The sequence below is a fragment of the Oreochromis aureus genome, linkage group 18 (assembly GCF_013358895.1).
Source record: "Oreochromis aureus strain Israel breed Guangdong linkage group 18, ZZ_aureus, whole genome shotgun sequence".
NCBI classification, from domain to species: Eukaryota; Metazoa; Chordata; class Actinopteri; order Cichliformes; family Cichlidae; genus Oreochromis; species Oreochromis aureus.
The window spans coordinates 439,037-560,000 of record NC_052959.1 but is presented as its reverse complement, the minus strand read 5'-3'; the positions used below and the strand labels follow the sequence as shown (position 1 = coordinate 560,000).

The window sequence follows — 120,964 nt, the reverse complement described above, 5'->3', positions numbered from 1 at the left end:
AGTGTTACTGTGCCACGTGTGTAATGAGCACATCACTGTTATTTCTGCGTGCGTCCTAAAAATCGATATCGATATTAGTTTAGGAGGAGGAATATGTGGTTCTGTGTTCTAACCATCCAGTGTGATCACTCTAATGAGTTAGACCACAAAGTCAAATGAGAAAAGCAAAAAAAGACAGAGCCAGAAAGTAACCCTAACCCTGTTAACGTTAAGCTGAACAAAGATGCATAACAGTTACATTTGTTTTTAAAATAAAATCTAACGCAGCTAATGCATTTGCAACTTAATCAACAAAGTGTTAACATTTAGTTTTCCTGGTTTTTCCTTCCCACTGTCACCAAAGTGCTTGCTCATAGGGGTCATACGATTGTTGGGTTTTCTCTGTGTGTATTACTGTAGGGTCTACCTTACAATATAAAGCACCTTGAGGCGAACCCATGAGCCTGGTTGTACAGAAGGATGTAGGGAGGATGCTCTCTGGATGTGTGATGTCAGTAAACACTTTGCTGATCAGTTAATGGTCTTAAATCCAACATGAACATCATTTAGTAAAAGATAGTCCTGTTTAGAGTACAAATGGAGTAAAAGTACTGTACTCTTTACCCAAGAGGCAATCTGAAAAATTACGCCAACATGGAGTTGACAAAAACTGCAGTTCTTCTAGGTGCCACTAGGGGAGGGCAGATTGATATTTCACTGATGATTTCTCCTTCAGTACGCCCCTCCTGTTTACAGTTTTTTCTGATTGCTTAAGCACATTTTTTGTAACTATTGGCTATTTTTGCAAAACTCTACACACAAAAAAGAAAACCTGTCACCCAATTATCAAAACATTGTAATTCTCTTGCAAAAGCGAACACAGCTAGATTAACTTTTCACACCTTCGTAAAAATGGTGTTTTCGTATCAAACAGTACACACAAGCCATCATCTACTAAGCACACAATGCACCAACTGCACACTGATGGTATGAATACAAAACACATCTGGCTTTTGCTTTCTCTGTGTACAGATGTCAATTTGAGGTCACACTTTTGTCATAGTGTCATGTAAACATACAAGGATCCAAACTTCAAGTATTGGTGTTTATTCACACTCATCAAAACCAAGACAAAGTCACAACACAAAATAGGAATTCCACAAAAAAAAGGAAAAAAAAAGACAATCAGCCTAGATCATGTCGTCTTTCTGGGTCCGGCCACAAAATTTCGTCCACATCGCATGCGATATCCTCCAGTCCAAGGCACCAGGGAAAATATCTCCTTGAATGCCGTATCCAGGCCTGACATGATGCCTGGTCAATATCTCCACATGCCTCCTCCATTGCCTGTAAAAGGGCTACCTGTTGATGAGGATGACGGTCGTACACTTTCCAGCACCAGGCAGAGAAGAACTCCTCGATGGGATTTAAGAATGGAGAGTATGGAGGGAGGTTGAGTGCCATGAAGGATGGGTGGTCTGTAAACCAGTTGTGGACCAAAGCAGCCCTATGGAAACTAACATTGTCCCATATGATGACATATCGGGTCTGCTCTGGTCTCTGAACAGTGAGCATGTCATGCAAGGTGTCCAGGAATGCAATAATGTGTGCAGTGTTGTATGAGCCTATGGTTGCATGATGGTGAACAACACCATTTTGGCTTATAGCTGCACACATGGTTATGTTACCACCACGTTGTCCTGGGACATTGATGATGGCACGGTGTTCAATAATATTCCTTCCCTCTGGACAAGACAAAACAAATGCAACACATCAGGCCCATGCACAGCACTACAGTATGCACTTCCAAATTCAGAACCAATGACACTAGCTTACCTGCACATAGTCATATCGCAGTTGCTTTACACGTTCTGTGTTTCTCTCGAAAGGAACTCTGTAAATTTGCTTCATTCTTATTCTGTGGCGCGCAAGTACACGACTTAGTGCAGAAATGCTTGCACTGTGTATATTTTGAAAGATGGTGTCATTATCAATTATGCGCTGCTGTATTTCGCGCAGTCTTATTGCATTATTGGCAATCACCATGTTCACTATATGGGTCTCTTGCTCTGGAGTGAACATTCTGCCTCTGCCCCCAACATCTGGACGTCTAGCAATTCTGTAAAGTAACAATTTCAGTATTTTTGCATGTATGGTACTGTTGTGTTTCTCATTAGAGTATGGCCGTGCTACAAAGTACTTACCGATTCTCATTTCGAAATGTCCTAATGATGCCTGCCACAGTGTAGCGGCTCAGTTTAGGCTGAACCCGTTGGCCAGCTTCCCTCAGGGTCATCCCATGGTTGATGACATGGTCCACTATTGTAGCTCTGATGTCATCAGTTATTCTGTTCCTTACTCTTCTTACCCTTCCTCTTTCCCCTCCTCGTCCTCTTCTTGCTCCTCCACGTCCTCTTCCTCCAACTTCTTCACCTCCACTTCCTCTCCCTCAGCCTCCTCTGATTCTCACTCTTCTCACTCTTGCTGCTCCTTCCATTGTACTCCACATAGACAGCTTACCTGTGGCCTGTTTATAGTGCTTAGGCTGATTGCAAAGTGGACTAATTATCTAAAACAGTTTTCACATGTGAAAGTGTGCCAGACAGTTGGCAAAATAGTGTTAATGATAGCCATACATGTGTATAATTTTGCTAGGAGTTTGTTGGAAATTTGGTAATTGAGTGTAAGCAGTGAGTTGTGTTTACAGTTCTGCAAAAAGGGTGCTGTGCAGTGAATTGTGCCTACAGTTTTGCAAAGTGTGTGTTACAAAATGGCAAACTGAGTGCAAAGCAGTGTTTGTGCTTTTAGTTTTGCAAACTCAGTGAGTGGTTTTGCTATAAGTGTTAATAGTTTTAGAAATTGTGCTATAAGAATCAGAGTTAGGGTTTAAGCATTCAGAAAAAACTGTAATCAGAAAGCAGAGATGACTGTGCAAACAGTGATCCTCTCACACCTGGCATGTACTCTCTGCTCCTTCCCTCCTCTGATGAGCTTTGTTGTAGTACCACGACCTGCCAGCAGAGGTCTTTCAGAGAGGCAATAAAAACCCAGGTGGCTCAGTGTTTCTGTCATGGCTCACATCAGATCTTCAGCAGTATTAAAGTTAATTTTCAGTGTTGTTGGTCATCATAGTTACTACTTTAACAGACGGGTTATATATAGGCTATATTCAGCCCACTGAAGCTTGTTAAATTAATATTAATATTTTATTTAATGATCATTGAAAAAGGCAGACTGTAATAACACTTTTGTGTGAACCGTAAAGTGAATTTATTTATAGATCCCATTTAGAACAACAGAAGTTGATCCAACGTGTTTTCCAGGAAAGTGCATTCACATTCCAGCTTTCCACAAAACCCAGTTTGGAACATGTGAACAGTGAACTGACGTGTGTATTACTTTTTTGAGGCTATCATGACTTATTCCTGGTCTGATTAACGCTCCTCTGTCCACATAACTTCACAGAAGAAATGTCTTCCTTGACCACCAGCAGCCCAAAGTGTAACTGCACCCAGCAGACCCACAATGCAACAGGTGAGCGCTCACAAGCATGTTATCAGTTTGATGTCACTGATTGTGCTCATCAGAGTCAGGACTTTAGTAATATGTTATAATGTATGATTGAAAGTCTTACATGGAGCAGGATTTATTTTTAGTGCTGATTTTTTCAGTCTTATTTCAGTTTTTTACAGTTTCCAAAGAGCAGTGCAGAGGCTGAGACTTCTCTCACAGTAGAAATGTGTTGGCTTTCCCCCCTCTCCCTCCCTGGGGGTTCACACTTCACTATCCATTCCAACCCCTGCACAGGAAAACACACTCAGACTGAGAGATGAGAAAGTCAAATGTTTCCTTCATGTCTGTGTGCTATACATGCTAATCTATCGCTCCCCTCTAAATGTGGCTCCTCTCTGCGTGCGCTCCTCAGCTTCTGAGGGATTTTATGTAACCCAGTGTGCATTCATCTGTGTCCACGCAGGTCTGAAGGGTCAGATGTGGTTCTGGGTGCTTCTGGGAAAAACTACCATCCTCCTCCTGAGCCTGGCCTCGCTGGCTGTAAAACACAAGACAGGATGAGACGGACACCCATATCTCCTCTCAGCATTGCTTTGTTTGTATTATTCAGTTTTAAGATATAGCCTCTTTTATTCTTTATTCTTTTAAATGTAAGCTCTGAATTATTTAGTCTGCAATTAACATGCATGCACACACACATTTGACTAAATACCCACTGCAAGCAACAATCACTTTATACTGGGCTCACTCATTTGCGGTAAATTTGTTTTTTTGTGGTGTCTGATTTGCTGAAGCTTTGCTCTTTAAATTAACACCAGGATCCATGATTTTGCAAATTATTTTCATCATGATTTGCTTAAAATAACAATTAAAACATGAAAAATGTGTTTTTAAAACAACTCAAGACATTAAAACAGTAAATAATTCACTTATTAACTCCCCAATAGTTTGCTCTGAGGCTGCATAACCAACACCAGATTATGTCGACTCCTTCAGTGGATGGAAGGGAACACGATAGTATTCTTCAGTATTACTGTCTGCACATAGATGAACATGGGCACTGGTTTAGGTCACTGTTGTGATCTATATCCTGAAAGGCTAATGATGCAGAGGCCCCTGAGCTGTTTGCTGCTCCCCTCGGTCTTCGTCCCAGCTTTCTTCTGTTCTCTTCACTCTCATACTGCTAAATAAATGCAACAAATAAAAAAATGGTCTTGTGTGCTCAGTTTACTTGTTTTAGATATTATTCTGGAAAAAATGTAGAGAGAGCTTGTTTAAACGTAGCTTTATTAAGATCATGACATTTTAGCATCTAGCAGTTAGCACAAGGGCCTAAAATAACAGTAATGTAACTGTGTTCCTGATGACGGGGATGATGAGAGTTTGGAATATCGTCCAGGTTTATCTGTATTATCATATGTACTGCTCAACCATCCAGGCAAGGAACTCCCAGAGAGTTGTCTTGATGCATTCTCAATCATCCAGGAAAGTAAATCTCCAAAAGTTGAATCTGTTCATCTGGACGTAGCGTTTTGTGGGAGAAACGTTTCGTCACTCATCCAAGTGACTTCTTCAGTCTCAGTCTCAGCTGACTTCACTTGGATGAGTGACGAAACGTTTCTCCCACAAAACGCTGCGTCCAGATGAACAGATTCAACTTTTGGAGGTCCCAGAGAGTTGGTTCTTCTGGTGTGGCTGCTGGGTTTTCAGTGGAGGAAACGTTTCCTCATCCATACATGTGACCTCCTGAGTCTGACTGAAGCTTTCCCCGGCCTTTTAAACAGTACATCTGGATACTGGTCAAAACTAGCACCATTACTCAGAATGGACTATGAGTTCAGTTTACTGGTCCTTAATTATTATAACCACTGATCAACGGCCATTTACAGAGAGCTGGGGACCGGCTGCAATCACAGCACCCACCCAACCAAACACACGACTCCACTGGCTCACTAAAAACGTCTCGTCAGAGGATGGTTGCAAATGTGCTCTACACATGATCCCCACTGCCAGTATCACTAAAAACAATGAGGTCATATATGCAAATGCCACAGTAATGCTAAAAGCACTTGGGTATAAGATTGTAAAGAGTAAGCTCCACACAGAGAAGAAGGCAGGAAGCCAAAATCAGTGAAGTCAGTGAACAGAGGTGCAGATAGACACCATGAGAAACATGTCCTGGGTGAAAAAGAAGCACTACAAGATGTTCGTAAATACAAAACAAAGGCTCACAGCTCGGCCCAGTGCAGAGATAGAGTAGAAAAGAAATGGCCTGCATTTGTATAGCGCTTTACACTACATTCAGCCATTCACACGCTGGTGATGGCAAGCTACACTGTAGCCACAGCTGCCCTGGGGCGCACTGACAGAGGCGAGGCTGCCGGACACCGGGCCCTCTGACCACCATCAGTAGGCAAACATGGGACTAGTATTTTTATCTTATCTTATATTTGGCATACAGCGTGGAGAAGCCTGGGATCGAACCACCGACCTTTTGGTTAGTGGCTGACCTGCTCTGCCACCTGAGCTACAGCCACCCCATGAAGAGGTCAAGAAAAAAATGGCTTGTTCTCCAAAGCTCCATGCCGTGAGGGGAAAGGGGAAATAGCACAAGGGCAGACCCACTCAAAGCTGAACTTGAGCAATTTGCTCACTGAAAGAACATCGTGGAGAAAGCAGCATCACATAAGCAAGAGCCAGTCAACCTAATAATGTGTCTTCAGAATGAAGAGTTGGACAGTGCCGAGACCTGACATTATTTGTGTCTACTGGTTGAAGAGGCTAATGGCCCTCGGTGATCAGCTGGCTGCACAAATATGGGTGCTGCTAACAGCAGGTACTCAGAGCTAGCTAACACGGGGCAGACCTTCGACCCTTCACCCCAACCCGTCGCAGCAGATGGCCCCGCCCCTCCTTGAGCCTGGTTCTTCCTGTTAAAAGGGAGTTTTTCCTTCCCACTGTCGCCAAAGTGCTTGCTCATAGGGGGTCATATGATTGTTGGGTTATTCTTTGTATCTATTATTGTAGGGTCTACCTTATAATATAAAAGTGCCTTGAGGCGACTGTTGTTGTGATTTGGTGCTGTATAAATAAAACTGAATTGAATTGACCACTTCTGAATGCAAACAATCCCTACAATGGTAAACACCCTTAAACTCACGTCTAATTACCTGCCTCTCCATAACATGGAAGCTCCTCTCAAGTATTGTAGTAACCAAGCTGAGAAAGACATGAGGGGTTACTGTAGCTGGGATGGCTCAGGAGGTAGAGCATGTCATCTGCTATGGTTCATATAGAACTGGTGACTACATCTTGACTGCATCCATCTTTTCGCCAGTCTCTTTAGCCTGTCACAAGTAGCGTACTTTGCACATTTACTGCCAAATAGTAAGAGATCATAGTAAGAGGTCATCAGATACAGGAATGGGCTAGAATGGCCTGTTTTAACATATACAGAAATCACAATGCTGTTTTAAAATAACAGCTTCATAATCGCCAAATTGCGGGATCAAGATTATAAACACGCAACAGCAGGGGGCGCTATGCTCCCCCGCTTACAGGTCAACACGAATTAAAAGAAGAAGAAGTGTCATGGCGCTGTCCTACAGCACGGTTACAGTGTAGCAATGAATCAGGCCAGAGTTTGTTCTTAAAGGCTCAACGAGAAGAACAACGGGAGGAGAAATGTTTCCTGAAACGGCTCAGCGTTTAAAAACGGCGGCTCCGCTCTTCTCTCACACCGCCTTTTTGACGGATTTGAGGCGGTTGTCGGCACATGGAGGGGCCCGGAGACACCTCACTGTCGGCCGCTGCCTTACAGCCAAGGTCCCCCCTCCGCGGAACCCTAGGGAGAGGGTCGAAATCCCGGGACTGGAGATGGTCACATACGGAGAGAGGATGCACTATGTCCCGGGGCTGGCGAAACCTGCTACCCAGCACTGGGAGAGGGATTACAAGGACCCGCGATATTACAAGTCTCCCCCTGCCCACGAGATGCTGCTGTACAAGGACAAGCCGTGTTATATGTTCAACCAGAGGACCAGCGCGCTGGAAGGTAACGGCTGTCTCACACTGAGCACGTCGCTGCCCGGTGGTCGCTGCCCGGGGTTCATTAGACACACATGAGCATTATTATCGAAGTCTACGGGAGTGCAAGTGATGCTTGGCTGACTGACAGGCCTCATCAGAAATCACTCATATGATGCTTGTTCATGTGCACCACAATCAAGATTTTAATAAATAGACGCAAAAGTCTGAAGGAGCTTTACTCTGAGAGAAGTTTATTTTGAAAGTCTTTGTAGCTAAACGTAGACCCACGTGATCACGCAGATTTGATTCATTTTAAAAAGCTGTTATTTGAAATCTTCAGTTTTATTTATATAGAAATTTTGCCTGTCGGTCTCTCAGGTGTGCGTCAGGCTGCCTGGCTGACCAAAACCCAGGTGATCCCAGGTCTCCCTGCACAGCTCCTTTCCCTCGTAGGGAACCCTGAAAATCAGATCCCAGATCAGGATGAGCGTGTACAGAATGCCATCAAACATGCGCGCTTCTGGGACACGACAGAGGATCGACCCCGTAAAGAGAAATACAGGTTGGGTGACATCTATACTTACACATGTGGTGTGGCTGTAGCTCAGGAGGTAGAGCAGGTCACCTACGGAATGGAAAGTTGGTGGTTCGATCCCAGGCTCCTCCAGTCTACATGTCAAGTATCCTTGGGCAAGATGCTAACCCATACATGAATGTGTGTGAATGAGAAAGTGCTTGGGAGAATGGGTGAATGTGGCATGTTGTATAGAGCGCTTTGGGTAAATAAAAGCGCTATACATACATACATACATACACATATATATATATATTGTATGGACCTGGACCAGGTGACCCTGAATCCTCCCTTAGTTATGCTGCAATAGACGTAGGCTGCCGGGGATTCCCATGATGCATTGAGTTTTTCCTTTCCAGTCACCTTTCTCACTCACTATGTGTTAACAGACCTCTCTGCATCGAATCATATCTGTTATTAATCTCTGTCTCTCTTCCACAGCATGTCTTTATCCTGTTTTCCTTCTCTCACCCCAACCGGTCGCAGCAGATGGCCCCGCCCCTCCCTGAGCCTGGTTCTGCCGGAGGTTTCTTCCTGTTAAAAGGGAGTTTTTCCTTCCCACTGTCGCCAAAGTGCTTGCTCATAGGGGGTCATATGATTGTTGGGCTTTTCTCTGTATGTATCATTGTAGGGTCTACCTTACAATATAAAGCGCCTTGAGGTGACTTCTGTTGTGATTTGGCGCTGTGTAAATAAAATTGAATTGAATTGAATAGAAGCAAACCTGCTGTCAGCTGCTCCAAATAAGCCACAGAGTCAAACGTTAGATCAGGCTTTTGTCTGCGGCACACCACATAATAAAGACTGACGAACATAAGAGCTGCCATTACTCATATCTATGCTTTTGTCCAAACACTCGACTCAACGTATACAGTGGAGTTAACGCATGAATACAGTGACCTGTCCCTTTATGAGCTCAGCGGTCCACTTCATCAGAGACTGGACAGGGTTGATGTTTTCAGACGTTCCACACAGGAGCAGTAATGATAGGCGGAGTCATAATAAGGCTCATATTACTTATTTTCGTATCGTATAAACTAACTTTCCCTTTGTTGCTTGTTCCTCAGCAACACTCTGCTGCTCAACCTGCTGCACCTGTGTGCGACTCTACAGTCCAGCCACCCAGCCGTCGGGAGGAGGATGCTTGCAGAGAACTACTCGCTGGCAACCACGTGGAAAAGAGGTATCGTACCCTCGTGCTCAGCAGGATCAGTTTGACTGCGAGTCGTGACTAATACGATCAAACGTGTTTGTGTGTCAGGCGAGGATCTCCTCCAGATAAGAGGTCAGAACGGTTTACTGCTGAACAGCATGGATCCTCTCCCAGAGGTGTCTGGTAAACAGGAGGTGGCCGACACAGTGGATCACGTCCTGGACACCTTCTATCCTGTCTCCCCGACTATCGACCTCCAGAAAGTGCACGTGTACAAAGAGGAGGTAAACCACACAGGTGAGAGGTTAACCAGCTGTCATCCTTTCTGTAACGGAGGTCTGCTGGGTCCAGGTGTGCCTGTGTGTGCTTCTGTCTGCTCCTCACCCTCAGTGACAGAAGTCTGTCATGTCCACTCAGGTTTCAGAGATGACTACCCTTACCCTCACGCCCACACGCTGTACTTCCTGGAGTCAGCTGATCCTCGTTGTAAGCTCCGCCCAGAGCAGTTTAGAACCAAGATGATCATGTTTACCTTTGGAAACGCGCTGGCCCGTGCACACAAGCTCTATGGGGTAAGCATGCATGCAAACGACCAGCAACACTTAACTCAGTTTGAACAATGTTGTGTTTCTTAATTATCCCTCTTCATCTGTGTCAGACTCGTCCCCAGCGACTCTTAGACCGTCCTGTGACCGTGCAGTCAGTCGGGACCAATGGTAGGATTTTCCAGTTCATGGTTTTCCAGCTGAATACCACAGACCTCTCAGGAGATGATGGAATTAAAAACCAGGTGAGCTGTATGTGAGGAATCCTGGGCTATATAGGGGTGTGGTCAGAAGCCTGCACACACTCGTGGGCATGAATGCTAACGTGTTTCTCTCCAGGGTGGAACGAGGCTACAGCACACGTCTTTAATGACTTTAAAAAAACAAGAATTGTGTGTAAAACCTTAAATGTGTTTTCTCTAAACGTATATGTGCAGATTCCAACATATCAGTGGTGCTGATGGCTCTGCAGTGTCAAGGCTAAAACCTATTAACGTGTCATAAGTGATCATGGAGGAGTGTCAGGTGTAGTTTCCATTTACACAGTTACATACATAGGATTTCTTTGATAGTACTCAGTTACTGACCAGTACTGGTCAGAAGGTGTCATGTTGCAGTTTCCAGGATCATCAGTTCAAACAGTTGTACGAGTTATTCAGATGAGCTGGATGAAGACCCAAACCGCCTCCCTCCCATCAGAGGACACTGGTTAGGATGTTCAGGAACAGCCCAGGGTCCTCTAGGTGTCCTCACACCTGCACTGTGTGCTCTCTGGTCCAAATCAGTTGATGACTTTGTAAACTTGTAGCTTTTCTTCATGGTTTGTTTTGTTTTCACATGGAGAAAAATCAGAGTGAAGCTTTCAAACCAGCCACTTCAAATGAACTCTGCAACTCAGCAAAGAAGAGCGGACGAATGATCTGCCAGCATCCATTCAGATTACAGCATGTTAACCTGTGTGGATTATTTATGCTGTGAAATCATTCAGCCTTGGAAAAGGAAAGTACAGGATGCTGACATCACGCCCATGATAAGTGTGTATGGAAATATCACTGCTGTAAATGCAGTCCATTTACAATTCAGTGCAAGGATTTTACTATAGATTTGCAGATTCAGCGCACGCTGTATTGTTCACCATGATTTTCTTCTTACAGCTCGTGCTATGTTGTGCTAAGTATCACTCTAGAACCTGTCAGTGTGGCACAAAGGCACGACTCATTCAATTCAATTCAATTTTATTTATATAGCGCCAAATCACAACAAAAGTCGCTTCAAGGCGCTTCATAGATACAGAGAAAAACCCAACAATCATATGACCCCCTATGAGCAAGCACTTTGGCGACAGTGGGAAGGAAAACTCCTTTTAACAGGAAGAAACCTCCGCAGAACCAGGCTCAGGGAGGGCGGGGCCATCTGCTGCGACCGGTTGGGGTGAAAGAAGGAAAACAGGATAAAGACATGCTGTGGAAGAGAGACAGAGATTAATAACAGATATGATTCGATGCAGAGAGGTCTGTTAACACATAGTGAGTGAGAAAGGTGACTGGAAGGAAAAACTCAGTGCATCATGGGAATCCCGGCAGCCTACGCTCATTGCAGCATAACTAAGGGAGGATTCAGGGTCACCTGGTCCAGCCCTAACTATATGCTTTAGCAAAAGGAAAGTTTGAAGCCTAATCTTGAAAGTAGAGATAGTGTCTGTCTCCTGAATCCAAACTGGAAGCTGGTTCCACAGAAGAGGGGCCTGAAAACTGAAGGCTCTGCCTCCCATTCTACTTTTAAATACTCTAGGAACAACAAGTAGGCCTGCAGTGCAAGAGCGAAGTGCTCTAATAGGGTGATATGGTACTACAAGGTCATTAAGATAAGATGGGGCCTGATTATTTAAGACCTTGTATGTGAGGAGCAGGATTTTGAATTCAATTCTGGATTTAACAGGAAGCCAATGAAGGGAAGCCAAAACAGGAGAAATCTGCTCTCTCTTTCTAGTCCCTGTCAGGACTCTTGCTGCAGCATTTTGGATCAGCTGAAGGCTTTTCAGGGAGTTTTTAGGACATCCTGATAATAATGAATTACAGTAGTCCAGCCTGGAAGTAATAAATGCATGAACTAGTTTTTCAGCGTCACTCTGAGACAGGATATTTCTAACTTTAGAGATGTTGCACAAATGGAAGAAAACAGTCTTACATATTTGTTTAATATGTGCATTGAAGGACATGTCCTGGTCAAAAATTCCTCGCCAGCATGTAAATACTATGCATGTCTTGGTGCTTCCTTGTGTTATTGAGGGTTTGTAATAACTCCACAACTTAGCAGCCCAGTTTAGCCCACAAACATAAGAGCAGACTGCTGTGAAGATGCTGGAACAGTGGCTACGTCTCTGATGGCCTCAGTAAACATATGTGGTTACTCAGCCTTAAGAAAGGAAGCTTATGGATGTGTCAACAAAAGTTGTTGTTTGTCCTCCAACTAATGAGTCCAAAGTTAAACTCCAGCAGTCTGTTTTATCTGTTCCATTTCGTCCGTTTGCAGATGTGGCTGGATGAAGACGTTGAGCTGTATGATTTTGCAAAAGTTCGACCACTTATTAAAAAGAAGCAAGTCAAGGTACAGTTTCTGTTTGTTTGAGGGGAGGCGTGGTTTTCACTAACTTTATCTGTGTAGCTATCCCCCTTTCTGTGAAGCTCCTCAGTGCAGTTACTGTACAGTTACTGCGCAGTTACTGTAGAGTACAGTTACAGTGCAGTTACTGTACAGTTACTGCGCAGTTACTGTAGAGTACAGTTACAGTGCAGTTACTGTAGAGTACAGTTACTGTAAACTGCACTGTAACTGTACTCTACAGTAACTGCGCAGTAACTGTACAGTAACTGCGCAGTAACTGTACTCTACAGTAACTCTACAGTAACTGTGCAGTAACTGCGCAGTAACTGTACTGTAACTGTACTCTACAGTAACTGCGCAGTAACTCTACAGTAACTGTACTCTACAGTAACTGCGCAGTAACTGTACTCTACAGTAACTGCGCAGTAACTCTACAGTAACTGTACTCTACAGTAACTGCACTGTAACTGTACTCTACAGTAACTGCGCAGTAACTCTACAGTAACTGTACTCTACAGTAACTGCACTGTAACTGTACTCTACAGTAACTGCGCAGTAACTCTACAGTAACTGTACTCTACAGTAACTGCACTGTAACTGTACTCTACAGTAACTGCGCAGTAACTGTACAGTAACTGTACTGTAACTGTACTCTACAGTAACTGCGCAGTAACTCTACAGTAACTCTACAGTAACTGTACTCTACAGTAACTCTGCAGTAACTGCGCAGTAACTGTGCAGTAACTGTACTCTACAGTAACTGTACTCTACAGTAACTGTGCAGTAACTGTACAGTAACTGCGCAGTAACTGTACTGTAACTGTACTCTACAGTAACTGCGCAGTAACTGTACTGTAACTGTACTCTACAGTAACTGTGCAGTAACTGTGCAGTAACTGTACTCTACAGTAACTCTACAGTAACTGTGCAGTAACTGTACAGTAACTGCGCAGTAACTGTACTGTAACTGTACTCTACAGTAACTGCGCAGTAACTGTACTGTAACTGTACTCTACAGTAACTGTGCAGTAACTGTGCAGTAACTGTACACTACAGTAACTGCACTGTAACTTCTCTACAGTAACTGTGCAGTAACTCTACAGTAACTGTACTCTACAGTAACTGCACTGTAACTGTACTCTACAGTAACTGTGCAGTAACTCTACAGTAACTGTACTCTACAGTAACTGCACTGTAACTGTACTCTACAGTAACTGCGCAGTAACTCTACAGTAACTGTACTCTACAGTAACTGCACTGTAACTGTACTCTACAGTAACTGCGCAGTAACTGTACTCTACAGTAACTGCGCAGTAACTCTACAGTAACTGCGCAGTAACTCTACAGTAACTGCGCAGTAACTCTACAGTAACTGCGCAGTAACTACTGTAACCGTACTCTACAGTAACTGCGCAGTAACTCTACAGTAACTGTACTCTACAGTAACTGCACTGTAACTGTACTCTACAGTAACTGCGCTGTAACTGTACTCTACAGTAACTGCGCAGTAACTGTACTCTACAGTAACTGCGCAGTAACTCTACAGTAACTGTACTCTACAGTAACTGCACTGTAACTGTACTCTACAGTAACTGCGCAGTAACTGTACAGTAACTGCGCAGTAACTCTACAGTAACTGTACTCTACAGTAACTGCACTGTAACTGTACTCTACAGTAACTGCGCAGTAACTGTACAGTAACTGTACTGTAACTGTACTCTACAGTAACTGCGCAGTAACTCTACAGTAACTCTACAGTAACTGTACTCTACAGTAACTCTGCAGTAACTCTACAGTAACTCTACAGTAACTGTGCAGTAACTGTACAGTAACTGCGCAGTAACTGTACTGTAACTGTGCAGTAACTGTACTGTAACTGTACTCTACAGTAACTGCGCAGTAACTGTACAGTAACTGTGCAGTAACTGTACTGTAACTGTACTCTACAGTAACTGTGCAGTAACTGCGCAGTAACTGTACTCTACAGTAACTGTACAGTAACTGTACTGTAACTGTACTCTACAGTAACTGCGCAGTAACTCTACAGTAACTCTACAGTAACTGTACTCTACAGTAACTCTGCAGTAACTGCACTCTACAGTAACTCTGCAGTAACTCTGCAGTAACTGTACAGTAACTGTACTCTACAGTAACTCTACAGTAACTGCGCAGTAACTGTACAGTAACTGTGCAGTAACTGCACTGTAACTGTACTCTACAGTAACTGTACAGTAACTGTACAGTAACTGTACTGTAACTGTACTCTACAGTAACTGCGCAGTAACTCTACAGTAACTCTACAGTAACTGTACTCTACAGTAACTCTGCAGTAACTGCACTCTACAGTAACTCTGCAGTAACTCTGCAGTAACTGTACAGTAACTGTACTCTACAGTAACTCTACAGTAACTGTGCAGTAACTATACAGTAACTGCGCAGTAACTGTACTGTAACTGTACTCTACAGTAACTGCGCAGTAACTGTACAGTAACTGCGCAGTAACTGTACTGTAACTGTACTCTACAGTAACTGTGCAGTAACTGCGCAGTAACTGTACTGTAACTGTACTCTACAGTAACTGTGCAGTAACTGCGCAGTAACTATACTCTACAGTAACTGCACTGTAACTGTACTCTACAGTAACTGCACTGTAACTGTACTCTACAGTAACTGTGCAGTAACTGTACTCTACAGTAACTGTGCAGTAACTGTACTGTAACTGTACTCTACAGTAACTGTGCAGTAACTGTGCAGTAACTGTACTCTACAGTAACTGTACTGTAACTGTACTCTACAGTAACTGCACTGTAACTGCGCAGTAACTGTACACTGCAGTAACCGCGCAGTAACTGCGCAGTAACTGTACTGTAACTGTACTCTACAGTAACTGTGCAGTAACTGTACTGTAACTGTACTCTACAGTAACTGTGCAGTAACTGCGCAGTAACTGTACTCTACAGTAACCGCGCAGTAACTGTGCAGTAACTGTACACTGCAGTAACTGTACTGTAACTGTACTCTACAGTAACTGTACTGTAACTGAACAGTAACTGTACACTGCAGTAACCGCGCAGTAACTGCGCAGTAACTGTACACTGCAGTAACTGTACTGTAACTGTACTCTACAGTAACTGTGCAGTAACTGTGCAGTAACTGTACTGTAACTGTACTCTACAGTAACTGTACTGTAACTGTACAGTAACTGTACTGTAACTGTACTCTGCAGTAGCTGTGGAGTACAGTAATGCAGTCTGCATGGATTTTTAGCTGTAGCATTTTTGATGCATAGTTAAACAGACTGAGTGAAAAGTGTTACAGAAGTATTGCTCATGCTTCCTTTTGACTGTGTGGTGGGAGGAGCCACAGTGAAAATGTAATGGTTCTGATTGGTTGCTTTGTGTCTCCACAGATACCAGCTGGTCTGGCAGGATACAAGCCTGAGACGTTCAGCAAGTTCCTGGCACTGTACCTGCATGGAGCTGTGTAGGACTGCGTACATCATACATCTGTTTGTGTGAGCGATGCGCTGCCAGCAGTCAGTTGCCTGTAAAGTCTGTGTGTGTGTCTGCGATCTAAACCAGCGTCTTATCAAAACTCCTGATTTTCTTTCGGTCAGTAACAGCGTGCTGGTGTTTCATGGAACTGCACCCACACTTCATCTACATCTTTATAATAACTTCTGAATAAAGGCTGCTTTTCTCAACACTGTTTATTCTTTCTTTCTCATTAGGTTTATCAAGTTGTTCATAAGTAAGTTCTTATACTCAAAGCTAAGGCTAAGTCCTGAAGCACTTTTCATGTCAGTACTCAACATGTTTTCGTTGGGTTGCTATTCTATGTTAAACATGTAGACATACTTTTCCTTCCACATCGAAAAGCAAATGAGTGGTTTTACTGTTCAGTGACTATATTTATGCTCATGTTAGAACATGGCCTCTGGCCTAGAGCGATCTGTATACTTATAGAAAAACCACAAATGGATTATCTTCTGTAGTTTAACATATTATAACCACATTATCATGTAAATCACACCAGACTCAGGCTGAAAAAGTTAGAGTGTATTAGAGTATTCCACATCCTAAAATAACAGAACAAATACATCCTGAATGAAGCTCAAATAATGGGAGTTTAACAGCTTGAGGAAACTTGCAGCACACAGTGGGGAGCTAAAAAAAACCAAGGGGTAATTCAGTGGATTTATCACGGCATGTTGCTGTCAGATATCTAAAGCTCATGTTAAAATTGTAGTTCTGACAAAAACCTAAAGACACAAATGCTCATAGAAGTCACAACAGTATTAAAAGTGGCAGTGCTGACCTGAAATCTACAGCAAGGATTGTGATTTTACTCTTACTTTAAAATCTTACTTCTCATGTACAAGGGTATCCATAAATCTGCTCCTTCCTATTTGTGTGATCTGTTTCCCGCCCTCAGATCCTCATCTGCTGTTCATCTTACTGTTCCTTCTGCACGTCTCATCACTGTGGGGCACACAGCCTTCAGTCGCTCTGCTCCTCCGCTCTGGAACTCTCTTCCTCTAGCCATAAGAAATATAGACTCTGTTCCTGTATTTAAGTCAAAGCTCAAAACACATCTGTTCACTTTAGTGCTGATTTTATCTGTTGTCAAGTTCTGTTTTGCTATTTTAACTTATTTTATAACTATTGCCCCTTTTATTTTTTTCTTTTGTAAGGTGACCTTGGGTTTCTGAAAAGTGCCCTCAAATGAAATGTATTATTATTATTACTTCCAAGGGAAACCAGTTTCTATGTGTGGTAACCACTGAGATGATTCGGAATTTATGGTAATAGCCAGTGGCTCATGATAATAGTAAAAAAGTGAGGCTTGAGATGTCACTCATGGACTCCCGGGACCCTATAGTGACAGGTGCTGCTCCCAACCTAGCGACGGGGAGGAAGTGGACCCCGGCCACATCTGTGCTACAGGCCAAATCTGCTCTTGGGCATCGTGACGTGGTGGGTCACGTCCAACACGGCAGAGGAGGATTTGGTCTTCGCGCAGTAACACATCGGTGGCAACAGGCATCTGTAACGGAACGTCGAAAAATGGTGGTGGAGGAGGTGCGGCGACAGGAGGAAACAGCCAGACATGCCAGAGCTGTAGCGCTGGCCAAACAGGGTCGCTGGATGAATTGGGAGGAAAAGAGGAAACTCTCATGGAGTGAAATCTGGGGCATGGAGTCTAATAGACTAAGTTTCATCATCCGAGCAACATACGATGTGCTGCCTTCCCCAATAAATCTGCAGCTGTGGTTTGGAAAGGACCCATCCTGCCCTCTGTGTACAGTCCCAGCAACACTCAAGCAGATCTTGGTTGGTTGTAGGACTGGCCTTACTCAGGGCAGATACACATGGAGACACAACCAGGTCCTCAGGTGTCTAGCTCAGAAAGTTGAGCGCAAAAGAAAATCCATCAACACTCTACCTTTCACGAACCAAGAGGAGCGTCAGTTTTCATCAACATTTGTCCGGGAGGGAGACAAGCCGAGGACGAGCCCCTCAACCCCGGACGTGGGCCTGCTAAACATTGCCAGGGATTTGGCAGATGCAAGTGGACTTGGATCAGAGGCTAATTTTTCCCACAGAGATCGTAACAGCTACTCTGCGACCAGACCTCGTCCTTTGGTCTAAATCCCAAAAACTTGCGTACGTCATTGAGCTGACGGTACCATGGGAGGAAGCAAGTGAGGAAGCGTTTGAGCGTAAAGAGCTGCGCTATGCCAACTTGGCAGCTGAGGCAGAGGACAGAGGAAGATCAAGGTGTGCCTGGTGGAAGTGGGGTGCAGGGGCTTTGTTGCCAGTACAACAGTAAAACTGCTTAGAGAGATTGGGATCAGAGGACAGGCACAACGGCAGGCTATGAGAGAACTAGCTAACACTGCTGAGAGGACCAGTCACTGGCTATGGCTAAAAAGGGCTGACATCACTTGGGCAGCTAAGGCAGTCAGCTAACCGCGAGACACACGCCAAGGATTGATCGACCCGTGGTGGGCCTGCCTCAACAGGGGGCGTCCCAAGGGTGAAACATAACATTATAATCTCCAAAAGTTGAATCTGTTCATCTGGACGTAGCGTTTTGTGGGAGAAACGTTTCGTCACTCATCCAAGTGACTTCTTCAGTCTCATTACATTATGAGTTTCACTGGTTGACTGATACAGCTGTATCAGTCAATCTACCTATCTCATGGTAGTGAAACTAAAAGGAGGAATGAAAGAATAGGAAAGAAAAATGTTCTCCTCTTCTTCCCTTTTCTGGGAGGCAGTGGGGAGGTAGAGCGTACAGCCCGATCCGGCGGGGAGGTGTGGGAAGCCAGACCTCCTCTCTGCTCTCTCCTATCTTGTCCCTTTTGTCTCACTCCTCTCTGTTACCTTTTCTGTCCCTTTGAAGAAGTGAGGCTCCATAAATGTTAAAGAGGTAAGTATTTCTCAGTTGCAGTGAATAAATAGAATAAACTGTAGAAAACTAAACAGAAGAAAGAAGAAATAACAATTTTAACATAAAAGTGGATGAGCAGTTGCAATACTCTCATTTGTCCCATATGCGTTGACCTTTTTTTGCACATTGTACACATTATTCTGTTTCTATGTATTTGCTATGATTTGCTATTTGTCAAGTAACATTGCTTCACTCACTATCCCGGGTTTGTCTGTGTAAGCGTTCTGTTGCCGGCAAATCAAACATTCTGCAAATTAAGACAAATACTTAGTTATGTTTCTTTATATTTTATTATGTTACAGATTAAGTCATTTATTCATACTTACTTTGTTTGTCTTTTCAGTCTTCAAGAGGGTCAGGTGTGGGGAAACGCCCACCTGGCATTTCCTCATTTTAAAATCCTGATGATGTCACACATGACATCAGCAGGTCAAACCAAGTGGAGGGGTTTCTTTTTCCATAGAGATGCTTCCTTTTGTTTGTGTTAAGGTTTAAAGGAATTTTTTGAATGTTTTTCTTTTTGTTAATACTACCATTTAGTTGCGCAAATGTGCATATTAGAAGTGTGTAGAGGTTTTGTGTTTTTAAATCATCTGTGTAGAGTTTTAGATCCCTCAGTTTGAGTGAGTGGTACTGGCTGGGCAATTGGAGGGAAATTGATGGCCCTGTTTAAAGCCAGTCTCTACCAGATGCAGGAGAGGAGAGGTGAGCTGTGTTACCAGAGCCATGTTATGTTGAGTTTTGTTAATAGAGTTTATTTGGGGGGGAAGTTTTGTTAAGTTACATTAAATTAAGTTCACTGTAAATAAATTGCTCACCTTTGGAAACCTGAAATGTCTGCATAGTCTGCTTCCCTACCACCTTCCTTGACGTTCGAGTCTGACTACTTCACACACTCCAGGGCCTGATCAACCCTGGCAGGGCCTCCTTGGATGAGGGTGTCTGGTGATAATGGCCGAAACACCTGATGAATCCAAGGTCCACTACTGACAATGTGTCCCAAATTTAATGTGATAATTTAGATCAGACCTCTAATCCCTAAACCTAACCAAGGACAAATGCAGATTAGCCTGGGTAAAAGACCGAAAGTTGAGGCACACAACGATGTGTGCTGCTGGCAAAGTTTCTGCCTTTCCTCGTAACAGCCATCCCTCAAAATGTTCTCAATTTAAAGCAATACATAATCAGGGATTGTAACCTGTAGTCCTTTTACTGAATCATACATCAAAATAAAGGCCCACAACTTATCCCACAACTTAGACATTCACATTACTCACACTCTCATTACACATACATATAGGATCTTGGGGGTGGGCACGCTACACGGATTCCAATCACCATCAGGGTGTACAACCTCACCCCTGGCGTCGTTGCCCACCTCTCAATTTTAAATACACGTAGACATTGAGGGCTAGCAGGAGGGGCTATACGCTTACCTGCTGCTCTGGCAGGTGGCTCCATGCCCTCCTGGGTTTTAAATGCACCTTAGAACACACATACATCAACAGTACATATGAGCGGGTGGAGGGAGGTTTGGAGTCTTCCTACACCCCCGTTCTCTGCGGCCTGCTGGAGCGGGGGGGCTAGGAGGAGGAGTTGGCCGTCCGACTGGGGTCTGGTGTATGGGGCCTCCCTGCTGCTGTGGAGTCGGGGCGGTCTGCTTCTCCCCACCGCAGGGAAAAGGGTTACACCACCTGAGTCTGGGTGCAGTTTCCCCCTCCAGGGGCAAGGGTACCTAGACCCGGTTCTTAGAGTATGCTTGGGGAGTGTGATTGTGTGTACAGCGTCTCTCTATGTCTGTCTCCACGTTGGGTGAGTGTTGAGCAATTGTATATGAGAGCATGAGGGTGGGAATAGATGTTTGTATCTGTGTGTGCCTGTATGTCTGTGTCTATATGTCAGGTTGGGTATCAGACGCCACCTCTCTGGGGACATCTCAGGCCCTCCAAGGTTTGGAGGCCCATCTCCCCCCACCACTTCCCCTGCCGGTGGCGGACGCCCTCAGACATCGGTACGTTGGTGGTTCTCTGTGTCCGGGGGTGGGCCGCCCAGGTACCCACAGGCTCACTCCTTGGCGGCTGCTTATTGGGGCCTGGAGCCTGGGGCTCGCTCGGGCCACTTTGGGGATGGGGTGCCCTCGGCCTCACGGCCCGGGGCTCGGCCACTCAGGCACAGCTGGCTGCCGGCGGAGCTCACGGGCACGTCACTGCAACCCCCCCTGGCTTCTGCTCCGCGGCTGCTGAGTGACCCCTCATCTGGGACTCTCCTCAGCTCTTTCTGGGATAGTGGCGCGGCTGCCCCTCTGTTGGTCTTCCTTGGTCTCTTGTGTTCTGGGGGCCTCTGGATGTCTGGAGTCTTGATCTCCTCCATACCTGCTTCATGCCCTGGAGGTCGGGGCAGTGGCCCCCCACACCCTCTAGCAGATCGTTACATGAAGGAACCTTTTAAAAACAAGCGCGTTCATGCTCACAGGTGTACACACGGGTGATCACACACACAAACTACACCCTTTTTGGCTCCTACCTCAAAGCACACTGTGCGCTGTCGATCTCACGTGCTGCACAATAATGTTTAATATTTAGTATTTACTGTCATATTCCCATATATCATTGTGATCTTGTTTATTACTCTCGTTTTCTTCTGCTTGCTTTCTTTTTTCTTTCTCAACAGGTGATCCAGGTGATCGATATATGTATTTTTGTCTGCTTATTCTGTTGGTTTTTGTTTTTTGCCCTTTTTCCCCGTCCCTCTTCTCAGGTTTTTTTCTTTCCCTCTTTCTTTCTCCACGTTCTCTCCTCCAGTCAAGTCTGTCCCGTATTCAGCAAGTGAAAATAAAATAAACAATAAAAAGTTGAATCAAATGGACCATTACAGCAAGGCTGGGATGGTCCATTTGGTAAAGTAAATCCGTTGGGCATCTTTCTTCGCCTTTAGACAATAATTCTGATGGCAAAAGAACCAAACGGGACAGGTTAAAAAAAAAAAATAAAAAAAATAAAGGCCCAAATACGCTGCCAGAACAACCCAAGTTTTAATGTTTTCTATGGAAAATTATGCTGTTTAATGTGTCGTTGCACTCTGAAATGAAAGTATAATACAATTAAGAAACTGGAGTTAAAAAAGAAATCATGGAATCAATTTATAGACCAAAGTGTATTCTAAACTTCTGACTCATGGCATTCTTTCTACAATAGAATCAAATATTCTCCCATATCTGTAGCAGAAGTTCCCATAAATGTGGACCTTGTAGGCTGCTTTGCTTTCACTCTTCTGTCCAGTTCATCCCAAACCAGCTCGATGGGATTTAAGTCTGCAGACTGTGCTGGACACTCTATCTTGTTTTATTTTCCTGAGGTGGTTCTGGCACAGCTTGAAATCATGTTTTGGTTCATTATCTTGCTGTAGGATGAACCCCTGACCAACCAGAGGGTCCTGCATGGAGCTGCAGAATGCTGTGGTTTTGGTTCAGGGAGCCTCTCACTCTGTACAAGTCACCGACCCTGGATCAGCAAACAGCCCCAGACCATCACACTTCCTCCTGGATGTTTGACAGTTGATGCCACAAACTGTGGAACCATCCTTTCACCTACTCGACGGCATACGAAGATCCTGTGTGATGAACCATCAGTCCATAAAACCTTCTTCCAGTCTTCAGTAGTTCAAGGGTGGTGTTTCATGGCCCAGACAAGCCTCTTTGTCTTATTCTGATGTCTGGTTTTCTTTCTGCAGCTCGTCCTGTCAGACCTGCAGCACGAAGTCTTCTCTTCACAGTAGAAACTGAGACTTTCTTACTACGACCACTATTAAGCTGCTTGAAGCTGTTGTCCTGTGAGCCGCCGATCACACAAGCTGTTAACTCTCAGAAACTTGTCCTCTGATCCAGTCGTGTCTTTGGGTCTGCAGACTTCTTCCTGTCACAGTTTGTTTCTGAGCCTTTGGATGGTGAAGGAAACTGTACTCACTGACACCTTGGCTTTCTCTGTAGGACAGACCGACATTTATAAGTGTTATGATGGTCTGTCTCTCCTCCATTGTTAATCTCACCATTTTATATCAACACACTACTTTCTGCAGTACAATACTGTTCAACTGATGCTGACGAGGGTACCACAGTGTGTTCCAACACTGCTTTTATGCAGACAGATGGGGTTGTATGTAATCCAGAAACAGCTGTAGTTAGTGATGGCCTGCCTGAAGCTGACGCTCCAGCACGTGTGTCAAAAAAACCCCACACTGCTTCAGAAGCACTGTGTCAAGGCTTGATTCATTTGGCCAGAGTCACGTGATCAGTGACGTCCAAATCCCGTGAATTATTCAGGGGATTTGATCATTCTATTGAGAGATACGGAGCTAGCGAGGAAGAGAGGAGGTCCTGTCATGTGGGAGTATTTAGAGCTGATTTTGGTCGATCGGGTGGGTTTGCTAAGTTTCTGTTCTTGTTGTTTGCTTTTGTTTTGTGCGTGTTTATTTTCTCTGAAAACATGATGTAGGGTAATTTCCAATAAACCAAGTTCAAAAAGGGAATCTATGGCTGACGCATGTTCCTGGTTTTCAAAAGAAATGCTTCCAGTTGCATTATGATTTGAAGACTGTTTATTTATTACAAGCTGAAGATGTAACAATGAACTCCTTCCTAAATAAGCATGAAAGTTCCAAAAAATAAGCAGTTATCCAGAACTGCCTGTGCACACGGTCAAAAAACTGTGAGACTAGTGATGCGCGAATCATGAAGATTCGTTCAATACTCGAGAATCACTTTACTGACTCATGAATCATGATTCACATGCCCAACTGACTCACTGACTCATCCCTGTTGCTGTTAGCAAACTAATTTCATTAGTAGAAATATATCTAGCTTATAATTCAAATTGTGGAGAAAAACACAACATCCGGTATTGTCAAAGAATTGTTTCAGCAGGCAAAGAAAGGCACAACTCAAACATGTATATACATGGGTGATCTCAGTGGAGACTCACACTGAGACATCAGTTCCCTCTGTATTTATACACTGCTCCTTCCTAAAATATGTCAGGTCGGTGCCCCTTGTGTGTAAAACAACTCCTTACAAGGTGATAAGCATGAAACATATTTAAACTGTTAAAAATAGTAACCGGTCAAGCTTATCTCAGCAAGGGTGAAGGCACCTGTGGTATTTCCTCATGCAAGCTTTGTCATGAAACACAGTAAAATAGGAGATTTAAATGAAGCTAAACAACTAGAGCTTTTTTAACTACAATAAAGCAGAATACATATAAAAATCCTTTAACATTCCCTCCTGTTTTAGCTCATTTCAACACGTTTCACACTTTGTTTCAGAACATGTTCTCTTGCTCCTAGCATTTTCAAACATGTCATCATTATGTGTTACTTATATTGCAATCTAGCTTCACAGGTCGTCTTTAAGATTTTCTTCTTACACATAGACATCTTCGTCTTCAAAGTTATCTTCACTGTTACTCAGATCATTTTTGTCATCCATTGGTACAGTAACATAAGCTATCAATGATGTGGAAATCATTTTAGAAATCATCTTCCTGAGACAAGGGAGAATACATGTGGAGAATACAAGTAAGAGTCCTATGAATATTAGACCTTTATACAGCAAAACAGTCCACGAGTCACTTAGCAACAAAAGCCTTTTCATACTGGTTTCTTCCCTCTCTGACGGCATCAGTCAGATAGTGCCAGCAGAGGTAGATTGTTTTGGAATGGTAATCATTTCAACCAATCTGTACCTCCATCTACATATTCCTTTGACTGCACATTCTGAAGCTGTTTTAGAACTTTTAATGCATCCGTCATGTTACTAGAATGTATGTTGTCAGGTATGTAAGTGCAACAGGTGGTGTTAAAAAGCACACATAATCCTCCTTTTTCAGCCAACACAATATCAAGCGCCACTTGATGTTGCATGACCATTATTCGCAGGGCATCTATCTCCTCGTTTTGCTGGTCATTGACTCGACATGATGTATTCAGGAACAATCCAAATCGATAGTTCAATGTCTCGATCCTCAGCGCAATTTTCCCTGTGCCTACCCACGGAAAGAGTGAGTGCAGCACTTTCTGTCCTGTAGTCCAAAGCTTGAATTCCTGTGGGACGTCAGAGCCCCATATTGGGTCATGTGGTTTCAGATCTGGAGTGTCAACTGATCTTTTCCCTCTTTTAAGTGATGTATCATCGGTAGTTATCTTAAACGTGTGATCAGATATGAAAATTGGAGCACACATACCCGTCCAGTTCTGGGGGAGAGTGAAATAGGCCCGCTGTCCACATAGCCAGGCCATTCCCTGCACCCAATAGGTGCCATTGGAAATGTCATTGTTCTTCACTGGTCCTCCAAGAGCATGTGTCACTACTGCTTTGCAGTTGGTGGTGGTTCCCTTAGACTGGCGGTAGCACAAGGTATGATCCCAATTTCCAAGGTTCTCGAGAAAGACTGGAAATGACCCAGCCTTGTTCCTTTGTTTCACCTTCAGGTCGACCCAGAACCATTCATCGCACGTGCCATTTCGTAATCCTATTTTCGAAGGTTCGTTGTGGTTGATCACAATTCCAGAGTACTGATACCCGAGACTGGCGTAGCTTGCTGCACACTTCATCTGAGTCATGTTCATTGCTTTGCCATACAATGTTGCATATTGTGTTGTTGGTGGCATATGTGAGCAGACATAACAGTCTTTGGTGGGTGTGCTGTCATGTATGTACCGATACCATGCGTTGTTCATCCAAGGGTGGATATTGTCTTGTATCATTGTATAGTGATGTGAATTATCATGTGTCCAGGCTCTTTTCTTGCGAGGTCCATCGTTCTTCCTGAGCAGTATTAGACATCCTGCGACCAGGGCTGCCAATGTCAGTGAGATCAAAAGCAGCTTCATGATGACCTGATACACCTGACCCCTCTGATAAGTAGACCAAAGGCAAGAAGCAAAAGGGCGGGATATACCCAATCAGCCCTTCCTCCACCTTTCGGGTCACCAGAGGGCAGGGGCGTCGGCGTCTAGTTAGTCTATGCTCTCACTTACTTTCTTACAGTGGCTTTGGTGAATCCAGGATGGTCTTTCTGCAATCTTGCATGCAGTAGGCGTGGTTAGGAGCACTTGGTATGGCCCTGCAAGATACTGGAGAAGAGTCACACGGCAATTTGTTGTTTAACACAATTTCTTTATTTTCTAGTAGCTTTGCCATCCACTCTGCTAGAGTGGTCTCTCTAACTGATTTGTTTACTGGTTCACTCAGTATTGGTAGGGGGAAAGGTCTTCCATGAATTATTTCAAACGGCATCAAGTTTTGGGAACCTTGTGTTAATCTCATCCACATTTTCACTAGACCTATACATTCAGGCCATGGTCTCCCTGTTTCTTCCATGCACTTCCTTAATCTTTGTTTGATAGTGCCATTTGTTCTTTCCACTAGCCCTGCACTTTGTGGATGGTAGGCACAGTGGTTTTTGATATTAAATCCTAGTGCTTCTGAGACTTTATTAATTACATCATTTACAAAATGGGTCCCATTGTCTGATCTCATCAGACTTGGGATGCCATAGGTTGGAATGAAGTGATTACACAGACATTTAGCAACTGAAATGGCATCTGCTTTCTTTACTGGATAGATTTCAGGCCATTTTGAGAATACATCTATGATCACTAATGCGTATTTTGAGCCTTGACATTCATTTAGTTCAATGAAATCCATGTGTATTGTATGAAAAGGATGAGGTGGTGTAGGGAAATGACCTCTTCTTGGTCTTAAATTCCCTTGTGAGTTATGTCTTTGACAGGTCATGCATGTTCTTACAAATTCTTTTGCTGAAGTTTCGAAATTTATAGTATAGAAGTGTTTAGTGACTATAGTTACTATCCCTCCTGTTGACACATGAGTAACTCCATGTGTCACCAGGGCCGCTGTTTTGTGTAAAGACTTTGGTAATATTGGTTTCCCATCACATATCATCAGATCATCCTGTAAAATTGCTCCGCACCTCAACCATTTCTTTTGCTCTAATAATGGCGCCGATTTTTGTTCATTTCTCAAAACATCCAGTGGAATTGGTGTGGGGGTGTCAAGTGTCAGTATGTCCACTTTTTATTTTGCAGCTGCTTTGTCTGCAAAGTTGTTAGTATAGGTTTGCTCTCCATCTCAACAAAGTCTCATCTAGGATGACAGGATTTCAATCAGGTCAAGCGCCTCTATGCACCTGATTAGTTTAGGTATTTTCTTTATTTCTATATAACATCAATGGTATATTACAATATACTACTATACTACAAATATACAATAGTCTATTATAATATTTCATATATATTTTATTATGTATCCATCAGGGCTGGGAGTGATCTGCAGTTTCACCCTTACCCAAGCTGGAGACACAATTTCCTTGGCTGAACAATGACACAGCCTCAATATTCCTTATGCATCTCTCTTTTTATTTGATATACTTTCGTGTGAATTATCTGGTTTCATTTACTCTATTCATTCTAGGCACGTTCGTCATGCCAACTATATTTCATTGTTAATACCAGTTTACAGGTTGTTATCCTGCCTATTATTAGTTTGAATACATCAGATAAGCTCTGATTTAATTTAACCTTTTGTTTATTCCACTTCATTCCTCTTGTATTTATTTCTGTTTGGAGGGTTTCTTATAGTTGCGTTAGTGCGGAGGGACTACATTTGCCTTCCCACGTGGGACATTTAGTTTTCTTTGGATTCCTCCATCTACATACACTAATTTGTCTGGCGCCTGGACATTTTTTCTCTAGCCACTGCTCGTCAGCAGTGAGTTTTGTAGCTTTGTTACCCATTACAACAAAACTGCAGAGCCGTCTCTGGTATTAGAGTCAGGAGTGGTAACTGACACGCCCTTCTACTCCTACGCTATTCGTGGAGCGGTGTAAGTTTTATGTGATGAACACAACCTTTCTCCTCTACTCACCAGTACTTTGGCTACTGACAGGAAACAAAATGACAAAAACAAAAGAGTAATCCAGCAGCGTACTGTTTTGTTAAAAATGATTTACTCTTAACACACAAAAAACACAAACATTTAATATACAGTCGCGCAGATCCTTTCAGCGGATCAGTCTACCAGCCCTTCAGGCGGGCGAATCCCTGCACTTTTCTACCAGCCCGTGCTATAGGCGAACAACGTTTTACCCGAGTGTATATGTGTGGGTTTCTTTACCTTACTGAAACGTCGTTGCAGCCGGTTTCGTTAGATCGTTCCACTGAATCCCACCGCCATGGACCACTGATAAAAACACTGGCCAAGACCCGAATTTTTTACGCTCTTGGGCTTTCACCTCTACCTAGAGAGGGCTGTCGACAGACTTCAGTGCGGGCTCCCCACAGCGTCGGGAATCAGTGTAGATCTCTGCTTTGGAGTCACAAAACAGTTGTTATTTCCTCTCCGGCTCGGAGGACCAAAAATTATGTCAAAGAATTATTTCAGCAGGCAAAGAAAGGCACAACTCAAACATGTATATACATGGGTGATCTCAGTGGAGACTCACACTGAGACATCAGTTCCCTCTGTATTTATACACTGCTCCTTCCTAAAATATGTCAGGTCGGTGCCCCTTGTGTGTAAAACAACTCCTTACAAGGTGATAAGCATGAAACATATTTAAACTGTTAAAAATAGTAACCGGTCAAGCTTATCTCAGCAAGGGTGAAGGCACCTGTGGTATTTCCTCATGCAAGCTTTGTCATGAAACACAGTAAAATAAGAGATTTAAATGAAGCTAAACAACTAGAGCTTTTTTAACTACAATAAAGCAGAATACATATAAAAATCCTTTAACAGGTATCTTAACAAAAATATTTCTGCTCTGAACTGGAAGAAAAAACCCTGAGTAGAAGCTCACATCAAGACAATAGCTCCTCGGTTCACAGTAGCATCGCTCTGCTAACATGCTAACAGCACATTTGAGCTACTCACCCCCTGCTTTCCTGTGCTGAATCGTAGCGTAAGCGAAGCACTCAGGATTCGCTCACCCCCTCCCTTCCCGTGCTGAATCATAGTGCGAACGAATCACTCAGGACTCGCTCACCCCCTCTCTCCTGTGCTGAATCATAGAGCGAACGAATCACTCACTCACTCACTCACCCCCTCCCTCCTGTACTGAATCTTAGCGTAAGCGAATCACTCAGGACTCACTCACCCCCTCCCGTCCCGTGCTGAATCATAGTGCGAACGAATCACTCAAGATTCGCTCACCCCCTCCCTTCCCGTGCTGAATCATAGAGCGAACGAATCACTCAGGACTCGCTCACCCCCTCCCTTCCCGTGCTGAATCATAGAGCGAACGAATCACTCAGGATTCGCTCACCCCCTCCCTTCCCGTGCTGAATCATAGTGCGAACGAATCACTCAGGACTCGCTCACCCCCTCCCTCCTGTGCTGAATCATAGAGCGAACGAATCACTCACTCACTCACTCACCCCTCCCTCCTGTACTGAATCGTGGCGTGGCGAATCACTCAGGACTCACTCACCCCTCCCTTCCCGTGCTGAATCATAGTGCGAACAGATCACTCAGGACTCGCTCACCCCTCCCTCCTGTGCTGAATCATAGAGCGAACAAATCACTCAGGATTCGCTCACCCCCTCCCTTCCGTGCTGAATCATAGAGCGAACAGATCACTCAGGACTCGCTCACCCCTCCCTTCCCGTGCTGAATCATAGAGCAAGCGAATCACTCAGGATTCGCTCACCCCTCCCTTCCCGTGCTGAATCATAGTGCGAGCGAATCACTCAGGACTCGCTCACCCCTCCCTCCTGTGCTGAATCATAGAGCGAGCAGATCACTCAATCACTCACTCACTCACTCACTCACTCACTCACTCACTCACCCCTCCCTCCTGTACTGAATTGTAGCGTGGCGAATCACTCAGGACTCACTCACCCCTCCCTTCCCGTGCTGAATCATAGAGCGAACGAATCACTCAGGACTCACTCACCCCTCCCTCCCTCCTGTGCTGAATCATAGGCGAGCGATCACTCAGGATTTGCTCACCCCCCTCCCTTCCCGTGCTGAATCATAGTGCGAGCGAATCACTCAGGACTCGCTCACCCCCCTCTCCCCCTGTGCTGAATCATAGAGCGAACGAATCACTCGCTCATCACTCAGGATTCGCTCACCCCTCCCTTCCCTGTGCTGAATCATAGAGCGAAACGAATCACTCAGGACTCGCTCACCCCTCCCTCCTGTGCTGAATCATAGGAGCTGAACGAATCACTCAAGATTCGCTCACCCCTCCTTTCCCGTGCTGAATCATAGTGCGAACAAATCACTCAGGACTCGCTCACCCCTCCCTTCCCGTGCTGAATCATAGAGTGAACAAATCACTCAGGATTCGCTCACCCCCTCCCTTCCCGTGCTGAATCATAGAGCGAACGAATCACTCAGGATTCGCTCACCCCCTCCCTTCCCGTGCTGAATCATAGAGCGAACGAATCACTCAGGACTCGCTCACCCCCTCCCTTCCTGTAAGGAGTTTTCCTGTAATGCAACTCAGATTGGAATAAATGACACTCAGACAGGTTTTACAAATTAACGTGCACGGGAGAGAACTGGACAGGCGCCGTTCCTTCGCTTGACCCCAGTTGCTCTCGTCCGCTCTCCCGTAACACTGCTCTTTTATTGTGGTTACATGAATATGCATAGGTTCATTAACATATGACGTATACCGTGTGTGTGTGTGTGTGTGTGTGTGTGTGGGGTCGAGATATGACCCCGTGAAGACTCCCCAAAGCTGGTGCCAGGAGTCTAGCGGTACATCTAAACAAAAGGCTCTTAGACTAAAACAGATACAGAGTAGGTGTCCTCCTATACCATAAATCAGTAAGAGAAGGTACAACCTCTCTCATGCTCCCAGGATGTGTGTGTGAAAGTCAGAGAGCTCTGGAATGCACACAAAGCTTGCACAACGTAACTTCTCTAGTAAAAAAGAGCAAACACATCTAGAAAACCTTAAACAAAATGTACTTCTAAACATAAACATAATAAAATCTTTCAACATTCCCTCCTTTTCTCCTATATATATATACATAGCAACTCACTAACACTGTATCAGTCTATGGCCACTTGTAAAACATTTTTAGCCAGGACATCATTAATTAGTGGGTTTTGTGAATATGTTATATCCAAATGTCTATCTCATTATCATCTTCTTCATTCTGTGGTAGGGTGATGTAAGCATTAATTGAAGCAGTTACCATTTTTGACACCATGTTCTTCAAACAAGGTATGATGCATGAAGTAAAAAGACATAATAACAATAGTAGAACACCAACTAAAACAAGTCCTTTAAACAGCAGGGATTTCCAAGAGCCGCTTAACAACCACGCGAGCCAGTCTTCTGTGTTTGTAACATAGTCTTGTTGTTGTGCATCTCTGAGTTGTCTAAGTGTGTTCAGAGCATCAGTCATGTTCGATGACTGTAAATATGTGTGTGAATGCCAGAGTCTCCACAGACTACTAAGGATCAAACTTCTATCTATCTGCAACTAATTATAAAACCCTAAGCATATAAGTAGATATCTGTAAACATAAATGACAATCAACAATACAAATCTAACATTCTCCCCTTCGGCAGTTATGCTAGAAAAGTCCCTAGTTATGAATACCTCATGTCTGGTAGTGTTAATGCAACCATTTTTATACTCAGCATATGTAAACGTACACAGTTTCACAAATGTATTAGCAGTTACCCAATTTCTCATTGATCTCATTCAATGGTAAACTGCATCCTGCAAGCAAACAAATGAATTGTTAATGGTCAAAAAAGAAATTAACATTTTCAAGATCACTCCAGCTTGGTGGTGCTCCTCTGCAAGACATGTAAATCGCACGTCTCTCTGCAGAGTGGTTTAAGTTCTGCAGGGTGTCATAAATGTCTCTTCCAGTTGTTTCCATCACTGTCCATAGGACCAGAGTCCAAATGCATGTAGAATAGACATTCAAACATACGTTGAGTTTGTTGTTTGTCAACATCGTGAAAGCTGCAGACCTCTTCAGCACTCTAGTTTTATGGCCTCTGCCAACCCCCATCACCTCACTTCAGGCCTCTGTCCTGTGGGGGATATTTATGATTCCTCCATTGTCCATCCTCTGCAGGAAAACCCTCTGTGGAAAGGGTGCTGGATCCCGTTATCTTACTGCTGTTATGATTCCAGCAGTCTTCAGTGTGCCATCATATGCACAGTATAGTGACACAGCATTGGGTGATGTTCACAGGAAACTGCTGTCATCACCACCATAGCTTCTGGTTCCTGTGCTTTTCACAGAATCATGATGTCATCCTTGGACTCCCTCTGCGCTGTCGTTGGAGCTTGGCACGCTCCCCTCATCCTTCAGGTGCCCGTCTGTTGTCTACAATCTCCTCTGTTGGCCTCTGGAAAGCCCCCTTGGCACAGCTCTCATTCCAACGCAGCTTCATGGTCCTTGCTGTGGCTGTGGAATCTGATCTCATGATGGGCCCCAAACAGCTCGACCTTTGACCTCAACCACTGCCTGGGCTGTCAGCTCTGCTTGGAATGGTTCTCACTTCTCACTGGGCCTCTGAAGATTTCTCAGGAGATTCCTTTCAGCAATACTCTGACTGCTGCACCTGTATTTCCTTGCTAGGAGGAAAAACTTCTATTTGGGGAGCATGTCAATCATCATCAAACCACATTCTTTAGTTCAGTGAGCTTCATTTATGGACCATCAAAGCCTCAGCTGAACATGGATGCCCCACTTTACATAGGTTTAATACCCGTAGATGAACTGTTAAGCACACAAAAATCATAAAAACATAGTTTAGAAAACATAGAAAAGATAGTTTCATGTAACTCTTTAACTCTGGACCCCTCCTCTTGACGCATGGACACTCCCATGAGTCAACTCATCCAACCTAGATTCCTGTCTGAAAGAAAAAGATTAGCTAGATCATGTCCCAGGCACCCTCAGGGCTTCACCTCCTCTGGAGTAGCTCCGTAACCCTGCAATAAAAGATGTTAGTGTGTTTTGCATATTAAGTTTGCTTAAAACCCCGGCTCCGCCAGAGCCCTGCATACCACCATCATGGCCTGGAAAACAAGATCTGGAAGTAAAATCAAACTTCACACTTATAAACAATTGTATCATAAGAGTAATAGAGCACTCTTAGAAAAATAAACATTGCAACACACATGGACAATCCTGGAGGTCAGGCAGAAGTTGACAGGTTCCAGAGGTGCTATAAAAAGACCATAAAGTTACCCATCCATATCTGTGGAAAGAAGTGACACAAGTTTCAACACAGGGAATGATTCACATGTTATCCACATCGTCAAAGTAACCTTCACATTTTCCCAACAACACAGTGTAACAGCATCACCAACTCATAACCTGTAAGCACAGTTTTCTTCACACATGAACCCAGAAATCCTGTAGTAGAAAAACATCAACCAGCTGTCCTGGTATAAATCACATGATCAAATCACATGAAGAACTGTAATGCTGTAGAAAAGTTAGCGCTGCGCAGGTGTATACACACTTTGTCACAGTTACCTCTGTGAGCAACACAAGGTAGTGAATAACACCCCTGGTAGATGCACAGACACAGAAAGTAACATTTAAAAGTTAAATCATCACGCAACCTCGATGTTGCTGTCATCTTTCTGCTCCTGTAAAAAAGAAACACACATAGATTCATCTGCACCTTTGTCAGGTGGGGGTTAACTTCGCACAGTGATGTCAGTCAGTCAGTTTTATTTCTCTTCCACTCATTCATTCATTCATTCTTTCTTTGCTGACAGTGGAAACTGTCATCGGATTTCGTTTCCACTTCTCAGCAAAATGACGTCATTTCAAAAAGAAAAAGAAGAATTTTTAGATCGGATTATCTCGCTGAATCCTTTTTTTTTGACAGGGACCTATTTTCTAATTGTCCCAGATAAGTGACTTTCTCCTGAGCCCATTTTAATTTTTGGAGAAACTCACTTGCAACAACTTTCTCGACGACGTGTCTTATAGCGCTTCTGTTCTAATCGTGCAGATCTGCTCAAACAGAGATCATCAAAGGAAACCTTCAGTGCACCATGAGAGTAACAAAATAAAAAGAAATGAAAGAAAATAAAGGAAAGCAAAAGAAAGAAAGGCCTTGTTTAAATTGTGACACGTGTTCTTCATGCCAGGGGGATAAATCGTAACAACCCATTTGGCAGGCTCAACTTAGTAACAAAAGAAAAATCATCAGCTAGATAAACTCTAAACCAACCATCAGCCGCACAACACACAACATAAGCCTCATGTCTTATTAGCTACGAATTTCATCTGTACTTTTTACTCATTTAGGCCACAGATTTTTATTTAGTTTTCCTCTTTCCCCGTCATCATAAAACATGTGACATGTCGTCATGCATTTCACAAAAGACGTTTGTTCTTATATATTCAGAGTTGTGTATCTGGGTGCAGGATTCACTCACACATCACAACAGGAAACTCAGTGTTTAGAGTCTCCACTCTAACAAACTCCAACACATCCCATTCACTCGTGCTAGAATTCAGCCACCTTTACTTAATCTAAGAACCATCAACTAATTTGCATCTCAGCTATTACCCCACTAAGTTGACAGGACAACAGAAATGCATGTTCAAAATATTATCACAAAAATAGAATTTCCGTCATACAGTAAATTACTTGTGCTGCATCAATCAGGCAGAAAGCATCTCCCAATTTACTATATTAACTACTAAATTTATTGTCTGATCACTGGTTGGTCAAACCAGAATCCTTTTTTTTTCCCACAAAAATTAAACTGTTGTCCTGCAACCTTGAGAGTTAACTGTCAGCATTGGATAAATTCAGCATTTGATAACAAGTGTCTGCTAAATTGACTCTATTTTAGCACTGATGAGAGATAACAAGCTGATTTTCATTGCATGTGTGTTTGTGTTATTAGGCAGGTTTAATCGATGTCTGTGGAGCTGAATCTCCAGCAGGACATGTTCTTAAAGCTGCCTTTCCTACACACTTCTCTGCTATTATTTGATCATTTTCAACTAATGTGCTATGAGTCCACTGATTTTTTCTTTTCATCACACGAGGTGACTTGGACAAGATGATAAACAGACTCACATGCTCAAGATGGTGCCTAATCTTCATGAGCTCTCTTTTGTTTGTGTTAGTAGGGTTAATGCATGTTCTGCTTGTGTGTGTGATTTTGTATATGTTTCTTTTCGCAGTGTTTCAGACTCCTTCACAACTTTCCACTTAAGCAGTCAGTTTTCTTTTCCCCAGATTTGCTAACCCAAATTTTGATTTCCCACATTAAACACCAGCTTTCCTCCGTGTTCTCACCTGCTCTCACTCTGTCGTCCTCTCCCACTTCAACAGTCCAATAGCCGGCAGTTCTTCTTCAGCTTTGTCCTGTGTTCCACTGTCTCTTTTTGCCATTTTCTCCAAAAGCGGCAAATGTCAAACAGTCTCCTCAGTTCTCATCAAAAGTCCTTTTCACAAGCACAATGAAGTTGCAGCTTGTTGGAAACAGTGTCATTCATCCAGTCAGTCAGGATGATGGTTTACTCTTCTTCTCTGATGCTGTTTGTCCACACTGCTGCTGCTTGCTGGGACTCTTTGCTCAGGACTTGCTACTGTCTCTTCATCTGCCATGTTATTGCTCTTGGAACTGCATTCTTTGTCTTCAGGGAGGAGTGAGAGCTCACTTGTGAGGATGAGGGACACATGGCACTGTAAATAAGTTAGCCAAAAACTTGGCCCGAATGTTCCCAATGATGTTAAACTATAATTTCCTTCCGACTGCTGCATATGGGAAATTGATCCGGGTCTGCTCCTCACCTGCAAGTGACACACTGAGACATTTTGATCATTGTTCTCATTGCTTAACCGACACACAGAACTCTCTCTCTATTTTTTGTGAACTCTCCTTTCTTAAAAGTAGAAAATGAGATTGTAGTTGTTCTTGGCTGATAAACTCAAAACCTTTTTCCCTATGTATATTTCTCATCTACAATGTAGATTTTTCTCCTTCTTACTCTCTCTCTTTTTTTTTTTTTTTTTTTTTTTTACACTAGCTGGTGACCTGCAGAATCACCGCTCTCACAATGGGAGACAATTACGTTTTGTTTTCTTTTTTGGATTCTTTTCAGTATTTATTTCTGCTTGGAGGGTTTCTTTTAATTTAGTCAATGCGGAGGGGCTACATTTTCCCTCCCATGTGGGACATTTAGTTTTTTTCTCTTGATTTCTCCATCTACATGCACTAATTTGTCCGGCGCCTGGACATTTTTTCCTCTAACCACTGCTCGTCAGCAGTGAGTTTTGAAGCTTCGTTACCCATTTTAATCCTTTTAGAACTACACAACTGCGGCACCTTCTCTGGCACGAGAATCGAGAGAGGTAGTTGACACGGCCTTCTACTTTCAAGCTATTCTTGAAAGCGGTGTCATCTTTATGTGATAAAACACGACCTTTTTCTCTCTTCACCAGTACTTGGGTGGCCAACAGTAAACAAATTAATGGAATAGTTCAGCCTCCTTATTGTGCTGTAAAATCAACTTATTCCATCAACACAAAAATAAAACAATAAATGCCTTTATGCGCGCGCTAACTTTACCCACTACGGGGGAGCTACCAGTCCCAGACGAGCTCTATCTTTATTTTAATTTTTTACCCACTACGGGGGAGCTACCAGTCCCAGACGAGCTCTATCTTTATTTTAAAATGCTACCAGCCTCTCTGGGCGAGCTTACACGGTTTTACGCAACGTGTCTCAGAGTGTCAATATTCACCTGCTTGTTGATTCACTGCCGGTCTCTCAGGTCCGCCTCATCGACCCCCACCGTCGTGGACCACTTCTAAAAACGCTGGCCAGAACCCGAATTCACGTTTCTGGTCTTTTATCCTGCACCTAGACAGGAGCTGTCGACAGACTTCAGCGCGGGCTTCTCACGACGTCAGGACTCGATGAGGTTTTCCGTGAGGATCACACAAAAGTGTTATGTTAAATCCGGCTCGGAGGACCAAGAAATGTAAGGAGTTTTCCTGTAATGCAACTCAGATTGGAATAAATGACACTCAGACAGGTTTTACAAATTAACGTGCATGGGAGAGAACTGGACAGGCGCCGTTCCTTCGCTTGACCCCAGTTGCTCTCGTCCGCTCTCCCGTAACACTGCTCTTTTATTGTGGTTACATGAATATGCATAGGTTCATTAACATATGACGTATACCGTGTGTGTGTGTGTGTGTGTGTGTGTGTGTGTGTGTGTGTGGGGGGGGTCAAGATATGACCCCGTGAAGACTCCCCAAAGCTGGTGCCAGGAGTCTAGCGGTACATCTAAACAAAAGGCTCTTAGACTAAATCAGATACAGAGTAGGTGTCCTCCTATACCATAAATCAGTAAGAGAAGGTACAACCTCTCTCATGCTCCCAGGATGTGTGTGTGAAAGTCAGAGAGCTCTGGAATGCACACAAAGCTTGCACAACGTAACTTCTCTAGTAAAAAAGAGCAAACACATCTAGAAAACCTTAAACAAAATGTACTTCTAAACATAAACATAATAAAATCTTTCAACACTTCCCGTGCTGAATCATAGAGCGAACGAATAACTCAGGACTCGCTCACCCCCTCCCTCCTGTGCTGAATCATAGAGCGAACGAATCACTCACTCACTCACTCACCACCTCCCTCCTGTACTGAATTGTAGCGTAAGCGATTCACTCAGGACTCACTCACCCCCTCCCTTCCCGTGCTGAATCATAGAGCGAACGAATCACTCAGGATTCGCTCACCCCCTCCCTTCCCGTGCTGAATCATAGAGCGAACGAATCACTCAGGACTCGCTCACCCCCTCCCTTCCCGTGCTGAATCATAGAGCGAACGAATCACTCAGGATTCGCTCACCCCTCCCTCCTGTGCTGAATCATAGAGCAAACGAATCACTCACTCACTCACTCACCCCTCCCTCCTGTACTGAATTGTAGCGTGGCGAAATCACTCAGGACTCACCCCTCCCTTCCCGTGCTGAATCATAGAGCGAGCAGATCACTCAGGATTCGCTCACCCTCTCCCTCCTGTGCTGAATCATAGAGCGAACGAATCACTCAGGACTCGCTCACCCCCTCCCTCCTGTGCTGAATCATAGAGCGAACGAATCACTCAGGATTCGCTCACCCCCTCCCTCCTGTGCTGAATCATAGAGCGAACGAATCACTCAAGACTCGCTCACCCCTCCCTCCAGTGCTGAATCATAGAGCTCATCACTCAAGATTCGCTCACCCCTCCCTTCCCGTGCTGAATCATAGTGCGAATGAATCACTCAGGACTCGCTCACCCCTCCCTCCTGTGCTGAATCATAGAGCGAACGAATCACTCAGGATTCGCTCACCCCTCCCTTCCTGTGCTGAATCATAGAGCGAATGAATCACTCAGGATTCACTCACCCCTCCCTCCTGTGCTGAATCATAGAGCGAATGAATCACTCAGGATTCACTCACCCCTCCCTCCTGTGCTGAATCATAGAGCGAACGAATCACTCAGGACTCACTCACCCCCTCCCTTCCCGTGCTGAATCATAGTGCGAACAGATCACTCAGGACTCGCTCACCCCCTCCCTCCTGTGCTGAATCATAGAGCGAACGATTACTCAGGATTCGCTCACCCCTCCCTCCTGTACTGAATTGTAGCGTGGCGAATCACTCAAGATTCGCTCACCCCTCCCTTCCCGTGCTGAATCATAGAGCGAGCGAATCACTCAGGATTCGCTCACCCCTCCCTCCTGTGCTGAATCATAGAGCGAACGAATCACTCAAGACTCGCTCACCCCTCCCTCCTGTGCTGAATCATAGAGCGAGCGAATCACTCAAGATTCGCTCACCCCTCCTTCCCGTGCTGAATCATAGTGCGAACGAATCACTCAGGACTCGCTCACCCCCTCCCTCCTGTGCTGAATCATAGAGCGAACGAATCACTCAGGATTCGCTCACCCCCTCCTTTCCCGTGCTGAATCATAGAGCGAATGAATCACTCAGGATTCACTCACCCCCTCCCTCCTGTGCTGAATCATAGAGCGAACGAATCACTCAGGACTCACTCACCCCCTCCCTTCCCGTGCTGAATCATAGTGCGAACGAATCACTCAGGACTCGCTCACCCCCTCCCTCCTGTGCTGAATCATAGAGCGAACGAATTACTCAGGATTCGCTCACCCCTCCCTTCCCGTGCTGAATCATAGAGCGAACGAATCACTCAGGACTCGCTCACCCCTCCCTTCCCGTGCTGAATCATAGAGCGATCGATCACTCAGGACTCGCTCACCCCTCCCTCCTGTGCTGAATCATAGAGCAGGATCACTCAGGACTCGCCACCCCTCCCTCCTGTGCTGAATCATAGAGCGAACGAATCACTCAAGACTCGCTCACCCCTCCCTCCAGTGCTGAATCATAGAGCGAACGAATCACTCAGGACTCACTCACCCCTCCCTTCCCGTGCTGAATCATAGTGCGAATGAATCACTCAGGACTCGCTCACCCCTCCCTCCTGTGCTGAATCATAGAGCGAACGAATCACTCAGGATTCGCTCACCCCTCCTTTCCGTGCTGAATCATAGAGCGAATGAATCACTCAGGATTCACTCACCCCTCCCTCCTGTGCTGAATCATAGGGCGAGCAATCACTCAGGACTCACTCTCCCCCCTCCCTTCCCGTGCTGAATCATAGTGCGAACGAGATCACTCAGGACTCGCTCACCCCTCCCCCTCCTGTGCTGAATCATAGAGCGAACGAATTACTCAGGATTCGCTCACCCCCCTCCCTCCTGTACTGAATTGTAGCGTGGCGAATCACTCAAGATTCGCTCACCCCTCCCTTCCCGTGCTGAATCATAGAGCGAGCGAATCACTCAGGATTCGCTCACCCCCTCCCTCCTGTGCTGAATCATAGAGCGAACGAATCACTCAAGACTCGCTCACCCCCTCCCTCCTGTGCTGAATCATAGAGCGAACGAATCACTCAAGATTCGCTCACCCCCTCCCTTCCCGTGCTGAATCATAGTGCGAACGAATCACTCAGGACTCGCTCACCCCCTCCCTCCTGTGCTGAATCATAGAGCGAACGAATCACTCAGGATTCGCTCACCCCTCCTTTCCGTGCTGAATCATAGAGCGAATGAATCACCAGGATTCACTCACCCCTCCCTTCCCTTGCTGAATCATAGAGCGAACAGAATCACTCAGGACTCACTCACCCCTCCTTCCCGTGCTGAATCATAGTGCTCACTCAGGACTCGCTCACCCCCCCCTCCTGTGCTGAATCATAGAGCGAACGAATTACTCAGGATTCGCTCACCCCTCCCTCCTGTACTGAATTGTGGCGTGGCGAATCACTCAAGATTCGCTCACCCCCTCCCTTCCCGTGCTGAATCATAGAGCGAACGAATCACTCAGGATTCGCTCACCCCCTCCCTCCTGTGCTGAATCATAGAGCGAACGAATCACTCAAGACTCGCTCACCCCCTCCCTCCTGTGCTGAATCATAGGCGAACGACTCACTCAAGATTCGCTCACCCCTCCCTTCCCGTGCTGAATCATAGTGCGAACGAATCACTCAGGACTCGCTCACCCCTCCCTCCTGTGCTGAATCATAGAGCGAGCGAATCACTCAGGATTCGCTCACCCCTCCTTTCCCGTGCTGAATCATAGAGCGAATGAATCACTCAGGATTCACTCATCCCCTCCCTCCCGTGCTGAATCATAGGCGAACGAATCACTCAGGACTCACTCACCCCTCCCTTCCCGTGCTGAATCATAGTGCGAGCAGATCACTCAGGACTCGCTCACCCCTCCCTCCTGTGCTGAATCATAGGCGAGCGATTACTCAGGATTCGCTCACCCCTCCCTCCTGTGCTGAATCATAGAGCGAACGAATCACTCAGGACTCACTCACCCCTCCCTTCCCGTGCTGAATCATAGTGCGAGCAATCACTCAGGACTCGCTCACCCCTCCCTCCTGTGCTGAATCATAGAGCGAACGAATTACTCAGGATTCGCTCACCCCTCCCTCCTGTGCTGAATCATAGAGCGAACGAATCACTCAGGACTCGCTCACCCCCCTCCCTTCCCGTGCTGAATCATAGAGCGAACGAATCACTCAGGACTCGCTCACCCCTCCCTCCTGTGCTGAATCATAGAGCGAACAATCACTCAGGACTCGCTCACCCCTCCCTCCTGTGCTGAATCATAGAGCGAACGAATCACTCAAGACTCGCTCACCCCTCCCTCCAGTGCTGAATCATAGAGCGAGCGAATCACTCAGGACTCACTCACCCCTCCCTTCCCGTGCTGAATCATAGTGCGAATGAATCACTCAGGACTCGCTCACCCCTCCCTCCTGTGCTGAATCATAGAGCGAACGAATCACTCAGGATTCGCTCACCCCTCCTTTCCCGTGCTGAATCATAGAGCGAATGAATCACTCAGGATTCACTCACCCCTCCCTTCCCGTGCTGAATCATAGAGCGAGCAGAATCACTCAGGACTCACTCACCCCTCCTTCCCGTGCTGAATCATAGTGCGAACGAATCACTCAGGACTCGCTCACCCCTCCCTCCTGTGCTGAATCATAGAGCGAACGAATTACTCAGGATTCGCTCACCCCTCCCTCCTGTACTGAATTGTAGCGTGGCGAATCACTCAAGATTCGCTCACCCCTCCCTTCCCGTGCTGAATCATAGGCGAACAGAATCACTCAGGATTCGCTCACCCCCCTCCCTCCTGTGCTGAATCATAGAGCGAGCGAATCACTCAAGACTCGCTCACCCCTCCCTCCTGTGCTGAATCATAGAGCGAGCAGATCACTCAAGATTCGCTCACCCCTCCCTTCCCGTGCTGAATCATAGTGCGAACGAATCACTCAGGACTCGCTCACCCCTCCCTCCTGTGCTGAATCATAGAGCGAACGAATCACTCAGGATTAGCTCACCCCCTCCTTTCCGTGCTGAATCATAGAGCGAATGAATCACTCAGGATTCACTCACCCCTCCCTTCCCGTGCTGAATCATAGTGCGAACGAATCACTCAGGACTCGCTCACCCCTCCCTCCTGTGCTGAATCATAGAGCGAACGAATTACTCAGGATTCGCTCACCCCTCCCTCCTGTGCTGAATCATAGAGCGAACGATCACTCAGGACTCACTCACCCCTCCCTTCCCGTGCTGAATCATAGTGCGAACAGAATCACTCAGGACTCGCTCACCCCTCCCTCCTGTGCTGAATCATAGAGCGAACGAATTACTCAGGATTCGCTCACCCCTCCCTCCTGTGCTGAATCATAGGCGAACAGATCACTCAGGAGTCGCTCACCCCTCCCTTCCGTGCTGAATCATAGAGCGAACGAATCACTCAGGACTCGCTCACCCCCTCCCTCCTGTGCTGAATCATAGAGCGAACGAATCACTCAGGACTCGCTCACCCCCTCCCTCCTGTGCTGAATCATAGAGCGAACGAATCACTCACTCACTCACCCCCTCCCTCCTGGCTCACAGCTTCTTCTTCGTCTTCTTCTTGGTTGGCAACCAATGTTAAGGTGCATTACCGCCCCCTGGCTCACAGCTCAGTGGACATTTAGATCAGAAAATATATATTTGACACATTTAAGGAAAATACTAATAAAATAAAAATAAACAAAATAAATGTTCCCTTTAGAATTTTTTTTTTTGCTCTATAAAATAGTTTTCTTTTAGGATCACTCATCTTAGCAGTAGGATATACATGAAAAGAGAAACAAATTAAGTTTGAGTGAAAATGTACATTTTTTGCACTCTCTGGTCAACTGACTCAGTGACTCAAATGACTCAAAAAAAACGATTCACTTTGGTGTTTCACTCATTAAAACTCGATTCAGTAAAACGAATCAAATTTACCATCACTATGTGAGACTCCTAACCTCTCTGTCCATGCTCCTCCCCTTCCCGCTCACACAGGGGCTGTGTCCCAATTCGGGGTATGCACGCTTGAAGTACGCATTTCAAGTGCGATTACGTCACCGCCACGCGACGACGGCTGTCCCAATTCAAAGTGTACTTCAAATGCATACTCCAAATGCGCCGTCGATTTCCCCAAATATCAAGCGTGGTCCGGTGCACGCTTAAGTGGTCCCATATATCCCACAATCCATAGCGCGGTGGGTGTGGATGATTTTGCCATAAAATACGGCAGAAGGGAGCGTCAAGAGTGAACTGTCAAAAGTAAGTACTGAATATGATGTCACTTATTTATGTGCCAATATTTAAGAACATTAAAACATTACTGTTGGCCACATGTTGGCAAAGTTATGTGACATTAGTGATGTTTGTACTTTCAGTGGTAACTTGGTTTTATAGCCTCTACGTCTAAATATATATATAGTTGACCTTAATCTTACAGAGTGTGATGATTTTATGTGTAATTAAAGTCAGTCATAAATCCACAAACACAACAAGCTGAAAGTCAGTGATGCTGCTCGGTTTGCAGTCCTGAATATGACGGCACAAGCAGGATTCACTGCACTGTTAATGTTAGCTATGTTATATTGCTGCCTCTGTTCGGTGGTGTCGAGCCAAACGGACTTTAACGTGTGTTTGAACGAGCTGACGGTTCACTCGTTAAGCTGAAAGAAAGATGCTTTAATCACAGGAGTCACACATGTGTCCACTGGACCATCTGGGAGCTCTTCTTGTTTAGCACTTCGTAATAACACAAACACTAAATCCTCCTTCTCTTGTGCTGTTTTGTAGCAGTGTATACACCTGAGACTGTCACCTGTCTGTCTGTCCTGCACTCTCTCTCTGTTTCTTTCTCTCTGATTGTGGAATAAAAGTAGGAACATGTATTTATAAGTTACACTTGTGTTTGAATCCTGCAGCTTATCACACATTTGATTTCCATGTGTGACAACTGCAAGTGTCCAGAGTGAGGACAGACTGAGGGACCCACTGCTGCACATCATCTGTGAGGCTTTGCACCCTGATGATCCACCAGGACAAACTCAGCAGTGTGTGAGGAAGAGGAGGAGGAAGAGCCAGCAGCAGCTGACAGATGGAGAGAATAGACAGACTGTTCCCTGTTTGTGAAGGACTGCTAGGAAAGTTTAACATAACTAATTGTCTGTCCTGAATCAGGCTTATTAGGTAATGTTCAAATAATGTTATCATCCCAGTGTTTTCAGTGTGGGAGAAAGTACTCAGGGCCTTCAAGTTACACACTATGAAAGGCAGCAACAAGTTTAATATTCAGAAACCTAAAGTATGTATCAGCAGCAGAATGGAGCTAAAAATAAATGTTTGTTTCAGTTCTATGAAGCTTTGAGTATTTTGGATTAGTAGCACTGCTGTGTTTGTTGCATCATATTGCTGTAATTGTTTATATGCTTTATATATTCTGAGCTAAGTTGATCTATAGTGTTACATCATATTCTATAAGGATGTTATGTGTTTGTAGACTTTCTGCCCAGTTTGACCCATTTAGCAGAAGTCAGCCTGTCAGAGATACTTGTCTTTGACAGTGTATATTGTCTATTTAAGGTGATAGGAAATATAAATAACTGCAACTTGAATCTTTGACCCAGAGTTCAAGCTCACTGCTGTAATATATATATATGTGTGTGTGTGTGTGTGTGTGTATATATCTATATATATCTATATATATAGATATATATAATTTTAGTCTCATGAATAACATTAGCTAATTATTATTTACTAACTAATCTTAAAATGACTGTTCAGTACAGAAATGAAGCCCAACTATCATGTTTTACAGTCCTGTGGTCTCAACTAATCAAAGTGATGTCATGACAAAAATGAATGACCAACAAAACATTTTTTCTCCTTCATTTCTGTCACACAAAGCTGTATGAAACATTTCTCGCGGTTAGTATCATGGTTGCTAGGCAACCTGAACAGCGCGACGAAGGCTAGACCGTCCCATTTCACAAGCCTCTCACTTCCGCACTTCCCGTACTTGTAGTACGCACCGTACGTAGTACGCGTAGTGTGCGTACTTCAAGCGTGCAGACCCTGGGCGTTTATCAATATGCGTACTTGTGCGTACTTGCGTTCTCGTGTACTCGTGATACGTCATCAGTCGGAGACCAAGTACTGTTCCAATTCGAAGTACGCATCACGCCGAGAACGCGAAAAAGTCCCGGATGTGTTCTCGATCCGCCCATTTTATCGAGCATGCATCGGTGTAGACTTGGGACAGCTATATATCCCAGAATGCATTTCGTCCAAAACTCAACAGCGGACTCCCGGCACATCGTCCCCCCCTCCCCTCCCCGCCCGCTTGCGGTCTTCTCACTACTCAGGTTAAAGAAACCCCAGCAGCTGTCTATAGTATTGAGTGTCCACTAAAATAAAAATAAAAGCGTTCTAACATCTCACCTGCTTGTTTTTATTAAGGTATGTACACGTATGTACATGTACACTATTTTTATTAATAGAGGTTTCACTACTGAGGTTAAAAATGATATATAAGTCACTAGATCACTTCTAAATGTTAATGTTTGGTTTATTTCAGTGTTTTATTTGTTCCTGAGTAAACCGGTTTGGCTGTGATTAAAGTTAAGCTTCATAACATGTTACTCACAGTTAAATTAAGAGGGACGGCAGTAAAACTCCGGACCTGTGACATCATCACGTACGCTGGTACAAATCACGAGTCCGTGCTCGCGTACTTGAGAATTGAGAAACGGCCGACGAGTCCGTGCTCGCGTTCTCGGCAGGTACGTACTCCCGTGCGTTCTCGGCGGGTACGTACTCACCGAGCACGCGAGTACGTACTCGCGTACTTGGGCATTGATAAACGGCCCCTGAATTGGGACGCAGCCAGGGTTTCATACTTAAAGTGAGAGGTACCCCTTTTTAGGTTCCAATCCCAAACAGTGACATAACATTACTTTATGTAAACACAACATATATTTTCATATTTATTAATCCTGAAAAGATGACTTATGTAATGAATCTATGAATTATAAAACAAACATGAACTCAATCGTAAATAAAAATATAAAGCAGACGTCTGGCGCCTACACATGAAAAACTTTAAATGTTTTAACAAAACAAAAGTCTGCTTTTCATAATACAAATGTCATTAAATAACTTTAGAAAGACTTCCATTTTACTCTTTAAATTTAATAAAATAAAATAAAAAATATATTTTATTTTTAAAATAATCTTAAAATGTTATTCTACAAAATGTGCAGCACTTTAATGTGTTTATTCTCTTTAGCTGATAGTCCGTGGGACCAGGAAGAGCGTAAACCTGCATCTCTACAGTTTCTGTGCACTCCAGCCTCTTCTGTTCATGTGAGAGGATTTTCTCTGAGGCAGGAGAAATGATCTCCAAGAAAACAAACAGACTCGGCCATCGCACAGAGGAACAAATTCTCTGCTTAAATAAAAACCAAACAGGATGACCTTAAATGCATCATGTTTTTACTTTACAAGTTCATAAACATTTCCCCTCCCAGTTCACAATCAGTTTTACCCCCAGGTCAAAAATATGTCTAAGAAAATTGGCCCAATATCATATTATTTATAAACATAGCTGTCCAGTGATTAACTGCATAAGTACATGGAGGCAGGACCTCACAGCAGAAGCATACTCCATACTGTGTTGTACATTATTATATGTATTTTTCATCTATTGTATTTACCAACATCAAGCAAAGAAAGACCACACCATGGCACATGTTTAAAGAAGGAAACTTTATTAATCAAATGTATTTATTAAACAAACAGACATAATTATGTCATGTTCAAAGCAGGCCCAGTATCCACTCTGTGGAGTGGGCAGTCTTAATGAAGTAGAGCGCTTTAAATTTAAGCTGCGCTTCATATTTTTGGCCACCAGATGTCATCAGAGAGGACTGTGCTGAAACGCTTGGAGTAACGAACCGTTTTTAACACAAGCTTCGTTTGGCCATCATTACCTGTAGGAATTGGTAGCACCAGCTTTCAAGGCTTGCTCAGCCTCCATCGCTGCAGAACAGCTTTAAGTTGTTAACCCATCCTGTGTTTCTTGAAAAAGCCTTTTGGTATAAACCTGAAATGTACATTATTTTTCACTTTTGGGAAACCTTTTTTTAAACTGCTGGTAGGTCACCTCTTCCCTTTGTACCATTCCAAGGATAGACTTCATTGGACTCGAACGACTAGTTGCAATAAATAACTGGAAGAACTGGGCTGATCTAAAACTTTTGACCGGTAGTGCACACACGTTGACTTTGAAAAAATTCGCTTTTTCCCTGTTCTCTTAAAAAAATCATTTTCTCAGCTTATCATCCAGGAGCTAAATGTTGCACATATACAGCACATGGTTGGTAAAAATAAGCAAATCGACGCACATAAGCGAGCCAGACTATGTGTGTGGCTTTTATTTTGAAAGGTACTGGCGAAATCCGTGTTGGTCGTTGTGTTTCGTGAGTCTGTGGAGCTGGGCTGTGTGAGTGGCCGCCCCCAGGTTTGTTCCTCTAATGTAGACTAACATGTAGTTAATGGTCTCGGTGCGGGTTTAAGCTCGGCTCGGCTCTAAATGGAAACAAGGCTGGCTCACAGGCGCAGTTTGTGGAACTAGTAGGACACGCAAACCTGTGAACTGGGAGCTGCTGGGCAGAAACTAGTGGTTAGACTAGGCGTCACCGTCAGTCACTGTGAGTCTGTTGTGTGCATGTTACAGTCCAGGAGGACACCGGTCGACAGTCACTGCTGTTTGTTTTAGAGCTACAGACAAATCCACGCGGACAGCTACAGACCACAGGTATGTAACCTGGTCCCTGCTCCACCTGTCCAAACCAGGACAGCATCTGTACTGGGACTGAGCAGACCAGTCGCTGTGTGAGAAGCTTGTTGGCACAAACCTTTGAGGTCCAAAGCTGAATGAACTATCGTTCAGGGAACTGTTACCGTTAATGTGTCGCCACCACGAGCTGTGTCATAAACATGAGTCACGGCCGCAGTCTGTGAAAGTTAATCTCGAGGTTTCTGTGTCAAACTGCGACGTGTTTACAGCACACGGTCATCTCCTCACCTGTCTGTGCTCCGAGCCCAAACACAAGAGCCGCAGAGGAAAACTGATGGAGTCATTGTCTTTACTGAGCAGAAACCTTAGAGCCAGGTAGTTTACAACAATGCCAAGATCGTATGAAACACAGACTGTGGTTTGTGAAGCCGTGAGTGTTGTGAAAGCAGATGAGTGACAGTTTGTTAGAGCCTCATTAGTCAGCCCTTCTGATACATGGAATGACGTCATTTTGAATTCAGTGTTGCTTATGAGGAGTGACTGAGGTTATAAACGTTTTCACTGAGCTGAAGGCAGAAAGCTGTTTTTCCGTAGACTTCTATTGGCTGAAAGCGTTTTTGCAGCCAAAGGCATCGCCCCCTGGTGGCATTTTACTCATCAGGCCCGTGCTGGCTGTGGAGTGTCAGTGTTATATTCATCCAGTCTTCATGTAAATAGTAAATGCTTCTTATGTCGAGCTTTCATTCGACTTGAGCTCTCAAACAGCATACCTCGTTCACCTGTCTGTGTACACCCTGAGTGCTTTGCTTTGGTATTGACTTTTAGTTTGATTGAATTTTCTGTTTGGTTTTTGTTGTTGTTCTCGTTACCATGCTTTAATGGTACCACCTCCTCTATCCTAGCCCACTTTAAATAAAATGGAATCACCCCTGCTTTTACTCATTAACCCAGACAATATTATCATCAGAACTTCTTCCCAGTAACGATACAAAAGATCAGTTGTAACAAGTGAGAACAAGTCTGGCTCTGCATGTTTCACATACTCTGTTTTTACAGTCAGTAACCTGTGGTTACCTCAGCTTCCTGGGTAGATTTGCCTGTTAGGTTATTCTAAATGCTCATTCTGTGTTAGCCTTTGACATGAGTGAAGTACACATAACATACTGTTTTTGGCACCATCCCATGTGTAACATTAACTACATGCTAATATTTATAATAATATAATAATAAAATTATAATAATGTTTTTTATAGTCTGTATCCAAAACAACATTGCAAACTGCTGTACTCCTAACCTATATGTAGCACAACAACATACAGTATCTGTGTATTTATACATATGTGCATAAATACACAGATAAGCAACATAAATGAATACAATGAAAAGAAAGAACAATCAACAACCTTACAAAATATCAAACTATGGCTGTATTAGAACCTGAACTATAGGATACAATAAAAAGAAAATCTGATGCATTAAGAACAAAAAACCTCAAAAACAAACTTACTGTGTTCTGGAACATGCAGCGTAGACAATGCTGTGAAGACATACAGTGACCAACAGAACCAAGCAAACAGCCATCACAGCTGTCACGTGTCATCTAGAGTCTTACTGGTACACAGCCCCACCATAGATCCCACCTAGCTGTCAAACAGATAGCCTCACAGCTGACTCTGGACTGCTTTGGTGTACAGAGGAGTTCATGGTGTGCCCGGATCCTGTGGCTGCAAAGCAAATGTAAAGAATCATCCTCATGTTTGACCGTTCATATGAGGAGGTCTGGTGTGACGTTGTGCGTTATGGCTAAACTTGTGTTCACTTTGTTCCAGGGCTCTTTATGTGTTTTATTTGGATGCAGCTGTGCTGCATGTTCTTTTCCACTGATGATGTGCTGACGTGGATCCATCGACTGACACTTAGACAGTTGGTTACCTAACGAATGTTTGGGTGGGAAGCAGACTCTGGGAATGCTGAGCAGTAGCTCCTCAATCAGTTTACAGTTGGTTCTTTGCTAAATTTTCTGTTGTGTGTAGACGCACTGGTTCACCTCCTGAGTTAGGTGCCTTTTTCACCCCAACCGGTTGCAGCAGATGGCCCCGCCCCTCCCTGAGCCTGGTTCTGCCGGAGGTTTCTTCCTGTTAAAAGGGAGTTTTTCCTTCCCACTGTCGCCAAAGTGCTTACTCATAGGGGGTCATATGACTGTATGTATTATTGTAGGGTCTACCTTACAATATAAAGCGCCTTGAGGCGACTGTTGCTGTGATTTGGTGCTGTATAAATAAAACTGAATTGAATTGAATGCTTCTAAAAGATTCATAGGTCAGTTTTAAGTGACTGAACAAACAAAAAGACATTCATCTGAAAATGGACTAGAGCAAAACTATTGTTCAGTATCAGGTTTAAATATGATTACAAAGTCTGGCTCTTTGGGGGCAAAATATAAGAAAATGAGGTGCGACTCAAGACTTTTGCACAGTACTGTAGCTTCAGTGTCTTTCCTTTAATTTTTGTGTCTTTCCCCCAGCTTTCCAAATGAGTTCAAGAACGTCAGGTTGTTTGGAGGAAGAGGATGGAGAAGAAGAGGAAGAAGAAGAAAACTACAACCCGACAGAGGTGAAAATGAGTCAGATTGTGATGCCCTGTCACAGCAACCATCGGCAGGAGCTCAGCGTGGGACAGCTGCTCAAATGGATCGACTCCACTGCCTGCCTCTCTGGTGAGCTTTGTGTGTCACAGGTGTGTGTTGGAAGCTGTGAGCGTGTAGTGCATGTTTTAATGACCTAACTGTTCGACACGTGCAGCTGAGAGGCACGCTGGAAGTCCCTGCGTCACTGCTTCGATGGATGACATCCACTTTGAGCATACCATCAGGTGAGAGGAGGCGTGTGTGCGAGTGTGTATAGAAGGGTTGGTCTGAAGGTAGTAACTCCGCCTTTCCATCTTTCTTCAGCGTGGGTCAGGTGGTGAATATCAGGGCAAAGGTCAACAGAGCCTTTAACACCAGCATGGAGGTCAGTGAACTTCACGCTGCTGTTCTTTGTGCCTTTCATTGTTTTTGAAATCAGGCATGAAATCATTGTTTGTAAGTATAACATGGAAAAAGTAACTGCTGGCAGATTTGGGGTGTTTTGCACCTCTTCATCGTCAGCAGGTTGAATAAAAGTGAAACATTGTGAGTGTGGACTTGTAAAGCAAACTCAAAGATCAGAGCTGCCCACTGGGCTGTGGGGGGGGCATGCTCATTTCCACCACAACTTGTTTAATCACATAAGTTGATAACAATATGATGATACAGAATAAAAAGCCTAATATGTTTTCTTTTGTGCGTAGGGGTGTGACATAAATGAGTACTGTGAGCTGTAACCACACTAATTCAACATCCTACCATTCAGTTAGCTGCGTTTGCTTTTATCACGGGTGTGTTTACCTTAATGTATTGTCCCGTACTTCTTCCCCCTCAGGTGGGCATACAGGTAAACTGTGAGGACCTGTTCTCTGATCGTCATTGGAGGGTTTGTCATGCCTACGCCACCTTTGTTACCCAGCGCACAAGCACAGGACAAAAGGTGCTGGGAGTGTAATGTATGATTAAGACGCTCTGGAGAGTGTGTGGACGTTTGCCATGTTACTGATAACTAGATGAATATCATTATTTAAAAGCATGTTGTTTGTGTGTTGTTGCATCTCAAAGGAAATTTAGTACGTAACCTAGTAACCGTTCAAGATAAACATCACAAAATGCTTCACAACAATGCCAGGACATAAAAACAAAGGTTAACCAAATGCAAGTCTAAAAAGAGTTTTTAGTTGTTGTTTTTCAATTCAGTGTTATTTACACGGCGCCAAATCACAGCAACAGTCGCCTCAAGGCGCTTTATATTATAAGGTCGACCCTACAATAATACATACAGAGAAAACCCAACAGTCATATGACCCCCTATGAGCAAGCACTTTGGCGACAGTGGGAAGGAAAAACTCCCTTTTAACAGGAAGAAACCTCCGGCAGAACCAGGCTCAGGGAGGGGCGGGGCCATCTGCTGCGACCGGTTGAGGAGGGGGTGGGGTTAAAGGACCTGAAGCTCAGAAGGAGAGAGCTCAGAGTCTGGGGGCTGCTGTTCGTGTGTCTGCTTTAGTTTTCAGCATCATATGATGCACAGCGAGCACACCCTGATCACGTGACCTCGGGCACCTGCTGGGGACACATGGCTGACGTTTGTCCATGTAGAGCTCCAAAGGTCAAAATCCTAAAGTGGACTCTGAGTTTGATGGTGTGATAGTTTCCTTGACTTTAGCATCTGTCAGGACTTTGTTGTTTTTCTTTATTAAATCAGAGGAAGCTGTGACACATCCATCCTTAGAGTCTCAGCACTTATACGGGGCGATCGTGGCTCAAGAGTTGGCAGTTCGTCTTGTAATCGGAAGGTTCGAGCCCCGGCTCGGACAGTCTCGGTCGTTGTGTCCTCGGGCAAGACACTTCACCCGTTGCCTACTGATGGTGGTCAGAGGGCCCGGTGGCGCCAGTGTCTGGCAGCCTCGCCTCTGTCAGTGCGCCCCAGGGCAGCTGTGGCTACAATGTAGCTGCCATCACCAGTGTGTGAATGGATGTGTGAATGGGTGACTGAATGTAGTGTAAAGTGCTTTGGGGTCCTTAGGGAATAAGTAAAGCGCTATACAAATACATTTACCATTTATACAGGATCTTTATGACAGTGAGACAAACTTCAGCCAGCAGCACCAAAGACAGACACGGGCACCATCATACCAGAAGCTCTCTTTGTAAAACAGAGTCATGCCTTTTAGTGCTGCCATGGTCTGACCTGTGTGTTAATATGTGTGTGTGTGTGTGTGTGTGTGTGTGTGTGTGTGTGTGTGTGTGTGTGTGTGTGTGTGTGTGTGTGTGTGTGTGTGTGTGTGTGTGTGTGTGTGTGTCTGGTACCTCCTGACCCTGAACCTCACAGGTGACCTTGAAGCCCATTGTTCCTCACACGCAGAAGGAGCAGGTTGAATACAGCGTGGCCGCTGAAAGGCGGAGGGTCCGAATGGTGCACGATGACATCATCAAGGATTTGCTTTCCAATGAGTCTGTGCAGCAGGGTGAGTGTGATACACCCGGCCACAGAGAGCAAGTATTTTCACTTCACTGCGTCTTTGTGCATCTAGAAAGCACAGGATAGAAGAGAGGAGCTGTGGTTTTACACGAGAAAGTCAAAAGTGCTGGAGAAGTATGTGAGGCTGGTGCATGACATGGTGAGGTGTCTGGAAGGCCTGACAGATGGATTCAAGCTGGGAGTACATCAGGGATCTGTTCTCAGCCCCTTCTGTAAACAGTGATGTTTGCAGACCTGTAGGGAGAGTAGGGAAGGTGTAGGTAATAGGAAGGAGTTTAAATACCTGGGCTCAACCATCCAAAGCAACAGACAGTGCACAGGTGAAGACAAGAGTGCAGGCAGAGACAGTTTCAGGGTTGATATGTGACAGAGGATTGAAACGATGGTACTGAGACCTGCTGCCATGATTTGGAGGCAGTGGCACTAACAAAAACAAGAGGCCGGGATTAATGAAATGAGTATATGAGAGGGACGACTCAAGTTAAGACAAGCTTAGGGAGGCAAGGCGGAGATGGTCCGGGCACTTACCGAGGAGGACAAAGGAAGCTGAAGCGGGAGGCAGGAGGAGAACCCGGCAAAGCTGAGGGAAGAACATTTGAACTGACCACAGACTTGACGACCTGATCTTTACTTTAGCCTTTGGCTTCCATGGATATAGTTGGCTGTGGTCACTAACAAAGACAGCAGTTTGGCAGTAAATGACTATCAAACTTGAAATTAGTACTTTCTTCACATAAAGGGACGACTTGACTTGTTTCTGTATCAGTTGACAGCTCAGTGGGACCCAATGCAGTGGCAGCAGAGAGGACTCGGGTGGAAAGTGTGGAGCTGGTTCTGCCTCCACATGCAAACCATCAGGTCAGTTCGTTTCTGTACATGTCTGTTTCCCATCTGAACTAGAGTGGACTCGGCAGTTTCTCGCTGGTGTGTGCCTCGTACTGTTACAACGTGGAATATTTGAAGGAGACTGAATTTGAACCAGTTGTTACCAGAAACACCTGCGTGGCCTCGTTTCTTACTGTTGGGTACAAACAAAACGTTTGGCTTTTATGAAGTTTTATGAAGTGGAGACGAAGTAGGATTTTATTTCTTTTACTCCTTTTTTTGGTTCAAAACATCAGCTCCAAACACTGACTAAATCTGAGCGTAAACTGAGGCATGCTGACTGCTGCTGTGGGTCAGAGCAATTTCTGAAACAACACGAAACACGGATAGCTTGTGTCTAAACATCTACCTTTGAACTTTTTGTAGGGATCCTACACACAGGTTTGTAAATGAGGCCCAGCTGTTTGATATATACAAATATATTTGACTGTTCAGTGCATCAGTGTGTCATCATACCGCTGAGACATTTGACTGTCAGATCATGCATGAGTTGTGTTTGAATACTAGGTAAATACATTTGGAGGGCAGATCATGGCCTGGATGGTGAATGTAGCTACAATCGCTGCCAGGTACAGTCACAAACACTTCTTTCCTTCACATTCTTACCTTCATTTGATTCACAAAAATAGGATGTATCATTGTGACCTTTGACCTGCATATTCTGATCAGTGTAGTTCAGACCTCGTGCCAGATTAAAGGATCTGTCAAGCTGTATGTGTGAGTAACCTGAACACAGCCAGCATGTCGGAGGACTATTGTCTCTGTGCTCTTTGCATGCAGTCGTCTGTCTCAGGCTCATCCCACCCTCCGAGCCATTGACATGTTCACCTTCAGAGGACCTTCTCAGGTGGGAGACAGATTGCTGCTGAAGGCTATAGTGAACAACGCCTTCAGAAACAGGTATCCCAGAACACTCGCAGAGACTCGATGTGCGGTGGTAACAGCTCAGCATTGCAGCTGTGCAGCAGACAGAGAACCGCTGGTTGCATACTGACGTGGTGTCCTTACTGCAGCATGGAGGTGGGCGTGCGTGCGGAGGCCTACCATGAGGAGGGGCCTAACCGACACATAAACTCTGCCTTCATGACCTTTGAGGTGCTCGATGATGGCGGGAAGCCACGCACATTACCACGGATACGACCTGAACCCCTGGTGAGTTAAGCTAACAGTCACAAACAGCTTGTTAGCATGCCGCATCCATAAAGTGTCTGGATGTGACACGGCTGTCTGTGATTGGCTAATACTGAATGAAAGACATGACATCTGTTTTGCTTCAGAATTTGTGGTATGAAAGCGCACTCTGATTGGCTAACAAGATGTCAGTCACAAGACATCAGCCTATGAACATTTGATTTCACAGCCAGACTCACCTTTCCTGTAACACCTGATTTTCTGCAGCCATCCAAGGTGAGCTCAGAGAAACCAGTGGGTGGCATCAGTGTAGCTGGGTCAGTCTTTTACACCGCCCGTGGTGCTGATGGATGGATGACTGCGAAGCAGGAAACATGACCTTTGTTTGCGTTTTCTTTTTCTTTCCTTTGTTTCTGGTGGAAGTGTCACAGCGTCTGTGGCTCACAGGGCTGAGCACGTCCACGTGCCCCAGCCTATCACTGTGAACTCTAATGGAGTTAATAATAATAATAATAAAATGTTAAAAACATGTAAATACAGTATTACAGGAGTACTCTGAGTATTACATATTATACACATGTAAAGGAGCAAAGAAAAGCATGGTCAGAGGAAAGCGAGTGTGTGCTGGTGGTGCCGTTAAAAAGTCATGTGACTGTGGAGCAGTAGATTCAGTGTTTGTGTCAGCTTCATTTACACTTCATCTGAAAAGTGGTGAAATCAGTTTGTGGAGATTATCCTGTAGAATAAAACATGAAAGTATCATAAACAGAAGTTCCAGAAACACTCGATTAACCATTGATTAGAGTTTGTTTTGGAAATGAGCCGTGGTGAAGGCTGAGCAAAGATCAGAGCTGTAAACTTTAAATAATGTTATCAGTCATAAATCCGTCTGATGGAGCGGCCTTGGTGTCGATTGCAGCATCGTTACAGGCTGAAGGGCGCTCCACTGTAGGGTAAGATAAGATCGTTATCAGCATAAACAAACACAGGCAGCCATCACCGAGTAAAGATGCACTCCACTCAGTTTGTACCACAGATCAGTGTACTGGTCATAAACTGGTGCTGGGAAGAATAATCTGTCTGCTGTGTTACAAACTGGTGCCCTCTGCCTGTGTGTCTGTCTCACTTACAGGAAGGACGAAGGAGGTTTCAGGAGGCAACAGCCAGGAAAAAGATCAGGCTGGACAGGTATGTGTCGTCTGCTCTAAACAGCACCTAATGTACCGTCTTTGCATTTAGATCAGCTGTTGTTGTGCAGGTTTGTGCACAGACTCACAGTGCCATCATTCTGATGCAGCATTCGTGTAACTGTGTTTTAGGAAGTACATCATTTCCCGCACGCAGGGTGAGGTGCCTCTGTCTGTTCCCTGGGATCCCACCAACCAGGTGAGGAGAAGCTCCACACCGTCACCTTTGCCGCTCACGTTAGTCCACATGGACTCACGGGGAGAGAAATCAAACTTAGTAATATATATATATGTATATAGACAATCTTTAGGCACCTTGTTACTTTGTCACAAAAACATATTATTAGTTCTCATTTCTGTAGCTGAATCTATAAATACCGGACATAAAACAGTATTTTTGCACCAATAAGGTGATTTCCAAAAAGCTGACAGCTGATCATCTGCTGCAGATGATCAGCTGTCAGGTTTTTGGTGTAACTAGTGTCATTGATGATAATCCTGTCATAGCCTGTGCTTGAAGCTGGACACAGTAAATGTTTTTGCTTTTTATAGGCTCATTTAGTTTTCTCAGCTCAGTCTCTTGTCACCCTCATCAGCGTTTCAGCTGTGTGTCGGTGGTGCGTTGTCTTGACTTTTGGGACATTATTTGTGTTTCTTTCATAAAGGATGTTCAGTGTATTTTATTTGTTTGTTCCACTGCAGTTTATATTGCAGTGTGTGATCTGAGGTCACTTCAGTTAGGACCAATCAAACGTCGCCTCAGCATGTTTATGTCTTCCTACTTAGCTTCAAACCTGAACCACAGCCAGACTCTAACCGTGCCTGCAGACTGATTTAGTCGACTGAACCTCTGACGGGCCGACGTGCTCAGTCGCACCAGTGTGCTTCACCTTGACTGCAGATGAGAAATAGTGCTGCAGTAGTTTGCCTTCATTTTGCACCCTTAAATAAAATACTTACACTGTTAGACGGCACTGATTCATATATAATAAGTTGTATTTGAACGGCGGCAGGCGGCCTGCTAACGCTGAGCTCTGGAGATGAGTTTGTGGTGTTTCCTGTATTTGTGCTGGTGTGTGCTTCCAGGTGTATCTGAGCTATAACAATGTCTCAGCTCTGAAGATGCTGGCAGCCAGAAGCAACTGGCGCCTCAGCTGTGAGAAGGACCAGGTATGTGCTTCTCATTAATGAGCTGTTTGTTTGTGTGAGTCTGCCGCGATCTGGGCTTTATGTTGTGTTCACAGGTTCAGCTTTACACCCTGGAGCAGAAGTCCATGCTGAGTTTCAAGATTGAATGTGAGGTGGATGTTCCTGCTCACAGAGCCTTCGATTTACTCGCTGAGCTGAGCAACAGGCCGAGTTGGGACTCGCATTACAAGTAAGACTCTGTGACTCGTCTGTTTGACCTTTGCTGCGACTCAAGTTCAGCGCATGCGGTTTCTTTATGTGGCTTCACAGGAGCAGCAGTCGCCCTGTCCTGTTTCTACTCGCTGCCTCGGTATTGTTCTCTGATTCCAATGATGGACTTTTCTGAGGTTCAGGGTCAAAAAGAAGCGATGTGTGGTTTAGGTTCATGCTGCTCACTTTGCACTGAGGCTGAGATGTTATCAGTTAAGGTGAAAGTGACATTAACTGTGAGGGCCCAGTCTGTCTCTTTATTTTCACATATATATGAAAGGGGAACAGCGACTCTCCCCCAGCCGAGCCAGCCTGCAGACGAAGCTCATCCTAGCTGCTTAGATTTGCAGCCTTACCCTTTGCATTGATCTCATGACCAGCAGCTGGTGGAAAGAACATGGTGAGCAGCTCTTGAACCCAGAATCATGTTCACTGTGGAGGAGCAGAGCTTTGTCTCAGATGCTCTCAACACTGTGGGCTGTGCTGGTGGACCAGACCGCTGTGGAAAATCCCAGTTTTAAAGCAATAACTGGATGTTGTGGACCAGTTATTGGTTTATCACACTGCTCAGCCTCACCTGGAAAGTTATTTTTCACGGAGCTGAAAAGGAGGCGTTAACTCACTGTTGAGACGATCCGGCCCCCTTTCCATCCTGGCTGTGGGACACCGGACCAGATCTTCACCCTCACAGGACATCTGGAGAGAAGTGTGACCATCCAGTTTATATGTGTCTGTAGACTCGGAGAAGCTTACAACCAGGTACCAGGACGCCATCTGTGGCGTGTATCGCAGTAGCCCATTTAGAAATGGAGTGAAAGCTGTGGCTGCTCCTCAGTAGGAGGCTGGACTCGAGGGTGTCCATTGTCTCCGATCCTGTGTGTGATATTCACAGATTCAAAGTGTGGCTGATGTGAGGAGGGCAGCTTCCTTGTTTTTGCAGATGATGCAGTCATGTTGGCTTCATCATAGTCTGACCTTTAATAAAGACTGGATGGATGGTTCAGAGGCCGAGGTTCTCCGGTGGAGCGTCGGGGGAGGAGTCTGCCCCAAGCGAGGGTTTTTAATACATTGGATTGTAAGGTGGAGCACGAGCTGTTTATGCAGTGTCAGCAGTGACGTGGAGTTTTGATTTACAGCGCCATCTAATATACTATCATGGGATCAGGCCGGGGAGTTTGCATGTTCTCCCCGTGTCTCCCCGAGTTCTCCCCGTGTCTCCCCGAGTTCTCCCCGTGTCTCCCCAAGTTCTCCCCGGGTTCTCCCCGTGTCTCCCTGAGGTCTCCCCGTGTCTCCCTGGGTTCTCCCCGGGTTCTCCCCGAGTTCTCCCCGTGTCTCCCCGAGTTCTCCCCGTGTCTCCCCAAGTTCTCCCCGGGTTCTCCCCGTGTCTCCCTGAGGTCTCCCCGTGTCTCCCTGGGTTCTCCCCAAGTTCTCCCCGGGTTCTCCCCGTGTCTCCCTGGGTTCTCCCCGTGTCTCCCTGGGTTCTCCCCGGGTTCTCCCCGAGTTCTCCCCGAGTTCTCCCCGTGTCTCCCCGGGTCCTCTCCTGTACTCCAGCTTCCTCCACAGTCCAAAGACATGCAGTTAGTGGGTTAGGTTAACTGGAAGCTCTAAATTGCCCATAGGTGTGAATGTGAGTGTGAATGGTTGTCTGTGTCTACGTGTTAGCCCTGTGACAGACAGGCGACCTGTCCAGGGTGTGGCCTGCCTCTAAGACAGCTGGGATAGGCTCCACCCCCCGTGACCCTGAGAAGGATAAGCAGCAGAGATGGATGGATGGAGATCTGGGTGATGTCATCACCCAGCCCCTTTTGATGTAGTTTTTCCCTTCAGTGTCCCCAACGCACGATCTCCACCCCTCAGCTGGTGAAGCACAGAAACAGCCTCTGCCGTGGATACATGTGGAGTAAACTGCAGCCTTAGTCTTTAAACAGTGCTGTCAGTGTTTAACAGTGTGTATGTGTTTCCTCAAACAGGAAGTGCGAGCTGATTCAGCTGGTCGACGACGATGACTTCATATATCGTGTGGTGACTCCATCGGTGCGTCATGGCGCGATGGGATCTCCCACTGCAGCCAATCAGGCAGAAGGGATGCTCCAGGACTTCATCTTGTTGGCTTCCAAAAGGAAGCCATGTGGCAGCGGGTCAGTAGAACCGGAGCAGTTTTCCATCCACCTGCAGGATTTACTGATGCGTTCCCTTTCTGTTTTCCTTCAGAGACCCATATGTCATCGCCCTACGCTCAGTGTCCCTACCCACTCACCCTCCCACTGACGGCTATAACAGAGGAGAGGTTCTGTGTGCTGGATTCACCATACTGGAGACCAAAGACAACATGTCACTGGTGAGAAGAACAGCTGTTTTAGCATCGTACATATACTCTTATCAAAGCTGGTTGTTATTAGTGTGTTATCTTTCTTTCAGATCAGTTACTTTAACCAGGCGTCTCCGGAGGTCCTTCCCTACATCTCCACTGATATTGCCGGCCTGTCCTCCTCTTTCTACCACACCTTCTGCTCCTGCAGCCAGTACTTGACCAGGAACAGACTGTGACAGTGGCAGCAGCCTGTCAGAGGCTCTCCTCAGCACCACTGTAGGGACAGCCTGCTTGGTTTATATGGTGGGAAAACTTTATGATAATTTCATGGATTGATACAAAAGTCATTAGCAGTAAAAATCTTCTTGTTAAGTGAGTAAAAGCAGCCACTGTGTCAGTTACTGTGTTGGGTCAGTTAAGCTGCTGTTCATGTTTGTAAGTTAAAGGTACATGAATGTAACAGAGTGCAGGTGTGGGCTTGTACTTAATGCAGGTTCATTTTAACACTATAACTGTTTGCTGCAATTAGTTCAACATAACATGCTGGTTTGAAAAACATGAATATTGACTTTTTCCACTGAACTTCAATAAAGTATTGTGTTGTATTTTTTCTTGTTTTAATCAAGTGATGGATGATTTTGGATTTCTTTGTTGTAAACATTCAGAAATCACCATTAAAAGTAGGAAGTGAGACTCTGAGAGCACTGATGGCAGCAGCGATGTGAGCCACCTGTGACACTTTAAAGACACATTTATGGATGCAAATAAATGCAGTGCTGCAGTCAGTAAGAGAGGCGGGCTGCATGTGAAGTGTTAACTATAACAGGAGAGTGTTTCATATGTGTACAGCTGCTACTGTAGCCAATCACAAACCTCGGACTAGCTAACACAGGCTAAGGGGCTCGTTCTGGTATTGGACTCGGTTTCTTTAATAGAATGTATTATGAATTTTATAATAATCATTGAATCATATATATTATATACAGTATAATGATCTTAAGCAGTATTTGTTGGTCACACTAAGACACAAACTGAGGACTCTGTGGTGACTTTGAATGGAACATAAAAGCATCGAGGACTGTGTCACAGCACAGTAAAGCACATATAAACATGTCAGCCCCACACGTGCTCTGTGATGCTGCTCACTGTGGGTTGCTGAGGTAGAATATACAGGCTTCTGTTCGCTCTCCCTGCACACCGTGCACTGAGCTCCTTCACCACGGTGACAGCTTCAGCACCTTTCTTTGTGTCCACCTCAATTATAAAGTCGTATTTGTCCATCATTCCCAGTAAAGCATGAAGCTGCTCCTGTCCTGTGGGCAGCGATGCTGCATTCAGGCGTAGAGCCACCCTCTGTGACACCGCCGCTGGGATCCGAGGAGGCCATTTGTGCTCAGCCAGGACTACAGTGACGTATGGAAACAGGCGCTCGACTGTGGACACAAAGACCTGGAGCAAAGAGAAGGAAGACTATGAAAGGATACTGAAGCACAGCGGGAAAACTCCAACGCCTAAAAATGACACTTTTCCATCGTCTCTAACTGGATCGGTACTGGACATTGTTGGATTGGTAGTTAACTTGAGTTTTGCTGACCAAGCCTGAGCAGCTAGAAAGCCTTTATGAAGAAAGAAGGATTGTGTTTGCTTGGGGACAGTCTGAGAAACATTAGCAGCTTATACAACTCAAGCTTGCTACAGTTCCAACATTAATTTCAAATAACTGTTCTCTTTCTGTCGGGGTGTGATGAGTTTCCCAGCCAGGGTGGACCCTCAAAGGGAGGCTCCAACATTTACACCTGCTGGAAGCCTCTATTCTAGTTTGATGGATTTCCAGCCAGGTGTGTTAAATGCTACATGCATCTGCCCTGTTCTGTTATTTATTAACTTATTGTCTGCAGACGCTGCTTCAGTTGGGATCAGACGTACTTACTGCTGTGCTGTCGCTGCTCTGTAAGCCCTCCATGCTGATCCACACAGGCCTGTAGAGCTCATCAGCCCTGTAGGCTGACTGCAGCAGGTTAAGAGAAGCCTCCAGAAGCTGCTGACTATGGACCCTCAGGTAAACTCCCCAGGAGGTATCAGCAGTCTGCCCAAGGGTCTGAATAACATCCTGAGAACACACACGATTGGCCTTAATAAAAATGTAACCAAGTTGGTGGTTGGCTAGTGATCTACAGATATACCTGCAGTGTGAGGGGTTCTGAGCTCCTTCCAGAACCTTCTACCAGAAGGACTCCAGGTCGACTGCTGTCAGAGGTCACACGAACGACCAGCATCCCGCTGCCCCCATCTGTTAGTGAAACAGACAGGTTACTATCAGTGTGACTTTAAGGTGGTATGACAGCAGCTTGTGCAGGTTTACAGTTTGACATCTTCAGGATGTCCTTACTGAACACATGAAAGCAGACAGAGAACAGCTGATCTGTGACGTGGTGCGATATCATGAAGTGATTAGGAGATCGTAGCCATGAAGGGACGGACAGGCTGCGACACTCGACTGATACTCAAAGGGCCAAATGTTTGCCGCACCTCTGCACTGGCAGCAGTCACTTCCCCATTGTCCAACACACCGCCTCTGTCCACTGCAGCTTCAAACACTGATTTCTGATCAAGCAGCTCTGCTCTGTATTCTCCGCTCAGCACAGCTGTTAACACTGAGTAAGCTCCTTTTCTGTCTCTTTCATTTCTATCAAAACACAACAGATAGTTTTTGTTTTTCACAATTGTTACTGTAACTGTCAAAATCCCAGGACATCAGCAGTTTCAGAAATTCTCAAACCAGCTTTTCTGCCACCAAGAGTCACTAAGACCACTTTGCCTCATCCTGATGAGTGATGTGAACACAAAGCAAAGGTTCAGCTGCCAAATGACTTCAGTACATACATCAAGCTCACTTTGAAAATACCTTGCGAAAACTGTCATGAGGGATTTCTGAATGCTTCGTGGCATCTTTCAAATGAGGCAGTTTCTTGGCTTTTCTCGCAACAGTGCCACGCTGTCATTCATAATGTTACCACCAGATGTCGCTCGCATATGTAAACTTGGAGAGGGTGCTTTGTCCCTGTGTTTCAGTCTGGCACGTTAAGGTTATAAAACCTGAGGTGTAAAAAGTTTTGTGTCAACCTGCCTGAAAGCTGATGGAGCAGGGAGGCCCGACCAGTGGCGGGAAGCAAAGGCACAGCCAGGCTGTTCATGAGGCCTGAGCTGTAACCTGGGTGAAGAAACTCCATCAGATCTCCTCCAGGGTAGAACCTCCTCACGCTATTCTTCTTACCTGTGAACACACAGTGAACGCAGGAAGAACTAAACAGAAGCAAACTCTTCATCTCATAAGAAGATTTAAAAAAATACACACACTGAGCAATAAGTTTAGTTTTCAATGATTTTTCATGTTTTCATGTAGTTTTCTAATAATGTTTTTATTTATTTTTCAACAACAATCACAAAACAATCAGAAAGAACTCACTGAAAACAAATCTGCTGATTTGAATAAAACATACAAACACAAACTATTATTTATTTTTTCCAATTATTATTTTACCTAAACATAATCTGTGTAAATCTGCTCCATATAAACGGTTCCTTACCTACAGCCTCCTTGAATTCTGACAGCGTGGGTTCATATATGTCATAGTAGACTTGCCATGGGTGGGTGTTGTCACGGACAAACAGCAGGTCGCTAACGCTGGGGTTAACAGAACCCTGCCACAAAGTCAGGCTGAACCTAGACACAAAGTCATTACAGTCAATCTGTGGCAGTCATGGACAGAGAGCAGCCCCCAGTTACTGGTTTGATTAGCAGATTTTCAGTCATTGCCATAGTAGACTTGGAAGTTATCTGTTACCGTGGTGACTGGTTGAGGAGCCAGCTCAAGTGCTGCCAGCCGCTGCGAACCAACATGGCATGGACTGGGAACGTCACCTAAAGAGATGAAATGTTCATGGTGGTCAAACGTTAGTCAGCTCTGCCTTTCACCAACACCTCAGAGCGTTCTCATCCCGGCACGTAACACACCGACGATTTGTCACACGTATGTTACATGTTGGGATGGGAACGTGTGGAACGCCTACTGGGACGACTGAAATCTGGATTCACACAACTGATAATTATACTGAATTAGCATATTTTCACACAGATGTTATTTTCGTAGGATTTTGACACTTACCCTTTGAGGTACATCTTTGATCATGTTATACATTTCTTCCACCATCGCTCTGGAGTAGGTTTCGTTTGTAAGCTGGTGAATATAGAGTACCTAAAGAAATAAAGCAAGTCCAGCTGTTATTCAGTCAAACATATAAACCATGTGTATACCATCTCCATTGGGTTTAGGTCAGGTGACTGTGGAGGCCAGGCCATCAGGTCAGCACTCCATCACTCTCCTTCTTGGTCAAACAGCCCTGACACAGCCTGGAGGTGTGTTTGGGGTCATTGTGCTGTTGAACAATACATGATGGGATGGCATGTTGCTGCAGGATGCTGTGGTAGCCATGCTGGGTCAGTGTGCCTTCAGTTTTGAATAAATCCCCAACAGTGTCACCAGTAAAGCCCCCCCCCCCACCAGCAAACCATCAACTCCATGCTTCACAGTGGGAACCATCCATGTACAGACCATCGTTCACCTTTTCTGCATCGGACGGCGGGTGGAACCAAAGATCTCAAACTTGGACTCATCACACCAAAGCACTGATGGTCTAATGTCCACTCCTTGTGTTTCTTGGCCCAAACAAATCTCTTCTGCTTGTTGCTTTTCCTTAGTCGTGCTTTCTCAGCAGCTATTTGACCATAAAGGCCTGATTCACACAGTCTCCTCTGAACATGTAGAGATGTGTCTGCTACTGGAGCTCTGTGGCGCATCTATCTGGGCTCTGATCTGAGCTGCTGCTAACTTGTGATTTCTGAGGCTGGTGACTCGGATGAATGTATCCTCAGCAGCAGAGGGGACTCCTGGTCTCTCTCAACCACCCAGGTTAGGAGGGAACTGAGGAGGATTAAAGCCAAGAAGGCAGCGGGTCCAGATGGCATCAGCTCGAGGGTCGTCAGGTCCTGCGTGGACCAACTGTGTGGGGTGATGGAGCACCTCTTCAACCTGAGCCTGAGGCTGGGAAGAGTCCCACAGCTCTGGAAAACCTCCTGTGTTGTTCCAGTGCCAAAGACTTCACGCCCCAAGGACCTCAACAGCTACAGGCCGGTGGCTCTGACATCCCACCTGATGAAGACCCTGGAGCGGTTGGTCCTGGCTCAGCTTCGGCGCCTTGTGAGCTCATCACTGGACCCACTTCAGTTTGCCTACCAGCCTGGCATTGGAGCAGATGATGCCATCATTCACCTCCTACATCGTTCCCTCGCTCACCTGGAGATCGCTGGGAGCACTGTGAGAATCATGTTCTTTGATTCCTCCAGTGCCTTTAACACTATTCTTCCCTCGGTTCTGAAGGACAAGCTGGAGAACTCTGGAGTGGACCATCACCTCACTACCTGGATTTTGGACTACCTCACCGACCGACCACAGTATGTGAGGACTCAGGGCTGTGTGTTGGACAGGGTCGCCTGCAGTGCGGGGGCCCCACAGGGAACGGTTCTGGCTCCGTTCCTCTTCACCATCTACACTGCAGACTTCTCCCACAACTCCACCCAGTGCTTCCTGCAGAAGTTCTCTGATGACTCTGCAATAGTCGGCCTCATCACTGATGGGGACGACAAGGAGTACAGAGGACTGACTCAGGACTTTGTGGACTGGTGCCAGCTGAACTACCTCCAGATCAATGCCAGTAAAACCAAGGAGCTGGTGGTAGACTTCCGCAGGCACAAACATCCTCCACTGCAACCACTGAACATCCAAGGTATGGACATCGAGGCTGTGGACAGCTACAGGTACCTTGGTGGTCATCTGAACAGCAAACTGGACTGGACTCATAACTCAGACGCCCTCTACAGGAAAGGGCAGAGCAGGCTGTACCTGCTGCGGAGACTCAGGTCGTTTGGAGTGGAGGGCCCACTCCTGAAGACCTTCTATGACTCTGTGGTGGCCTCAGCCATCTTTTATGGTGTGGTCTGCTGGGGTGGCAGCATCTCTGCTGGGGACAGGAAGAGACTGAACAGGCTGATCCGAAGGGCTAGCTCTGTTCTAGGATGCCCTCTGGACCCAGTGGAGGTGGTGAGTGACAGGAGAATGGTGGCTAAGCTGTCATCCCTGTTGGACAACATCTCCCACCCCATGCATGAGACTGTGACAGCACTGAGCAGCTCCTTCAGTGACTGCGGTACCCACGGTGCGGGACGGAGAGATTTCGCAGGTCTTTCCTCCCCACTGCTGTCAGACTCCACAACAAAGACTTTAACTGATCAAACACACACATCCACACATGTGCAATAACACTAATGTGCAATAATCTTTCTGGCATCGTTGTATTTTTACTCAGTTGTATATAGCATTTGTATTCTATTTTTATCTTATTGTATATTTTATTCTATTTTATTCTACTGTATATAGTATTTTATTCTATTCTGTACAGTTGTGTACTGTATTTATTCTCATTTTATTTTATTCTAATTTTTGCTTCATAACTTTTGCACTGTCCACTTCCTGCTGTGACAAACAAATTTCCCACATGTGGGACTAATGAAGGTTATCTTATCTTATCTTATCTTATCTGGTCTTCCTTTCCTGGGGCGTCCTTATGTGAGACAGTTTCCTCGTAGTGCTTAATGGTTCTTGTGACTGCGCTTGGGGACACATTCAAAGTTTTAGCAATATTTTGGACTGACTGACCTTCAGCTCTTAAAGTAATGATGGACTGTGGTTTCTCTTTACTTAGCTGATTGGTTCTTGCCATAATATGAATTCTAACAGTTGTCAAATAGGACTGTCAGCTGTGCACCAACCTGACTGCTGCACAACACAAATGATGGTCCCAACCCCACAAATGACCCCTGACAGGCACACCTGTGAGGTGAAACCATGTCAGGTGACTACATCATGAAGCTCACTGAGGAATCTAACATATATTTAGAGTTATTCATCAACTTTTTCTTTGCTACATAATTCCATATATCTTTGTTTGATGTCTTTAGTATCTACAGTGTAGAAAGTAGTAGAAATAAAGAAAACCATTAAATGAGAAGGTGTGTCCAAACTTTTGATGGGTAGTGTATGTCAACATTAATTAAATTGTCTTTAATTTTAGGGATCACACGAACATAAAAGCTGTTTTGTGTACTTTAGCTCAAAAGATTTTTTTAAAGCTCAAAGTTAAAATTCTTCTTCCAGCTTTGAATTCTCTCATAAATGTCAGTTCAGGATTCCTTGAGTGTCACGTCTCTTCCTGTTTCAGACAGGAACATTCCCAGAACCTTGGCACGTGCCTGGTACAATGGTTCAATGGGATTCTTACTCAGACTGTGAGCATGCTATACCTTCCATCCAGGAGACAAAGTCACATCTGGAAACTTGTCCTGAATGAGTTCCAAAAATCTGAAAAAAGAGGAAGACATAAACATTGACTGTTTACCTTCTTTGGTAAATGGACTGATTCTTATATAGTGCTTTTCTGCTCTCCCAAGTACTCCATACCACACTCACCCAATCACTTTCTTCTAAGCTTTTGAGTGCTTCCTAACTACATTCATACTCAGATCGGAGAGCAACCTGGGGCTAGTATCATGCCCAGGGACACTTGGCATGCAGACTGGAGGAGCCAGGGATCGAACCACTAGCCTTCTGATCAGTCTGTAGATGTTAGACATTTTCCCTTCCTAATTCTGAACTCTGTCCAAGGGTCTGTGTCCTGTCTAGCTACGATTTCATACCTGCTTCCATTGACTGGAGCTACAAAGCTTGGGACATTGGGGCCTCTGAGGATGTCTGCATTCAGCCACACAGGTCTGTTTATTCCTTTGTTGCTTTCCTTTTGTTTAAGCAGGTCCAGTGACAAACCCACTGATTCCAGAGCCTTAAAGTCCAACTTGATGCCTGCAAACAAACACATGCCTTTAAAAACTGTGATCTGATGGATGTTCTATGGAGACAGTTCTGATCTGTTCTGTACCTTTTCCAGAGGCCAGTACGGCATCTAACCATTCGTCGAGAGTGTTGTCACTATATATGTCAGGAGGGTGTGCCATGATCGGGACTGGCTTCTCATCAGGGGTTCCATAACCCATGAGAGTGACATCAGCTTCCAAGATCATGGTGTCACCTGAAAAGATGACAGGAGGGGTGGATGTTTTGTCTGTACCTGACTATAGGTTCAGGCACCAACACCACCAAATAATGCAGTTTTGTCTGTGTGTGTGAGTTTGGGCGTTTTTACCCATAAGCGCTTCGTACATGTCGTCCTTGCTGTTGGCTCGGTGAAACCACGTAGCCAAAAGGCCGTCCGGTTCACTGATGTTCCCCGTCTGCACCAAGTACTCCAGCATGTCTCCACCAGAAAACGAGGCAGAAGAAGGAGCTGAGGAACACGATTGGACAGCAAGACAATGACGGAGTCATAGGTACAGCAATGTATGTAGTCCCCGTCCCTAAACTTTCAACAAAAACAGCCGACAGCGTGTTTTTGGGGAGGGTGCTCTTTGTTGGGAGAGCAGTTTGTTTAAAGGTTCATTTTTTCAGCTTAAAGATTCTGTTTAAACCCATCCCTGTCATAGTCACACAGTCCCTAAACTCCAGGGCCTCTACATGTAATTATATCGGGGTTTTTGTTTGTTGTCCATTTGTTGCCCAATAAAGAAGTCGAAATGCTGCTTTGTGGCAAAACTGGTGCCAGACTTGAATTTTTATGGTTTATGTATAAAATGTTAACTCTTTCTTTGAATGACATCAACCCCAGATTCAGTAAAGTGTAAGTGGACATTGTCTCAGTGTTTTTGAATATGATAGTAACAGCCCTGATTATTACATAATTTAGCAATCATCAGGTTGTCAGTCACAGTTTGGCCATAACGAACACCTTGTTCGAACATAAGAGTGTCCATAAGTGCACGTGGCACCAGGACGCTCTAGGCCGCAGGTCGATGATCGATTTTGTAATCGTATCACCAGACCTGCGACCATATGTTCTGGACACTCGGGTAAAGAGAGGGGCTGAGCTGTCAACTGATCCCCACCTGGTGGTGAGTTGGATCAGGTGGTGGGGGAGGACGCTGGACAGACCCGGTGCACCTAAACGCGTAGTGAGGGTGTGCTGGGAACGTCTAGCAGAGGCCCCAGTCTGCGAGATCTTCAACTCACACCTCCGGCAGAGCTTCAACAGCATTCCGAGGGAGACTGGGGACATTGAGTCCGAATGGACCATGTTCAGCGTCTCCATCGCCGGGCTGCTGCATTGAGCTGCGGACCGCAAGGTGGTTGGTGCCTGCCATGGTGGTAATCCCGAACCAAATGGTGGACATCAGGGGTGAAGGGAGCCACCAAGCTGAAGAAGGAGTCCTATCGGGCTTGGTTAGCCTGTGGGACTCGGAGGCAGCCGACAGGTATCGACAGGCCAAGCGGAATGCGGCTCGGGCAGTGGCTGAAGCAAAAACTTCGGGTGTGGGAGGAGTTCGGAGAGGCCATGGAAAGAGACTTTCGGACTGCCTCGAAGAGATTCTGGCAAACCGTCAGGCGTCTCAGGAGGGGAAAGCGGTGCTCTACCTGCACTGTGTATAGTGCTGGCGGAGCGCTACTGACGTCGACTGAGAAAATTGTCAGGCGGTGGAAGGAATACTTCGAGGACCTCCTTAATCCCACTGACACGTCTTCCGAGGAGGAAGCAGAGTCTGGGGATGAGGGAATGACCCGCCAATTTCCGGGGCGAGGTCACTGAGGCAGTTAAACAACTCCTCGGTGGCAGAGCCCTGGTGTTGATGAGGTCCGCCCGAGTTCCTGAAGGCTCTGGACGTTGTAGGGCTGTCCTGGTTGACACGCCTCTACAATGTTGCGTGGAGATCAGGGGCAGTACCCTGGACTGGCAGACCGGGTGGTGGTCCCCATCTTTAAGAAGGGAGACCGGAGGGTGTGTTCCAACTACAGGGGATCACACTCCTCAGCCTCCCTGGGAAAGTCTATGCCAGGGTGCTGGAAAGGAGAGTTCATCCGTTAGTCGAACCTCGGATACAGGAGGAACAATGCGGTTTCGCGTCCTGGTCGCGGAACACTGGACCAGCTCTTTATCCTCTCAAGGATACTTGAGGGTGCATGGGAGTTTGCCCAACCAGTCTACATGTGTTTTGTGGACTTGGAGAAGGCATTCGACCGTGTCCCTCGGGTGTCCTGTGGGAGGTGTTGCGGGAGTATGGGGTGTCTGGCCCATTGCTACGGGCCATTCGATCCCTATACAACCGTTGCAAGAGTTTGGTTCGCATTGCCGGCAATAAGTCGGACTCGTTCCCGGTGGGTGATGGGCTCCGCCAGGGCTGCCCTTTGTCGCCGGGTTCTGTTCATAATTTTTATGGACAGGATTTCTAGGCGCAGCCAAGTGGCAGAGGGCTTTCACTTGGTGGCCTCAGAATCTCATCTCTGCTTTTGCGGATGATGATGGGTTCTGTTGGCTTCATCAGGTGAAGGCCTCCAGCTCGCACTGGAGCGGTTCGCAGCCGAGTGTGAAGCAGCGGGAATGAGGATCAGCACCTCCAAATCTGAGGCCATGGTTCTCAGCCGGAAAAGGGTGGAGTGCCCACTCCGGGTCGGGGATGAGTTCCTGCCCCAAGTGGAGGAGTACAAGTATCTCGGGGTCTTGTTCGCGAGTGATGGGAGAAGGGAGCAGGAGATCGACAGACGGATTGGTGCTGCGGCTGCAGTGATGCGGACGCTGCACCGGTCCGTCGTGGTGAAGAGGGAGCTGAGTGTAAAAGCGAAGCTCTCAATTTACCGGTCGATCTACGTCCCTACCCTCACCTACAGTGTTGGGAAGGTTACTTTTAAAATGTATTCCACTACAGAATACTGAATACATGCCCCAAAATGTATTCTGTAACGTATTCCGTTACGTTACTCAATGAGAGTAACGTATTCTGAATACTTTGGGATACTTAATATATTATCATGCTGTTTACAACTACATGAATGTACTATTGCTGTGATTTATTACTGTTACTGAAGGTCCGTGGCTCCGAAACGTAGTAAAGGGACCTCTGGCTAATACGTCGGGTTCGTGTCGGGCTGGTAGCCGAAAACTAGCTTTACTTTGTTGTCTGGGTCAACTTTGCTTGCGGGAGACAGAGAGAGGCGTTGAAAGGCTGCTCCAACGGAGGTTATTTTTTCCGGAGGAAAACACGAACACAGTGTACAGTTGAGTCTTAATAGCTTACTTACAGCTGGGCTCGTCAGGCACTCTCTTGGCTGCTGTGGTTATTATTATATTTACATGCTTCCAGCTCCCGCTTTTGCTCCGTGACAGCTCGGACTTTTCCTTTCTCTCCTCCCTCGCTCACAGACACATAACGGGTATGGTAGTCCATTCTCCCTGCAGCACGGACTACACTGCCCATCAGGCTACATGCTTTAGGGCCATGCCTGTAGCATTCTGCCTTTTAGCTTAGCACAACAACAACAACAAAAAAGCGCTCTCTCACCCAGGAAACACGCAGAGAGAGAGCGTCACCCTGTAACCATGGCAACCGTAACGCTGCCGCCTGGAACAACAGAACATAGCTGTCAAACAAACCCAAACAGTCCTGACCAGCGACAATATGAAACAGGAAGTACCGCCCGTGTATTCCATTTATTTCAACAAAGTAACTGTATTCTGAATACCACCTTTTTAAACGGTAACTGTAACGGAATACAGTTACTCATATTTTGTATTCTGAATACGTAACGGCGGTACATGTATTCCGTTACTCCCCAACACTGCTCACCTATGGCCACGAGCTGTGGGTAGTGACCGAAAGAACGAGATCGCGGATACAAGCGGCAGAAATGAGCTTCCTCCGGGGTGGCTGGCCTCTCCCTTAGAGATAGGGTGAGAAGTTCGGCCATCCGGGAGGGGCTCAGAGTAGAGCCGCTGCTCCTCCACATCGAAAGGAGCCAGTTGAGGTGGTTCGGGCATCTGACAAGGATGCCTCCTGGGCGCCTCCTGGGTGAGGTGTTCGGGCATGTCCCACCGGAGGAGGCCCAGGGCAGACCCAGGACACGCTGGAGAGATTATATCTCTCGGCTGGCCTGGGAACGCCTTGGTATTCCCCCGGATAAGCTGGAGGAGGTGGCTGGGGAGAGGGAGGTCTGGGCTTCTCTGCTTAGGCTGCTGCCCCCGCGACCCGGCCTCGGATAAAGCGGATGAAGATGGATGGATGGATGGATCAGGTTGTCAGGTTCATATGGATATAAGTCCAAGTGCAAAACACCCCATGTTTTATTATTTTTACATCAATATATTAATTCTACAAGATAATAGCTACAGCAGCCACCCCTTATTTCTTTATGTTTTCCTAGGAAAATACGAAATGGGAGCAATCTATGAAACATGCAGCCTGTACAGTTCTAACGAGCTTTAAAGATTTGGTCCAAGCACGTTCATCATTCAGCACAGCCTAACCTGTCTTAGACGAGCTCTCTTATCTCTTTGGGAATATTTTACTGACAGTGAAGTCCAGTGTGGCCAGTCCACAACAATGACCCACAGTGTGTTTTTCTATCATGATATGCTTATACTGCACTGACGGTGTGTTTGGGATTGTCATCATGCTGCAGCCATTGTGAGACAGATGGGATTTGAAAATCTGACCATACTTTTCTGCATTGGCAAGCTCCCCAACACCTCCAAAACATGACAGAGGTCTCCACTGAAAGCTGCAGATACTCATGAATGCTTTTTTCTTAGTGTCTTTTTTAAAGAAGCTACTGTCACATATTAGGAGAGAGAGAGAGAGAGATAAGATAAAACTTTATTACTTTATTAATAAAGTTAATAAACTTTATTTATTAACTTTACGGCTGGGTTCCTCTGGGAAATTCGGTGCTCAAAGATACTCAAAGAGACTAAGGTCTAATAGCACAAAACACATTGTGTAACATTATCTTTGGAGTTTGTCTACATTTCATGTCAATTGATTCAAAAGTCACACAGTTCAAAGCAGCCGTGTACTTTTTGTCCACATCTATGGTACTTTGCTGTCATAAGAACAGAAGCCTAATGATGAGTGCTCATGCATCATGGTATTTAAATGAGCACTGCGGTATGATATCAAATGAACTTTGATCACTGTAATCAAAAAAAGATTTTAGCAACAGCAATATAAAGTTATGATGCTGACACAGCGAGTATTTAAGTGTTAAGTTTGGAGAAGGCACACTGCTGGAGGCTGCAGCAGCCTGTGGCTCAGCAGCTGCAGGTGAGGAAAACCCAGCAACACTGTGGGCTTTTTCACCTGTGCAAAGACAGCAGGAAATGGGGAATCCCATTATCTCATCTTACTATCACTGTATACTCAGGTGAACTCTACATGCAGTAGGTATGTATGTCACAGCACTGCCAGTCGTGAACTTTGAGCTTCCATTCTACTTTTAGAACCACAGCTAAGCCTACAGTCTGTGTTTGGCCTTATTAGACAGATACAGTGAAGAGGAAAGAGAGGGGGACACACGCAGCAAAGGGCCGCGGGTCGGACTCAAACCATGCTGCATATGGCCGCCTGCTCATCCAACTGAAGCAGCGCCCTGGTCTTTGAGATACAGTGAAACGTTGTGGATGATTGTACCAGATACAACCTGGACCGGTTAGGTAAAAGCAGTAATGTCACAGCTAGGATACTTTAAAGCATGTTTACTGATGGTATACATCACAGCAGTTAAAAAATCCTGAACTGAAATATTTGGAAGAACTATGGTGCAAATAGAAAACAAGAAACTAGCAAAGCTTTGTCACTTCTGCTCAGATTTGACTGTTGTTCAGATCCAATGCAGAGAAAATGCTTTGAAGAAAACCCACAGGAGGGTAAGAGGCTGCTGCAATCGGCTCCAGGTGGACTCTGATATCATTGGAGTTGTATATAATACAGTATATAAGTACAAAGTATTGTGAAATTTACCTCTGGTGATGAGTAATAAAGGAATACATTTACTCAGGTAACATTTTCATCATCTGCATTATAAACAAAGTTGCATCATTGTTATATCATTTATATCATACATACTGTAAAAATGTACCTGACGTTCTAGTGAGCAGCACAGCAGTTACAACGATGACAGTCAGCAGTACGATGAGCACAACAGCCACAGATATCATTACCAGGAGTCGTTTGGGCAGCACACAAAGCTTCTTTTGACCTCGCTCCACTCGTTGATCGTTAACCTCGGGCTCCATCCTGTGGGAATACACAATTAATGCTCGTCTGTCTATTCAGCCTTGGAAGCAGCATTTGTTTCAGCATTTAACATATTGTAGAGGTTTACCTGACCTTACACATGCATGTCTCACAAGTGTACATGCTGCTTCATCTATTTTATAAAAGAGCAACTGATTTGTCTCCAACCTGTTTTGCTTTCCTTCTGTTCCTCCAGCAGTTTGTTCATCTCTCCTTTTATCCTCTCCTGCCATTCTCACAAGTCTTTCTCCTCCTGTCTACATTCAAATGTCTAACAAGTAGGAGACCTCGGGGAGCGCTCACTCTTCTTTTATATGATCCTTTATCTCAGGTGCAGAGAACAGTTTTCCTTCTGATAAGGCACACACACTCTTCAGTGTCCACTTGCTGCCTGACGAAAGGTGTCTCTTAGACAAGCTATAAGGAGTGTAGGGTAGACACTGTTAGCACTATAACAGTTTCTGTCTTTTTCCGTCTTTGGAAGAATTGTGCATTACTCACAGTGCCACACGGAAACATGGGAGGGATTATGGCATGATCATTTTCACATTTCACTAGCTGGGCCCACGTCCTCATTTTAGGTTTGACAGCGTATTAGTAGGTAAAGGTGAATGCCATCCTGCCTTAAGTCAGCCACCATCGTTCCAGTGCCCAAGAAGAACACAGTGAGCTGCTTGAATGACTATCGTCCAGTTGCTTTAACACCCATAATTGCCAAATGTTTCGAACAGCTCATCATGTCACACATTAAAGCTGCCATCCCTGCAGACCTCGATCCATACCAGTTTGCATACAGGGCAAACAGGTCGACAGAGGGCATAATAATAACAGCTCTTCACACAGCCCTCACACACCTGGACTGTAGTAACACCTATGTGAGAATGCTGTTTGTGGACTTCAGCTCTGCCTTCAATACAGTTCAACCCCACAAACTGGTTAATAAACTAAGCAACTTAGGACTCAGCAGCTCACTGTGCAGCTGGATACTGGACTTCCTGAGCAACAGACCCCAGAACGTCAGAATGGGAGAGCACACCCTCCTCCACCCTCATTCTGAATGTGGGTGTCCCACAGGGTGTGTCCTCAGTCCCCTCTTATACTCACTTTTCACCCATGACTGTTCACCAATCCACACCAGTAACACCATTATAAAATTTGCTGATGACACCACTGTCATAGGACTGATCGACAACAACAATGATTCAGCGTACAGAGAGGAGGTTCAGCATCTGAAGCAATGGTGTGACGACAACAACCTGCATCTGAACACAGCCAAGACCAAGGAGATGGTAATCGACTTCAGAAGAACAAAGCGATCTGAGCACTCTACCCTCTATTTATTTTTTCACTTCACTAACTCCCCTCAGAGACATCTATACTGGCAGACTTCAGCAGAAAGCCAGCATCATCATTAAAGACCCTCGCGCACCCTGGACACTCACTTTTTCCCCCTTCCCTCTGGTAAACGCTATAGGTCCATCAGGTCGAAGACAAACAGACTCAACAGAAGTTTTTACCCACAGGCTGTCAAACATGCCCTACCTCCACCCTGATTGGAGGATAACTGCACTGCCAACACTCATGGACATTACACCTTATTTATAAATCGTATTTCTGTTTATACTTCAATGCAAACAACACCCCTACCTCTTTAAACTGTATTTATTATAACATTATTTAGTATAGTTCCAACAGCACCCCCCACTCAATGTGCAATATCACTGATCACACTGCACCTCTCAATGCACCTGCTAGTTAGATGGCATGTATGTGTATGTATATAGATGTAAGCGTGTATGTGGAAATATGTGTGTGTATGCATGTACGGATGCAAATATGTATATATACATATATGTATGTATGTGCGTGTATGTTTGCAGGTGTATGTATAACTTGTACATATCTTTCTTGTGTAAATGTAAATTTGTCATTGTGTAAATACTTACGCTATTGTGTACTTCACACACATGGAGAGATGCCAAACTGCCTTTCACTGTTCTTGTAACAGTGACAATAAAAGCTATTCTATTCTATTCTATTCTATTCTATTCTATGCTTGGACATGAACTGAGCTGCCAGGCCTGGCAGATCCCCATGCACTAAATAGAAGTGAAGAAGTTAAAGAATTGAGAACAAGGAGGGAGGGAGGGGCACGTAAACGAGAATGAACAGCTTGCAGAACTGGGGGGAACCTATATAGATGACAACGGGAAGGAGCGTGTTTGGAGGCGTGGTCCCGCTTCTGAAATTCCGATACACAATCTCCATTTCTACAAACATGTTCTCTGCTTATTTTCCACATGTTCGTGTGTTAGCCATCTGTTTCATTAGTTAGATTTAGTTCAGCTGTGTTGGTAAATGGACTGGTTCTTATATATCGCTTTTCTACTCTCACTGAGCACTCAAAGCACTTTATACAACTCGTGCATTCACCCAATCATACAAGCACTTTTATCTTAGGCTACGTTCACACTGCAGGTCTTAATGCTCAATTCCGATTTTTTGATCAAATCCGATTTTTTTGTCTGCTTGTTCACACTACAAATAAAATGTGACAGCAAACGCGCTCTAGTGTGAACGCTCAAAGCGGCCCGCATGCGCAAAAGAAGACGTCACACACAACGCGCTCTGTTTAGACCCAGACCAAACAGTATTGTTTGACTGATGGTCCTTAATATAAAGACTTCGGACTTTACGTTTCCCAATTTTTGCTTTAAATTATTCTGTTATTTACATAATAATATAAATAACCTAATAATGATCCTTTTTGCTGTTTTAGAGGAGCGGTGCTTCAAAGGATAGCTGCAGATTTTCAATTCAATTCAATTCAATTTTATTTATATAGCGCCAAATCACAACAAAAGTCGCCTCAAGGCGCTTTAAATTTCTGTCAGAATCTGCAGATTATACAGTACAAATAAAATGTTCACGTTGTCTCCCAACAGTTTCACTGACATCTACACTGGAAGCGTTCGCGATGTCTTCTCCGGCGCTGATAATTGGCGTCTGTCTTGTGTCAGTGACGTAAAAGACGGATTTAATGCGACATGACCGTTCAAACAGCAGTCGCTTTCTAAAACATCGGATATGTATCGGATTCAGTACCACATACGAAAGTGACCCAGATCGGATTTGTGCCGTTCACACTGTCATACCATGATCGGAGATGGGTCGCATAGGGTCAAAAAACTCGGATTTGATGCGCTTTCGCCTGCAGTGTGAACGTAGCCTAAGGTTTGTAGTGCTTCTGTCTAACATTCACTCGCATTCACACTCCGATGGATGCATCAGAGGGCAACATGGAGTTAGTATCTTGGCATGCAGACTAGAGCAGACTGGGATCAAACCACCAACCTTCGGTGACCCGCTCTACCACCTGAGCTACAGCCACCCCAGCCATTATCAGACCTGTGTCTAATAATCATCTCTATCCATTGTATTTAAGCCCTCAGGTTCCCTCAGTTTCTTGTCTTGTCATCGTCTAATCCGCGTCTCTCTTATGTTCTGTTCATCCAGTCATCGTAATAAATACTGTCCACATCCTGCCTGCGAGTCCTGCGTTTGGGTCCTCCCTTCTCCACATCCACACAGCCTGACACAAATAGTATTTCTTCCCTTTTTAGAGATATGCAAGATTTCAGATGATTTCCTGAGAATTTCCCAATTCCCACCTGTCGTCCTCCGCACTGGAAATAATCCTCTCTCCTCATGTTGCAGTGGATCCAGCCTCTGTAAAATTGCCTCTGTGAAGTTACCCTAACCCTTGCCTTGGATGCTCCCTGTGTTAAATAAAATCAGTTTAAGTTGGAATCACTCATGCATTGAGTCTGCTTTTGGGTCCGCCTTCGTACTGGCCTCTCTGCCTTTTGACCTCAGAGTTCTGGTCATCAAGACCTTCACCAGAGGAAAAAACCACAGGCTTAAAAAGGAATCATTCTTTTCAAGTTCTCCAACATTGTAGTGATGTCTCGAGCATCACCAGTGTGCACTGTGCACTGTTTAACAATCATCCCAAATCTGTCACATATTCCTTGCTCCACAGCCCATTTTGCAAAGTCCTTAAAGACATTGCATGTAATTGTTTAGCAACACCTTCAGTAGTACAAAAGCATTTGCTGTTTCTAACTGTCTTATATATATATATATATATATTTAATGTATGTATTAGATATAATCCATCTTGAGTTCTTGCCTATAAATTGGGAAAAGAACCTGTGCTGGACACAGCTGCCTGAGTTGGAACACATGTTTTCTTTTCAGTGGGAGAAACGCTTCGTCACTTGTCCAGGTGACTTCTTCAGATCCAGGAACTGACCTCACAGCCCAGTGTTCATTCAGTCAGCTGGTTTCAGTCATTGTGCAAATGTACTGTTTATAAGGTTGAAACCTGCAGTCAGCTGAGACTGAAGAAGTCAGCTGATGATGATGAAACATTTCTCCCTCTGAAAACATCCAGATGAATAGAATCACCCATTTCACGTTTCCTGGATGAGTGAACCTGCATCAAGACAATCTTCTCTATAAGCTCATGCTGGAACACCAGGGCCACACAGCCAGCTGTAACTGTACTGTTGTTTAGTTCTGAACATCTTGTTTTTTCTTTGTTATCTGCTAAATCAATCACAGGTTTGTCCAGCAATCATTAAAAGAACACACATACCTGTGCAGTTTGTGGGTAAAACAGACCTAATGTGTTTGTCTTCCTCACAATCCCCAAACAGCTGCAATCAGAAAAGCTCTGTTAGCTAACCTGTAGGCATGTAACCAATGAGAATAACCCTGTTTTGCCCGAGTATGTACAGTTAGGTGCATAAATATTTGGACAGAGATGACTTTCTCTTAATTTTGCGTCTGTACATTACTCACATTAATTTTAAATGAAACAACTCAGATGCAGATGAATTCTATGTACTCAGAACTGTGAAGGTTATGAATGATATTATTGCAGTTAGACCTCAGTGCAGTGTTCAGTGCTGCTGACCACAATATTTTATTCCAGAGATTAGAGCATGCTGTAGGTGTTAAAGGTACTGTGCTGCAGTGGTTTGAGTCATATTGTATGTGTCCATGAAGCCAGGTAACACACACTGATTAGTTAAACTGCAGGAATGTCTTAAAGACATAAAGACCTGGATGGCCGCTAACTTTCTGCTTCTTAATTCAGATCAAACTGAGGTTATTGTACTCGGCCCTGAAAGTCTTAGAAATATGGTATCTAACCAGATTCTTACTCTGGATGCTTTATTGGTTTTGTGCAACATCTCTAAAATTAGAAATATCCTGTCTCTTGCTACTATTCAGTGCCTCCCTCATACATCCAGAACAGAATTAAACATTTTCCTCCTCACATACAAGATCTTGAATAATCAGGCTCTGTCTTACTTCCAGGCTGGACTACTGTAATTCATTATTTATCAGGATGTCCTAAAAACTCCCTGAAAAGCCTTCAGTTGATCCAAAATGCTGCAGTGAGCGTACTGACGGGGACTAGACAGAGAGAGCAGATTTTGCCCACACTGGCTTCTCTTCCTTTTTGATAAAGCACACAGGGCTGATTAGGTGACCCTGAATTCTCCCTCAGTTACCCTGCAATAGGCATATATTTATACACCACTCTGTATTTAACCATTAATGTCTGGCTGTCTTCACAGCGTGTCTTTTGTCCTGTCTCCGTCCCCTCAGCCCCTCAGCGCTCAGGCCCCTCCCTGAGCCTGGTTCTGGTGTAGCAGTGATTCCTGAGATTAGGGACAAAACAGGTTTTAATTTTCGAAAATATATTTTTTGATTTTTCAAAAACATATTTACATATAATTGTTACACAAAGTTTTGGCTGTCTCACCATGTTTTGGTACAATCTCCCAGGTGTAACATTTTTTAATAATTTATGTTTTTGCTGGAGAAGTGCAAGGTTTTTGTCAACACCGTCAGACACAAAGAGATGCAAAAATATATATTTTAAATTAAGTTGTTTCAGCTATTTTGACTATTAGCAGCTTCTCTGTTCTACTGTTTATGCACATGTTTTCAAACTAATTATACCACGTTTAAAAGTAAGATTGTTTTGGCTTTTTATTATTAGAGTTACAGTCATACATATTTTCAGAAGCTTGTATTTAATCTCTATAAGAAACAATCATATTTAGCAGTGTGCAAATTACACATTTATTGAGAAAATTACGTATTTTTATTGGAAGATCATGAGGGAGGAAAATATATGGTTTTCCAAAAGAGAAAAATAAACAAAAACTCCATATTATGGAGTTGACAAGTGCTGACGGTGGTGGTGACACACTAGTAGAAAACAAGATATTATTTCTTTCAAAATAACCATCAAACCTTAACAACTTCTGTAATATTACAAAGACACATCATAACAATTCTGTTTTTGCTCATGTCAAGTTCTACATCTTAATAGTTCACCAGCAAGTAGCTGCCTGCTCCTCCTTGATTCCTAAAGTTCTCTGTGGTTGCGTGATCCTGCTGTGCTTTCTCTCCTCATGTTTCTCTGTGCTTGTTTCCAAAACCTTCTCTTCTGCCTTTTTTCTCTTTCTTTCAGATCACTGATGTTCTTTATTTTTCCCTCTTTCACTCTGTTTCTCCATCTTTCCCTTTCCTTTATGAGAAACTCTTTCTTCAACTCGGGCTGGCTGTTAATTTTCTTTCTCCTTCTCTTTCGTTCCTCTACTGACAGCTTCCCTTTTGCCATTCTAGCCTGAAATGTGCCATTTTGTAATTACTATAATTTTTCTGAACCATATGCATTTATACAGATTAAGGATGAATATTCACAACACAATTATGTATTAGGCAATAGAGATGCTATCCGGTCTTTAAGTCTGATGTCATTAGTCGTTTCCAGGTCCAAACTCTGCTGCAGAGCCCAAAGTCAAAGGAACTCTGCGGCATCACTGAGAGTTACAAACTGTCCAAGTTCTTTCATCTTTAATAAAATGACCAGTGTGGCTGAGATAGAAGTTAGCTTGCTGGTTTCCACCTAAATTCCAACACAGAAAACTAAACAGCAGTGATGTTTGTAGGGTTACTGAAGTTGGACTAACATCATATAATGATGTGCTAGGTGATCGCTAGCTACACAGCTATGTTAGCATAACATAAACACAGTGAAGCTGGAGGATGAACGCTAACTTTTTTCCACTTGATAAAAGTTAATGCAAGGGTTTCTGATGGTTAGGCCAACAGGGATCACTGACTGTTTTAGGGGCTTGTTCAGAAAAACAGAACAAGATAAAAACCATTAAAACATTTTAACAGCACAACAGGCTTAATAAACACAGAGTAGTTTGGGCCCGGAAGCAGGATTCATTCATCATCACTTAAAGACCAGCTCTCGGGCACAGCTAGCTCAGTAGATGCCACATGATCGGAAGGTTGGGCGTTCAAATCCAACGAACAGCGGCTATCCTGGATTTGTAGCTGCCCACTGCATCACTGAGTGAACGTACATAAACAATGAGATTCAAGATAAGGCAAATATTCGACACATCTGTAAAGCAGAAATATCAGTAAAATACAAAGGAAGTAAAATGACTGAAATATTAATAAAAATAACTTAATATAATTGATGAATAGCAGACTTTTGTGGCATTTGTCAACACCATTAGAAAAAGGGTCAACACCGTCAGACAAAAATCCTGATGGTGTTGACAAAATGCCCTACTTTCTCTCATAACACATGTTTTTCTGACAGACGCCATCTTGTTTTTCATCAGATGCTTATGGCCTCTACAATCTTACCTACATTATAAAATATTTATTTATTTAGGACAGTGCATGTTAATGAACATAAATGTAAAAAAAAAAATTACATGAATGTAAACATGCCAGATTATAGCCAAAGGCTAATTTCCATCTGTTGTCCTTAAACATAAAAAATAGACATAATAATTCATAAAAATTCATCATTCATTCATAATAAAAACTCCATCACCAAACTTACACATACACACCATTCTGTTCCCAAATAAAACATTAAAACTATACAACTCATACATGATCACACACTTGATTTGTCCAGAACCAGTTTTTAACCTGTGCCTTAAACAAGTTGAATGTCGAGCATTCTCTAATGGGTTGAGGAAGACTGTTCCACAGATGGCCGCCCTGGACAGAGAGGACGTTCTGCCCAAATGCTGTCCGTCTGTGGGGTATAAACAAGTCTCCTCGGATTGTAGCTCAAGTGGTCCTGTCTGCCTAATGAACTGCTTTAGTGGTGGTGGAGTGTAAGACTTTATATATTAAACAGACTCTTTTAAGTTTCACTAACGGTGTGTTCACACCGAACGCGATAGGCGCGAGCGAAAACGCCCCAAACGCCCCTAATTTGACGCGTGCACATTCGCACCTCGAACGCGTGTCCAAGAAAAATCCATCGCGCGTCAAAATTGCATATTTTGACGCGCGTGAACCGGAAATGTGGGAGGGATGTGGGAGGAAGTTGTGCCAGACAGTATCTTTGCTAGACGGCAGCTGTCGAGCTAGCGTTTCTATTTACTGTGGAGAGCAGAGCAGCAGCGTTAAGGGCGTCCTCGCCGTACCTGGGTCCATCAAGTCCTCCAGACGGGTGAGCAGTTTGGTGAGTTTCACCACTTGCTCCAGGAGCTGCGCCTGGATGACAGCCGATTTCAGCGATATCGCCGTCTTTCCCTCGCCCAGTTTGAGGACCTGCTGTCCCGCGTTGGTCCAAGCATCGCCCGCCTAGACACCAACTACAGGCGCTCAATCCCACCTGCAGAGCGCCTGTCCATCTGCCTGCGGTTAGTAAAAGTGTTTAATACGGTAGTCCTTTATTGATACCTGTGCTAATATGCTAAACTATCGTTTATACACTGCTAACATGGATGTGCTATGCTATCAATGAATGCCGTCGGTGTTTACTGATAGCAAACTGTGGTATGGAGACGACTGTTTATAATATTTCTAGTGATGCTTGAAAGGTCTCATCAAGTCCCGATTTAATTCAATTTATGCTGTTATCAGTGTTTGCATTGATAGCATGGCTGTGGTGTCTATCAGTGTATGCTCTCTGTGTTTGCTGATATCAAACTGGTACAAGGGCCACTGTGGGTTAATCTTTGTAGTGATACTCACTCCTTATTTACACCTGGTTTAATTCTGGTATAGATGAATATTTGTATGTAATCCTCACAGCTGTCAGACTCTATAACAGGGGTCACCAGCCTTTCTTTAAACTGAGAGGTAGATAAAATTGTGAACAGTTTGGTTCATCTTTAGTTATATGGTTCTATCTTGATAAGCTATGTCTTATCACAGATTAATTTTTCAAAAATATTAATGATTTAAGCAAGGAAAGGGCTACATGTCAACATACAACTCTTTATTTCTATTAATGTCTTACTTCATTCCTGCCTGATTTACATGTTTAGGAATTATGAGTGATTGGCTCACTGTAGTGGTAAAAGTTGCTACCAATCAAATTATGATATGGTAAAGTTAAAACAAAACACAACTGACTGTTTTATATTATATCTAATATATATTATGTAATTATCCTTATAATTAGAAAATGTTTTATGTAAGATTTATGTTTTGTAATTTAAATCTGACATCACAAAAGTATTTTGGAATTTGAATAATGTATTTTGTAACTGCAGTACACATAATACTAATTTTGAACACTTTTGTCCAGGTTCCTTGCCACCGGGGACTCCTTCAGGACCATCGCGTTCAGTTTCAGAGTCGGTGTGTCCACGGTGTGCCAGATCACCCCCAGGTAGCGACGGCCATCTGGGACTGTCTAGTGGGCGACTTCATGGCTGTGCCTTCACCTGGAGACTGGCGGTCCATCACAGAGGATTCCAGGAGCGCTGGAACTTCCCTCTCTGCTGTGGAGCTCTGGATGGGAAGCACGTCCAGACAAAGGCCCCCATATATCACATAGGAGACACACACATTGATATACACTAAATATTTATTTCATTTCTTTTTTGTGGTGCCCAAATTTATGCTCCTGCTTGATTTTGTTTAAACAATTATTGCACACTTTTGTAAATCCAGTAAACTTCTTTTCACTTCTCAAATATCACTGTGTGTGTCTCCTGTATGATATATTTAACTGACATTTTTATTGTAACAACTAACCATTTATACAGGAAAATAATGGCTATTAACAAGGTTGCCCAAACCTTTGCATCCCACTGTATTAGTATATTCTGTCATTAGTGTAATATGAAATAAATTCTACATGTGTCAAGTCGTGTGCCAACATTTGCTGTGTAGTAGAACTGAGACATTAGTCATTATAAAATTTATTTGAAATAATATTAAAATTCTCAAACAGAAAAACATTAAACATAAATATATAGAATATAAGTATTTACAGAGAGACAGGAATAAAAAAAAAAAGACCCAGCTGCTCTCCAGAGCAGGAACAAGGCTGAGGAGGAAATGCTCCATTGCAGACTGGCGTGGCCTCTTCAGGGACTCCAGGATGGCCAGCTCCACCGCCGATGGACCGTCCTGGGACCCGTCCCTCATCTGCCTCGGAGCTGTCCTCCTCTCTGGGCGTGTAAAACACAGCACAAAACACAAAGAAATGAGAAGGCTGCTACTAGATTTTAATTTCAACATTGAAAAAACAAAACAGGATATAATCAGATTAGTTGTAGATATTTAGTAAAGGTGATCACAAGGCAATCCCACACAGAGTAAAAAGCTATCAGTGCTTGCTGTACATACCTGTGGGTGCAGCAGCAGGAGCTCAGGGACTGGGGAGCCAGGAGAAGCAACAGGGGATGCTCTGCAGCAGAATCAGTTGGTTCTATCAAGACAATATTAACTGTTAACAGGTTGAATACAATAATCATAGAGAAAGTATATACAGTGGTCCCTGTTTTATTGCAGCAGGGTTCTCAGAATAACTAGCCCCTCGCCACGCACTTTATACACTTTTTCCCCACACACATGAACATTAGTCACAGTTCTCACAAGTTGATTCTCAAAGTGCAAACCTTTGTAGATTGCAAAACGTAAAGTATTTTTATGCCGCGTTTTGTCTTCATCTGCCTGCCACTTTCGTGCGCCTTTTCCTTTTCCTCCCGGTGCAGGTGTCTATTTCCGAATGAGGGTCATAGTTATGAGTGTTTTTGTGCTGTTTTTTCTATTGGACGTGATGGTTATCAAAACCAAACATGATCAATTTGGCAAGCGCAGGAGACACGACACGGAGGAGATTTGTCAATCAGGCTGCAGAATGCAATGCTGTACGGTGCAATGAAAATCAGCGGCGAGGCAGTGACGGATGAGCGGGACCACTGTGTGCTGTTTATTAATAAACAATATATTCCTATATGACAACATGCATAAAACCAGAACGGTATTTGTACATCAGTGGGAAAATAGCGGGACAGTAGGCGGGCTTGCTAGCTTTAGCGCGGCTTCATCGGGTCAGTCTGAAAATTAAAAAGAAGAACAAATGAACTTACCAGGTTGCCCGATCTCCTCACTTCTGTGCCTCCAAGCTCGGTCCTTTTTATTCCTGTCCCGGTAGAAGTAGCAGCTAGCATCGTATAGTTCTGGACGATTAGCCACTGCGTTGATGAGTTTTTCCTCCATACTGAATGAAGAATGAAGGGCTTTGGTTTGATCTGCCCTTTGACCTGGTTACAGCCACGTCACCAGGCTCCTGATTGGTTGACGCGGCGCGACTTGGACGCTGGAGTTCAAATTTTTCCAACTCGGCGGTAGAGGCGAAAGACGCGTATGCACAAAATGCAACACAAAAAAACTCACGCGCGTGGTTTTTCCGCGAGTCAAACGCGCCAGACGCGCTACACTGACCGCGCGTTTCAGGCGTTTTGGCGTTTTCGCGACGCAAATCTGCTTCAGAATTTTCGCGGACGCGCAATCGCGTGTCATCAGCCTCTTTCCATTGACTTTACATGTAAACCTGACGCTCTGGCGCCTCTATCGCGTTCGGTGTGAACGCAAGTTATTGAAGTTCAGTAATTTATGTTTTTTAACACATGACAGTGGTGGTGGGAAGTCGGTTTTTGTCAAGTAGTTTTAAACTTCTTTTATAAATGTTTTCAATAGTTTTAAGTGTTGTTGGACAAGCAAGTGACCAGGACGTCAAACAATAGTTCATATGAGAGATGATCATTGAGTAAAAATAAGTTTTTGCAACATTCATATTTAAATTATTACGTATATGATTAAAATTTCGATTATTAAATTAAATTATTTAATTAATTATTAAATTATTAAATGATTAAGCTCTTCTTACAAAAAAACCCAATTAAACCTTGCATTACATCGACTGTGGTGTTGACGCACTATGGTTGTGACACAGAGTTTTATCAGAAAGGTATGCCATAAATGAATAAAAATTAAAAAACTTATCACAGCAGCGACCTCATGGCATGTGTATCAAACAGGAAGTGGTAAAGGGGTCCTCAGAGTGTAAGCTACCCACAATAATTCCTGATTTTTTTGTACTTTAAAAAAATCTGATGGTGTTGACAAAAACTCTGGACACAATTTTAATCACTTAAAAAATATGTAAAAATAAATTTTCAATTGCATATTTTGATATTATATAAGGTATTGACTTAAATACTTAGTGACGAGAGCCATGATGTTTGGCTGATGTTTGATGATTTTACATTACTTTTCTTTTTTTTTTCTGTATTTTAATATTATCACACCTGCTTCTGGACAATGGATTTTTAAGGTACTGGTAATGTATTGTACCATTTAAAATAAATATATATGTATAAAAATGCAAAATCATAATGTTGTTGTATAAACATTGCCTTGGTTTGTCTTTTAGTCAGTTGGGTTAACACTTGTATTCATATTTTTAACCCCAAAATTGGGTTTTCTCTGTAATGCGACCCAGTGAGAACGCGTGGTTAAAGTGAACAGCAACAGTAAAGATGGTGCTAACCTGTTTTTAACTTTTGTTTAAGGAAAACCTGTGAAAATGTTCATATGACCTGACTGTACACATCTACGTGTTAATGTCCAGCACAGTGTAACAGTTACCCTCCAATGGCCACGAACGGAGTGAGCATACCGCGCGCTCCCTGTACGCCCGAGCGGATACGAGCACGAGCTCTGGGCACGTCCCGTTGCCATAGCACCGCAGTAGGAAACCCACAACAGCAGGCGCGCTGGAGCGATGTCTGCCACGGGGAGGAAAGAGGAAGGAAAGCGGCGATGCCCCCTGCTTCTGAGACCGTACGTTACCGTACTCTTTTTACTGCCGCTGTCTGCACGTACATGCAGCCATGGTCACTGTTGTTTTGGTGCCTTCCAGCGCCTCTCGTACCCTGAACACCTCAGTCTCACACGGAGGCCCACGCGGAGCTCACCAGCGTTCCAGACAAACCACCAGTGTGCTGGGCTGTCACAGCAGGCGGAGCTTCAGCCTCGGGGGCAGCAAAGTCCTGGAGAAGAACGTCGTTCAGACTCCCAGACAGGCTGTTCAGGTACCTGAGCATCACAGGGAAAGCAGTGTCCTCACAGTCTGTGGGTCCTCTGACCAGTTTGAGAACACCAGTCACAGACTTTGTACTAGATTCAGATTAGACTCATCAGTTTCACAGTGATTACAGAGTAAAGCCCCGCGTCGTAGACTGTGTTTAATACATATATACTGAAAGTTTAAAGAAGTACACTTAGATCAAACTCACCCTGATGTAATGCAGGCTGTAGTCACATTTTTATTTTGCAACCCAGACAAAAACACAAGACTTCATTTTGTGGATTATTCTGATGCCTGGCCTCTAAAATTAATTACATTCAGCTACCACTCACCAAGTTTTCAAAGCAATGACCTGAGTGCTTTGTGAAAAAGGCAATAAAAGTCATAACAGTATTGTCATAGCATGATGCACGTACCTCAGAATGATACGAATAAAAGAAACCTTACAGTAGGTGTGGTAACATATTATAGCTTCTTCTGTTTTTAAAGTAACAAAATGCATTAGAGGAGAGATGCAGGTAGTGGAGTTACCAATACCAAGATTGAGCTAACATGTAGTGATGTAGAAGTGCCTCCAGTTTACCTTTGGGTGCAGTACCAAGTTAGCTGGAGCTAGCTTCTGTGTTTTTTGCAGGTGTTTGATGAAGAAAACAATGATGTCACTCCTCAGCCGCTGTACCAGGCTGATCCAGGAGCAGTGCAGCCCATGTTGTTTGTGGATGAAATCTCTGTGGGCTCAGCATCAGACCAGCCAACAGTCACGGGCAGCTTCACTGTGCCTTTCTCCAGGTACCAGAGTCTGAGGTGATGGTTATGCAGCTGGAGCTGCTCTGTGAGGCTTGAATGTGTGCAGTGCAAATGTTAAAGCATTGCTTGAATTTGAATATGAGTTTTCTCTGCAGGCCTTTCCATGTATTGTCTTTTCTAGTAGCCAAGTTCTCATCGGTACATTGTTGTTCCGCCATACCTCACGTGGATCTTGTTAAGCTCAGTGACGTCCACGCCGGTGTGGCTTTACTTGCTTGTCTCTCGCTCGTGTTCTGAGGTTGGGCAGCATTGTGGTTGTAACCTGGGGACCCTTGGTAGATGCATGCCCTGATCGAGATTTGAACCCTGACCTATCCTGTTTTCTTTCAAAATCTTTGATATGTGAATGTGATTGAATCAGTCAGGGAACTCCCAGTGATACAGGTATGGGTGGAAACCATTTCTAAAGCTTTACATTTAACCTCAGTAATTATAAACAGTAGAAGTTTGAATTAACCAGGGCTGCTGAAGCACACCTTCTTACTAAATTGTGCCACCAGTTGAGCAGGTCCACAGTACAGGGAGGCAGCCACAGCCAAGCACTTGATGGAGAGAGCGAGGACAAACTGTCTACAGTGACTGCAGGTTACACGTTTCACCCTGTAACAATGTGCTCACAATGTTTCCAGATCAGTATTTGGCAGCAGCAGAATATCCAGCCAGTCCACCACAGAGTCCGTGGATGACGAAGACATGTTTTCTAAACGTGACATTCCCCTCAGTTTTCCAGGTTAATAAATTGTTTCATTAAATGCACGCTGTATGTTTTCACTTTGTTCCTTTTGATTACTGCATTCATGATGTTTGAGCTTGTATGGTGGTTAATGAGCACATTTAATGTAAACTAAATGGTTTTTTAAATCTCCACATATTACTGTGACTAAAGGTCTCAGTTCTCGGTCACACCTACAACGTATCTTCGTGATGTTTATAAGAGTTTTTTCATATATTTTCTTGCTAGATGTGAAGGTAAAAAAGGACATGGAGAAAGAACAGGTGACAGAGGACATGTTGAAGGACATCACGGAGGTCTTTATCTCTGAGACAGACACCTTTTCACTGCTGGACATGCCCAGCACCTTTGTGTCTGTGGATGCTGATGAGGCAGAAGCTACTATGTGGGTGAAGTGTTTCCCATATCTGACTGGCTGAGACGCTTACATATGAACCTGAACTGTGCCACTGACACGTTATGATTTTACCTCGTTTTCACAGCGCAAGAAACCATCAGTACGAGGAGGTCTGCAGGAACAGAGTAAGCAGGGATAAAACTGTGGAGCGATCAGTGCAAACGCTGACCGGAACAACTAAAAACAAGCATGTCCAGAGTAACGGGCTGATGGTGGTGGATGCAGGTAAGCTTTAAACACACACAGGTCAATGTACCTAAACATGAAGCTGGAATAACTTGATTTTTGGTAGCTTTATTTAAAACATGGCCTTCTTTCATCTGAAACTGTGCTTTTGGACTCAATATATTTCAAGTGTGATGAATATTTGGTTCCCAAACTTTGGTGTGTGGAAGTGCGTCGCTGTCTTAGATGTGTAGTGTTCACAGTGTGTTTGTTTTAGCTCACTATGTTTATATCAGAGTAGTTCATTGTTAGTGTTTAGTTCACCATTTTAACTATTTATCTGCCATTTTTAGCCAAATGTTCTGGCTAAAAATGGCTAGCTAGAACATTAAGCTAGCCCCTTTTCCAACAATTTATGAACTGTGGATTAGCATTTACCTTTTTATCCACATTAGTGTCTAACCGAATGTCCCGGAGGAACCCACCCGAGGGATTAATAAAGTTTTCTAATCTAACTTATCTGATGGTGAAGGTGCTGCAGAGGTTTTGGTCTGCATTGACCTGATAGCTTAATGCAGTTGCTGCAGATTTGTCGGCTACATCGATCATGCAGCTATCTTATTATCCACTCATGTCCCAAAGGCTTTCTTGTGACTGTGGAGACCACTGAAGTACACCGAATTCATTGGTATAATCAGGAAATTCATTTCAGATTATTTGAACTTGATGTCCTGCTACGAGCAGTTATGAGAGGATGGGTAGGCTGTGGTCAGCAACAATATTCAGCTAAGCAGTGATGATGCTTGGTGTGAAGGAGGCCCAAAGTGTGCTGGGAAATGATGCCCCACACCATTACACACCCACCACCAGCTTCACCTGTTGGTACCAGGCAGGGTGGAGCTATGCTTTCATATATGTTTACACCAAATTCTGATCCTACCCCACCCTTCTTTTTAGATTTTCACACACTCTCAATAGTAGAACCCACCATTCACTATATCCTTATATTGTTCTACTTTCTACTTTAGTTCTACTTTCAGCATTTCACTTCCTCCATAAAACAGAGGATGGAGTGTTGAGCTTTTATAAATGGACGGTGTTTTCAGATGTTTGCATGTCCACAGCCACGAATGTTACCATCTGCGACATGTGTGAGCCTTTAAGTGATGCTGAACAGGAGGAAACAGCAGGTATCTGTAACCCAGTGAAGACTGACCACGCAGAGGGTGTGACGGACTCCAGCAGAGGTGCAGACAGGAGTGTGTCAGTGGGCAGCACAGCCACTACAGGTAACAGGCAGCACCCACTGTTTCACTGTGCTTCATTCAAACAGGGCTCAGGGTTCGTCATCATTCAGAACTGAAGTTTTAACAGTTTCATTCTTTTTACAGTACAGAAAGTGTTTTCTTGTATTTGTCTTCAGTCAGCGCCTCTGGTTCACTCAAAGAAGTGGATGTGAAAGCTTTAAACGCTGAGATGGAGTGGGAGCTCATCATGCTGTCAGAGAAGTTTCAGCTCTACTTACAAACAGTGGAGAGAAGCATCCTGCAGAACAGCTTTCACCCTCAGCTGGCAGCTTACAGACAGCTGCCTGTGCTGGGAGGTAGTCCTCACGCCACCATCACGCCACCATCACGCCACATCACGCCACCATCACGCCACCATCACGCCACCATCACGCCACCATCACGCCATCCTCACGCCACCATCACGCCATCCTCACGCCATCCTCACGCCATCCTCACATTACCATCACGCCACCATCACGCCATCCTCACGCCACCATCACGCCATCATCACGCCACCATCACGCCATCATCACGCCATCATCACGCCACCTCACATTACCATCATCGCCACCATCACGCCACCATCACGCCACCATCACGCCACCCTCACGCCACCATCACGCCATCCTCACGCCCCACACGCCACCTCCACCACCTCACATTACCTCACGCCACCCTCACATTACCATCTCGCCACCCTCACATTACCACCATCACGCCACCATCATCTCCATCCTCACGCCACCATCACGCCATCCTCACGCCACCATCACGCCACCCTCACGCCACCCTCACGCCACCCTCACGCCACCCTCACGCCACCCTCACATTACCATCTCGCCACCCTCACATTACCATCTCGCCACCCTCTCGCACATTACGCCATCCTCACGCCACCCTCACATTACCATCACCTCACGCCACCATCTCGCCATCCTCACATTACCATCTCGCCATCCTCCATCTCGCCATCCTCACGCCACCATCCTCACGCCACCCATTACCATCACGCCACCATCACGCCACCCCACTCGCCACCATCACGCCACCCCACCCCACCCCACGCCTCACGCCACCCTCACATCACCATCACGCCACCCTCACGCCACCATCACGCCACCCTCACCACCCTCACGCCACCCTCTCGCCACCCTCCACCATCACGCCACCATCACGCCACCCTCTCGCCACCACCACGCCACCCTCTCGCCACCATCACGCCACCCTCACACCACCACGCCACCCTCACATTACCATCTCGCCATCCTCACGCCACCCTCACATTACCATCACGCCACCCTCACCCCACCCTCACCCCACCATCACGTCACCATCACGCCACCCTCACCCCACCCTCACGCCACCCTCACCCCACCCTCACATCACCATCACGCCACCCCTCACACCACCATCACGCCACCCTCACATCACCATCACGCCACCCTCACCCCACCATCACGCCACCCTCACCCCACCCTCACACCACCATCACCGTTGTTACTACTAGATGAAGCGTGACCACTGGAGTGAGTGAAATCATTTTTTCAGACCCAGAGTCTCCAGTGAAGAATGAGATCGTGGAGCAGAGGACGGGGGACACGGACGGCGGTCCGTCTCTGCAGTGTCTCTGGGTTTTCAGCTGTGAGCTCAGCAGAGGACGCAGCGTGAGCTGCATGACCTGGAACAGGAAGAATCCGGTAACAGAACAAAGATCAGCTCCGTCTCACAGAAACTGATTCAAGAGCAAAGGGCCTGAAGTTAGAGTATATTTCTGTGCAACAGAAGTCTTTTGTCCTTGTGTTATTCATATGTGTCCCTGATGTTGCTGGACTGTTTCAGTCTGAACGGTGAAGTCAGAGTGAGCTGGGTTATTAAAATAATCTTTAAATATACAATTCAAGGTAGTATAACCAAGTAAAGTCAGCTAACTTTCAGACACACCTCCAGTCTGGAGAGAAGGCCGTACCTTTGCTCAGTTAAATGCTGAAGGAGCCTGGCTCATATTGGGTCTGTCTGTTTTGATAATATTGTATTGAAAGAACTGAACATGATTTATTGAGATAGAGAAAGGAATGTATTTGTCGATTAGACTGTGGTGACCTATCAGTGCCAGGGTTTAGGACAGGACCCCCCACAGCTGAGACTCTGGTGGTGATGATGATGAAGATGGAGGCTTGAGTAGAGCTCTGGCTGAGGGTGGGGAGGTGGAGGTTTGCACAAAGGAGAATCTGAAAGGAAGAATGACAGAGAGCACACATGTAAACCGTGCAAAGTGGAAGCTGATTGGTTCAAAGAAAAACAGGTGAGAGGATGACCAAAGTATTGACGTCAGCATTGGCAGCGTGGGAAAGTCGTGTAGGAAGCAGACTAACACCCAGGAAAGCAGGCAGACGACTGGTTACAGATCCGCCTCATGTGGCTGTCTTCTAGGACCTCCTGGCTGTGGGTCATGGCGAGTTTAACTCTGGGAACCAGAAACCAGGTCTGGTGAGCTGCTGGTCCATCAAAAACCTCAAGGTATGACTTTGCTTTGGACTGGATTTAGTCAGCTCCCCTCATCATCATCGCACAGATTGTTGAGTGAGGATGTTCTTCCTCCTGCAGTGGCCCGAGCACATTGTCCACTGTGACAGCGCCGTGACCACTCTGGATTTCTCAGCTAACAGTCCCAGTCAGCTGGCTGTAGGCACACATGACGGCAGCATAACAATCCACAGTGTGCACAGTCAGGACAACAGGTCACATGGTGTCAGCAGCCGGTGAGGGGCGTGTGCAGTGCACACCGCAGGTCCTTTAATACACGCTGAAAGTCAACCATGCTACTGCTCTGTCTTTGGTTCATGTGCTCTGTGTAGGGACAGTCCCAACAGACACCTGGGGCCAGTGTGGCAGCTCAGGTGGACCCAACAAGAAGTGAGCTCGACGGGGGAAGAGAAGGTGGAGGCCCTCCTCTCTGTGGGTGCAGACGGCAGAATCAGCAAATGGTTTTCCTTCAAAGATGGCCTCGACTGCATAGGTACTCAGCAGCCGGCTCAGTGCAAAGCTGAGGCAGCATATAGGTCATCGTTGTCTCAGGATAGTTCCAGCCTTTTTGTTGGAGAACTTCCCTTCTCCCTTTGGCCTTTAAGATTTTAGAAGAAATTCTGAAAAAACGTTCTTTTCTTAGCGAATCTTGGCACTTGGCAGTAATGTCAAACTCTAATGGGTGAGTATTTTGTCAAAGGTGTGCAGAGGAGAAGCAGAGCTTTTATTTCAATGGTCACAGGAAATGAAAAACCATATGAAATAAAATGAGTCCAATCTGACAGAAATACTCAACAGATGCTGAGCTAACTCTATAGATACACAGTGCAACTCAAACTGGCTGTTGCTCTGTGGCTTCTGCATGCTCTTGTTCACAGACAAACAGACAAAAGGCAATGATCAAATTACTCCTCCTCTGCTCTCACCTTGGTGTCCGGTAAATGATATAAACTGATCCATTTCTTGCCGTAGACTTGATGAAGCTGAGGCGGATTCAAAATACAGAGACAAAGGCTGGAGGGAAGAGGACAGAGATGATGGCAGAAAGTGTCCTGACAGCACTGACTCCTGGGCTCTGCTTTGACTTTCATCCCACAGTAAGTTACTGTTGGGTCTTAAAGAGATAGACCCGCTGACTCAGGGACCAATCACTGCGAACAAAGCAAGACGACCACAGCGCTCTTTGTCTTCTGCTTGCTGCAAGGGGAGTCGTCAGGGTCTTAGAGTTGTGAGCTCTTCACCTGATCTCAGCCAACTCCAAGTTCCAGCCTCCCCTCACAGTCCTTTTATTGACAACAGTAGTTACACAAACATCTCATTAGTCATGTGACAGATAGAGACTCACATGTGAACATGTGACATTGTCTGCTACACCACATATCACTGTGACCTTTCACCGACATCTCCAGTCACCCCATATATGGCGTAACCTTTTAACGAACCAGTGTGTAGAAAACAGTGGTGGGCGTTCTTGCTAAAGATCTAATCATCTTGGCCTTCCTGCACAATGACGACCATATTGATCCACAGTTCTCTAACAGTTACTAACAGGGATTCATGCAATCCCTGATATGTGACCAATGTATGCCACTTCTCCACTGTGTTCCACTGTTCCTGCAGGACTCCAGTATCTACCTGACTGGGACATGGGAAGGTCTCATCCACCAGTGCTCCTGCTCCAACAGTGAGCAGTTCCTTGAAACCTACAGGAAGCACTTTGTAAGTTCTTCAGAGTAAAAGCTGCCAAAGACTTCTGGAAAAAACATCTGTTTATTCCCCAAAAGCCTTTACTTTTTATTCCAAACTGGAACTCCAACTGCAGTATAACAGCTCTGTAGGTGACACTTCTTGGAAAGTAATACTTCTTATTTGTCAGTTAACTTCATTTAACCTCCTAGGACCTGCCGTCCACATATGTGGACATCACATTTTTGGTTATTTTGACCAAAATACTCAATTTTGCTCTACATGGGCCTGATATCCACTTACAAGGACATTATACTGCTACTGTTCTATCAAAATTTTAAATGAATATCCTCATTTGTGGCTCTTATTTTTCTTAAAAACAAAAATAAGGTTAAAAAAAAAAAAAAAAAAAATCTGGAAATTCTTTGTTTTTACATTCATCGGGCCCCAATGTGACCAAATATCAAAGAGAAATTAAAAATGCATGCTGTGGAAGAGTTCGGGTCTTAGGAGGTTAAAGGAAAACAACAGATAAAGTAAACTGACACCTACCTGTCTGTCTCTGTAAGTATTCCTGGACTGACTCAGCCATACTGGGATCAGGGGTTTGATTTGGACTGGTTTGCAGTCACCTTCATAAATGGTATCAGTCTAATTTTAGGCTTAGGTAAAGTTTTGGACCTGATTTTAGAGTGGATGTTGTTTGATGTGAATTGGGTTGAGACTGCTTTGTGTCTCATTGCGGTTTTAGAGTTTCTTTATGAGGTTTATTGCTTAGATTTTGTGTCAGTATATTCCTTTATTCTTCAGTGAATTATGCTGCACACACAACTTGGTTGGGAGTCATTTTCACCGATTCTTTGATTTACAGCATATTTTAAACTTTACAGATTTTTCTCTGGGTGAATGTGAAGCCTTAAACTTACTAAGTATTCTTGGTATGTGAATGCAGCACTACATTGTTAGAGTAATGTATAAATGTTGTCCACATACCAAGAATACTGATTCAGTCAATGAAATTAATTTCACTTAGATCTGTAAATAAAACAAAAACTGCTTCGGAAATGAAAATGTGATATTGAGCCATTTTACACAGTTCCCACAGTTCCCAGCTCGTGGCAGCAACACTCCAATAAAATAAACAGAGAAAGCAGGAGAACTTAAACATATATACACACACATATGCTATCTTTGTAGTAAGATTTTGAGTAAAGGAAGTCTGGCAAAATAATAACTTCACTGTTTGTTACAAACTGCTGTTTATATGGTGCTGAATCATCTTCGTGGGTGTGTGATATACACTCAGACCCCTCTGAGACTTCTTCTTTGTCAGGGTCCTGTAAACTGTGTTGCATGGTCTCCATTCAACCCTGATGTGTTCCTGAGCTGCTCATCTGATTGGACCATCCAGCTGTGGAAGCAGCACCACTTGAAGCCTGTGTTGGGTTTCATCTCTGCCCAGAAGGCCGTCTACGACATCAAATGGTCCCCAAAGTGGCCTACTGTATTTGGAGCCGTCAATGGAGGGCAGCTAGAAATCTGGGACCTGAGTTCGAGCATGTAAGTACCTTTGGGTGGCGCTGTCACTTGGTGTTCTCTGTGGTAGAGTATCACTTCCTCTTCCTGTTCCAACACAGAGTGGTGTGTTTGTGTAGCTTATCTGCCAGAGACGGCATCCATCCCACTTTGGATGGAGCAGCTCTCATTTCTAGAAATATGGACCAATTTATTAAACTCCCCAAAATATGACTATCCAGAGTTGGGACCAGGAAGCAGAGTTGCAGTCTTACACGCCTCTCTGCAGCTTCTCTCCTCCTGCTACCCCCCCAAAAACCCATCTCCATTGAGACTGTGTCAGCTCCCAAACAGACAAAAAACAAACCAAAAACCAGCAATAAACAACTTAAACATAAAAAAAATCACAAAGAAAGAACAATACAGTATCCACATCTGAACCAAAGAGTAAAACAGTGAAATGTGGATTATTAAATATTAGGTCTCTCTCCTCCAAGTCTCTGTTAGTACATGACTTAATAATTGATCAACAAATCGATTTACTCTGCCTTACAGGAACCTGGTTGCAGCAGGATGATTATGAGAGAAAAAATTACCAATAATCATCCCACAGATGTAATATTATCTACAGCTACTTTTAATACCATTGATGTTAAGTTAGACTCTTTTTCTCCAATTGATCTTTCTGAGTTAACTTCAATAATTACTTCCTCCAAACCATCAACGTGTCTTTTAGACCCCATTCCTACAAAACTGCTCAAAGAAGTCCTGCCATTAATTAATGCTTCAATCTTAAATATGATCAACCTATCTCTAATAATCGGCTATGTACCACAGGCCTTCAAGCTGGCTGTAGTTAAACCTTTACTTAAAAAGCATCTCTAGACCCAGCTGTCTTAGCTAATTATAGGCCAATCTCCAACCTTCCTTTCATATCAAACATCCTTGAAAGAGTAGTTGTCAAACAGCTAACCAGAGGTGGGACCAAGTAATTGTTTTGCAAGTCTCAAGTAAGTCTCAAGTCTTTATCGTTAAGTCACAAGTCAAGTCTCAAGTAATGTCAGGGAAGTCAGAGTCGAGTCTCAAGTCACTGGTGTAAAAGTCCGAGTAAAGTCACAAGTCTGAAACTTTGAATTTCAAGTCCTTTCGAGTCTTTAAAAAAAAAAAAAGAAAAAGAAAAAAAGAATGTTGCAGTTATATGCTACATGTAAATATTAGACCATGTGATTTTTAAATCTGTTTTTCTCAACACATGATGAAATACTGAACTTAGAAAATATACACAAATTGTGAAATTGCACCTCTATAAAATGCAGCTCAATTAAACTTAGTGAAAATTATTCTTGGAGCTGACAGTTCTGAGATAAGCTGCATGTTATTCTTGGACGCGCTTGTAGGACTGGCTTTAAAATCGCATGACAAAAATATCATACACATTAAAAAAAAAAAAAAAACAGTATCACCAACATAGCCTGGACAACATTTGCTAGTTAGATGAAGTCAGCTGTCTCATCGTAGCAAAAGAGAAGCACCACCGTTCTTTATGCAACTTCAACTCTCGGACAAAGTTGGAAGTTGTTCCATCTCTGTCTGTGATTCTCTTCTTGCATGTTTTGCATATTCTATTTCAGTTTTTTGTTGACTACTTCATAGTTTATGTACCTGAAAAAAAAAATAACTACTCGCAGCATTTTTGAGCTTTTTTTTTTTTTTTGAAAAAAAATTGGGTTAATTTGATTGGCTGTGCTACAGCTCACGCACACATATGTACGGAGTGTGGTTTGAATAAATGAATGAATGAATGAATTGAATTAATGGTGCACACTTTCTATATAATATGTATGTTAAATTTTAGATTTGGGGTGAAATATCAAGTTTTTTCAAGTAAACCGGTTCAAGTCCAATTCAAGTCCCAGGTCATTGGTGTAAAAGTCCAAGTCAAGTCACAAGTCTTAGAACATTTTTTCAAGTCAAGTCTAAAGTCATAAAATTAATGACTCGAGTCTGACTCGAGAGCCAAGTCATGTGACTCGAGTCCAAGTCATGTGACTCGAGTCCAAGTCATGTGACTCGAGTCCAAGTCATGTGACTCGAGTCCAAGTCATGTGACTCGAGTCCAAGTCATGTGACTCGAGTCCAAGTCATGTGACTCGAGTCCAAGTCATGTGACTCGAGTCCAGTCATGTGACTCGAGTCCAAGTCATGTGACTCGAGTCCAAGTCATGTGACTCGAGTCCAAGTCATGTGACTTTCCAAGTCATGTGACTCGAGTCCAAGTCATGTGACTCGAGTCCAAGTCATGTGACTCGAGTCCAAGTCATGTGACTCGAGTCCACACCTCTGCAGCTAACAGATCATCTGCAGAGGAATGGCTTATGTAACGCAAAGTTATTTAAGGGCTAGTGTTATTGCAATGGGTAAGTTTACTGACTGACGCGCAGAAGAAATAGTTCTTTATGGAGCCTAGATGGTGTGAATGATGAGACCAAAGACTGCAGTATCTTGTACCAAAAATATATTGAATAAATGGGGGATAGGGGAAATGGACCAAAATAATCAGTACAACACACAACATAAATGAATGCCCACAATCAAATAATTGTGTAACAAATAATAAATCAATTGCTGTGATTTCCTGCGCAAGAGTCCTTTTGTTAAGAGTCCTTTTCGGTCCTTTTCTTTTTAAAGTTCACTTTTTAAGGAATTCCTCCTTAGGGTCCAGTTTCATACAATGGGGAAAAATATGTCCGTAATCCAAAGACGGCAAAGCGGGGGAAAAGAGGGGAAAAAAAAAAAACAAAGAATGGTCCTACCGGCTCGCCACTTCAATATGAAGAAGATCAATTTAAAGGGGGAAAAAAAAAAACCTGACCTGTAGGCCAGAAAAATATCCATTAGTAAATCAAAATCAATTCAGTTTACCGGTAAACAAATACATTTTTCTGCAAGTCTATGTAACAATGCAAATCATGTATCATCATCATCATTATCATCAACAAATGTACAACAGTTAAATTAGTAATCATCTTGGCTACGTAGCTTAATCTATATATTCCAGTAGCGTTCGCTACAAACAAATACAAAAATAACAATAAAGGAAAACAACTGTCTAACAGACAGCATAGCCGAATTCAAGGCAACACATAACAATAATCATTTAATTGCACTTTGTTTCAAAGTAAGCCCATTAAAGTGCTTAAGTAAATAAAGGTGTTCAAAAACAGCGGTTTTTGAACCGGAGTTCTGCTCGCGGTGGAAACGCCGCCGAACAAAGTCATTTTTTAATCGCGAAAACGATCGACTGGTTATTGACAACTAAAAGATTGTTATTGGTAGCTGTTAAGGACACTTACCGCCGAGGTGATACACTTATATAGACGAAATTAGGGGAGAAAACGCTTTGTTTTCCAATGCCGTTCTTAACGCCATAAGCATACAGCCACAGCAGGAGTCGAACCCGGAAGTATCCCTCCACAGCCAGTTTTCATAGTTGCCGCGACGTGGAAGGAGCCAATCAGGAGAGGGACCTCAAATCAGCTGGCGTGAATCATGTGACAGGGTGTAGTTGATATGGGTTACACTTATCTGAAGAGTTTCAGTCAGGTTTCAGAGCTCATCACAGCACAGAAACAGCTTTAGTGAAGGTTACAAATGATCTTCTTATGGCCTCTGACAGTGGACTCATCTCTGTGCTTGTCCTGCTAGACCTCAGTGCAGCGTTCGATACTGTTGACCATAATATCCTATTAGAGCGATTAGAGCACTTCGCTCTCGCTCTGCAGGCCTACTTGTTGTTCCTAGAGTATTTAAAAGTAGAATGGGAGGCAGAGCCTTCAGTTTTCAGGCCCCTCTTCTGTGGAACCAGCTTCCAGTTTGGATTCAGGAGACAGACACTATCTCTACTTTCAAGATTAGGCTTCAAACTTTCCTTTTTGCTAAAGCATATAGTTAGGGCTGGACCAGGTGACCCTGAATCCTCCCTTAGTTATGCTGCAATAGACGTAGGCTGCCGGGGATTCCCATGATGCACTGGGTGTTTCTTCTTCACTCACTATGTGTTAATAGACCTCTCTGCACTGAATCATACCTGTTATTAATCTCTGTCTCTCTTCCACAGCATGTCTTTATCCTGTCTTCCTTCTCTTTACAGTATAAAGCGCCTTGAGGCGACTGTTGCTGTGATTTGGTGCTGTATAAATATTATTGAATTGAACTGAATGTGAGTCTGACTCACATTCAGTCCACCTGTGCTGCTCTCTGTATCACCTGTGTCTTGTCCATATATGCACCTCTTTGCTCCAGTCTGGACCCAGTCATTGTGCAGCCTGCAGCCCCTGGTGTGAGGATGACGTCCTTGCTGTTTTCCTCTCAGGCTGACTGCGTTGTGGTAGGAGACAGTGATGGTCATGTGACTGTCTACCAGCTGAAGAATCTCAATGTAGGAGAGCAGAGCCAGGTAACATTAAGCTGGTAGAAAGGACGGCCTGATTCTAGCAGTGGGAAAGAAGCAGCAGGGGAGACATTTCCTTTTAAGAGCTGTCTGCTTGGTGTGTGTTAGATGGCAAAGACAATGATGTGGTTTAAAATTTTGTTCTGGATGTTTTCTTACAGGTGGATGTTCTGGAAGACCTCATCTGCTCTGCAGCATCTAGATAACTCTATGAAACAAACACATGTATGTCCAATCAGCCTGAGGTTGGTGACAGAGTCGTCTGTAGAAATGTACATAAGACACAAAGATAGCCACACTCCTGTTTCCATTGGCTGCTGCTTCATGAGCATCTGTAGAGGTAGACTAGGTTACCAGATAAGACAAAAGAATCAGCAGCTAGAAACACGTTTGTATGGTTGTTTATAGGTGAGACACCTGACAGATAAGTGTCCCAACCAGACAATGATTTGGATACTATAGAGGACTTATTTAACCTAACTACAGTAAGGTCTACATACAGCCAGGATTATAATTTAAGAAGACGTTATAGAAATACAGCAGGCCCTATTATGCTTTTCCTTATTTTGATAATATACGTACTGTTTCAGACATGTACAGTGTTTCATATACGTAGGTCAGTGTATATGCAGGTTATCCATGTAACTCAGTTCCTTATACTTTGACTCAGGACAGTGTCAACAAGAGGGGATTCCCTTATTGAGTCACCTCAGTTATTTGTGCTGTTTTGGTCATTAAATTCCCCAAATGATACCAAGCACATGGAATCCACAGTCTCGGCATCCCACAGCAGTTTGTGTCAGGTGACTTTCAGATAAGATTATGAAACAATGACAGAGGGTCTTCAGTGTGATAACAAAGAGAAGCATGAGTCATTATCTCATCATTACTTGGACTTTATTGTTGATTTCAGCACTTCACACTACCGTTAGTCATCACCTCAAACTATGTGTCACCATTGACTCATTTTCCTCCTTTGGAGTAAACGACCAATCAGACAGCACATCTGAGCTGCTGTCATCGTCACACAGTCTGACACACATTCAGATACAGTAAAGTATGACAGCAGCAACAGTTTCAAAGCTGAACATCATTTGCATATTAAGAATTTTACTGCAAGAAAAAAATAGTGCAAAGCTGAACATAGTGAATTTGCTTTATGTATGATTTCCTTCAAAATATTTGTCTTTTTCCCAAAGTACTGTTGACAAATTCAGTGTATGAATATGAATGACTTTCATGTTAGAACCTGTGAAATAAAGTGTGTGCCTTGTTCAGTCTGATACGTTTGTGATGATTGACATGTATGAAACTCAGAATCTCTGTCTTCATTTAATTGATTTCCTTTAATGACTCTTTTTTGTCTATTATTGCTAGCATGTGTGCTCAGAGGTAAAGTGCATTATAAGCATGTCGTGGCTTTTTGTCCCTCGCTCTGCTTTGCATGTGACTGCATTATTAGAACATTAAAAGACCAACAAATATAAGTTTGTCATACTTTATGGATGAAATAGTCTTGAAAAATATAAATAACATCTATAGCAGAAGCAGTCTATCACTCTTGCTCTTGCAAGACAATTTTGTGTCCAGTTGTTAATTCTTGAACAATGAGCACCAGTCTCTTACAAAAGATGTGATTTGCTATGGTTCTCTAACCCCAACCAGGTTACTAAAGTACTGAAAATGGAGAGACAACATTGCAACAACTTGCCAAATATGCTAGGTCCATCATGTGCAGCCAATAAACCTGTGATCCTGTGGATTTTGGTACGACTTTTAAAGGTCTGCGTTTCTGCAACCAAGACGTTGGTAACGAGTCGTAAAAGTCCTGATAGTTTAAATTGGGAAGGTGCAGATCTGAGTGACTCTGGTAGATCAGCTGCTCATTCAGACTGAGATAGAGGGTATCTGCAGTTTTTCCATGTTCATCAAACCATTCCAGAGTGTACTGAGGTGGCGGGATGAATCCTGTTAAGAGACACTAATGTGATTTATGTGCACCGTTAACATGAAGAACCATGATTTGAATCTGCGCTGAAGTTTCTAGAAGGAATTCACAGCAGATGTGATAACCTTCGCTTTGCTAATGCATTGAGGCGCTTCAGGCCGTCTACATCCTGTGGTTCTGAACTTTGGATGGACAAATGGCAGCAGCCGTTTATCAGAAGCACCAAACTGCTCTTGGTGATGATCTGACTCTGTCCTCTGGCCACAACCTTTTATCCCCTGTTAGCGTTGTTTGGTCTTTGCACCTGCACGTGTCTTTTGCTTCCAGCAAAATAATTGTGAAAACAGGACATTCAGCATCTAGCAGATGTTATATATGCAATATGCAGCAGCAGTTTCTAACAGTTACCTGCCTGCTATACCCAAGAGACGTGATAATTTATGGTGTCAGTCCTTTTACCACAGAATGGATCACGTGACCAGTTAATCAGCCCTTAAAGTGGTGACAAACTGTTGGCTCTGTCTGTCAAAATGAAAAGTAGTTATTGGGGCTAAAAAAGGAATTAAGGCCTATTAAACGACCAAACGTTGCAAGAGAGCTGATCCAGTTTTCAGCAAGTCCATCATCAGCCGGGCTGATTCATGACCAGACCAGAACGTCCCAGGTGTGAAGTCAGTGAATCAGTGCTGGCCTGGTGCTGAACAAACTGAGGCTGAAGGGACTGGGGAGACATCAGCACATCACATTTTATATTAGTTTTATTCTTGATGTTATTATAATGTTCTTCTAATAAGGAACAAAGGTACAGACACCAACCTCCTGATGTGTCGAGCAGTGGTGGTAGAGGAACTTCGTACCAGCCTTTTAGTAGAAGAGGGGGTGAGGGAAAGGTGGACTTTGGAGGGCTTGGGGGGAGGGAGGATGGAGCAGGGTGAAGTCTTGGACAGGTTTAACCTGAAACAGAAAACAAGAACACGTCATAACGTATTCGTATACACGTATATGTTATCCAAGAGCAAATACTAAACCTTCACAAAAATGAGCACAACGAACAATTTCTCTAAAAATTCTTCTGATGATTTCTACGCTCATTGCAGGAATCAACATCTGCACATGTACTCTGTACAAGAGATAAAGTACAAATACACTTTGACGTGTTGGAGGTACCTCTATTTAACCTCCTTGGAAGTAGCCCAGTGTTTGGTTGTGTCAGGTTAGCAGTTTAGTGATGTTAGTTTACAGGAGAAGCCTGAAGCACGTTGTGAGTTTGGTTCATGGTCATCCTTCACTTTTGTTTCTTTTTGCCACAGCTCCCATATCCCCGATTTGTAAGTATTACTTTTTAGAAAATGTTTCTTGAGCTATGGCAGCATCTTATATATCTTCTATATTTGGGCCGTGGATTCAGGGACCAAAACAAAAACTGTAATGAGCAGAGGTATTATCTACTGATTGTGTGTCTGGTGGCAGCCAAGGGTGGAGAGCAAAGGCAGCTGGCAGGCCAATCGAAACGCAGCTCAGGCCGCAGCTGCAGCAAAAACTTGGGTGTAGGAGGAGTTCAGTAATGCCGTGGGAAAACACATTCGGACTGCCTTGAAGCGATTCTGGCAAACCGTCAGGAGGGGGAAGTGGTGCTCTACCAACACTGTGTACAGTAAAGGTGGAGGACTGCCTGACTTGAACTGAGGACAGTGTCAGGCAGTAGAAGGAATACTCTGACAACCTCCATAACCTTAATCTCACTCATAATTAACTAAAGTAGCCAAAAGACAATAACGTCTTGTTACGGCCCTAGCTGGGCCTCCTGAAACTGCCCTTGTGTGGGCGTGGTGTTTTTCTCCGCCTCCTCCTCTCTTGCCACTCCTACCCCGTCTCTCTCACTCTCCTCTCTCCCCAGGACACAGCTGCTCTTGGTTAGCCTCGTTTGCCACCTGAATCCAGTCAGCAATCACCTCTGAGGCTATTTAAGCTGGGGATGAGCTGTGAGCAGGGGTGGTGTTCTCTGGTGTCTTTGCTTGGTGTGTGGTTATCCTGCTCGAAGTGTGGAGTTGTGGAAGCAGTATAGCTGCTTTACGTGAGTAGTGTGGGCTTGTGGGCCTCGGCAGCAGTAAAGCTAGCCGCTGCTAGTGACAGGGTGAGCTTGTGGGCCCCTGGAAGTGCCTCCTCGTGGTGTGGAGTTTGTGTTTGGTTGTGTTCTTTGTTGTTGCAACCTTTTCCTTTTTCTAAGTGTTATTGGTCAAACGGCGTTGCCGGCTCTTCATGTTAAGATTATTTATAATAAAGACTATTTTATTTACTAAAAGCACCTGTCTGTTCTCCTTTCATTCTGTTCTGGACTCATTTGTTACTGGTCCCCTCACTCGCACGCCTAGACCCCTTCGGGGGGAACGTAACACGTCTCTTGTTGCATTTAGGTTTCAGTTTAACCAAAGAAGAAAGACGGGATGACACACCCGCACAAAAAAGGATTCATGAGCTAGAGCAGGTTATACACAACATGTACACTGCAGAGATGAGGACACAGCACGATTTCATTCAGTCCAGTCTGTCTGTTAGACAGCGTGCAAACATAAAGCGTGCGTTCTTTGAAAGCAGCGTTCTATGTTTTCTGACATCCACAAAAAACCATATTGGTGTCTATTATATCTCCTTGTTAATAGAAACTTTGTTTCCAGCATTTGATCTAATCCGTTCTCAACATGTGTCTCTTGCACTGTCCACAATAACCAGAACCATTAACCATAAATTAAATTACAGCAATTGGTACCTTGAGGAGGATGACACTGATCTCGGTGGCCGTTTTCCCTTCAGTGCTCTGAGTTTGTCTCCCTGTGTCAGACTGACTTCTTTGCAGTTATTCTGCACAGGCACGAAAGAAAGACACAATTAGAAGCGTGAAAACACAACATTGTTCTCATTGTGATTATAACTCAGTAGCCTGTTTGAATTCTGCAGTAACCATTAAAAAAAGGTCACGTTGATGCTATGAAGTCACACCGCTGACCTCATCCGTGCTATATGACCTGCAGAGGACGGTGTTGATTGACAGGTCATCCATGCTGGAAAGCAGGGAGGACACTGGCCCCTGTTTCCCTCCCTGCACAGAGTCAGAGCGGTGAAGCTGCTGTTGCTGCAGCTGCTGCTGCCGACTCAGTCTCTGTTGGACCAGCTTCTGTTTAGACCGATGCACGTCACCCTGAACCCACAAACTGTGCTGCTTCCTGCACACAAACATAAAACACACGCCACAAACTAACTATGATATCGTGTTTAGCAGGTTCAGCAGGTGTAACGTTCAACATCCTGGTTTAGCGTGTAAGTAGACACACAAAGCTAGTAGCCATTAGCAACGGAGCACTACTGTGACATAAGGAGGAAGTGTGCGTCCAGAGCTGAGGAGAGTTACCAGGCAGGGAAACCAGCTGCAGCTGTAACACAGTTTTCAGGCTTTTTTTTAAATTAGATTTGATTCATCATCCACCAGTTTCCCACTGCTGCAGCTACAGTCACCACCACCACCTGCACATGGGCACCCTGGGGAATGCCCCACCCTGACCTCCACCTTTTGCTTCTCTTCTAACTTTTACTACATTTCCAGCATGCTCCAACCATGACCTCAGCATGGAGAAACATCTTGTGTGATAACAGCAATAGATTCCACAGCCTAAGGACAGACGGGCCTTGTTTGTCCAGCACATCTCACAGATGCTTGATGAGATTGACATCTGGAGAAGTTGGAGGCCACAGTGACACCTCAGACCCTTCCTGATCTACTTGTGCTTTGTGACAGGGCACATTATCCTAATTAAGTGTTGCAGACGTGCACTTGTCTGTGTGCACATCATTTGGAAAGCATTACTCCTGTACTTTCATGAATGGCACTAAAGTTTAATGATCGTCTCATTAAAGGTATCGACTGATGCCGTCGATACCTTTGGAGTCACAGAAATCGGACCGTTTGGGTTGGGCGATCACAGCTGAGGCACAAACTCACTCTTCTAAGAAGTTTTGCTGTGGCCCGATGATAGATCCAGGTCTGCAAATTCTGATCCAAGCAATCGCCTCAGCTGCAGTAAACCGGAAGTGCTTCATCAGGTAGCAGCCAATCAGAGTGCCCGTGCGGCCTAATCCAGCTGTAAATGGATGGAGTGTTTAAAGACACAAAGTTAAGATAAAAGACATCAATTAAACACACATAAACACTTGCAGTCCTACCTTTACAGTGCACTGCCACTGCCCCGTCTGTACTTTCACACACATGCAGAAAGCGTCTGATGATGAGGTCAGAGGGCGTGGTCCCATCAAGAAAGAAGAGGTCGTGGTGCTCAAATCCTGCATCCTCAAACCGCCTGCCATCATACAACTTCCTGTTCAGACGAACCACGGTCGTTATGTCATTTTGGCAAAAGTATGAGAAGTATGCCTCGGGTGTGTGAAGGGGATAACCTGGAGACAGAATCAACAACAACTTACATCGTTCATTTCAATCAGCGTGGGTCTGTTTTTTAATGCAAATGTAAGATTATATAGTGCCAACTGATTTATATTGTAAGGTAAAGACATTAATACAGAGAAAACCCCAGCAATCGAACGGCCCCAAGCACCTGGTGACAGTGGGAAAGAAAAACTCCCTTTTAGCACGAACAAGGCTAAGGGAAGCAATCTGCCACATCTGGCTCAGGGTGAGGGGACGACAACAGGACAAGAGATGGACTGGAAGAGAGCCAGAGATGAATAATAACTACGTGCAAAGTGGTGTGTAAATACACAGAAAGAGAAAAGAGCTGAGTGAAGAAGAAGCATGAGTGCATCGTGGGAAACCCCGAGCCACTGCAGGGTTCAGGCTCATCTAATCCAGCCGTAACAACATGACACCTCACACATGACAGCGCTGAGCAGAAAACAATACACGGCATCAGAGGACAGCAGGGTAAGGTTAGCTCTTCTCAGCTGTGTCAGGACGTGCAGGCAGAGGGGGCTGCACAGGCCTTCTGTCAGACCAAGCAACACGAGCACTGAAACCTTTTAGCTTTTAGCTTTGAGATTCTGACTCACCATTTTCTATCTTACCACAAGAATGAGGGCTACTGAACGCCAGGATTTTTCCCGGAATGATCCAGTTCATATCTCCATTTTCAACTCGCTAAAAGCACAAAAAGAAAGGAAAGAAAAGCGGTGATAGAGGTTAGCAACATATCATTTTGAAACACTGGATCCAGAACACCTTAATTATACCACCACTGCAGTAATGAAGACATACGGTCTGTTTTGGGGGGCTTTTACCTTTCATTGGAAATCAGTTTTGTTGCAGTGGACACAGGTGAGCTGACTTTTATTATCACTGACTGTCTATCACTTGGACAGGATGAGTCATGGATCAATCTAACTGAGACACTGAGGAAATACAGTGTCCACCAAGGCAGACCTGCACCTGCACCGTAGGAGCCATTGGTTGGCCCTGACTGTGTTACTAACAGCACTGCAAATAAATTAGATGAATAACAACCGTACATTATTTATTTCTCACTGTATTTATCCTGGTCCTGTTTTCATTGATATAGACCTGTGGAACAGTCAGCACTCTGCAGTCTGTTACCTCATAATGTTCATATTCTTCTGCACTGAACCTTTCAAAATCCAGGAAACCATGTTGTAATGCCTGCAGAGGAAAAGCAGAGCAGAAAAAGATTTTCAAAACAAAAGCACTCAGAGCATACAACCCCCCCCAAAGGGCTGAAATGTTTAGTGTTATAGTGATCTGCATTGTTTTCACAGATTCAGTTCAATTCATTTTTTTTAGCACCAAATCACAACAAAGGTCACCTCAGGGCAGTTAATATTGTACCGTAAAGACCCTACAGTTATACAGAGGAAGTCCAACAATCAGACAACCCCCTATGAGCAGGCACATTGGTGACAGTGAGAAGGAAAAACTCGCTTTTAACAGAAACACATGTTCATTGCTGTCCCATTTCGTCGACTCCTTCAATTGCGGCCGACAAATGCGTCCTTCATTTCCCCAGATTTGAAGGATGGGTCGGGTGTGTCCTTCGTGGCCCACCATATCCCAGAATTCATAGCGCGGCCCAGCCAAACTCCAGTTTCCGGCAATGGCGGCCGCTACTAAGTTTTAAAATTAGTCTTATTAATCTTTCTGGGTCACAAAATAAACTTTTAACATATTTTCAGGCGAGAAAGTAGCTGTGTAAACATCAAATATCTGCTTGGTTTATCAAGACATCGCATATTTGCAAAAGTGCGCCGACGTTTTCGGAGACGTCTGTTACCCACCCGCTCGAGAGCAAGCCGGGAGGTTCAATGGTCACTCGAGCCGGCGAGAGCAGTGGACTCCCGGCTTCATCGTTTTCAGACCCCCGCTCTTTCGCTACTCAGGTTAAACATGATATATAAGTCACTCGGATAACTTAAAATGTAATTGTTTCCCTTTTTTCGGTGTTTTATTTGTTCCGGAGTAAATCGGGTTGGCTGAGATCAAAGTTATTGGATTAAATAAAACTTTATTAATCCATCGGGTGGGTTCCTCCGGGATTTTCACACAGCTGAATAAATGTCAAACAGAAAACTGATTAAACAGAAGTGTGAGACGGTCAAGAATTTACTCCAGTGTCCTGTTATATTTTAGATAGCAAGGAGCAAACGGACGAGTTTATTAAACTCCACCAAGACAGCGGTGACGCAGATCTGAAGGCTAGACCGTCCCATTTCACAGCCTCGCACTTCCGGCCTTCTCGGTCTTCGAAGGACCCGGCCCACGTGAGACCCGCGAAGGCCGGGTCCTCCGAAGGATGCAGCCGACGTTTTGGTACACAGCTATAGTGAGTGAAGAAGAAACACCCAGTGCATCATGGGAATCCCCCATGAAGGGGGCTCTGAACTGAAGGCTCTGCCTCCCATTCTACTTTTAAATACTCTAGGAACAACAAGTAGGCCTGCAGTGTGAGAGCGAAGTGCTCTAATAGGGTGATATGGTACTACAAGGTCATTAAGATATGATGGGGCCTGATTATTTAAGACCTTGTATGTGAGAAGCAGGATTTTGAATTCTGGATTTAACAGGAAGCCAATGAAGGGAAGCCAAAACAGGAGAAATCTGCTCTCTCTTTCTAGTCCCTGTCAGGACTCTTGCTGCAGCATTCTGGATCAGCTGAAGGCTTTTCAGCAAGTTTTTAGGACATCCTGATAATAAAGAATTACAGTAGTCCAGCCTGGAAGTAATAAATGCATGAACTAGTTTTCAGCATCACTCTGAGACAGGATATTTCTAACTTTAGAGATGTTGCACAAATGGAAGAAAGCAGTCTTACATATTTGTTTAATATGTGCATTGAAGGACATGTCCTGGTCAAAAATGACTCAAAGGTTCCTCACAGTGTTACTGGAGGCCAAGGTAATGCCATCCAGAGTAAGAATCTGCTTAGATACCATATTTCTAAGATTTTCAGGGCCGAGTACAATAACCTCAGTTTGATCTGAATTAAGAAGCAGAAAGTTAGCGGCCATCCAGGTCTTTATGTCTTTAAGACATTCCTGCAGTTTAACTAATTGGTGTGTGTTACCTGGCTTCATGGACAGATAGAGCTGTGTGTCATCTGCATAGCAGTGAAAATTTATGCTATGTCTTCTAATGATGCTGCCTAAGGGAAGCATGTATAATGTAAATAGAATTGGTCCTAGCACTGAACCCTGTGGAACTCCATAACTGACCTTAGTGTGTGAAGAGGACTCTCCATTTACTTGTACAAACTGGAGTCTATTAGATAGATATGATACAAACCACTGCAGCGCAGTACCTGTAATACCTACAGCATGTTCTAATCGCTCTAATAGGATATTATGGTCGACAGTATCGAACGCTGCACTGAGGTCTAGCAGGACAAGCACAGAGATGAGTCCACTGTCAGAGGCCATAAGAAGATCATTTATAACCTTCACTAAAGCTGTTTCTGTGCTGTGATGAGCTCTGAAACCTGACTGAAACTCTTCAAATAAGCCATTCCTCTGCAGATGATCTGTTAGCTGTTTGACAACTACTCTTTCAAGGATGTTTGATATGAAAGGAAGGTTGGAGATTGGCCTATAATTAGCTAAGACAGCTGGGTCTAGAGATGGCTTTTTAAGTAAAGGTTTAACTACAGCCAGCTTGAAGGCCTGTGGTACATAGCCGATTATTAGAGATAGGTTGATCATATTTAAGATTGAAGCATTAATTAATGGCAGGACTTCTTTGAGCAGTTTTGTAGGAATGGGGTCTAAAAGACAGGTTGATGCACTGACTATTTCTTCTTTAGTCGTTTGTTTTCAATTCCTCTGTGTTTGTACATCACTGAAGTATTTAATCATTAGTAATTATTTAACTCCGTTGTAGTTCTCTCTGCTCTCTTCTCTTATCTCTCAAGCACCTGTCACAGTGGATTGGTGCCTCTTTAAATCTGGTTCTGCCGGAGGTTTCTTCCTGTTGAAAGGGAGTTTTTCCTTCCCACTGTTGCCAAATGTATACTCCTAGTGTCTCATGTGACTGTTGGGGTTTCTTTGCAGTGCTGTAGGATCTTTACCTTATAAGTTAAAGTATCTTGAAGTAACTGTTGCTTAGAATTGGTGCTATAAATAAAACTGAATTTAATTACTGGTGTTACAGAATAAGAGGAGTTCAATGTCAAATGTGGCTCAAACAGGAGTTTTTGCATTAAACTTGACAAAATAATGAGGTATGACCAAAATGAAAGTTAATAAGTGTCATTTTAATTTTACTAAAATCATCTATGTTAGACGTGCTTGTTGCTACCTTGTGGATTCCTTGTAAGCAATCTAGGACAGTGAGGTTAAATGAGCACTCTCCGACCGCTGCATCTCTGTGGCACACACACGCACACACACGCACACACACACACACACACACACACACACACACACACACACACACACACACACACACACACACACACAGAGTGGAAGAAATACAGTAATAGTAATGTAGTTATAAATAAAAGCTTTTACAATAGGATAGGGTACAGATCATATGTCTACTGTTATGGTCTCAGACTTGTTTGCAATGTAAATAAACTGACCATGACAATAATGAAAACTGTCTCACTAAGAGTGTAAAAACTAAGCAGCACCTGTTTAGCTGAGCTGAGCTCAGGACTGGGAATGGGGGAAACCACGTTCTTACCTCAGTCCAGATGAATAAAATCAACCCACTGGCACCTCTAAAGCTCACTAAGAGCTCAAAAACTGTTAAAAATTCATTCAAATTTCTGAACTCAGTTTTATTTATATAGTGCCAAATCACAATAATACAGGAAAATGTTCCCATCCCAAGCTTAAAAACGTGGGTTTGATGAGGTTTCCTGACTTCCTGAAACATTCATGCCAAGGTCGGCAAATAATTTCCAGCTAGGTGGAGTTTCTTCTTGTTACTCCTGCTTCCAGTCTTTATGCTAAGCTAAGCTAAGCTAGATTTAACAGACACAGAGAAGAATAGTGTCTCAGTAAATGTAATGACAATAGCACCGGCATGAAGTGCTGTTTCATAGAAAGCAGCCGCCTGTACCTAAACGGCATGTAGCCTGTGTTGTTTCCTGTTATCAGAGTCCTGTAGGCATCTTCTGGGCTTCTCTTCAAATAGATCACCTACAGGGCAGAGGTTAAACTACATAACTAATAATGGACAGACAGACGGGCAATCAGAGGATGTGATGGACAAATGAAATGATATTTACAGCATAGGCACCAATGAGAACAGCAGCATTGGCTCTCTTCTTCTGGTCATAGCTGGTGTAGTGGACCAGTCTCTTTCTAGACATTGTGAAAGACTATAAAACAATAATGATAATCAGTGAAAACAGCACATGTGCATTATTACATTTAAAATAAGCGTCCACTGTCAGAGGAGTGCATACATATCATCAGAGCAAAGACCTTTCAAAATAAGAGTGTAACACATTTTCTAAATGATATCTCCATACAGCAAAGCAATGAGCGCAGCCCCGAGTCTGACCTACAGACCTTCATCTGCATTACCTTCAGCTTCTTGTTGAGTTTCCAGCAATATCTGTACAGCATGGCCAGGTTGAGGGGCCCAAAGTCTGCATAAAAACTGCAACACACAGTGAGAGAGATGTCAAATAGAAGCTTCACAACACAAAAACAACACACACACAAATCAGCCACAAAACTAAAACCACTGACAGGTGAAGTCAGTGACATTCATCTCGTTATAATAAAATGCTCCGTTAGAAAACCTTGGGACATTTATCTGGATGTTTCCACCCACACAATGCAGACGCAGACAGGCAGAGGAACCTCGCAGCTTGGAGTCACTTAATGAAACCAAACTCAAATCCCGGCAGTTTGTCTGCTGCAGAAAATAAAACTATTATCAAAACTGGCTCTTTACATGACAGACAAGCAGTGGTGCAAGTCAGCACTGTCCACTGCTAAGGCAGAACACATCCATCAGGTTCTATAAAATCATTTTCCTAATACCACAGCATTGGATACCAGATTACACATCATCACTGCTGTTCAGTATCTACCAACAGAAGTCGGCCAACAGCACAAATGACAGGAAGAGAATTTCAAAGACTGTCAAACAAGCACTGAAAGCTCCAAGTTTAAAAAAATATGCACATTTGAAAATGATTTTGGCACAAAAGAAATCGACTGGAAGCGCATGGGATCATAATCATGTGGCCATCTCAGGTTTACCCATAGACCACCTACCCGGTTAATCATGAGGACACAGCTCAAACACCCACTATGTGACAGACACACTGAAACTGTGATATACCCCGTGATGCTCAGAGTTGAGCATCAGGAACTTTCTAGAGTTCCTAAAAAGTTCTGAGAGGTCAAGAAATGCTGGAAACAAGCAGTTTCCACCCAGGCCTGTGTACTGTGGTGGCCTGTAGCTCCACAGCAGAACATCCACAGTGTGAAGGTGGAATTTGCAGAGCACATATAAGATAAGATAAGATAAGATAAGATAACTCTTTATTGTCATTGCACAGTCATACATAGTACACTAGTACAATGAAATTGGAAAACTGTCCTACGTCGGCAACAACCAACCATGTAACACAACACAACATGACACGATCACGATCATCACAACATAACACAAACAACACAACACAGTATAATAACTTAGTTAAAAGAAGAAGAAGAAGAAGTGTATTTGTATTACTGTTATTATTGCACATTAATTATTATTGCACCTTGTTATAAATATAAATATTATTATTATTATTACTGTTTTTACCGTTGTTAACGGTAAGTCCAGGTAGGTAGCCAGTCAAGTTTAGCTATTTGCATTGACTAGGGCTATTGCCTTGTTGTAAAAGCTGTCCTTGAGTCTATTCGTTCGGGACCTCAGCAGCCTGAACCTCCTGCCAGACGGCAGGATGGAACATTATGCCAAGACTGTTTCACGTCTGATCTGTCAGCACGCTCATCAGTGTATAAATGGTGTATAATTAAAACTTGTAATCATTTTCTCAAAAACAATTTTATTTTCTAAAGTAAATGCAGATCATTTAAGGAACCATAACTCATCTGAGTGAAGCCTTAGAAAGGACCTTCTCCTCGTGCGTGCTCAGTCAGGGGTTATGACCATAGAGTCAGATATAGGCCAGGACCAGATCAGCCGCTGTGCCCTGATGATTCACAGGGATTTATGGCAAACACTGCATGACATCAGTCACACTGGTGTGCCATTTTCACCTTAAACGTGTGCAACAGTACTGACAACATCTGGGGAGATACACCAACAGACATTTTCATGGGAAAGCCGTAAAAACAGTGCAAATGTATCAACAAGATAGAGCACATGGGTTAGATGAAAGTGCATTCTCCAGAAGTATGTGGACCTCATGTCTTCTTTACTGACGTATGAGCTGTTACTGTTAGAGGGTTGATGGCGTGCACCAAGCGTCTCATGTCACACTCCTCCACAGTGAGGATGGACTTATTGATGTGGGATACATGCCTCTGGTGACTGCACTTCAAAACAAGGAGTGATTCAACTGCTCTGCTAGTGAAGTATCACCTTGGGCAGCTCTGTGGCTGCTCCTGTACTCGGTGATGTGCTGTACTCCCTGCCACACCTGCCTGCTGTTGTTGCCAGGTGATCTTCCACCTGTAGTGTGATTTGGCGTTGTAGCGTACCCTGTCACTAAATCTGAAGGCAGCCAGTGGACTTCCCTGGTCATCCAGGGCTTGTGGTTGGGATAGACCAGCTAACACAGTACACCTCCAGGTCTGGATGTTCCAAAATGTCCTGGTCATGTGGGGACAGTCCTGCAGCTGCTGTAAGGCTTCATCAGGGCAGGTTCTGATAGTCTTTGTTGTGGCCAGAGCAGCTGTCCTGAGAGGAAGCAGCTTCCTGCTCACATACAGGCGGCATGGCATGTGCTGCTGATTTCAACTGAGGACACTGTAAGGAAGTTCTTTGAGGGTCTCCCCAACCCTATTAGAAGCTTTACCGTCCCACTGTTTCCATCCCTGCTTGTTGGGAATTGTCCAATTCAAGTTTTCTCTCTAATATTGTAGGATGTTTACCTACAAAAGGCCTGGAGGTAACTGATGTTATACAAATAAAACTGGACTAAACTAAATCACCAGTTAACCTAACGTGAATGAACATGCATGTCTTTGGACTATGTACCAGGGAAAGTGTGTAAACTCCAACTAGAAAGGCCATAGTCGTGGTTTGAACCAGGAACCTTGTTGCTGTGACACCATCCCTCCGGGTGGAGCAGTGGACTTCTTATAACAGTATAACAGTAATCAGAGAGCAGTAATGAGAAGTCAAGGAAGGACAGGAACATGACTGTGTCAGTCAAAAGGCTTGTCTCTCTAAAATGAACAGGTGGAATATTAATGAGGTAAGATCAAAGGACATCAAACAACAAAAATGGAGGCGAACAAAGTGAATCTGTTACAAAAGAGGCATCAGAGAGAAATGATTTGAATGAGTGTGTGCTGACAGTGAGCAAGAGCAGAATCTGTTAACATGGATGACTTTCAGTGGCAATGACATCACAGCGTTTTTCACTTTCCAGTCAATCATGTGTTTGTTGAGTGAATCTGCAGGCTGACCCGTCGGTCCCAGGAAAAGGATTCTTGGCTCTGAAGAAGTCACTGAACCTTCAGCTCCATGTGTCTCTCAGACCAGCTCAGCTGACATAATTAGCTACAGCTAATTAGCAGAATCATAAGGAAGCGTGCTTCACACACTACACTTTTTACTGTAAAACAGTACGAGACACCCCAAAGAACTGAAGAAGCTGTAGACGTCCTTCAGGCAGTTTTAGCCGTCTCGGCCACAGAGACCAGATCTCTGCAGATCTCTGCAGATATACTGGACAGATTACATGAAACGATCAGTGTTTGAGTCACTTTGAATATTTTATGCTTGTTGCTGTTATAGAAAGTCATGAGTTTACTTTTACGTGGTACAAAAAGTATTTTGTTAAATTAATATTCAGCTAAACCCAAGAACAACACCAACTAAAATATCAGCATATGAATTATAATATCCGGACTCACTTTAAATGTATGTAATACGGCGGTGCGTCATAATTGGGGATCAGACTAGATTACAGTGCCCGGCTGCAGCTTACCTTTCATATACGAACTCCTCATCTGTGCTGAAGAAGTGTGTGTTGGCTGTATTCTTAGGTTTGACCCGCAGAGTGGCAAAGTACAGGCGGTCTGTGGTGTACAGCACACACACACACACACACACACACACAGGTTACGTTATTGATGGGTTTTACAGTCAGCCTCACAGACAGTCCTGGCTTCAGGTCAAGGATACAGAGTGATAACGCTCTCTTGTTCCAATCACACCGAGCTGCTGACTGTATCGAGGTATTTTTGGTGTCTTAGTTACAGCACAGGATCAGTTCCCCTCATTAACTGCTGTTGAAACCAAGGCAGGACCCAAATCTCCTGTCCTTACATGACACACTGGTGCTGGTTACTTAACCTGATTTAGACAAACTTAATCCTCGCACTACTGAAATGCTTCTTTTTACCAGATTAGAGAACAATGGGTCGTGGCTTTATAAACTTAATAAACTTTGCAATTCTTTTCTTTAACTAAACTATATTATTATACGACTCTATGAGTGAATGAGCTGTGGGACACTGGGCTACAACCTGCCCCAACTGTTAGCCTGTAAGTTTCAACATTTCAGCTACATATAGTTTACATGTACTCATAAGTGGGCAGATTAATTTCACCAGATTAGGCTGCTTCAGTAAAACTGAAAAACAAGTTCTGCAGTGATAGCTGAAAAGAAAAAAACTTGGTGGTGATGAGTGAAGCTTATTCCTGGAGACGAGCAGTGAAGCTGACCTGAACATGCATGGACTCACTTTACCAGGATTCTTTTTACAGTCTTAATGCAGAGCTATTCCAGTTACAGTTTATTAGTATATCATATTAATTATAGCAGAGACAGCTAAAAACGATCCAGCCCATAATCGTTTCCATACTGAAGCATCCTCCAGGCCAAAGGCCAACCAGCTGCCCCCAAAGTCCTGTCAAGAGTTATTGTTATTGTCCACACTGTGTCTCCACAGTGTCTCCACAGTGCTGATGAAAAACCTAAAGAATACAAAATAATCAGAAATTCCCTAATCTCTTATTTCGTTAGTGGGTAAGTATCCCCCATGATGGAGACTGGAGATCATGGTCAGTGTAACTCACAGTGAATCATATTGTTTTAGCTTTGTTTGAAAGAACAAATGAGCCAAAATGAACAAGCAGTTCAGTCCTGTGTATTTACGTCTGTCCACGCACGCTATCAGTCACACACATGGAAATATTGCAGGCTATAGTTTCTTATAGAAAACCATTATGCAGTATTACATCCCAGGACTGATGTTAAACTTACCTTTAATAAATTCTGACGAGCTGGCCTGCTCATATCCATCTGCCATTTGTTACAGTGTGAATGGTCGCGTCACAGTCTGTCACAGAGTGAGTTTGTCCTCTTCTTGGTTATCTGTTGTGAGACCACTTGAGATGTTCCAAAAATATCAAGAGTTCACTACAGAATATCATTTCACTTCCGTCATTTCTGTAAATTAAAAGCATCCAACTTTAAAGTCTCCCGGCCCGCAGCTGATGAGCAGCATGCGTAAAGTCTCCAAAATCCCCCGAAACCGAGTCACTCAGCTCCGCTCCACGGACTGCGCCTGAACTTAGAAGTTTCCGCTCCTCCATGCCTGAACTACAACGAATATTCCAGCAAGTAGCAGATATACAAGACAGCCCAGAGTCATGGCAGCTATAATCTCTCTGCTGCCTCGCACATGCTCAGTCAATGGTCACATAAACGCGCGCACGCACACATCACCGGCCGTGCTGCCAAAGCCTGCTGGAGCTGGACTTAAACCGTTCTTGAATATATTCCCCTAATCCCCTTTTTAATATAATGTGTATATATATTTGTATATATTTCAAGGCTGCTACAAAATGCACCGTTTGTTTATTTGTATTTGGCAATCAGTGTGAACATTATAAAAGTAACACCACAAAGTGTTAATCATTTATGGTAATGGCGTTTCTCTCCCCGTGTCTGAGTGGCCTCCCTCTTCCATACATTGCGTGTTTGTGCTATGATGAGAGCTGGACTAGGGTCTGACGGAGGAGTGCACTGTGGTTTGTTCCCATCACCTAAAGGTGTAAAGCCAAAGCCTGAGTGCCAAATGTCTGAGCTGCCTGACTGAACTGTGACTTTCACATGCTAAGTCTGCACTTGCATCACTTAGCGACAACATTTTCTAGTGCAAGTGTTTGGTTATTAAACAGAAATATTTAGAATGACTAATGCTCCTACAGATACAGGGATCGTCTTACAGTTTACATGCACTGATTTATAAAGGGGCTCCATATGCTGCACAGTGCTGTCACGCTGTTAGTGTGCCTGTCAGTCAGTCCACCACTGACTGGAATATCTCCACACTATTAGACTGCATTACTGTTGGATTAGCCTCACACAAACTCTGTTTCATTTTAATGAGATGTCACTTTTCCCACGTGTCTCTCTTTCTGTGCTAGGACTGAGAATGAGAGCGAGAGATCTGAAGAAGTAAGGTGAGGACGGGACAGCCAAAGCTTTGAAGAATCTGAAATATAAAACATGTTTTCAGACTTTTTTGTTTAATTCCACATTGTGATGTCTTCTACAAGGTAAAATAAAGAAAAACCATCACATGAGAAGGTGTATCCAAACTTTTTTTAAAAAATATTTTTGGATTTTTTAGACAGATGCAGTGAAAACTGACAGGAAAGTGAGAGAGGTACACAGGGACAAAGGGCCGCGGCCGGCTGGTCTCCTCCTCATCCAGCTGAGCGAAACCGGAGCCTCAGGTGTGTCCAAACTTTTGACTGGTAGTATAAACAAGGTCTTCAAGTCTGTCCCTCACCTCTACCCAAAAGAAACAAGTATGGGTGTCAATAAGCAAAAGTGTCCTAATGAAGACCCTGAGAACGGGACTCGTTTGTTTGCCAGACATCAGAAAGAGATTTGTTTCAACACGTGACTCATTTCATTTCCACAGAAAGATTTCCATCACAGTGTTACTTTTTTCAAGAACTTGTAACATTCGAGTTTAGCTATGGAGTCAGCTGAGGCACGCCCTTTCACACGTGTTCTTGAACATAGTTTATTTCAGTCTAATTTTAATAACGTGAGGAAAACGAGAGGAGAGTGTTTCCTCCTTGATGGCTTTGTTCATGTTTGTGATGCTACACTGACCTTACATCCTGTCTAACACTAACTCAGAAAGCCACATGCACACCTGTGTGTGTGTGTGTGTGTGTGTGTGTGTGTGCAGTCCTATTCCTGGTCTTAGCTTAATCTGCTCCAGTTAGCCAATTAGACATCAGATTACCTGGAGGAAGGTTGGAGGGACAGGGGCAGGTGAACAGGTTCACAGCCGAGGACGGCTCCATCAAGGTGAAGCACTGAGGATGATTTATCATGATACTGATGTGGAGACAATAAGCTATGTATGGGAATATTATTATGTGAAAAGACAGATTTTTATCAACCCTTGGTGATCATATGAAGGTTGGTCTCCAGTGAAAGACTGCCACCTGGTGTCTGTTTACATGACGAGCGCTGCTCTGTCGGTCATGTTTGCCCCTGAGTGAGAAGCGACAGCCTCTGCTGTAGTTACCGATGCACCAACATGGATACAAGAAAACTGTCTAACAGTTTCATGTAGATTTGTTTTAAAGATTTTTAAAGGCTGCATTACCAACCAGCCAGGCAACAATGAAGGTAATTAAACTGAGAAGGGACTATATGTCAGTATTTTAGATAAATGATAAAAAGACCATATCTCTGAGTTTGTTGATGCAACGTGTTATACAACAGAATTATTTTATACAAGTATGCAATAATGTCCAAACCGAGAAAAGAAGAAGAAACAGAAATGGTGAGATGAGATATTTAGGAGGGGAAGGTTTGTTTTTGTGACACTGCTACTCACATTTCTGAAGCATGACACGGATCCAAGCACATCATGTCAGCATTCACAGCAAAAACTCCAGTGTTAAATTAACACTACAGAGTGTCTATATGTGTCCACACTGTTGAGTGTTAAATGAACACTTTTGACAGTGTTGTATTTTTAAAAGTAACCTAGTCAGTTTTCAAGATTTACAATGACTAACACAGAGCAGTGCTGATTTTCTGAACACTGGAAAATAACTCAAAATGTTAGAAATATTTCAGTGTTAGAAAATCAGCACTGCTCTGTGTTAGTCATTGTAAATCTTGAAAACTGACTAGGTTACTTTTAAAAATACAACACTGTCAAAAGTGTTCATTTAACACTCAACAGTGTGGACACATATAAACACTCTGTAGTGTTAATTTAACACTGGAGTTTTTGCTGTGTTGCTTTTTTTTAAATTAACCAAAGACAAAAAGATTGAGAACGTCTGGCTTCATCTGTGATGTGACAAACGTCTGTGTAAAGGAAAAACATCAGTGTGGAACGCTGCTAATTCTGTTTC

At 44.2% G+C, this 120,964-nt stretch overlaps 5 protein-coding genes across 12 annotated transcripts; 3 read left to right on the top strand and 2 right to left on the bottom strand.

Moving 5' to 3' along the window:
- Nucleotides 1–7,052: 7,052 nt before the first annotated feature.
- mrpl37 (mitochondrial ribosomal protein L37) lies at nucleotides 7,053–16,100 on the top strand. Its single transcript, XM_031739470.2, has 8 exons — nucleotides 7,053–7,546; nucleotides 7,900–8,083; nucleotides 9,163–9,278; nucleotides 9,357–9,545; nucleotides 9,666–9,820; nucleotides 9,907–10,038; nucleotides 12,326–12,400; nucleotides 15,807–16,100. Exons 1-8 carry the CDS (start codon nucleotides 7,177–7,179, stop codon nucleotides 15,882–15,884), a joined length of 1,299 nt encoding a protein of 432 aa, XP_031595330.1. The 5' UTR covers nucleotides 7,053–7,176; the 3' UTR covers nucleotides 15,885–16,100.
- Nucleotides 16,101–46,842: 30,742 nt separating this feature from the next.
- Nucleotides 46,843–60,262, top strand: LOC116321926 (acyl-coenzyme A thioesterase 11-like). Of its 3 annotated transcripts, none has more exons than XM_039601771.1 (17): nucleotides 46,843–46,976; nucleotides 50,146–50,337; nucleotides 50,423–50,492; nucleotides 50,572–50,632; nucleotides 51,083–51,187; nucleotides 52,580–52,715; nucleotides 53,496–53,587; nucleotides 54,122–54,183; nucleotides 54,395–54,514; nucleotides 54,628–54,766; nucleotides 55,878–55,933; nucleotides 56,065–56,131; nucleotides 57,019–57,102; nucleotides 57,177–57,310; nucleotides 59,301–59,468; nucleotides 59,542–59,668; nucleotides 59,749–60,262. In XM_039601771.1, the coding sequence occupies exons 2-17, from the start codon at nucleotides 50,154–50,156 to the stop codon at nucleotides 59,875–59,877; spliced, it is 1,734 nt and encodes a 577-aa protein (XP_039457705.1). In that variant the 5' UTR covers nucleotides 46,843–46,976; nucleotides 50,146–50,153; the 3' UTR covers nucleotides 59,878–60,262. The 3 variants fall into 3 exon arrangements, with proteins under 3 accessions (XP_039457705.1, XP_031597720.1, XP_031597721.1); XM_031741860.2 differs by lacking the exon at nucleotides 46,843–46,976 and adding an exon at nucleotides 47,272–47,342; XM_031741861.2 differs by lacking the exon at nucleotides 46,843–46,976 and adding an exon at nucleotides 47,349–47,639.
- Nucleotides 60,263–60,549: 287 nt separating this feature from the next.
- Nucleotides 60,550–87,032, bottom strand: fam151a (family with sequence similarity 151 member A). Of its 3 annotated transcripts, none has more exons than XM_039601770.1 (13): nucleotides 86,949–87,032; nucleotides 73,768–73,925; nucleotides 67,955–68,095; nucleotides 67,691–67,840; nucleotides 67,452–67,614; nucleotides 67,059–67,116; nucleotides 63,808–63,897; nucleotides 63,487–63,563; nucleotides 63,229–63,365; nucleotides 62,769–62,915; nucleotides 61,825–61,931; nucleotides 61,572–61,751; nucleotides 60,550–61,090 (listed from the first exon to the last, which is right to left on the bottom strand). In XM_039601770.1, the coding sequence occupies exons 1-13, from the start codon at nucleotides 86,975–86,977 to the stop codon at nucleotides 60,755–60,757; spliced, it is 1,773 nt and encodes a 590-aa protein (XP_039457704.1). In that variant the 5' UTR covers nucleotides 86,978–87,032; the 3' UTR covers nucleotides 60,550–60,754. The 3 variants fall into 3 exon arrangements, with proteins under 3 accessions (XP_039457704.1, XP_031597710.1, XP_039457703.1); XM_031741850.2 differs by lacking the exon at nucleotides 86,949–87,032 and adding an exon at nucleotides 78,586–78,646; XM_039601769.1 differs by lacking the exon at nucleotides 86,949–87,032 and adding an exon at nucleotides 74,094–74,181.
- LOC116321932 (dynein intermediate chain 4, axonemal-like) lies at nucleotides 87,013–102,653 on the top strand. 3 transcript variants are annotated; one of them, XM_039601766.1, is made up of 17 exons: nucleotides 87,013–87,143; nucleotides 87,223–87,394; nucleotides 88,025–88,179; nucleotides 88,827–88,927; nucleotides 89,159–89,315; nucleotides 89,413–89,552; nucleotides 90,599–90,781; nucleotides 90,916–91,095; nucleotides 92,330–92,478; nucleotides 93,212–93,298; nucleotides 93,386–93,540; nucleotides 93,637–93,797; nucleotides 94,277–94,401; nucleotides 94,925–95,023; nucleotides 96,297–96,550; nucleotides 100,808–100,961; nucleotides 101,117–102,653. In XM_039601766.1, exons 1-17 carry the CDS (start codon nucleotides 87,085–87,087, stop codon nucleotides 101,159–101,161), a joined length of 2,376 nt encoding a protein of 791 aa, XP_039457700.1. In that variant the 5' UTR covers nucleotides 87,013–87,084; the 3' UTR covers nucleotides 101,162–102,653. The 3 variants fall into 3 exon arrangements, with proteins under 3 accessions (XP_039457700.1, XP_039457701.1, XP_031597731.1); XM_039601767.1 differs by having other exon boundaries at nucleotides 90,617–90,781; nucleotides 101,117–102,648; XM_031741871.2 differs by having other exon boundaries at nucleotides 96,324–96,550; nucleotides 101,117–102,648.
- Nucleotides 102,654–102,840: 187 nt separating this feature from the next.
- Nucleotides 102,841–118,270, bottom strand: LOC116321914 (dual specificity protein phosphatase CDC14AB-like). Of its 2 annotated transcripts, none has more exons than XM_039601772.1 (14): nucleotides 117,828–118,270; nucleotides 116,547–116,637; nucleotides 112,945–113,020; nucleotides 112,644–112,736; nucleotides 112,475–112,554; nucleotides 111,707–111,773; nucleotides 108,500–108,562; nucleotides 107,959–108,046; nucleotides 107,119–107,349; nucleotides 106,898–107,036; nucleotides 105,908–106,124; nucleotides 105,671–105,762; nucleotides 103,720–103,857; nucleotides 102,841–103,624 (listed from the first exon to the last, which is right to left on the bottom strand). In XM_039601772.1, exons 1-14 carry the CDS (start codon nucleotides 117,871–117,873, stop codon nucleotides 103,576–103,578), a joined length of 1,470 nt encoding a protein of 489 aa, XP_039457706.1. In that variant the 5' UTR covers nucleotides 117,874–118,270; the 3' UTR covers nucleotides 102,841–103,575. The 2 variants fall into 2 exon arrangements, with proteins under 2 accessions (XP_039457706.1, XP_039457707.1); XM_039601773.1 differs by having other exon boundaries at nucleotides 107,974–108,046.
- Between the last annotated feature and the right edge of the window lie 2,694 nt (nucleotides 118,271–120,964).

What these genes read in the sequence shown, in the direction of transcription:
- mrpl37 (XM_031739470.2), top strand. Translation starts at nt 7,177, where the DNA reads ATGTTTCCTGAAACGGCTCAGCGTTTAAAAACGGCGGCTCCGCTCTTC. An exon ending in GGCAACCACGTGGAAAAGAG is followed by an intron (nt 9,279 to 9,356) that starts GTATCGTACCCT and finishes TTTGTGTGTCAG; the next exon opens with GCGAGGATCTCCTCCAGATA. An exon ending in AGAGGAGGTAAACCACACAG is followed by an intron (nt 9,546 to 9,665) that starts GTGAGAGGTTAA and finishes ATGTCCACTCAG; the next exon opens with GTTTCAGAGATGACTACCCT.
- LOC116321926 (XM_039601771.1), top strand. Translation starts at nt 50,154, where the DNA reads ATGAGTTCAAGAACGTCAGGTTGTTTGGAGGAAGAGGATGGAGAAGAA. An exon ending in CACTTTGAGCATACCATCAG is followed by an intron (nt 50,493 to 50,571) that starts GTGAGAGGAGGC and finishes ATCTTTCTTCAG; the next exon opens with CGTGGGTCAGGTGGTGAATA. An exon ending in AGGAAGCCATGTGGCAGCGG is followed by an intron (nt 59,469 to 59,541) that starts GTCAGTAGAACC and finishes GTTTTCCTTCAG; the next exon opens with AGACCCATATGTCATCGCCC.
- fam151a (XM_039601769.1), bottom strand. Translation starts at nt 74,158, where the DNA reads ATGGCAGGAGAGGATAAAAGGAGAGATGAACAAACTGCTGGAGGAACA. An exon ending in TCAAAGATGTACCTCAAAGG is followed by an intron (nt 63,564 to 63,807) that starts GTAAGTGTCAAA and finishes TCATCTCTTTAG; the next exon opens with GTGACGTTCCCAGTCCATGC. An exon ending in AGAATTCAAGGAGGCTGTAG is followed by an intron (nt 62,916 to 63,228) that starts GTAAGGAACCGT and finishes GTGTGTTCACAG; the next exon opens with GTAAGAAGAATAGCGTGAGG.
- LOC116321914 (XM_039601772.1), bottom strand. Translation starts at nt 117,873, where the DNA reads ATGGCAGATGGATATGAGCAGGCCAGCTCGTCAGAATTTATTAAAG. An exon ending in CAGCAAAACTTCTTAGAAGA is followed by an intron (nt 106,125 to 106,897) that starts GTGAGTTTGTGC and finishes GTTTGTGTGCAG; the next exon opens with GAAGCAGCACAGTTTGTGGG. An exon ending in TCAGTGTCATCCTCCTCAAG is followed by an intron (nt 103,858 to 105,670) that starts GTACCAATTGCT and finishes TTTCTGTTTCAG; the next exon opens with GTTAAACCTGTCCAAGACTT.
- LOC116321932 (XM_039601766.1), top strand. Translation starts at nt 87,085, where the DNA reads ATGTCTGCCACGGGGAGGAAAGAGGAAGGAAAGCGGCGATGCCCCCTG. An exon ending in CCTGGAACAGGAAGAATCCG is followed by an intron (nt 92,479 to 93,211) that starts GTAACAGAACAA and finishes GCTGTCTTCTAG; the next exon opens with GACCTCCTGGCTGTGGGTCA. An exon ending in ATGTAGGAGAGCAGAGCCAG is followed by an intron (nt 100,962 to 101,116) that starts GTAACATTAAGC and finishes GTTTTCTTACAG; the next exon opens with GTGGATGTTCTGGAAGACCT.